The sequence below is a fragment of the Carcharodon carcharias genome, chromosome 31 (genome assembly GCF_017639515.1).
Source record: "Carcharodon carcharias isolate sCarCar2 chromosome 31, sCarCar2.pri, whole genome shotgun sequence".
Taxonomy (NCBI): Eukaryota; Metazoa; Chordata; class Chondrichthyes; order Lamniformes; family Lamnidae; genus Carcharodon; species Carcharodon carcharias.
Window position 1 is genome coordinate 9,548,626 of NC_054497.1, and position 144,179 is coordinate 9,692,804.

Sequence of the window (144,179 nt, forward strand, 5' to 3'; positions counted from 1 at the left end):
GGCAGCATTGGTCTATATGCTCACATTACAGAACCAGTGAGTAACCAATGGAAGCTATGTAATAGTAGAACAAGTAATATAAAAACGGAAAGCAAGAGCTTCTTTAAAAATATAAAAAGGAAGAGAGAGGCCAAAGTGAACATAGGCCCCTTAGAGAATGAGGCTGGGGAAATAATAATGGGGAACCAGGAAATGGCAGAGGAGTTGAATAAATACTTTGAATCAGTCTTCACGGTAGAAAATACTAACAGCATTCCAATAATACTAAATAGTCAAGGGGTGCAAGGGGCGGAGGAAATAAATACAGTAACTATCACTAGAAAAAAAGTATTAGAGAAACTAATGGGGCTAAAGGCCGATAAGTCCCCTGGACCTGATGGGTTGCATCCTAGGGCATTAAAGGAAGTAACTGCAGGGATAGTGGATTCACTGGTAGTAATCTTCCAAGAATCCTTAGATTCTGGAAAAGTCCCAGAAGATTGAAAAAGTGCCAATGTAATGCCCTTATTCAAAAAGGGAGAGAGACAAAAAACATGTAACCAAAGGCCAGTTAGCTTAACATCTGTCATTAGGAAAATGTTAGAGTCTGTTATAAAGGGTGTAAAAGCAGAACATTTAGAAATGCATAATATAATGAAGCAGAGTCAGCATGGCTTCATGAAGGGGAAATCATGCCTGACAAATTTATTAGAATTCTTTGAGGAGGTAACAAGCAGGATAGATAAAGGGGAACCAGTAGATGTAATATATTTGGGTTTCCAGAAGGCGTTCGATAAGATACAACATATAAGGCTACTTAATAAGATAAGAGCCCACGACGTTGGGGTAGTATATTAGCATGAATAGAGGTTTGGCTAACTAATAGAAGACAGAGAGTTGGGATAAGGGGGCATTTTCAGGATAGCAACCTGTAACTAGTGGAGTGCCACAGGGATCAGTGCTGGGGCCACAATTACTTACAATATATATTAATGACTTGGATGAAGGAAATGAATGTACTATTGCCAAGTTTGCAGATGACACAAAAATAGGTGGGAAGGCAAGTGGTGAGGATGATACAAATAGTCTACAAAGTGATATAGACAGGTTAAGTGAATGGGCAAAAACTTGGCAGATGGAATATAATGTGGGAAAATGTGAGGATATGCACTTTGGCTGGAAGAATAGAGGAGCTGAATATCACTTAAATGGAGAAAGACTGCAGAAAGCTGCAGCACAGAGGGATTTGGGGGTCCTCATGAATGAATCACAAAAAGCTAATATACAAGTTCAGCAGATAATAGGGAAGGCAAATAGAATGTTGGTCTATATTTAAAAGGGAGTGGAGTATAAAAAGAGGGAAGTCTTGCTAAAACTATACAAGGCACTAGTTAGACCACACCTAGAATACTGTGAACAGGTTTTGACCCCTTATCTAAGGAAAGATATACTAGCATTGGAGGCAGCTCAGAGAAGGTTCACTAGGCTGATCCCAGGTATAGAGGGATTTTCTTATGAGGAGAGGTTGAGTAGATTGGAGTTTAGAAGAATGAGAGGCGACTTTATTGAAACATATAAGATTCTTAGAGTGCTTGACAGGGTAGATGCTGAGAGGTTGTTTCCCCTTGTGGGGGAATCTAGGACCAGAGGGCATAATCTCAGAGTAAGGGGTCGCCCATTTAAAACAGAGATGAGGAGGAATTTAATCTCTCAGAGAGTGATAAATCTGTGGAATTCTTTACTGCGGAGGGCTGTAGAGGCTGGGTCATTAAGTATATTCAAGACTGGGATAGACAGATTTTTAATTGGTAAGGAAATCAAGGGTTATGGGAAAAGGCAGGAAAATGGAGTTGAGGATTATCATATCAGCCATGATCTCACTGAATGGTGGAGCTGACTTAATGGGCCGAATGGCCTACTTCTGCTCCTACATCTTATGGTCTTATGGACTATGGGAGAAGATTTTATTTATTCTTTCATGGGATGTGGGCATCACTGGCCAGGCCAGTATTTGTTGCCTGTCACTAATTGCCCTTGAGAAGGTGGTGGTGAGCTGTCTTCTTGAACCGCTGCAGTCCATGTGGTGTAGGTAGGAAGAAACGGTGATATATTTCCAAGATTGGCTAGCATTGTGAAGGTGACATTGCAGCAGGTGATGTCACATGACTTATGCAGAGTCAAGTAATACGGATAGAGTGCGGTGTTACTGCAAGAAAGACCTTGCATTTATGTAGCGCCATTCAGGACCTCAAACATCCCAGAGTGCCTCGCAACCAATAAAGGGCTTTTGAAGTGTAGCCGCTGTTGTAATGGAGGAAATGAAGCAGCCAATGTGCGCACAGCTAGCTCCTACAAATAATGTGATAATGGCCAGATCAGCTGTTTTTGTGATGCCAATTGTGGGATAAAATATTGGTCAGGATACCAGGGAGAACGCCTCTACTCTTAGTTAAAATAGTGCCCTGGGATCTTTTACCTGAGGGAGCAGAATGGCTTCAGTTTTAATGCCTCATCTGAAAGTTGGCACCTCCAACAGTGCAGCACTCCCTCAGTACTGCACAGGGAGTGTCAGCTTAGATCTTATGCTCTCGTCTCTGAAGTGTGACTTGAACACGTGACCCACTGACTTAGAAACAAGTGTGCTACCCACTAGTACATGTGAGGGATCAGTGATGATTACCACATGGATGTTATCTGGATAGATCTGGTTTCAGTTTGGCAGCTGAATGATTGACAAAGTGTCTTACATTGCCCTGGTTCCAGACAGAGCTCTCCCCTTACAGGGTTAAAGCTAACTAGTGCCACATCTTCTGGAGGAACTGGCTTTACCAGCTCGGCTGCCACTTTCCTGCTACTTGTCAGGGCCCATGACACCAGCACCTTCCCATCACCCATTCCTTTACAATGAAGCCATCGGTACAGAGATATGTAGGGTACACCCAGAAACCCAGGATCCTTGGGCTGTCCAGATGGAGGATAGGGTGTAAATATCAGAATCTGATTGGGGTAAAAAACGAGGAAAGGAACTTGGACGGTGGGCAGAGGGGATGGGGGAGGCAACAAGCCCCGAATCTTGAGGCTAGACCTTTGCCAATTAAGATGTAAATAAAGGACAACAGGGTCTGAAAAAAGACAGGAACACAAAAAAATGTGACCTTGGAATTAATTAAGAACTTGGCTGAAAGTCTTCTCTTTGCTATTTGCATGGAAACATTAATCCGTTGAATATTGACTGAGTTACTCGATCCCTTTGATTATACCCCTCACTCAACCCCACCATCCTCCAGGGCAGGACAGGGCAGAGGAAGCTGTAAGCTCCTTTGGGCTGACTGCGCTTATCTCTGGGTGTCCATTTCAACAGGATTCTAACATGAAAGGAGACTCCTCCTCTTTCATCATCCTTGATACCCATCAGCTTCGTGAGCTCGCTAAAGACATCTATATTTGTTGGCTGGAAGAGCTTCTTCTAAATTCGCAAGAAAGACTGATGTCTCACTTAGTTTCTTTTCCATATTCATTCATGGGGTGTGGGAGACCCTGGCGATCCCTAATTGCCCCTTGACAAGGTGGTGGTGAGCTGCCTTCTTGAACCGCTGCAGTCCATGTGGTGTTGGTGCACCCACAGTGCTATTAGGGAGGGAGTTCCAGGATTTTGACCCAGTGACAGTGAAGGAACGGCGATATATTTCCAAGTCAGGATGGTGATTGGCTTTGAGGGGAACTTCCAGGTGGTGGTGTTCTCACCTGTCTGCTGCCCTTGTCCTTCTAGATGGTAGCTGTCATTTGTTTGAAAGGTGCTGTCTAAGGAGACTTAATGAGTTCCTGCAGTGCATCTTGTGAATGGGACACACTGCTGCCACTGTGTGTCGATGGTGGAGGGAATGAATGTTTGTGGATGTGGTGCCAATCAAGTGGGCTGCTTTGTCCTGGATGGTGTTGAGCTTCTTGAGTGTTGTTGGAGCTGCACTCATCCAGGCATCACTCATCACACTCCTGACTTGTGCCTTGTTGATGGTGGACAGGCTTTGGGGAGTCAGGAGATGAGTTACTCATCACAGGATTCCTAGCCTCTGACCTGCCCTTGTAGGCAGAGTATCTGTATGCCTGGTCCAGTTCAGTTTCTGGTCAATGGAAACCCTCAGGAATGTTCATAGTACCAACATAAAGATTGAAACATTTATGTCAGGAAGATCCTTACCAGGGTCAGCAGTGCAAACAGATGCCTCACATTCTGACCCGCACACTCTTTAAATGTCTCTGAGGCACTCCAGCCCCAACCCCGTCCGCACCCTCAGCTTGACAACGCAAAAATATTAGCTCCCTGGGTCCACTTTCCCGACACCATTCAAACCCTTTTTTCTCCAGCTGACACTTGGCAAAAGGTGGTGACTTTCTCTCTGGTTTTGGCCCCAGTGTGAGGGTCTTTCGTATTGGAATCAGTCTTGCAATAGGGTGAGAATTTTATCTATGACCTTCTTAGGAACCAGTCTTAGCCAGATGGGACCATTTTAATTTGTAAAACAAGCGATATTGAATTAGCTTTATGATTTACTCTTCTATGTCCAATTTCCCTCTCCATTATTATCAGTAGGTAACACTCTCCGCACTGAGTCAGAATGTTGTGTCTTCAAATCACAGTTCAGAGATTAAAGCACATAATCTAAGCACATAATCCAGTGCAATGCTTAGGTAGTGCAACACTGCCAGAGATGCCTTCTTTCAGATGAGGCATTAAATGCAAGTCTGCCATGGCATTATTCAAAGATGAGCAGGGGAATTCTGTCCTGGGCCAATATTTATCCTTCAACTAATATTGTTAAAAATTGGGTTATCTTCAGATTATCGCATTGTGATTTGTGGGAGCTTGCTGTGCGGAAATTGGCTGCCACGTTTCTTACATTGCAACAGTGACTACATTTCTAAAATATTTCATTGGTTGTAAAGCCCTTTGGGACATCTTGAGGTTATATACATGCAAGATTTTCCTTTTGATGTTAACAAATTGGCGAAATCAGGAGACTTGTATGTGCTGAGTGAACAATTAGTTATTGTTTATTTTACTCTATTGTCAGGGTGGTTAAAATTGCTCCCAAAGAATCTTTGACTGGCTGACAAATCCCTGCAGCGTCTCATCAGGAATTGCTTGTAGTAATCACTCAGCGAGCGAACTGTCCAGAACTCCAGAAGTGGATCCCATCTCACAGGGAATTATAGTGATTGAAGGTGTCACTGATCAGTTTGTACAAATACTCCACTGCTGCTTTTACTAGAGGCTGATGATTAGCTGCCCCCGATGGTTGGAGATGGACGGGAATATTCGGTGTCGATAATTCAGTGGCAAACGCATTTGGAGGGATTTGAACACCGGGATGAGAATTTAAAATTGAGGCGTTGCCAGAACAGGAGCCAATGTAGTTCAGCGAGCACAGGGGTGATGAATGAATGGGACCTGGCACGAGTTAGGACACTACAGACAGCAGAGTTTTGGATGAGTTCAGTTTTATAGAGAGTGGAAGTTTGGAGACCAGCCAGGATATGCCTAACTCTCTTTATCTTTGTCCACCTCTTTTTAAACATAGAAGTTACAGCACAGAAATAGGCCATTCAGCCCAACTGCCCATGCTGGTGTTTACATTCTACACAAGCCTTATCCCTGTGCTTTCTTCCCTAACTGTATCAGTATATTCTTTTATTCCTTTCTCCTTTAATATGCTAATCAGGTTTCACATTCTTACCACTCTCCGAACAGAGAAATTGCTCCTTAATTCCTTACTTGATTTATTAGTAACTGTTGTATGTTTATGACCACGAGTTTTGGACTCCCCGGCAAGTGGAAACATCTTTTCTACATCTACCTTATCAAACTCCTTCATAATCTTCAAACATGGGTCACCCCTTGGTCTTCTCTCTTCCAGAGGAAAGAATCTCAGCTTTTTCAGTCTGTCTCTGTAGTTGTAATCTCTCAGTTCTGTAAATCATGTTAGTAAATTTTCCTCCCTCAGTCTCTCCTCCATCTGTTTCTCTCTATCTCCACCTTTCTCTCTGTATCTCAGACTGACTTATCCACCACTCTTGCATCTCTCTCTCTCTCTCATTAAGTGGCTTATTGTCAGTTTTTGCACATTTCCAAGTCTCACACCCTTCAGGTAAAGACAGCAACTCCTACTATCCACACTATCTCACACAGCAAGAATTTCAAATCCAGTTCTCTTACCCACACCCTTCCTAAACATGCACATACTCAAGTTTGACGTGTGGTATGTATCAATGTCAAATCCTTCCGCATTTGCAATTAATACTCAGGCACTTTGCTCCTTACTGTTGCCACCTTTTGCCCAGTCACTTTTTCCCTGGAGTGTTGAGTCATGCACTTCTGCCAGTCCAAGGGACCCAACAATCCCCTCTTGTACATTCTCCGTATGTGATTGTCTGTCTAGAAGACTTTTCTCCCATGGAAGACATCATCTGACCTCCCTTCTGTTGGATCCTTGGGCACTGGTTTAATTGAACTAATGGATCTGGGTTACACGCTCATTTCGGGATAACCGAGTTGGTACCATAGACAGAGCAGATCAATAGACATTTCTTATGTAGAACACATTCTATTTATTTACAAAGGAACTCAGCAGCTACACTTGTGTGCTCACAACTAAAACTCTGTCTCTACATTACAGACTCTTACTCCAAACCACTGACTACAAACTACTAAGGTAGCCCGCACTACTCTGTCATTAGATAATAAGATCGTGTGATCTTCTGCTAAAACATTCTTCTTAAAGGTATATTGCACATCAGATTACCACACCTTCCCTCCCACCTTTAAACTAGTCTTCTACTGAATGTGGAATCTCCACCAGGTTTCTTAAGTAATGCACAGGAGTGGGAACCCTGACTGATATCACCACCCCACCCCACCTCCCTCCTCTCACTGGCGTAGTTGTACTGTCACTGGACTAATAATCCAGAGATCCAGGGTAATGCTCTGGGGACCTGGCTTCGAATCCCACCACAGCCGATGGTAAAATTTGTATTCAATAAAAAAATCTACAATTAGGATTCTAGTGGTGACCATGAAGCTATTGCCAATTGTCGTAAAAACCCGTCTGGTTCACTAATGTCCTTTAGGGAAGGAAATCTGCCGACCTTACCTCGTCTGGCAAATGTGTGACTCCAGACCCACAGCAATGTGGTTGACTCTGAAACGGCCCAGCAAACTACTCAGTTCTCGTGGATGGGCAACAAATGCTGGCCTTCCCGGCCCATGAATGAATTTTTAAAAATTCTAATGGGTTTGGAGAAACAGACAAGATTTACCAGAATGGAACTAGGGATGAAGGATTTCAGTTACATGGGAAGACTGGACAAGTTGGGATTGTTCTCCTCTGAGCAGAGACACTTAAAGGGAAAGTGGGAGGAGGATGGGATTTAAGGGGGAGTTTGTAGAACAGCATCATCTGAATAATTCTCCTTTGCTTTGCCTGGTGGCGACCAGTGTTAAAGAAAAGAGAAACAAAAATGTAATGAGTGTTGGTGCCTGGTGATGAGTTGAAACTGTTTGAGGATGGTGGGAGGAAGAGTGAATGAAGTTGGAAAGAGAGAGGTGGGAGCATGTGAGGCTGTGTGTAAACCTTTGCCAAGGATTGCCGATACCAACTTTCAGGAATGTTCAAGAATCTGTGAAAAAGGTGAGGTTAAACTTCCCGTAATATGTGAGATTACCAGCATTTAGCTGAGCTCAACGGCTCATCCTCTTCTTGCGTATGTGTGTTTCCAGTCCAGGGTACATACCCACACTTACCCTGTACTCCTGGTTACTGTAAATACGCTGGATACATGTGCAGTGTTAAAGATAACTGAGGCCTTTAACCCTTCTGGTGCCAGGCTGGATCATCATCAAAACACTCAACTAAGTTGAAAGAACAGATCTTGGTGGTAGTGAGAAATATTCAGACGAGGGCTTTGAAGGCCGAAGTGGAGAAGGAGTCCATGTGAACACCAGCTGATCAGACGGTCCCAAGAGGCAGGCCAATGACTTTCAGCAGCACGTGTCTAGCACGCATGAATTAGGAGCAGGAGTTGGCCATTCAGCCCCTTGATTCTGCTCCACCAGTCAATGGCTGATCTGACTATGGCCTCAACTCCACTTTCCCACCTGCCACCCCCAGCATCCCACCCCCCACATCATAACCCTTGACTCCCTTGTCGATCAAAAACCTGTCTCACTCAGCCTTGAATATGTTCAATGACCCAGCCCAAAGGGGTGCCAGCTGATGTGGTGCAGAGCCATGGGCAGGGCAGGGCGGGGGCAGAAAGATCCCAATGATGCCAGTAGGCACTGGGAGACCTCTGAGCAGTCACTTGGGCAAAAGCTGTGGCCGTGGAACCAGCCACCAGCTTTAGTTGCTCGGTAAGAGGTCATGGGGGTTGGGGATGGGGTGCGCAGGGAGACAGGGAAAGGGAATTGAGAGAACTCGAAGCAAAGGGAGAAACAACAGAATTGACTGATTCCATCACTAAGGCCATGGCAGCTAAAGGAAAGCAAGAACTTGCATTTCTATAGCACCGTTCGTAACCACCGGATGTGTTTTAAAGTCAATGAAGTACTTTTGAAGCGTGAATCACTGTTGTAATGTAGGAAACGTGGCAGCTGATTTGCACACAACAAGATGCTAGAAGCAGCAAATGGCCAGGTCTTCTGTTTTGGTGTTAGTTGAGGGATAAATATCTGACAGGAGAGCCTCTTTGCTGATCTTGAAATAAGGCCATGGGATAATTTACATCCAGCCGAGAGGACAGACGGGGGCCTCAGTTTAATGTCTCACCGGAAAGACAGTCTCCCTGACAGTGTGGCACTCCCTCAGTATTGCACTGGAGCTCAGCCGCGGGGCTTTGACCACAATGTTCTGACCCACTGCCCCTATCACCCCTACATGAGCAGAAACTAAAATCAGAACAGACCTATATGCCTCAGTCCCAGGGTATATCTGGAGAGAGGGCATTTCCTCTGAATGAAGCCCCCAACCCCACCCCCAACACTTCCCTGTGCCAGCAGGCAACCAACCAGGATCATTGACTTTCCAAGGGTTCACCGGGGCTACTAGAGAGACAGAGAGAGGGACATAAACTTTCTAACGATGGGTACATGCAGGATATCAAGGGGTTGGAGGCCTTTTGGTCCATCATGTCCCTGCCAGCTCTCTGCAAGAGCAACTCAACCAGACCCATTCCAGATCCTTTTCCCTGTGGTCCTTCCCAACTGTCCCTCTTCAGAAAATCGTCCAATTCCCTCTCGAAAGCCACGAATGAATCTGGCGCCACCAGACTCTCGGGCAACGCATTTCAGATGCGACCACAAAGGAAGAGGAGAGGAAACACAGAACAAATATCTACGAGGTGGCACGAGATTCAAACTGGAATGTCCAGAGCGACTGCATTTTTCGCCCATGTGTCCAAACGCAGTGCTTATTCCCTCAGATGCTTTGAGTTCAGATTCTACTGCTGGGTGTGTGTGAGACGTGACAATTTCCTTCAGCAAAAGGTTAATATTTCACAGCCACAATAATAAAGTAGAATTAGCATCTTGGCAGAAAACTGAAACTGTCCAATCAAGTGTCTCATCACAAGGTCCTGTATGTTTTGGCTGCTCAGTAACAAAATTCTGCTTAGTAGTAAATTGGAAAAACCCTCAAAGGTAAAGCAGTCCTGAGGAGATTTGTTCCCGAGCCTGGAGGTTAATATTAAACCTGATGGCAAACTGGGCTGCATTTACAACTTGTCAAGCCTTTGATCCAGGAATCCAGTGGATTGACAGGTACAGAGCCCCTTTGTTCTGAAGAATTGCAGCATTGGAATGTGGTGCCGTTGGACATCTAAGGAGTGAGGGATGACAGGTGATATAGCAACATGAGATGGGGCGTGTATCTCTGGGTTGAGTCATGAGGTCAGTACTGGATCCACACCCTCCTACATGAACAAAAAAAAGCACATACACACCACACAGTCACACACACAGAAGAAAACAGTTCAGACCTGCGAGCGAAGCACCCGGGATCTTTCTTACTGCTGAAGTTGCTGTTAACGGCAGTGGCAGAAGGCTGGTGAATTCATTGTAAGTTTATATCTTAAGAAAAGCTTTCCACTCATGTTAACTCTCCAGTGTCTCGAATTTGTTTTTTTTAGCTAGCAGGAGAAACTGTCCTGCAAGCAAATACTTCCCCTCCCATGTGGAGGGTAGAGGATGGGGAGGGGTGGGGAGGTGTGATGGGAGGGGTGGGGGGAGAGGGGAACAGTTTTCCCCCCATATGGTGTGAGGGAAAACCATTCATTTTGAATCATAGAATGGTTGCAGCGCAGAAGGTGGCCATTCAGCCTGTCATGTCTGTGCTGACTCTCTAAGAGCAATTTGACTCGTAACACTTCCCAACCCTTTCCCTGTAGCCCTGCAATTTTTTTTTTCTCTCTTCCGATGCTCATCCAATCCCTCTCTGGCAGCTCTGATTGTATCTGCCTTCACTCACAGGCAGTGAGTCCCAGGTCCTAACCACTCACTGCGAAAAAACATTATTCCTCATGTCACCCTTACTCCCTTTCTTAAATTGGAATGTGCCCTCTGGTTCCGGACCCTTCTAGCGCGGGGAACAATTTCTCCCTACCTCCTCTGTCCAGGCCCCTCGTGCTTTTGAGCACCTCTATCAAAATTCTTTTTGACCTTCTCTAAGGAGAACAGGCCCAGCTCAGCCATTTAAGAGTCAATCACACTGCTGTGGGTCTGGGGTCACGTGTAGGTCAGACCAGCTAAGGATGGCAGATTTCCTTCCCTAAATGGCATTAGTGACCAAATGGTTTTACAATTGTTGATAGTTGTCATGGTCACTATTACTGAGACTAGCTTTATATTCCAGGTTTATTAATTGAATTTAAATTCCGCCAGCTGCTGTGGTGGGATTTGAACCCATGTCCCAAGAGGACCAGCCTGGACCTCAGGATTACTAGTCCAGTGACATTACCACCACTCTACCGTTTCCCCCTAAATTTACAGGGTTAGAGGCTAAAAACAGGATGTGGGACTAAAGACAAATGCCTATTCAAAGAACCAGCATGAGAATGATGGGCTGAATGGCATCCCCCTGCATTGTATATTTCTATGATTCTATCTCAGGCTTTGGTTTGGGTATTACAATTAGCATCAGCAGCTCTGGGTTAGGGGAGGGTGATCGTTAATTAATGATCTTTACAAATCACTGGTTAGACCCCAGTGCAGTACTGTGTTCAACTCTTAACACCGCATGTTAGGGAGGATGTCAAAGCCTTGGAGAGACTTCAAAGAAGATTTACTCGAATGTTATCAGGGATGAGTGACTTAAGTTACATGGAGAGACTGGTGAAGCTGAGATTGTCCTCTTTAAAGCAGAGAGGGTTAAGGGGAGATTTAATAGAAGTGTTCAAAATTATGAAGGGTTTTGATAAGAGTATATAAGGAGAAACAGTTTCCAATGGCAGGAGGGTGGTAACCAGAGGGCACAGGTTAAAGATAATCGGCAAAGAAACCAGTGGGAAGATGAGGAGGATAAGTTTTACACACCGAGTTGTTGTGATCTGGAAGGCGCTGCCTGAAAGGGCAGATTCAATAGGAACTTCCAAAAGGAAATTGGATAAATTCTTGACAAGGAAAACTTTGCAGGGGAATGGGGACAAGGGCAAGAGAATGGGATTAATTGGATTGCTCTTTCAAAGAGCCAGCACAGGCACAATGGGCCAAATGGCCTCCTCCTGTGCTATTTCATTCCATGATTTAAGCTGGAAAGTGTATATGTGGTCATCAGTTTAGGATTAGAGAAAGCTTTCAATTATATAATAACCACATCACATTCTCAGCATGTTCCAGCATCAGAGCCAATGACGTACATTGGAAATGCAGTCACTGCTATTGTTTAGACAACATAACAAGATCACACAGCCAGCAACAAGATACATGACAAGCTAATCTGATCCCTTTTCCCAGTGATATAGGTTTAGGAAGGATTACTCATTGGGAGACCCAAGAAACTAGGTGTTTTGCTCTTTAGTATTCTGGGATCTTACACCATTGGAGCAGGAAAATGAGGCTGAAGTTTAAGGATTTATTAGCGATGGCACCTCAGGCAGTGCAGCAGCCCTAGAGTCAGCCTAGCTTGCACGCTCAAGCCCCTGGACTGGGGCCTGTGTGAGTAATGTGTGTAAGTCAGCACGGACTGGTGCTGTCACTAGGAATGGCATTATGGTGGCTAGTGTGAGAATTGGGAAACTGTTACCTGGTCCCTGGGGAAGGGAAGGGAGGAGGTCGGGGGTGGAGGGGGGGGGTGGGGGGGTGGGGGGTGGGAATGGAAGAGGCTCCCCTGAGATTGGGGCTGCTTGCACATGGTTGGGGCAAAGCAGAGAGAGTGTTACTCTGCAGCTGGTTGTGCCGTACCTGAGCTGGGAATATGTGAGGAGTTGTCCTTTGATGAGAAGCTGTGTAAATTGGGCCTATGTTCTCTGGATTTTGGAGGAATGAGAGGTGATCTCATTGAAACATACAAGATTCTGAAGGGGCTTACCTCAGTTCTTACCCAAATCACTTTATCTCAAAAACAGATACAATCCCCCAGGAATTAATACAGTACACAAATATGGAATATACATGAGTGTTATTCATTGGCACACATGAATAACACTAATGTGCCAATGAATAACACCAATGAATAACACTCATTTTCAGTCATACTTCTGCCAAGGCTTAACCAGTGCACATTTGAACCTCTCCACACTGATAGCTTAATCTATTTAATTACCAGATCTATTAATTATTCTGACCAACTTTCCTATAAATAGCTCGAACCCTTCCTTCTAATCTCTCAATTCCCCATCGGCTGGGGTATCTAAAACACGGGGACACAGGCTCAGGATAAGAGGTCGGCCATTTAGGACTGAAATGAGGAGTAATCTCTTCACTTCAAGGGTTGTGAATCTTTGGAATTCCACCCCACCCCCCACACCCTGCGCCACCACACTGGGTTGTGGATACTATTACGGATAGGGGAGAGATGTGGTTTGCTTGTCCCTTTTTCCCACCTCTCGACTGACTGCAACAAGATGTAATTTTACCAATACATTAATGCTAAAAGGTTAGTTAAGGAAAAAGTGGATGAAGATGGAAACTTGTGTGTAGATGCAGAGGCTGTGGGAAGGGTTTTAAATGAATATTTTGTCTCCGTGTTTACAAAGGAAAGGGAGGATGTAGATATAGTAGTCCAGGAGGAACACTGCGAGATATTGGACAGGATAGTCATAAAGAGAGAGGAAGTACTCGAAGGGTTGAAATCCTTGAAAGTTGATAAGTCACCAGGGCCAGATGGATTGTTTCCGAGGCTGCTGAAGGAAGTCAGGGAGGAGACAGCAGATGCTCTGAGGATGATTTTCCAATCTTCACTAGATTCAGGGGAGGTACCAGAGGACTGGAGAAATGCAAACGTAGTTCCATTGTTTAAAAAGGGGTCAAAGGAAATGCTAAACAATTATAGGCCAGTTAGTCTTACATCGGTGATGAGCAAATTAGTAGAATCAATCCTGAGAGATAGGATTAACTCTCATGTGGAAAGGCATGGACTACTCAGGGATGGTCAGCATGGATTTGTTAAAGGGAGGTCTTTCCTTATAAATTTGATTGAATTCTTTGAGGAAGTGTCAAGAAGGGTTGATGAAGGTAGTGCAGTGGATGTTGTGTACATGGATTTTAGCAAGGCATTTGACAAGGTCCCACATGGCAGATTGGTCAGGAAAGTAAAAGCCCATGGGATTCAGGGTAATGTGGCAGACTGGATAAAAGGTTGGCTTTGTAACAGGAAACAAAGGGTAATGGTCGATGGATGCCCTTGCGAATGGAAAGTTGTCTCAAGTGGTGTTCCATAGGGCTCGGTGTTGGGACCCTTGCTGTTTATGTTATATATTAACGATTTGGATGTGAACATGTTGGAATTGTATAAAACACTGGTGAGGCCACAACTGGAGTATTGTGTGCAGTTCTGGTCACCATATTACAGGAAGGACGTAATAACTCTGGAGAGAGTGCAGAGGAGGTTTACAAGAATGTTGCCAGGGTTAGGAAAGTGTAGCTACGAGGAGAGATTGGATAGGTTGGGGTTATTTTCCTTAGAACAAAGAAAGCTGAGAGGTGACTTGATTGAGGTGTACAAAATTATGAGGGGAATAGATAGAGTGGACAGGATAAAATTGTTTCCCTTGGTGGAGAATTCTAGAACCGGGGACATAGATTCAAGATAAGTTGGCAGAAGGTGTAGGGGGGACATGAGGAAGAACTTTTTTACACAGAGGGTAGTGGGTATCTGGAATTCGCTGCCCAAGTTGGTGGTTGAGGTAGAAACTCTAAACCCTTTTAAAAAGTACCTGGATCTGCACCTAAAGTGCTGTAAGCTGCAGGGCTATGGGCCGGGTGCAGGAAGGTGGGATTAGAAAGGGCACCTGGGTGCCCTCGGGCTGGCATAGAGAAGATGGCATTCAGTGCTGTAACTTTTCAATGGTTCTATGGAGTGTTTTAACCCCTTGAGTGCTGTGACTTTAGAAAAAAGACACAAGACAGGCTTTCTTGTAAGTTTAAATCAAAAAGATAGAGAAATGTTTATTCATCACAACACCCGAAATGTAAATGGAACAACACACCCACTCCTTATCCACACAAAGTAAACACACACAAGCATACACACAAACAAGCAACATGCACACACATGCACAGTGCACACATACACACACACCTACAAGAAAAGATGTAAAATGCACTTAGAATAATTAAAGAGTCAAAAATGCCCCTTCTATAATCAGTCCCCAATTTGGTAACTGAAAGGTTGCAAGCCTGAAAGGTTTTATCCATGTTCACTGCAAAAAGGATGGAGGTCGGAGGTTTCTGACTTTCTAATCAATAGTTTCTAGGCAGATTTCTTCCTTTTGCTAGCCCGGCATCTCTCCCCTTGGGATCTTCTTTAACTGACTCCTGGCTGTTCAGAAAATGTCAGTTATAAAGTATTTTTTGTCATGTAACCATTGTCCACACAATGATTTGATGTCATAAACCATTGTCACACATCAACATTCCAGTTATGAATAACCATTGAATGTCTTTGTGTGTTTCCATCTTCTAATAAGCTTTATGGGCAGATGACTGTAACAATGCTCCATCGTTGAATGTATTTACCCTCTTGATTGGTGGACCATATAGTCTATTCCTGCTCCTATGAACATATGAATTAGAAGCAGGAGTAGGTCACTCAGCCCCTCATAAATGGTCTGCCATTCAATAAGCTCATGGCTGAACTGAATGTAATCTCAACCCCACATTCCTGCCTACCTTTCACCCCTTGTTAATCAAGAATCTATCTAGTTCTGCCTTAAAATATTCAAAGACTGTTACCACCACCTTTTGAGGATGAGAGTTCCAAAGATTCATGACCCTATGAGAGAAAAAATTTCTCCTCATCTCTGTCTTAAATGAGCGACCCCTTATTTTTATACAGTGACCCCCCCAGTTCTAGATTCTCCCACAAGAGGAAACATCCTCTCCACATCCACCCTGTCAAGACCCTGCAGGATCTTAAAGGTTTCAATTAAGTCGTCTCTTACTCTCCTAAATTCCAGTGGATACAAGCCTAACCTGTCCAGCCTTTCCTCAAAAGACAACCCACCCATTCCTGGTATTAGTCTAGTAAACCTTCTCTGAACTGCTTCTAACGCATTTACATCTTTCTTTAAATAAGGAGACCAGTACTGCACAATACTCCAGATGTGGTCTCACCAACGCCCTGTACGACTGAAGCAAAACCTCCCTACTTTTGTAATCGATTCTCCTCACAGTAAATAATAACATTCTATTAGCGTTCCTAATCACCTGCTGTACCTGCATACCAACCTGTTGTGATTCATGCACTGGGTCACCCAGATCCCTCTGCAGGTCAGAGCTCTGTAAATTCTCACCATTTAGATAATATGTTTCTTTTTTATTCTTCCTGCCAAAATGATCAATTTCATATTTGTCTACATAACGCTCCATTTGCCAGAATTTTGCCCACTCACTTAACCTATCTCTGTCACTTTGTGACCTCCTTATGTTCTCTTCACAATTTACTTTCCTACCTATCTTTGTGTCATCAGCAAATTTAGCCACCATTCCTTCTGCCCCATCATCCAAGTCATTTATATAAAGTGTAAAAAATTGAGACCCCCAGCACTGATCCCCGTCACACCACTTGTCACATCTTGCCAACCAGAAAAAGGCCCATTTATGCCAACTCTCTGCTTCCGGTTAGCCAGCCAATCTTCTATACATGCCAATATGTTACCCGCTACCTCCTATCACTTATGATCCTATGACGTTGAGACATACTGCATCCCCACAACTAATATCAAGTAGCTCAATGTACAAGCAATAACCTTTTCACTTTTTTTTAAAAAAATGGGTTTTAGTTTGCGTAGGCATTTCGGATGGATGAAGTTGCCAGGGGTTTCAATGGGGTTGCTAATTCTCTGACCTGGGAGTCTCGGTGCAAACTTCAAAAGTATTTCAATGTCTATAGAGAGCTTTGGAAAATCCCTGAGGTGGGGAAAGGCATCATTTAAGTACTAACAGGGCTCCATCAGGCTGTAATGTTAGACCTTATGCAGGAGAGTCAAGTGGTCGCCATGGATACGCGATGGGCATTCGGAAATGCAAAAGATAGGGGAATGACTCACTTCCAAACTTTTCGAGTATTATTATGTAAAACTGACCTTTGAACTATCCAACAATAGAGTCATTAGGGACAAACAAAATCACTGTTACTGTCACGTGGATAATGGACTTAAATAACATCAGCAGGAACTTTTCAAATATTAACTCTATTTGTGAAAGAGACTGATTCAAATTTCCTGTAACTCGATTGCAAAATGTTAGACTTTATAGATAAAATGAAACTGAAATATTTCATCTGATTTAAGGTTTCATACTGCACCTTCCATTTCATCACTCCCCTATCACCTGCTAGTCTGCATTGCCACGCCCTGTGACTTGCGTTGTTCGCTAGTCAAAAAAGACTGATATAGGGGAAACAATTCACTTGCAAATGGCTCAGTGTGTGTCTCAGTGTCAGCTCCTGTAAGTGTACAGTAAACACCAGATAAAACTCCCATCTGACACTGATTGTATTATGTGTGTCTCAGTGTCACTGCATGTCCATTAAACCAAAGAAGCTGATCATGGGGAGGGGGCAGGCTGTGTTGGTGATGAGGCTGTTAAGAATTTATATCACACACTGGTCCAGGTAATATTTCACCTCTTCTGTATAAATGAATCGCAGCTCCCATTTCATTCGAATCGGATTTGTGAACTTGATCTTCTTCATCATCTCCTTTCTAGTCTCTGTCACATGGCAACACCCACACACTATGCCATCTTCACACCATGCCACCCAAACACCATGCCACCCTCACACTATGCCACTGTCACACTGCCACTCTCACACTGCCACCCTCACACTGCCACCCTCACACTGCCACCCTCACACTGCCACCCTCACACTGCCACCCTCACACTGCCACCCTCACATTACATCACTGTCACACAGCAACATCATTAGATATTTATGACGAGCTCCATTACGATGCTGGTTGATAGAGAGACTTGTGTTCATAGTGCACCATGTAAATTTTCTCAATAATGCCTCAGGCATTGTCAAATGAGCAGAATTAATGCCCTTCCCCATGGCAGGTTTGGTGGCATTTAATTAGGCAGGAGTGTTGCAGATGGCAATGCCACTGCTTTGCCATCTCTACCCAGATTAAGCTTGTGGCAGGAAACCCCATAAACTACACCCCGCCCCTCAAGAACCTTAAGTGGAAAATTAATGCCCACCGAAGGGGTTCATCCTGCCACAGCTGGTGTTGGCCCAGCGATGGGCAGGTTTTCACCTTGCCAATTTCATTGTGAACCCTGAGTGGAGTTGCTTGCAGGCTCCCTGTTGTGTGTGTGGTGGTGGTGGGGCTGTCTCTCATACAAAGGCACTCAATGCCTGATCGAGCGATCCTTGTGGGATAGCCTAGGACCAGAGGGCATAATCTCAGAGTAAGCGGCCACCCATTTTAGACAGAGATGAGGAGGAATTTCTTCTCTCAGAGGCTAGTTAATCAGTGGAATTCTTTACGGCAGAGGGCTGTAGAGGTTGGGTCATTAAGTATATTCAGGGCTGAGATAGGCTGATTTTTAATCAGTAAGGGAATCAAGGGGTATGGGGAAAAGGCAGGAAATTGGAGTTGAGGATTATCAGATCAGCCATGATCTCATTGAATGGCGGAGCAGACCCGATGGGCCATTCAATAGAGTTGCCAGCCTTTGCTGGGTCAGCTGCTGTCAGTGGGTGGGACTCAATCCTGGGGAATGGACTGCAGCTGTCCAGTTAAGTCCCTGAGTGGCACTTAGTTCTGTCGACCTTCCTCAAAAGAGGCAATGGAGGGGTTTTCAGTGGCTTTCCAGCCAGCGAGCTAGATCCCCACCGCTTCCATTAAAAATAGCCCAATGAATCACTTTGAAAAGCAATAAAGCCAATTCATACACAGCTAGATAAGAAGGTGGTGAATTCAAGTCCCACTCCAGAGACTTGAGTGTGAAATCTCAGCTGGTATCCAGTAAATAGCCACTGTTAGTTCATTATATTCAGGCTAAAAACTGGTGGTCAGATCTATTTACAGATTGGAGAATTACACAGAAATAGAAAAGCATTAAAATATTAATACAGCAAATATTCATAAAATAATAAGGATCCAATCGAACTATAAGCCTTTGGAATATGTTTAAAACATAATTCTTAGCCTGTTTGATAATAATGAGTTACATCTGGGAGAAGTCATTGGGCTTTCTGACTTGATATCTATACATGGACAATGTTATATTCCCAGATCCAAATACAAATCAAGCTGGACTAAAGATAAATAATTCAATTCATACCCGATTTGCTCAATCTCAAAAACAGTTACAATCTCTCAGGAATAAAAATGTTATACAAATGATTTGCACAGCACACCAATGAATAAGTTAACACTCATTTTCAGAGTTATGTTTCTGCCAAGCCTTAGACAGAGCTGATTTGAACTTCTGCACACTGATAGCTTAATCTATTCAATTACCTGTTAATTAATTAATTAATCCAACCAATTTACCTATAAATAATTTGACTCCACTTTCCACTTTGGAGGTTACTTAAAACGCCCTTCTATCTTATCTCTAATGCCTTTACCCTGCACATCTAAAGTCACAAAATTTAAAATGTTTCTATTTTAATACAAAATAGAAGTTCTACTTTTGTCACGCTGGTTGTATATCTATGCCTTCCTGGCACTAATCTCTGCTACAAAACAAACGTTTAAACTCGATGACAGTTTAATCAGTCCATGCATCAAAATGAAGCTCAAATGCAGTTCTCAATAATGAAATGTGACTGCTTTTCTAGAATGTTCTGCTGTCTGCAGGAATGATACAACTCTGGGATTAGCTGTGCTCAGTACGGTGCACATCATATTATCCTGTATGAAAGTTAATGTAGTGGGAGCGGAAGTTTTATCTATTGGGATTTTCTACAATGAGAATTAATTATACTAAAAGGTGCATGTATATAGCACCTTTCATAACCTACAAATGTCCCAAACCGCTTATCAGCCAATCAAGTACTTTTGAATTGTAATCCTTGTTAAAATACGGGAAATACTGCAGCCAAATTGCACAAAGCAACCTCCCACAAATGCAATGTGATAATGATCAGATAATTTGGTTTAGTGATATTGGCTGAGGGATAAATATTGTCCCACGAATCTGCCCTTTTCTTCACCCTGAAACCTTTTATGTCTGCCTGAGAGGGAAGATGGGTCCTCGGTTTAACGTTGCATCCAAAAGGTGGCACCTCTGACTGTATGGCACTGGGAGTGTCAGCCGAGATTTTGACACAAGTCTCCAAAGTGAAACTTGTACCCTGACTCATAGTGTTACTCCTTTGCCTTGGCAATGTGACAGGAATTAGTCCATTGGAATTCTGTACAGTTGGAATGGACGAGAGAGAATTTGTTTGATCAGAAGACCATTCATTGGGAATGAGTGAATCTGTTAAGAATCTATAGGGTAGAATTGAATGGGTCTGTTGGGATTTTGATGGGAACCAATGGGAATGGTTTGAAAATCTGGGTGTTGACAGTACACAGCTCAAAAGTGAATGAGGAGCTCAACTTATTGTGATCCTGTACAATACAAAGGGGCAGGAAGAGATGCAGTTCATTGGCGTTCCAAACAGTGGGAGTGAATGGAAAGGGATTTGGTCCATTAGGATTCTGAAATCTGTGAATACATTAGATCGGTTTAAAACATTGAACACAAGGGTGTACAGAAATATGAAGATGGACTGCCACTCTGCAGCTGCAAGTGAATAGCAAGATGCTGGGATGTCTCGTACCAAACTAATGGGTTTAATTTTTATTTTGTTAAACTGTGAACTAGGGTTCTGTAAAAATGCAGTACATACATCACATCCCGAAATACAGCTTAGATCAATGGGGACAATGGATGCCTCGAGTTGGAGTTCTTAAAAAACGGAATCGAAGGCCAGGGTTTTCAAGCCCCATCATGGAAGTCCCCACCACCGGAGCTGTGGCAGCCCTGCCAAAAGGCTGGACAATCCTGACAGCAGGCAGGGCTGGAAAATCCCACTCACAGTTTCTCACATGCATCAGCTTCTACAGTCATCCCTGATAAATAAACTTTGGCCTTGTAGCAAAAATTGTGAAATTGTAAAAATTCTTTCATATGAATTAACATGAATTAAAGTGCGCTCTGACTGATACAAATTACCAAACTAAATATTGCTCAAACAATATAAAAGAGGAATTTATCGACTGATAAGCTGTGCTGAAATCATTGCCCTGCCTTCATTGTTCACTCCTTCTTTTCTACAACTTCCAAACTATCGGCCCCCGTGTATTTGTTCATCTTCCCTTCTCCCAACCCCTGTCTCAGCTCATCTGCTACTGAAATCCTTGTCCATACCTTTGTTACTTCCAGTCTTAACTATTCCCAAAGGCTGCACATTCTGTTCATCCATCATCCCAGTGTTCACTGACTGACTTTAGCTCCCATTTAAGCACCACCTCAATTTTAAAATTCTCGTCCTTGTTTTCAAAACCCTCCATGGCCTCACTGCTCCATCTCTCTGTAATCTCCAAGCCCCACAACCAGCTGAGATATCTGTGCTCATCTAATTCTGGCCTCTTGAACATCCCTGATTTTAACCAGTCCACCGTTGGTGGCCTTGCCATCAGTTGCCAAGGAACTATCGCTGGAATTCCTGGCCTAAACCGCTCCGCCTCTCTATCTCTATGTATCTCTGCCTTTAAGATGCACCTTAAAACCTACCTCATTGACCGAGCTTTTATTCACCTGCCCTAATATCTCCCTATGTGGCTCGAAGCCAAATTTTGCTCCTGTGAAGAGTATTGGTACATTTCATTCCGCTAAAGGCACTATAGATGGAGGGTCTGTGTTTGGTAGGTAGTGTCCCTGCCACTGAGAGAGAAGTTCTGGGTTTGGGTCCAACCCCAGAAGTTGATGGCCAAGGAAGGTGTGTTCATAATGCAGCCAAACAGGTTGAATGTCAATCTGTAAATCCTTCTAACACATGCCAATGGCAGGCAGTAATAGTGGGAGAGATCCCTGGTCAGCCATCTGATGGAAAGAATGTTGGAGCCTCAACCATCACTAACCATAGCTCCAGGCTACAACATGCATGGAAAAGAGACATGTACACACATTGTGCCATAATGCTACCAATGAATCCCATCAAACATTCCCAGGACAGGTACAGCACTGGATTAGATACAGAGTAAATCTCCCTCTACACTGTCCCAACAGGCATTCCCAGAGTAGGGAGAACAAGAGTTATATATAAAATTCTATGTTCTCTGGCCAATCATTGTGCCTTAACCTCAATCTGGAAAAAATCACCCCTCACTGTATCAGGGTGACATTGGTGTTTTCCCATCACTAATTTCTGAACCTGATCGTGATGGAATCACTTTAAGGTCAGGAGACTCCCTGGATAAACCAATGAACAGTGAGTTTGTCTGTGTGCATGGGAAGAAATGAAGGTTGTTAGAGGACTTTACATTCTTTTTTTTCCTCTTCAGAAATTTGCCAATCAACAGATCAGCGATGAGCTCCGAGTCCAAAGACCTAAAAGGAGTCCTCCAGTATGGGTAGGTGACTGGCTTTCTTACCCAGTGCTGCATCTGGTGTGTCATTTATTGAGTCTTCACAGAGGCGTGGAGATAGAATCAGTGACACAGTCTGGTTGAGCAAAAGTGTATCAGTGTGTGCACTCACCGAAGAGCCTCCTATATGTTGAAGTGAATGTGTTGATGTAGAATTAGACAGATTTTGATGGTGTGCACGCGTGTGTGTGTGTGTTTGCGTTTCTGTGGATGTGGGTGTGTGTGTGTGCGTGTATGTGTGCGGGTAGGTGGGTGGGTGGATGTGGGGATGTGTGTGTGTATTTGTGTGGGTTTGTGTGGGTGTGGTGGGTGGATGTGGGTGTGGGTGTGTATTTGTGTGCGTGTGGGTGGGTGTGGGTGTGTGTGTGTCTGTGGTGGGGGGTTTGTGTATGGGGTGGGTGTGTGTGTGGGTGGGTGCAGGCGTGTGTGGGTGAGTGGGTGAGAGGTGGATTGTGTGTGTATGGGCGTGTATGTATGTAGGGGTGCATGTGTGTATGTGTGTGGGTGGATGTGGGTGTGTGTGCATACGTGAATGTGTGGGTGAGTGGGTGGGTGTGGGATGGGGGTGTGTATATGCATGTGTGTCTCTGAAAATTGAAGGCAGTTAAATTGACATTCAATGAGAATTCCACAGCATTACTTAGATTATCAAACTGAGCAAAATTGGTTAAGAAATGTCTAATTCTGCCTCAGCTGAAAGTTACCTTTTTGGGATCTTTTCAAACTTTTTACTTTGGGACATTTCCTTCTGTCTGTGATTCAGGCTGCCCTCATAGCTAGGCCCCAGCTTTCACCAAGAATCTTACAGCACTGAAGGAGACCATTCGAGCTATTGTGTCTGTGCTGGCTCTTTGAAAGGGCTATTCAATTAGTCTCACTCCCTCTTTCTCTTTCCCCATAGTCTTGCAAACATTTTTCCTTTAAGTAAATATCCAAATTCCTTTTGAAAATTTTATTGAATCTGCTGACAGTGCATTCCCAATCACAACAACTTGCTGCGTAAACCAAAAATTCTCATCTCACCAGCCCTGCTACTGGCTCTTTTTCTAATTAGCTTAAATCCGTGTCCTCTGGTTAATGAGCTTCCCGCTAATGGAAATAGTTTCTTCTTATTTACTCTATCAAAACCCCTCATGATTTTGAACAGCTCTGCTAAATCTCCTCAAGGCCTTCTGTGTTCTAAGGGGAAAAATCTTAGCATCCCCAGCCTCTCCACACGCACACCACTGGGACCATTCTTTTCAGTGATTAAAGTCCCACTTCTTGTGCTGCCATTCACTTAATTGTTTGTGGGATCTTGCTATGCACAAAATGGCTGTCACATTCACAAGATGCATTGCAGAAACTTGTCAAGAACCCATCAAGAGCACCTTCCAAATCTGTGCGTGACCTCTACCACCTAGAAGGGCGAGGGCAACAGATGCATGGGAACCCCACCAACTTCAAGTTCCCCTCCAAGCCACTCACCATCCTGACTTGGAAATATATCAGCTGTTCCTTCACTGTTGCTGGGTCCAAATCCTGGAACTCCCTCCCTAACAGCACTGTGGGTGTACCTACACCACATGGACTGCAGCGGTTCAAGAAGGCAGCTCACCACCACCTTCTCAGAATGAACAATAAATGATGGCCTTGTGGAGTCCTTACCCTAACAATTAATTTTTAAAAAGGCACTGCACTTCAAAGTAGTTCGCAGAGAGTGAAGTCCTTCAAGATATTTCTGACAGACGTGATAAAGTGTCCAGCCTTTCTTTCGACTTAAACTGTTTTCAGTTTGTTTTGCACGGTTCTACAATGCTGCAAGCATTGTGTAAAAAGATCAAACTCAGGAACAAAACAATCGAGCATCATCTCGTCTGCTTATAATGCCTGGGAACTTGTCAATCCACCTAACCCGCCCTATACTTCCACTCCCTACCTTTGTTGAATCAAATACCTCAGCTGTGCAGTCAGCTCTGGTTGGCATGTGGCCTAGTTTCAAGGCTTGAGGCAACGTTCATATTGAAAGCTGTTTAGATCTTTTGACTCATTATAATGGTCCGAGCACAATTGTACAGATGTTTGTTGGGGTCTTGACATCCCGTGCAACGTAAAGCACTTTCTTTTAATGGAGATGGGGGTTCCTGACTTTCGTCAGGTCTAAAAGAGAGAACTGGGGTTGCCAACTCTTGTTGGGTGCACACCTGGAGGTTTCTAACCTCCCACCACTTTGCACCACCCAACCCCCTTCCCTAATCATCAGCCAACACATTCAGCCTTGCATCCCACACATTGAACTGGCACCCAGGAACTATTTCAGAGGGCAGTTAAGAGTCAATCACTTCACTGTGCATCTGGAGTCACATGTACACCAGACCAGGTTAGAATGGCAGATTTCCTCCCCTACAGGACAATAATGAATCCAACAAGTTGCCAAAGGTCACTGTTACTGGGATTAGCATTATATTCCATATTTTATTAGCTGAATTCCAACAGCTGCCACAGTGGGATTTGAACCTCCAGAGGAGTAGCCAGTTGGCTGGTTTGCTAGGCCAGTGACATTACTACTACACCATCTCCTCATCCCCTTCATTCTATGGGAACAGGTGTAGGCCATTCAGCCCCTAGGGTCTGCTTTCCTCTTCATTCAAAAGATCAGGCTGTTTGGCTGATCTCTGAATGTCAATCAAACCTCCGTTTTGCCCCTAGCTCCAGAATTTTTATGACTCTTCAAAACTTCGCAAATAATTTTTTTAAAAATAAACTATTTTTTTGAGAACTAAGATGTTTCTCCCCGCCCCGCACCACCCCCCCCCCCCCACCCCGCATGGGTTTCTCGTAGCAATGTCCAAGAGATTAATCATTTCTGGAACAATCCTGCAGGGTTGTTAATACGCAAACATCCCACTCGAAGTTACTGGTGATTGATTAGGAGCGGGTGCCATGAGCCCTTCCCCCACATCCCCACCTACGCCCCACTCCTCCCAGCTATTGTGAGTCCCTGAGTTAACAAATTTAGCAAAGGCCAGAGATCAAACCTAGGCCTTTCTTTGTCCATAAAGCCCCTACTACTGATTGATCAGCTCATCGAGCAATCCAAAGGGTCCATTCAGCATTCAGATATTTCTCCTTGATAAACTGTTGATGTGATCTTTTCACACACACACACAGACAAATGAAAAAAAGGATGACTTTATGCCATCAGGCCCAACAATTGTTGTTCTGGCTTTTGGATGAGATGTTAATCTGAGGCCTCGTCTGCCTGGATGGGTGGATGCCAAAGGTCCTGCATGACGCCATTTCAAAGAAGAGTAGGGGAGTTACCCCCATTGTCCTGGTCAATATTTACCCCTCAATCAACATCACCAAGAGCATATTTCCTAGTCATCCCATTGCTTTTTTTTTGTGGGATCTTGCTGAGTGCAAATTGGCTGCCCCATTTCCTACATCACAACAGTGGCTACACTTCAAAATAGAAGTATTTCATTGGCTGTAAAGCACTTCAGGATGAAAAGCACAGTATAAATGCAAGACTTGCTTTCTTCCCGCATTGGAGGGTGCCCTCTCCAACTTCCTATAATGCTAACTCTGGAAAGGGAGAGTGGAACATCCTAGCATAAGGAGTAGGAGCAGGAGTAGGACGTAAGGACCATTGAGCCTGCTCCACTATTTAATCAGATCGTCACTGAACTTTGACATCCACCATTAATCTCAGCCCAAAATATACTCAACAACTGAGCATCCACTAGCTCCATGGGGTAAAGAATTCCAAAGATTGACAATCCTCTAAGTGATGGTATTTTTCCTCATCTCAGTCCTAACTAGCCAAGTCCTTATGGTGAAAATATGACCCCTATAGTTCTGGACTCTCCAGCCAAAGGAAACAGCATTCAACCGATCGAGCGAAGTATAACACGTTTCCTTGCAATCACCTCTCATTCTTCTAAGCTCCAGAGTATTAGTCCCTACACAATCTCACCTGTTAACCCTTTATCTCAGGGAGCAACCTAGTGAACCTTTGTTGGAGCAAAGGCCAGTGTATCCTTTCTTATCGTACCCTTCCTTTGGTAAGGAGACCAAAACTGTACACCTTACCCCGGATGTAGCCTCGCCATGGCTATATATATTTGCAGCAAGGCTTCCTTCATCCTTTTCCACTTAAGGCTAACAGACCGTTTGCCTAAACAAAAACAGAATTACCTGGAAAAACTCAGCAGGTCTGGCAGCATCGGTGGAGAAGAAAAGAGTTGACGTTTCGAGTCCTCATGACCCTTCAATCATTTGCCTTCCTAACTGCTATCTGCAGCTTATTGCTATTGCTCAGTGATTTGCGTATAAAGAATTCCCATAAAAACATGAGGAGGGGGAATAAAATCCCAGGAAAAATGCTAGGAAATTCTTCTCCAGCTCCGAAACGCAATCAAGGAAACTACTGGTGAACTTACAATGGCGCTGTCCCCATTACACCTCAACACCCACCTTCCAAAGGATTAGCTCCTTACTATTGACTATAGCGCAGAATTAGAAGCACAAAACCAGAACTTCAAGATCATGCATACCAGGAAATACTGAAGAGGCTGAGTCTTTTCTCTCCTGAGAAGAGGAGGCTGAGGGTTGAACAAATAGACATGTTTAAAATGATTAAAAGTTGAGCTTGTTGGGCCTATACTCCTGCTACGGTGTATACTCCTGCTATACCCCTGTGCGGAATCAGCAGGAAGCATGGGGGTGATTAATTTGGCGTGAGGGCAAAAACCAGTTTCCCTACGGCGGGATGAACTGTCGGAATTCTGTTCTTGGGACTCTAGAGGTGGGTCGAGCTTCCCGATGAACAATGTCGGGAAGTCCTTTCACATGCATTAGCACGTCATGCACGCTCGCTAAAGGGCCACCTTGCCGGAAATAAGCTCCCCCTCCAAATTAAGCTCCCCACTAGCGAGAAATTAGAACTTTCACTTTTACGTGCACCTGACGAGCTTGACATCTTCCAGGATTAACGATGAGTTGACGCTGTATTGGGGAGCGTCTGTCAATGTCAGCCCATGCTTGAGACCAGGTGGGGGCCAGTGCAAGTTGTGTGGAGGGTGACTAAGGAAGGGTTAGCGGGGAAGGGAGACTGTCCAAATGCCCTTTTTAAGTATGGCGCCTGGATTTTCACCCCCATGAGGTAACGGCAGGGACAGCGACTTCCTGCCTGGTCCTGCCAGGACAATCCGTGAGTTCCTCACAGATGCATATTTAATGAGCCAAACAGCGCAAGATCGCCCACCAGTAGAAATCACTGCCACTTCCACACCCACCGCCAAACTTAGACTCCAGAACTGAAGATTCTAGTGGTGGAGTTTAGAAAAATGAGAGGTGACCTTATTGAAACATATAAGATTCTGAGGGGGCTTGACAGGGTAGACACTGGGAGGATGTTTCCCCTCATGGGGGAAGCTAGAACTAAGGGGCACAGTTTCAAAATAAAGGGTCTCCCATTTAAGATGGAGATGAGGAGGGATTTTTTTTCTCTCAGAGGGTTGTTAGTCTTTGGAATTCTCTTCCCCAGAGAGCAGTGGAGGCTGGCTCATTGAATATATTCAAGGCTGAGTTAAGATGGATTATTGATTGACAAGGGAGTCCAGAGCAACAGGCAGGAAAGTGGAATTGCGTCCACAATCGGATCAGCTATGATCTTACTGAATGGCGGAACAGGCTTGAGGGCCAAATAGCCTACTCCTGTTTCTTATGTTCCTATGTTTCAATGGAGTAAATGTCAAGAAGGAAGAGCAGAACAAGATGCCATCGATATGAGATAGTCACCAAGAAATCCAATTGGGAATTCAGAGGAAATTTCTTTGCCCCGAGAGTGGTGAGAATGTGGAACTTGCTACCGCAGGGAGTGGTTGAGGCGAATAGCGTAGATCCATTTAGGGGAAATCCTATAACAGTGTAGGGAGGAAAGTGAGATGAGGAAGAATGGTGGGGGAGCGGTGGTGCTTGAGTGGAGCATATTTACCAGTATGGACTGGTTGGGTCAAATGGATTGTTTCAGTGCTTTATATATACTTGGTAATTTTATAAATCAGTGGTAACCTGACAAAGAACAAAATGAAAATTGATGTAGTTCATGGAATCCAGCATTTATTTTTATCTACCTGATGATTTGGCATAACTGTTGATCTCACTATCACTATCCATTTTGAAGTTCTAATCTTGATCTGCTACATCCAAACCTTTTATATACTTCACTCGGGATTCCTTAGCATACACACTAATTGGCTCAGTCTACTCTTCATCCTTCTCTGCTCTGTGGGGGCATGAAGAAAACATATGGACAGAAGAAAGTGGTGTTCAGGGAAAGTCCTTGTGCTCCCTGCCAGGATGCCTTGTACACCATGATTGAGAAACTCCGCACCACCAGTGTTCCCTAGAAGTGACCAGTCCTCGAAAGTGTGGTCGGCAGACCCCATGGTGGTCCGCATGGGCCCTCCAGACTGTCGACAGTGCCAGTCCAAACAGCAAGTCATCGACGCGCAAAGCCGCAGCTCAGGCCAACATGAGAGAACGTTCCAGAGCCCTCGTACCAAGCACCCGGGGGGACGTCACACAACCAGACTGGCTCCCGTGTGTGAGCCATGAGTCATCCTAAGTGCAAGCAACAAAATAGTTTTGTAAACAAGCTTTATGTTGCTGCTGCTTTTGCTTGATTACTATAAGTGTAAGATTGGTTTCTTCAGAAGATTATTGGGATGATTTTGTTTGTTTTAAGGGAAGAAGATGGCATTAGCGGCAATGTCACTAGACCAGTAATCCAAAGGCCCAGGCTGATTCTCTGGGGACATGAGTTCATAGCTGGTAGAATTGAAATTCAATCAATAATCTGGAATTGAAAAGCTAGTCTCAGTAATGGTGACCATTAAACTATTGTCAATGCTTGTTAAAAAAAAACAATTTGGTTCACTAATGTCCTTTTGGGAGGGGAAATCTGCCATCCTTATCTGGTCTGGCCTATGTGTGACTCCAGATTCACAGCAATGTGGTTGACTCTTAACTGCCCTCTGAAATGCCCCAGCAAGCCAGTCAGTTCAAGGGCAATTAGGGATGGGCAACAAATACTGACCTTGCCAGTGACGCCCACAATCCCATGAACAAATAAATTTTTTAAAAATTATGACACATATTAGAATGCTTCAAATAAACATGTTATCCTGTGGTATTAATGTTTATAATATAAAAAAAATCTATACTTTTCTTTCAGACATGAATTAGTAACTCGCTTATGCTATTTAATGAAAAAAATGAATGCAAATAAAATTAGCACATAAAACAACAAAATAGTTTCCTTAAGTTCCCATTAATTCTGATCAGATTTCTCTGCGGTGGAAAGTGAAAGTGGGTGGGGTAGAAAGAGTCCGTGGGGTCTTTTGCCACGTCTAAGCAGTCCATGGACGAAAATGCTTGAGAACTACCGCTCAAGGTTGCGCTGCTGCACGGCCCGCGGCACTCCGGAACATTCTGCACTGTGCCCCAAATAGGTTGCACGCAACAAAGAGAAATGAAAGAGAACGTTGATTTACCCGGCCCATGCAATGGAAACTGAAAAATTCTCCTCCGACTCCCTTAAGCAATTAAAGCCAGTCAACGAGATCACATCAGCCCTGATTGACGTCACAAAATATTTAATTCTTGTACCAGCTGATCTTAACATTAGCTCAGAGGGCAAATGCAGGTGACCATAGAAAGAGCTATGTAATGAAAAGACGATGGGGGTGGGGGGGTGCGATAGGTAATGAAAGGGTTAAGGATTTCATCTTTCTTCTTATTGAGTTAATTAGCACCATATAGACGTAGTCATAATTGTTTGAGCAACCCACACACTTTGGCTGCTCCCCTCGGAGTACTTGATGTTCTGTTAACTGCTCTTGTTGATTTGATAATGGTCTTATTTTAGATTGATTCTTGACTGAATTATCAAACAGCAGGGAAAAAAAACACAATGAGGCTATGGTCAAATTTTTGAAAATTGACCCCAGGCCAGGGAGTGGAAGAAGCCCACTAGGCATGTGTGTGTGTCTTTACGCACACAGATCGGTATTTGTATACGTGCGCTAATGTGTGTGTTTGTGTGCGTGTAAGCACTGATGCATGCTCTTTGGTGCCCACATGACAGTTTTATGTGGGCATGGTCTGTATGCATTGGTGTGTGCATGTACACATTGGTGCATGTATTGTTGTGTGGAGGCCTGAATGTGTGCACATGTACATTGGTCCATGTCCACGCATGTCAGTGTGTGTGTGTGTGTGTGGGTGGCGGCATGCATTGGCGTGCATGTGCACGTTGTCGGTGTGTTTGTGCAAACACTGGTGTGTGCATGGGTGTCGGTGTGTGTTTGTGCACGCACATTGGGGTGTGTGTATGTTTTTTACATAGGTATGTGTGTGATGGTTGGTGCATGAATGTTAGCATGTAAGTACACTGGCGTGTGTGTGTGTGTACCTTGGGGTCTGTGTGTGTGTGTGCATGTATATACATTGGTATGTGTTTATTGAAGTGCGCGCACATTGATGCATATGAGTGTGCATTGGCATGTGTATTTGTTGGTGTATCCATGTGTAAAATAGCAGAGCCTAACATGTCCTGCTTATGCTCACCCATGAAGAATCAGTTCTTGATGTATCAGAAGGCTGCTCTGCTGTGGGATCATATCTCAGGGAGAGTCCCTGAAAATGAAACAAAAGTTGGGTAAAGTAATAAAAAACAAAAACAGAATTACCTGGAAAAACTCAGCAGGTCTGGCAGCATCGGCGGAGAAGAAAAGAGTTGACGTTTCGAGTCCTCATGACCCTTCCACAGACCTGCCTGTTCTGTCGAAGGGTCATGAGGACTCGAAACGTCAACTCTTTTCTTCTCCGCCGATGCTGCCAGACCTGCTGAGTTTTTCCAGGTAATTCTGTTTTTGTTTTGGATTTCCAGCATCCGCAGTTTTTTTGTTTTTATCTTTGGGTAAAGTAATTCTGGCTACACCCTGTGACATTACAAATAAAGTAATGGCTGGACATTGTTGCCATAATACATTTTTAAAAATTGACCTTAATGTAATTCATTGGATGTAGGCATCACTAGCAATGCCAGCAGTTGGTGCCCTTAGACTGAGTGGTTTGCTAGGCCATTTCAGAGGGCAGTTAAGAGTCAACCACATTGCTGTGTGTGGGCATGTTGGAGCATGTGCCTGGAGTCACATGTAGGCCAGACCAGGTAAGGATTTCCTTCCATAAAGGGCATTAGTGAACCAGGTGGTTTTTACAACAATCGGTGATAGTTGTCACAGTCACCATTACTGAGATTAGCTTTCAATTCCAGATTCGTCAACCGAATTCAAACTCAGCCAGTTGCCGTGGTGGAATTTGAACCTATGTCAACAGAGCATTAGACTGGGCGTCTGGGTTACTGATCCAGTGGCATTACCACCATGCCACCATCTCCCCTATTTAGGGTTTGAGATGAGGAGAGATCACTTCAAAGGGTTGTGAACCTTTGCAATTCTCTACCCCAGAGGGTTGTGGATGCTCCATCATCGAATATATTTGAGACTGGGATAGGCAGATTTTCTGTCTCTCAGGGAATCGAGGGAAATGGGGAGAGGCTGGGAAAGTGGATTTGAAGTCCAAGATCAGCCATGATCATATTGAATGGCGGAGCAGGCTCAGGGGGCCTTCTGGCCTATTCCTGTCCCTATTTCTTGTGTTGCTGTGACATTAGTTAGAGTCCTGTTGTAAACTCACCCTGTAAAAGGGAACCTCCAATTGCTTTGGGCAGGGAATGCCAGTTGGAGATACCTCTAGAAGGAAAAAGAACGTAAAATATGACAGAAAATTGGATTACCATTGACCAAAATCTTAAGTAACTTGTTTTTATTTATGTTTCATATTGCAGTGAGAAGCTATCTAAACCCAGTGGCAGATCCTTATATGGTAAGTTGCAACATAATCCTCCATCGTCAGGTTGCTAATGGAACTGTTTTAAGATGAGAAACTAAAGTGAGGGATTGGGGGGGTGGGGGCAGGTGGGGTTGAGGCCCATAATCCAAGGATCCAACGAGGCTGAGGAAGGAGACCAGGCAAACTCATGATGGTGATGGTCGAATGAGTTTGACGAGCCGTTAGGAAAGGAACACTGAGGGACGTCAGGAGTTTGGCACTTTAGAGGTTCAGTGAAAGAGAGTGAAAGGCCTTTAAGGATGACCCCTGACAGGTTGCCAGACATCGTTGGTCGACTGTGGAAGATTTTTACACAATCATTCAGTTGAAACCCCCCGACGCTTTTTTGAGCCAGTTTTTGCTGGCCGATGTGCTTTCATGCCGAAGTCAAGTTGTTGCTGGTTCAAGGACACCCACCCATGGCTCACGAAGCACCGAGGGGCTTGCCCTCATCTGCCCCCAAGGCTAAAGCCCCAGCTGCACGGTGATACGGAGCTGAGGCAAGGCTGGATAACGGGCCTACCGACATCACTGCCAGACCAGCAGGAGTTACCGGGAAGCCAAGGTGTAAGGTCAAGGTTCACAGTGCAGGGCAGCACCGAGGTTGAAAAGAGCTAATGTAAATTCAGAAATGACTAACTGGAATTACCCAGATGGCTGGGAATAATTCCAGGGCTGCAATGTCAGCCAGGCACCATCTGAATCAATTATGAAGGTGTTTTAGTGCATCTGTGAATTGCTAGACAATCTACTGGAAATACCTCAGGATTTTTATTAACTTTGAGATCAGCAAAGATATTGGTGAAATCCAATTGTTATAGGGCTGAGATCAATGCTGATAGGGGAGGAGGGAATGCAGAAGATGGTGAGGCCATTGCAGATCCTAACCATCCTGATAATATACACAGCAAAATGCTTCCTCGCGCCACACCCCCCACCCCCCAACTCCATGCCCCTTCTCTCAATTTTGTCCACTCCTCCCTCAATTATATTGACCCTTATTTACTCCCATGGTCCCCAGTCCTCCATTGTCCCACCTAAAGAGCATTCTTGGTGTGTGATCCTGGTCACCAATTCAATCTTGATGAACCATCTCAACAAAGTCCAATCCTGTCCCGAGCTTTCCCTTCCACAGCTGCCCACCTTCTTGGAGGTACCACTGGATATGCAGCGGAGAGTGTGGAGCCTTCCCTGTACTGTGTAGGATTTCAGAAGCTCATGGTCATGCTTGATTCAATCCGTTAATGCAGCAATGTCTGCCCCAAGAATTAAGAGCAGGAGAAGGCCATTCAGCACCTCATTCTGCTCCACCATACAATACAATCATGGCAGGTCCGATTGTGGCCTCAACTCCACTTTCCTGTCTCCCCCCCTTGAGCCCCTTGTCAATCAAAAATCTACCTTAGCCTTTACTATATTCAATGACCCAGCCTCCACTGCTCTCTGGGGAAGACAATTCCACAGATTAACGATCCTCTGAGAGAAAAAAATTCTCCTCTTCTCAGTCTAAAGTGGGAGACCCCTAATTTTTAAACTTTGCCCCCAGTTCTAGACTACCCCACAAGGCAAAACACAAGACTCCACCTTATCTATCTCAGCTGATCTGCTGCAGAAATCCTCATTCATGCCTTTGTTACTGCTAGAATTAGCTATTCCAATGTTTCCCTCCAACTTCAGACACTAAGCTCTGATGCCTCTATTCTAACCCACACGAAGATCTCATTCACTCATCATGCCACTTTGCTCGCTAACCGACTTTGGCTCCCAGTCTGGCAATGTCACAATCTAAAATTTTTTTTTACTAAACTTCTCCCTGGACTCAAAATCCTGCAGTGAAGTTATCTGAGCTGTTCAACATGGACTCTTTATCATCTCTTCCTAGCAGACTCCCTCTGCTGGTACAGATGTGTATGGTAGCCTTAAGTAGACAAAATGCACGATGCAATTTTCAATACACTACACCTTCCTATGTCTCTGCAACCTCCTCCAGCTCTTAAACCCATTCATCTGCCTTAGCTCCACGTCCTTTTCTACTGTGTGCTAGCAAAAATCGACCGATCTTAGATTCAGTACCTGAGCCAGTATCTACTGCTTTTGGTGGGAGAGAGCGTAACACTTCAAGCACCCTTTCCTAACTTCTCTCATGAATGACCTGGTTCTGATCTTACAGTTACGTCCCCTTGTCCAAGACCACCCCTCCCCCTCACAACCCCTGTCAACAGTGGTTTAGAACAAAGAGACAAGCCCTGAAAATCGGAGGCAGTCCTGACTGCGGATGTGGGGGGACATGGGGGTGAGGGGTGGGTCTGGATGGTTGTAGAACATGGCACTTGTTGCTACATTCCTGCAGCCCGTTATACACCAAGAGAACAATGCACCAAGCAAAGGGAACCAGACAAGGAAAGCACTCACGGGGTTAATTTCTGGCTCCGGCCATGCCCTTTTTAAAAAAAAAGACATGCATATAAAAAAAAGAGGTGATAAAATCGTTCACCTGTTACCTGCTGAGGAACCTCCTTCCAAAGGCAGTGCAAAACCTCCCTGTGAGAAGCCAGGTCTCAGCAGTTCCTCTAAAGTGATCTCAGACTCATTAGCAGCAAAGGAAAGAAGTTTTCGAGCAGGCTGACGAACTCTCTGGCCAGGAAGCCGGGTAGGGAATGGAACTCTGTCAGGATTTGGCTGTGCTCGGTGTTTAAGGGAGATTAAAGTTTCAGGAAATGTGAGAAAGCCGCACGCAGTCACACCTCCTGCATAATCCCTGGCGATGGTGTCGCTTTATTTCCCGTCCCAGAAGGCTTTCTTTTTTTGGGGTGGGGTGGAGGACAATTTAGTGCAATTGTTTTTGAGATTCAATTCTGTTTGCCTTTAGCTTTGAAACTTTGACCGTAGGCTTCTACCAGTGGGTGGGGGTGGGGTGCTCCAACCGCACTGCAGGTTGAGCAACAGGAGAGAGAGAGGGAGAGAGAGAGAATGAGAGAGAGAGAAAAGTTGCACTTATAGTCTTCAACCTTGTGGGCCATTAATAGTCACCCTTCATCTTTCTAATTAGCGTCAATGCGTTTTAGAGAAGGAAGGAGGAAGGTGTTGGGGGGGAGGGAAAGTCATCTACGCCCTGAATTTCCTAATTGGAAGGGATACATGCAGAGAGGGGGCAGGAATATGTTCAGTTGTGACACCCGCCCTTACCCCCCACTCAATGCCCAGATAGCCTCCACCCACTCCCCCATGCATGAAGAACGAAGTGAGGTTCCCAGGGGGTAGTTAGGCACTTATAAACCTGTACAAAAACAGAATTACCTGGAAAAACTCAGCAGGTCTGGCAGCATCGGCGGAGAAAAAAAGAGTTGACCTTTCGAGTCCTCGTGACCACTTATAAACCTGTCTCCAGTTTGGAGCGAATCAATGTTTTTAGAGACCAGGGGACAAAGTTCAGACAGAATAGGGCATCTTAAAAACAGAGCATCAACAGAACACTGATCAACGCCAAAGCGCAGAATAATATTGACATACGGGCACGTCTCTGTTGAAAACTATACGTTATATGTATTTAAAAATTAAGAGTCTCCCATTTGAGGCTGAGATTAGCAGGAATTTCTTCTCTTACAATGTTGTCAGTCTTTGGAATTCCCTTCCCCAGAGAGCAGTGGAGGCTGGGTCATTGAATATATCCAAGGTTGAGTTAGACAGACTTTTGATCTACAGGGAAGTCAAAGGTTACTGGGGACAGGCAGGCAAGTGGAGTTAAGGCCACAATCAGATCAGCCATGATCTAATTGAATGGTGATGCAGACTCGAGGGGCCGAATGGCCTACTCCTGCTCCTAATTCTTGTGTTCTGGTATGTTTGTGTCCCTAAATTATTCCATACTGTGCAGCTTTGTGCAAATGGTGCCAATCAACTGGTTGGTATAGATTTATATACAGAAAGAAAGACTTGCATTCATATAGCACCTTTTCACTATCTCAGGACAGCTCAGAGTCCCTATTAGCCAATGAAGTGCTTTTGAAGTATACTTGCTGCCATAATGTAGGAGCTGATTTGTGCACAGCAAGCTCCCACGAACAGCAATGTGTCAACAACCAGATAATCCAATTTTCTTTTGGTTGAAGAACAATGGGGGCCAGGACGCACGGGATGACTCCCCTGTTCTTCTGACAATAGAGACCTTTTCCATCCACCTGAGAGGGCAGATGGGGCCTTGGTTTGATGTCTCGCCTGAAAGAGAGCATTTGCGACAGTGCAGCACTCCCTCAGTACTGCACTGGAGTGTCAGCCTTGATTATGTGCTCATGCCTCTGGAGCAGGACTTGAACCCACACCCTTCTGACTTCGAGGAATCTATTGATATACACACAGAGCAACTGGCTGATCTCCCGTGGCATTGCTGAATTTGGAGTTTGGAGCCGGGATGTGATGGTCAGCTGCGAAAGTGGAATTGCGTTTAATCCAGCCTTTCCCGTTAAGGTCCTTGCTCAGGTATCCCTGCCAGGGAAGTGGTCTAAGTAAGGTCAGTTAGAGACTAACTGCTGCAAGAAGTTTTCATAGGTAGGCAGTTGCTGATAAATTCTCCAGCTTCAGCCCTTGGGTTACCTCAAGATGAACAAAAAAAAATGGTTCTCGTCATTGCTTAAAATTGGTTAAAGTTTGATGACTGAATGTTGTTCGGTCCAACACTTACATTTCTGTGCATGAGCGAGCGCTATGGATAGACTACATGCCCACTGGGAAGAAAGAATAAAACTTATTTATATTGAGTAGAAGGTGGTTTAGGATTTAATTTTCCCTTTGGGATGAGACCTTAAACTAAGGCCCCAACCGCCCTGTCAGGTGGATATAAAAGATCCCGTGGCCACTATTCCGAAGAGCAACTGGGAAATTCTCCCTGGCGTCTTGGCCAATACTTATTCCTCAACCAAGATGACGAGAAAGAGATGATCTGGTCACTATCACATTGGTATTTGTGTGAGCTTGCTGTGTGCAAGTTGACTGCCACATTGCTATACTATAATTGTGACTACACTTCAAAAGCACTTCACTCAATGTAGAGCACTTTGGGGTGTCTCCTGGTCACGTAAAGCGCTACATCAATGCAAGTCTTCCTTCTCCTTCCTCCCATCTTATCTCTGATGGGCCTCGCCAAAATTGAATACTGCTGCTTAAAGGTGTACCCCCCACCTCATGTAAAGACGTCAGGGGTATTTCTCTTCACTCTGGGGACGAGGAACAGAATTGTCAGCAGTGTTGCTTCCGTCAATGATGGCACCTCATGGCCTGGGTGCAACTCAACATCCCGCCCGACACATCAACAGAGGTTTGGCAAACACTCCGTCAGCGCCCCACCTATTCCCGCTCCCCACCAGTCATTTAAGGGACAGGAGCTGCTCCTTGAATATCAACTGCAATTATCCAATCATTCAACATTTGAGCTTTGAAAGCCCCATTCAGCAGAAAGGGAAGCAGTTTGAGATGTAACAGGTTTCAGGCACATTAGCAGAGAAAGGTGGGGGTGGGTGGAGTGGATGGGGGGAGTAGAGGAAAGAACAAAACGGAATGTCTGTGATAGGAGGGTGATGGGGTCTGGGGTGATGTGTTTAAGACTTGCATTTATTTGGCACCTTTCATGACCTTAGGATGTTCCAAAGTGCTGTGGTGTAGTCACTGTTATAATGTAGGAAATGCAGCAGCCAATTTACACACAGCAAACTCCAACAAGCAGCAATGCGATACTGACCAAATAAAGTGTTGTTAGGTATTGGTTGAGGGATAAATTCTGATCCAGGACACCAGGGAGAACTCGCCAGTCCTCTTCTTCTGAATAGTGTCAAGGGATCTTTCACATCCACCTGAGGGGGCAGATGGGGTATCCCGTTAAACATTCTATCTGAGAGACAGCACCTCTGACAGCGCAGCACTCCCTCAGTACTGGGGGCACCTGCCTGGATTATGTGTTCATGTATCTGGAGTGGTTGATTGTCAGGGAGAAGATCTATTCTCAGTCAGGCCTAGCTTTCTCCACAAACGTGAATTGTGACTAAACTGGACATACAGTGAGCTTTCCGGAAAGTTCCAAATTGTAAACTGGGTACCAGAAGTCTTGATTCCCACAACGTATCATTCATTGAGACTATTTATAATCTTGACAGCAGTCAAGCAAACCTCAGAATTTAAGGTTATATATTGTTCTTTTCTGTATGCAACGAACACACTGCCCAATTGTCCAGTTTTAGATATGCAAAATGTAACGGCCCTCGACTGAATAGTTTCAGTTCCTTCAGTCTGAGGGAGCTCTTGACGATTACTCTCTCAGGGAGAATTATCAAACGAGATGTAAACACGACAGAGCTGAGCAGCGTAAACAGCAGCTGCTGAGGGGCTCCCGTGAGATTGACTGTCTCTGCCAGATTGTCAATGCTTGAAGGGAAGAGGAGGGTGGGGGGGATGGGGGAAGAAACCCCGCCATTTACATAGCGCCTTTCATGGCCTTAGGACGGCAGAGTCGCTGTAAAAAAACATGGCAGCCAATTTGTGTACGGCGAGCTGCCACAAACAGCCGATCTATTTCCAGGGGGCGCAAGAGCCATCATTCGGAGAGGCTATGGGACAGTTGACTTGGGAAATGGAATAGTTTCCTAGTCTGGACAATTTTTGCACAGCGTTTCAAGTTTGGGATGTTAAACTCCTGATAGCCAGTCGGTGAAGTAGGACCTAGGCCAGATCCCTATTTATTCACAGAATGAAACATTACATGTGCAGAACTACTGACCCCAGTGTCAATAAAGTACCTCTTTATATGTGCTTAAGCAATCGCCCAATCCATGTCCTCCACCTGTAGATCCTTAACCTGAACTTATACAATTAACAGGGATGGTGGCAAATCTTTATCATTTTGAACTATCGAGACCTGGCAATATTCCCACCCCGGCCTTTGTTGGGGCAGAGTAGAAGGAGCTTTGGTCTTCATCGAACGCTCCTGTACTTGACCTGGGGGTCGGTCTGTTGATGCAAACACTGGGGATCAACCAGTCTTCACCTGAGCAAAATGCAACCAGGAGCAGATAGCAATGGTTGAGAGAAGATCACAGCATCAGCGCTTTACAAGAAACCCACTGGGTGACTGATGTGGTATAATGAATGGGGTGTTGAGTTACACCCACACAGCTGCTGATTGAAATCGATACATCTCCTCAACCAACGATAGACGGTGAAAGTGTTGGCAAATTGGTCCCTTTCATTTCACTGCAACTTAATCGGTGTCGGTTTCACAGATGAGCAACTGTTCCTGGAATGAAAGTGAACAAGTCGAAGTGATCCTTCAATTGGTCGGAGAAAGTACTGCCACGCAAACACTGGTTCTTTTGGATGCTTTTGTTTTCTACCGTCCTGCCTTCCTTCTCCTTATGGTGTTGGCTCCTTGGTGGGCTGTGGTCCTCTGGGCTCTCAACCACTTCTCAGTGGGTGCCCAATGGCCAGTGTGCCAACCTCAAGGGGCAGCACCAATGGGCAGCTTGATGATGGACATACGCACTCATGTACTCACCCAAACATTTTAGGTAGGACAGGGATCAGAATCACAGAACTGCTACTAGACTTTACCACTCGCTGTGGGAAAAAAGTCTTTTCTTGTATCAATTTTGCTTCTTTTGCCAATTACTTTTAATCTCTCCCCCATCGTTCTCAATCCTTTCACGAGTGGGAACAGTTTCTCACTATCTACTCTGTCCAGTATAATTTTGAATACCTCCATCAAATCTCCTCTCAGCCTTCTTTTCTCCAAGGAAAAGAGTCCTAACTTCTCCAATCTATCTTCATAACTGAAGTTCCTCATCCCTGGAGCCATTCTCGTAAGCTTCTTCTGCACTCTTTCCAATGCCTTTATTTTATATTGTCTCTCTGTGATCTTCCTACCATTTCTCCGCAATGAACTTCATCTGCCACCTATCTGCCCATTCTGCTAACTTGCCTATGTCCTTTTGAAGTTCTACACTGTCTTCCTCACAGTTTACAAAGCCTCCTAGTGTTTCAATGTCTGCAAATTTTGAAATTGTTCCCTGTACACCAAGTTCTAGGTCATCAATATATATCAAAAAAAGCAAAGGTCCCAATATCAATCTGTGGGAATTTTATTACAAACCTTCCTGCAGCCCGAAATACATACAATAACCATTACTCTCTGTACAAAAACAAAAATACCTGGAAAAACTCAGCAAACTCAAACACTACTCTCTGTACCCTGTCACTCAGCCAATTTTGTATCCATGTTGCTACTGTCCTTTTTACTCCATGAGCTGTAACTTTGCTCACAAGTCTGTTGTGTGGCACTGTATCAAATGCCTTTTGGAAGTCCATGTACACCACATTAACAGCATTACCCTCATCTACCCTCTCTGTTACCTCTTTGAAAAACTCCAGCAAGTTAGTTGAGCATGATTTTCCTTTAAGAACTCCATGCTGGCACTCCTTAATTACCCCACCTTTGTCCATGCAACTATTAATTCTGTCTTGAATTATAGTTTCTAGAAGTTTCCCCACCACCGAAGTTAAACTGACTGGTCTTACTTGCTGGGCTTATCTTTATACGCTTTTTTGAACAAGGGCACAATGTTCACAATTCTCCAGTCCTCTGCCACCACCCCTGAATCGAAGGAAGACTGGAAAATTATGCAGGTGCCTCTGCAATTCCCAATCTCACTTCCCTCAGCATCCTTGCCCATTCCCAGTGCCTTGCCCACTTTAAGTACAGACATCCTATCCAATACCCCTTCTTATCAATTTTAAACCCTTCTAGTGACAGAGTTTCCGTGTCTGTCACCATGGCCTGGGTAGCATCTTCTTCCTTGGTAAAGAGATGCAAAGTATTCATTTAATACCACAGCCATGCCCCCTGCCTCCATCTGTAAATCCCTTTTTTGTCCCTAATCAACTCCAATCCTCCTTTTACTACCCTTTTACTATTTACATGCCTATAGAAGATTTGGGGATTCCATTTTATGTTGGCTGCCAGTCTCTTTTCATACTCCCTCTTTGCTTCTCTTGTTTGCTTTTTCACCTCCCCCTAACTTCAGCCTGGTTCTCAATTGTATTTTCTACCTGATACCTGCTGTAAGCATACATTTTCTTCTTTATCTTAATTTCTACCTCCTTTGTCATCCAGGGAGCTCTGGATTTGTTTGCCACACCTTTCCCTTTTGAGGGAAAAAACCTTGACTGTGCCCGAACCATCTCTTCTTTGAAGGTAGCCCAGTGTTCAGATCCCATTTTTCCTGCCAACCTTTGACTCCAATTTATTCAGCCCAGATTGGTTCTTATCCCATTGAAGTTGATTTTCCCCAGTTAATTATTCTTACTCTGGATTGTTCTTTGTCCTTTTCTATAGTCATCCTAAACCTTATGATACAATGATCACTGTCCCCTAAATGTTCTCCCACTAACACTTTATCTCCTTGGCCCGCCTCATTCCCAAGAACCAGGACTAGCAGTGCCTCCTTTTCCATTGGACTGGACAAATTCTGCTGCAGAAAATTCTCCTGAACACACTCTAGGAACACTTGCCCTCTCTGCCCTTTACACTACCAATATCCCAGTCTATATTTGGATAGTTAAAGTTCCCCATTATAAATACTCTATAATTTTTGCATCGTTCTGTAATTTCCTTGCAGGTATGTTCCTCTACACCCTTTCCACTAGTTGGTGGCCTATAGACTACACCAAATAATGTAATTGTACCTTTTTGTTCCTTAGCTCTAGCCAAATAGATTCTGTCCTTGATCCCTCTGGGACATCCTCTTTCTCCAGCACTGCAATGCTCTCCTTAATCAATACCACCACCCCTGTCCCTTTTCTTCCTTTCCTATCTTTCCTGAACACCTTGTATCCAGGAATATTTAACATCCAGCCCTGCCCTTCCTTGAATCAGAATTCTGTTATAACCGCAACATCATAATTCCACATGGCAATCTGTACCTGTAACTCACCAATCCTATTTACCACACTCCGTGCATTCACATACATGCACTGTAACCCTGATTTAGACTCTATTACTTTACATACGAACATAAGCGTTAGGAGCAGGAGTAGGCCATTCGACCCCTCGAGTCTGCTCCGCCATTCAATAAGATCATGGCTAATCTGATTGTAGCTTCAACTTCATATTCTAGGCCTTATCGCTTGTGACTCCCTTGTTAGTCAAGAATCTACCTCTGCCTTAAAAATATTCATTGACCCTGCCTCCATCGTTCTCTGGAGAAGAGAGTTCCAAAGATTCATGACCCTCTGAGAGAAAAAAATTCCCCTAATCTCCATCTTAATTGGGAGGCCCCTTATTTTTAAACTGTGCCCCCTAGTTCTAGTTTCTCCCTTACTCTGACCCCACCTATTAACTTACTGTTCTCTATTCAAATGCTACCTATCTCTCCCAGTATTTTGTGCACCTTGGTATATTCCTCTCTGATATTATCTCCTGGTTTCCACATGCCTGCCAAGTTAGTTTAAACCCTCCCCAAAAGCACTGGCAGGGAACTCAGTCCCGGCTCTGTTCAGGTACAACACATCCAGCTTGTACAGGTCCATGTCCCACAGAGCCAGTCCTACTGGCCCAGGAGTCTAAAGCCCACCCTCCTGCACTATCTTTCCAGCCATGCATTCAACTGCCTTATCCTCCTATTTCTGTACTCTCTTGTGCATGGCACTGGGAGTAATTTGAAGATTAATACCTTTGAGCTCCTGCTTGCTAATTTTCTATCTAGCTTCCTAAATTCTGACTGCAGAACCATACGTCCCTTCCTACCTAAGTCGTTGGTAGTGATGTGGCCCACAATTGTTGGCTGTTCACCCTCCCCCCTCAAGGTGCTCTGCAGCCGCTCAGTGTAGTCTATAGGCCACCAACTAGTGGAAAGGGTGTGGAGGAACATATCTGCAAGGAAATTACAGAGTGCAAAAATGATAGAGTATTTATAATGGGGGACTTTAACTATCCAAATATGGACTGGGATATTGGTAGTGTAAAGGGCAGAGGGGGGCAAGAGTTCCTAGAGTGCGTTCCTTGACCCTGGCACTAGCGAGGCAAAGAACCATCCTGTACTCACACCTGCCGCTGCAGAAACACTTATCTGTTCCCCTAACTATCAAATCAACTATCACTATTACTCTTCTAAACTTCTGTGCACCCCCCTGTGCAGCTGAGCCACCCATGGTACCATGGACTTGGTGTTGGCTGCACTCCCCACATGAACCATCACTCTCATCAGTATCTAGAACTGGTTGGAGAGTGGGATGCACTTGGGAGACTCACGTACTACCCGCCTGTTCCTCTTTGACTGCCTGCTGGTCACCCATTCCCTCTTTCCCTGTATACTCTTAAGCTGTTGGGTGATCACACCTACAGACATGCTATCCGCACAGCCCGCAGCCTCACAGAGATGCATCGCAGTGACACCAGCTCAAGTTCCGTAACTCGGAGCTCAAAGCTGCTGCAACTGAAGATGCTTCCATGCACAAATGGTTGTGCAGGGCACAGGAAGCGTCCTAGAGTTCCCACATTGCACATGATATGCACTGGCGATGTTGGCGCAGCCCTGCCATTCCTTTATTTATTAGTTAACCTTGCTGCTGCTAAACATCCTTATCAATACTAATACGCCTTACTAGTACTTATAAATCCAACTAATACTTAGCACATTACTAGTTGTAATGAACCTTACTTAGAAATAAAAGATAAAAGATAATAGCCACCAGCTACTCACTTGTTTCTTACTATTAGTACTTAATATTTTTATCATTTCTAATCTTCCAGTTGTTGACTCAGTCTTTAAGCAGCAATACACACCAGCCAATCAAATTACAGGCCTGAATCTTCCGTCTGGTGTGTAAGAGTGAGCCCTGCACGCCGCTGCATAAATGATGTGTGGAGACATCGGGTATGCATTCCAACATCACCACGCGTCATTCTGATCTTCAGGTCAGCAGGTGGGCGCTGGAGTCAGCTGTGTGCCCGCCGACCTGTCAAAGGCCTGTTAAGGCCATTAATTACTTCATTAAAGTGATTGTCAGGGCTGCCCATCCAACCTTAAGGTTGGGGGGGGACAGGTGAAGAGCCCAGGCGGCCTTCACATTTTTCATGGAACCTCATCCACGGGCAGGATGAGGTTTCATGAATTATAAATTAAATAAAAGTTTTTATTAAAATACATAAACATGTCCCAGCTCATGTGACACTCTCACATGAGGGGACACCCCTGAGTAATTTTGTTTTCTTTTTGGCAATGTTTTATTATTAAATTAATCTCCCTGATGCATGGAGCTGCCTCAGGGAGATTTCTGCGCTCGTTCCTCCTCACCATGCCCGCACATGTAGGGCTGAGCACTTCTCCCCGTGAGTTTCCTGTGATGTCACACCTTGATTTCTATTTCCTAACTTGGCTCTGACTCGCCTCACTGGTGACAGATAGTCGCTCTGCTGCCAGAATTCTCACTGCTGGCCCTTCCACTCTCGGTACTCTGGCCACTGCCCCTCCGCTCTTGGAACTCTCTGCGCTGACCTCTCCGCTATCTTGCCACTGGCCCCTCTGCTCTTGGGACACTCTCCGCTGGGCCCTCCACTCTGGGGTCTCTCTCCAATGGTCCCTCCGCTCTCGGGACTCTCGCTGCTGTTTCTCTGGCCCCTCTGCTCTCAGAAATAGGGAACTGTTGCTGTCTTTTCCTTCCCCAAACCTGGTTTCATTCAGGCCAATTGTTCAGCCTCTCATCTCCCTGACTGACATCAGGAATCTCAGCAAACAAGAACTTGCATTTACATTTTTTTTTATTGATTCATGGGATGTGGATTTTGCTAGCTAGGCCAACATTTATTGCCCATCCCTAGTTGCCCTTGAGAAGGTGGTGGTGAGCTGCCTTCTTGAGCTGCTGCAGTCCATGTGGTGTAGGTACACCCACAGTGCAGTTAGGGAGGGAGTTCCAGGATTTTGACCCAGCCACAGTGAAGGAACGGAGATATATTTCCAAGTCAGGATGGTGAGCGGCTTGGAGGGGAACTTCCACAGTGGTGGTGTTCCCATCTATCTGCTGCCCTTGTCCTTCTAGATGGTGGTGGTCATGGGTTTGGAAGGTGCTGTCTAAGGAGCTTTGGCGAGTTGCTGCAGTGTATCTTGTAGATGGTACACACTGCTGCCACTGTGGGTCGGCGGTGGAGGGAGTGAATGTTTGTGGATGTGGTGCCAATCAAGTGAGTTGCTTTGTCCTGGACAGTGTCGAGTTGTTTGAGTATTGTGGGAGCTGCACTCGCCCAGGCAAGTGAAGAATGCATAGTACCTTTCACAACCTCAGAACCTTCCGAAGTGCTTTACAACCAAGGATGCTTTTGATATGTCGTCGCTGTTGTAAAGTCAGATACCGGACAGCCAATTTGAGCACAGGAGGCCACCACAAACGATGCTGTGATAATGGCCAGATAATCTGATTTACTGATTGAGGAATAAATATTTTCCAGGACACCAAAGAGGACTCTCCCCTTCCTCTCCCCCATATATCCACTATAAGTATGTGGCTATAGCTGTCAGGTTTCACTACAATATTCCATCTTGGTCCAATACCCTCAAGATGTGTGTGTTTGCACATGAAGAGTGGTCAGTTGGGTGTGGTAATGGTTGGCAGCCAGTGCCCATGAAGGTTTGCCCCCTGCCCAGCAAGATATAGAGAAAGGGAAGAGGAGAGAAAACGAACGATCTTCCAGAGAGGTCACACCCCTCTCCAGTTGGGAAACCATTACTTAGTAAATGAAATGTAAAGATTCCACCTAGAGATATCCCAGTATAACCATGAACCAGACAGTCTGGTTCAACAGGTAATGCAAAGCTGGCTCTGTAGGCTGAGATAGGAATCTGTGTGCGATTCCCTTTGAGATCTTGCAAAAGGTCACTTTATGTGAACAGCAATTTAACCCAATTTCCACTGAGAAGATGGTGAAGGCGATGCCTTTAACCAGTGAGGGAGGGAGAGAGCGAGAGAAGAGGGAGGAAGGCAGTGAAACAAATGGCAAAGAATGTATGCGGAGTTGAGCGTGTTTTCAAGAGAGTAGCTGTATAATGGGAGTTTCACATTCAATTTGCCACGCCTATACCTGCTGAATTTTATAACCACCACGTCGTCACTAAGACAGTCTGTTCCTGTTGCTCTCACCAGCCTGGACCTCAATATTCTCTTATTTTGCTTTGCAGAACAAAGAAAGAAATATTCAAATTCCAACTTTATAATGGAAGATCATTCTCAGTACTACGTGAATGTAAGTAATCTCACTCATCTGTACAAGATTTATTCGCATTGCTAACATTGAAAGCTCCATTTTTTTCATATGTAGAGATTCTTTTATTCAGCCCCTCCTCGAAGCCAGTTCTCTCCTGCCTTTTCTCTGGGCAACGGACATCATCCACCCTCCAGATTGCCAGACTACTAGTGGCACAAAATGGGCAAAGCTGCCTCCGATCTGTGCAGGAGTTCGCCCCATTGCTATAACGGCGGGAGAGAGATGTGCCAATACCAAGACTGTCTATCTCCACCTCCTTGTCAGACTTAGCCACTGTCTCAGGTTATCTGCTGCTGAAACCTTCATTCATGCCTCCAATACCTCTAGATTTGACGATTCCAAAGCTCTCCTCTTCCCTTTCTTGATATCTCCCACACTCTACCCTCCCTAAACTTGACATCATCCAAAGCTCTGCCACCTGTGTCATAAGTCAAACCAAGTCCCATTCCCCTATCACCCCTGTGCTCGCTAACCTACATTGGCTCCTGGTCAAGTAATGTCTTGATTTTTAAAATTCTCATCCTTGTTTTCAAATCCCTCCATGGCCCCACCCCTCCCTATCCCTGTAATCTCCTCCAGCCCCATAACCTCTAAGATATCTGTGCTCTTCTGTAATTCTGACTTCTTGAACATCCCCAATTTTAATCACTACTTTTGTTGGCCATGCCTTCGGTCGTCTAGACCCTCCAGTCTGGAATTCCCTCCCTATATCTGTCCACCTCTCTACCTCACTTTCCTTTTTCCTCCCTTAAGACACTCCTTAGAGCTGACCTCTTTGACCAAGTTTTTGATCATCTGACCCCAAATCTCCTTATGTGGCTTTTGTTTTATAATGCTTCTGTGAAGTGCCTTGGGATGTTTCATTACATTAAATGCGCTATATATATATATAAGTTGTTGTTGTTGACCGGCAGATAACAGCCAGGCATTTCTTTAAATATGTAAGCGGATAGGGCTTAACACTCAATGAAGGAGCTGTCTACAAAATCTGGAGCCATTGAGTGAGACAGCATCAAGCCTACGCCACTCAGGATTCTTCAGCAACCAATTGGAAGTATTAAAAGATTAATATTTCTTGAAATTTTCCTGTGGAGGGAGAAAAAGTAGGAGTGCTCCCTCGACCCCTGGTGCCCTCCAGCTGCCTGATCCAACTCCCTCACCCCCTGATCCCGCCATTATGATTTTTTTGTCATGAGGTGAACGCCAGTGGAAAATTGGCTGGTGCCATCAACTCAACCTGTGATGTAGGCCCCAGGACCAACTTCAGGACCGGTGCAGGCCTCTCTGTTCAGGTGCCTGTCTCTCCAAAGAGGCCCAGACTAATAGCTACCCCACAATTCATATCATCATCCACATCTCAATGACACTAAATGCTGGCATATTTATATCGATCCCAAGCCGGTTGGTGAAGTATGAAACTAGGCACCAATACTTTTCTTCACAATAGGTTTATTCACAGAATATAGCATTATAAATGTCTACTTCCTACCTACCAACCTAGTGTCTTGGCACACTCTCTTTATACTCTTTTGAGAGAACAATTAAACAAATGAGCAAGTTACCAATTAACAAGTTAAACTAAAGTGATAGCCCTTAAAGGGGCACTGTAACAAAAGATTTTTTTTAAAGGAGCCTCATTAAGTCAAACTAAAATTTTGTTTTGGGGCTGAGGAAGCAGCCTAGACCCCGAGGTGCCAATGGCCATGGAAGGCCTCAAGCAGACACCTCATGCTCCTTCTCCCAGGACACCCAACCCCGAACATAGCCACGGAAGAGACGCAGACAGTCGGGCCAGAAGAACATCTCTTTTTGTACTCTTTTGAGTAAAACGAATTTAACAAAGTGACATATTAACCAATTTTAAAAAAAACAATTAAACCAATTGATAGTCCCCCTAAGTTAAAATGTCATTTTGGGGGCTGAGGGAGCAACTCAATCCCCTGTGGTGCCCACCGACTGCAGAAAGCCTCAAGCTTGCCAGTGGACACCGCGTGCTTCCTCTCCAAGGTCAGCCGGCCATGAACATAGCCGCAGGAGAGGGGCAGACAGTCAGCCCAGATGAAGGTCTCTCTTTATAAGTGCTCCAGGTAGTTAATCAAACAATGCCCTTCACCTGTGTATCTTAATAATATACCATTCGCGGCACTGACCTTTCACTTTACATTCACAATATTGCGTTATTCCAAATTCTTCTCCCATTGCTCTTTCCTCTTCTATTCGAGTTTCCCCTTATTTCTTTTCGTTCTCTGCCTCTGGTCTCTGCAGCACCTGACCACCTTCCCGCTGGGTCCTGGGGAGGAGACGCAGACTGTCGAGGAATCCATTAAGAAGCTGAAGGCCATGGACAGCAAAGGAAGAATCTGGACCCAGGAAATGCTACTGCAAGTCAACAGCTCGGCCGTCAGCCTGGTGGATGTTGAATCCAAGGTACTTCACGGAGACCCGTGAGACAAGCTTATACATGGGATGCAGGTGTCGCTGGCAAGGCCAACATTCAATGGCCTTCCCTCTCATGCATTTGAGAAGGTGCTGGTGAGCGACTGATCCAAACACGACAGAGTGGCCATTTCAGCGCACCTTTGAAGTCTGGAGTTACGTGTAAATGAGGCCGGGGAAGGACAGCAGAGTTTCTTCTTCATCAGTGAACCAGAATGGCTTTTAAAACAATCAATGATGGTTGTCATGGTCACCAATACCAATACCAGCTTTTAGTTCCAGAGTCGATTTAACTAAAAACAAAAAAATGCTGGAAATACTCAGATGAAAGGTCACCTTGACCTGAAACATTAACTTTGTTTCTCTCCTCTGATCTGCTGAGTGTTTCCTGCAATTTTTGACTTGGTTTCAGCTTTCCAGAATCTGCAGTATTTTGCTGCTGATTTCATTCATCGAAGTTAAACTCCCAGGTTGCCGTGGTGAGATTTGAACCCATGGGCAGAATCTTCGGGTCCCCACGTCACCGCGCGTCTCTCAGGTTTTCAGTTCAGCGGAGTCGGCTGCGCGCCTGTCAAACTGTCAAAGGCCTGTTCAGACCATTTAAAAATGAATTAAAGTCATTAAATGAGCTGCCTGCCCAGCCTTAAGGTTGGTGAAGAGCCCAGGCGACCCTCGCATTTATCATCAAACCTCATCCACAGGTTTCATGAAGGTTTTTAAAGTGTAATAAAAATTTTTGATAAAATTCATTGACATGTCCCAGCTCATGTGACATTGGGAGGCATGTCTTAAAAATATCATTTTCTTCTTCATTAAAGTTTTCCAAAATCAAACTAATCTCCCTAAGGCAGCTGCGTGCCTCAGGGAGATTTCTGCGCTGTTTCGCGCGCAAGCGCAGACCCTGACTCAGCATACTCCCCCTCCCCCCCACCCCCACACCCCCCCCCCCCCCCTCCCCCCCCACCAGCACAGGGAGTGCACAGTGCTTCCAGGTGAGCATCACACTGGGCAGGCCCTAATTGGCCCGCCCACTTAAAATGGCGATCGTGGGTGGTGATTGGCTATGCACCCGCTCGCGCCTGCTTCTGTCCACTCCCCCAGACTGGGAGAAAATCCTCCCTCATTAGCCCAGGCCTCTGTATTACTAACTCATTAATATAACCACTACGCTACCATACATCCATTGGTGCTGCACACAGGTTGTCCAGGAGCTAGAGATGTTCATTCAGGTAAGGCTGGTAGCCTGAGTGGTTTGCCACAGAGAAGTGGTCAAAATGGGTTCATAGTTGCCTCAGAGGCTGGGGGGACCCATCACTTAACCTTCTTCTAATGGGATACTCTTCTCCATTCAGGACGAGCTAGAGACCTACCCGCTGACTGCAATCGAGCAGTGTGACTCGCTGCTGAATAACTGGAGGTTTAACTCGATCCTCATCCTCATCTGCAAGGAGGCTCACCAGACTAAGCCTGATATCCACTTCTTCCAGTGCTCCGAGGTTGGGGTGAGTGTCAGTGCCATGGCAAGGAAAATGGCAGCTTCATTTCTGTCTCACCCTCATGATTTTGAAGAGTGGGGTTGGTGCCGGGTGGAATTCTGTAATGTTGGCCTTTGGCTTGCCAGCCTGCTCTGCTACCCTGTCTGAGATTCACTCCCATTATCCTAGCCGTGGAAGGGGCAGTCATGATCGCTACTGTGGTGTTCAATTGTTCTAGGTTTGATTATGTGAACCTGGTGTCTGATCTATGCTCACTGTGCTCGATTGGTTAAGCCTGGGTGTGGACTTCGCAAAAAGTGAGCAAATGGCAGAAAGAGCTGGAAGCCAGAGCTGACCGATGCAGCAGACTTTTTAAAGCATTGTGAATAAAATCAGTTATATGCATAGAAACCAGTGTCATCTCTGCATTGCTCTGAGATGTAAAATATATAATAGTTACAGGCCATAGAAAGGGACACTGGATTAAGTGCCAACCTAGATACTGTTATCTACCTTCTGGGAGCAGTTATAAAGGCAGCATTGGCATAGGTTGACAGACCAAATGATGGGTGGTGTTGGTTTGGGATGAGCAGGAGTTGATGTTACCCACCAGGAATAGAGACATTCCTAAATGATAGATTTTCCAAGTGATTTTCCATGGTCCCACCATACATTTGATTATGAGTTGTCCTAAAAGGCCATTTTCCTGGTCTCTTATGATCTTCTGCCAAATCACAGCTGGAGCTCATAGAATGATGGAGCACAGGAGGACGTTCAGCCCATCATACCTCTGCTAGCTCTTTCAAAGAGCTAGCCTCACTTCCCCTTGCTCTTTCCCCATAGCCCTGCACATTTTTGTTTTCAAGTAGCTACCCAACTCCCTTTTGAAAGTTGGAACAGCTCCCACCGCCCTTTCAGGCTGTGCATTCCAGATCACGACTCGCTGATTAAAAAACATTTCTCATCTCCTCTTTGGTTCTTTTTCCAATTATCTTAAATCTGCGCCCACTGGTTAGCAACCCTACTGCCAGTGGAAACAGTTTCTCCTCATTAAAGCCCCCAGAACCACAATCCCAATGCATAATGTATATTTCAGCCAATAAATGAATGTACTAATGTTTCGACACAGGTCACAAAAAGACAGCATATATGGTTCTTTTGTGGGAGAGGGGCACATCCAAAGCATATGGCCCCAGACAGGAGGAATTGTTCCCCTGCGTACTGTATAGGTACCAGCTCCGATACTGAGGCCAACACCAGACCTACAGTACTGAAGAGCAAACAATTTATAATTGAGAACACAATCTGCATATTTGAAAACTGCCACACAAGCTGCACAGTACCAGAGGGGAACAAATTTTTCCCTTTTCCCTCATATAATATTGGAGCAGCAATTAGTGCAGAATTATGTCAGAGATTAAATTACTAATGTTTATGATTATTGAAAATACAAGTAAACCTGAGGCCCTGCAGTCGAGTTCCATGCCAGCTAAACATTGACTAGGCATTGCCTCGCTCTGTTCTATTTTTTGCAGGCTGACCTGATTAAGTCCGATATCAACAGCGCAATCACAGATCTGAAGAGTGGAGGAAGGATAGAGAGACCGAACGCTCTCCGGTGAGTTTCTACAAAGAGGGAATGGGTAAAAGAGTGAGGAAGTCAAATATAGATTTGGGCTTGTAGTCCCCAATGGCTCAGTGATTAAATGCACTGCCCAGTGTGGCGCTGATGACTATTCTAACGCTCTCTTGGTCAACTTCCCACTTACTGTAAACCCAAGCACATCCTAAACTCTGATGCCCTATTTCCTAACTTGCACCAAGTCCCATTCACCCATCACATTTTTTTTATTCATTCATGGGATGTGGGCATTTATTGCCCATCCCTAATTGCCCTTGTTAAGAGGGTATTTAAGAGTCAACCACATTGCTGTGGGTCTGGAGTCACATGTAGGTCAGACCAGGTAAGGAAGGCAGATTTCCTTCCCTAAAGGGCATGAGTGAGCCAGATGTGTTTTTGTGACAATCGACAATGGTTCTGAGGTCTTCATCAGTCTCTTAATTCCAGATTTTTATTGAATTCAAATTTCTCCATCTGCCGTAGTTGGATTCAAACCTGGGTCCCCAGAGCAGAAGTCTGGGTTACTAGTCCAGTGACAATACCACTGTGCCAACGCCTCCCCCATCGCTGATCTTCGCTGACTCCCAGTATTGCAGCACCTCGATTTTAAAATTCTCATCTTCTTTTCCAAATTTCTCCGTGGCTTTGCCCCTGTAGTGGAAGGGTCTGGTACATATAGGGTTAATGTGGGACTGAGTACAGTACCACCCCACACAGTGATGTAAGAAGGCACAAGACCGAAAGCTAAAGGCTGTGTGGTGTTGGACAGAGATATATAAAGACCTGGGATTGAGTCTGTTTCATACATCTACCCTTTACTGTTTATGTGTATTTAGTTATGAGTTGTTAATAAAGACTTGCTGTTAACAAATTAAAGAGTACAAGACTTCTTCAGCGCGCCCCCCCCCCCCCCTATCTCTGTAATCTCCTCCAGTCCTACTACCCTCCAAGATCTCTATGCTTCTCTGATTCTGGCCTCTTGCGCATCCTAACATTGATGGCCATGCCTTCAGCTTCTAGGACCCTAAGCTCCGGGATCCCGTCCATAAACCTCTCCGCCTCCCTCTCTCTCTCTCTCTTTCCTTCTTTATGATGCTCCTTAAAATCCATCTTTTTGACCAAGCTTTCGAGGCTTGTCCTAATCTCCCCCTGTGTGGCCTGGCATCAAACCTTTGTTGATAATGCTCCTGTGAAGCGCCTTGGGAACGCTTCATTACATTACAGGGTCTATGTAAATGCATGTTGTTGTTGTTCCTGAAAGACACATGTTCGATCAGTGACCCAGACCAAGTTCAGGGTGGCGTGGGATAGGGTGAAATGGGGGGGGTTGTGGGAGGTCGGGCGGGCGGTCTCAACAGAGGTAGGTGTGTTCCAAATGGTCTCAATTCCCTTGGTTGGAAGGGAAGATTATCAACAGTACTGATCATCACTACCGAGCCACCACTATTGGAATTATGCTTCAGTACTGATCATCCCTCCCAAGCCCACCGCTGGTTAACACTCTGCCAAAGGCTTGCATCCAATGTGCAATGTACTGGTGGGTTTTGAAGGCACTCACATCAAACCCCAGCGAGAGTCATTGCTTGAGGAAGACTCTCCTTGGAGCAGGGAAGGTTAAGGGGAAAGTTAACAGGAGTGTTCAAAATCATGAAGTATCTCGATAGAAGGAACTAATTCCACTGGCAGGATGGTCAGTAACCAGAAGACACAGATTTAAAGTAATTGACAAAAGAACCAGAGGTGAGATGAGAATTTTTTTTTAACACTGTGTGTTATGATAACCTGGAATGCACTGCCTGAAATGGCAGAGGAAGCAGGTTCAGTGGTGACTTTCAAAAGAAAATTGGATGAAGGGGTGAAAATTGCAAGAACATGGGGTAAAGGGTAGGAGATTGGGATTAATTCAATAGCTCTTTCAAAGAGCTGGCACAGGTATAGCAGGTCAAATCGCCTCCTTCCTTGCTGTATGATTCTGGTAATCCATTCATGTTATTCTTCTTTCCAGATTTAACCAGGAGAAAATGAATGAGCAAAGCAGCTCACCACCCTCCCCACCCCTAAAGATGGCTCCCAAAGCACCAGCAACATACAACAGCATGACCCAAGGAGCAACGCCATTACCACCATCATACTTAGCCGCACCTGTAGTGGGCATCCACGGTGAGGAACAAAATTCATAATCCTTTCCATTTATTCCAACATTGTCCTGGTCATCCTCCCATGTTCCATTCTCTAAAAACCTAAGTTTATTCAAAATTCTACTACCAAGATCCTAAATCGCACCAAGTCCCGTTCACCCATCACCCCTGTACTTGCTCTAGCAATGACTCAATTTTAAAATTCTCATCCCTGTTTTCAAATCCCCTCATGGCCTCACATCCCACCCTCCTCCATATCCCTGTGACCTCCTCCATCTCCCAACTCGCAATCGCTAGAACCCTCCGCAATCCCTGCATTACCCCAATTCTAGCCCTCTCTGTGTCTGCCTGATTTTAATCACTCCATCTTTGGCGGCTGTGCCTTCAGTTGGCCAGGTCCTAAGCATTGGAATTCCATCCTTAAACCTCTCTGCCACCCTCTCCTTTAAGCCGCTCCTTAAAGCCCACTTCTTTGACCAAGCTTTTGGTTAGCTGTTCTAGTATGGCTCCATGTTTTGTTTGATAATGCTCACATGAAGGGTCTTGGTGTTATACTGATCCCAAGCCAGTTGGTGAAGTATGAAACTAGACACTAATACTTTCCTTGATAATAGGTTTATTCACAGAATGCAGGGTTATATATGTGTGCTTCCTATGTTCCACACTCTCAGTGTCCCGACAATCTCTCTTTATAAGTGCTCTAAATACTTAATTAAACAATGCCCTTGATTTGTGTATCGTAACGATATGATTAACATATCATTAACACTTGGGACATGTAACTATCTTAAAGGCGCTATAAAAATGCAAATTGTTGGCTATCTAGTCTTCTTTTGCAACAGTCAGTCCAACAAAGAATTAAATTTCCCAGACAAGACTCACTGTTCCTAAAGACAAATTCCCTGAGCCAGATTTACCCTGAAAAACTTCCTTAACACCAGGCAAACGAATGATCCTCACTCAGATATAAAAACAAAAAAACTGCGGATGCTGGAAATCCAAAACAAAAACAGAATTAGCTGGAAAAACTCAGCAGGTCTGGCAGCGTCGGCGGAGAAGAAAAGAGTTGACGTTTCGAGTCCTCATGACAGAACTAGTTCTGTCGAAGGGTCATGAGGACTCGAAACGTCAACTCTTTTCTTCTCCGCCGACGCTGCCAGACCTGCTGAGTTTTTCCAGGTAATTCTGTTTTTGTTTTGATCCTCACTCAGCTTGTTCAGAGTATACATTCTTCACATCTGACCTTGACCCCCATGGAAACAATTGAGTGTGTGTGGTCAGAGTCTGCAAGTTTACTCACCTTCATATTTTCAAACTGTGAGGGTAATTTCTGATGTGGCCCATCTTATGAATGCGTGTAACACTGTCTCTGTGGGGAACTGGTTATGTATGTCACGGTCAAAAAATACACATAATGCCATATGCTTCACATGGGTTCCAATCTGTGTCACTCTTAACCTATCACTGTGAAGACTCACCAAATGTCAAAAGTTCTCAATGCAGTCAACTTAGGGAGCACAACGGGAAAGAGAGAAAGTGGATGAGCAAGTTGGAAAGGGACTAAGGAAACACAAGGGAGAGACAGAATGAAAGAACAAGCGAGAGGATGAGTGAAACAACTAGAGAGACAGAATGAGTGAGAGGAAGAGTCGAAGAATGAGAGGATTACAAACGTGCATGTGAGAGATAGAGAGAAGGAATGAGAGATTAAGAAGAAGGGGGTTTGTGAAAAAGAGTGTTCTTGACAAAATGATGAAAGGATTAATAATGAGTGAGTGAGTGAGCGAGTGAGAAAGGGAAGATGAGAGAGCAACAGAGAGCGATTGCAAGACAGAAAATAAGAGAAAGAGTGACAATGCCAATGGGTTAAATAAAAATTCTGCCTATCCCGTCGCAATCCTATCCTGACCCAAACCCACTCCAGTCCTGCTCCAGTCCAATCAAATCCCAATCCAATTCCCTCCCAGTGACATTCAGTGCTGCCTCCAGTCCCAAACCAATCTCACCCCTGTCCTAACTGCAATCCCAACTCTAGTCATGATTCGAACCCACTCCTAGCTATATGATTGGACATGATAGATAGTAACCCTGCCACCATCATGTGGCCAGACTTGGCAAGGAGGTAGTAGCATGCAGCCCTGGCTTAACCTCGGTGCTTGTTGCTACAAGGGGCATGGTTCTGATCGGATCCTTCCTTGACACTTCAACACTAAACCTGTCCCAGCTGAACTTACATATCTATGGCCCGTGTCCCCTTGAGAGCCTTAAGGTTGCTGTGATCAATACTGAACGGAGCTTATTTACTCTTATAAGGCCAGAATTTTACATTGATCAGGCGTCAAATTGCATTCGGGGGCTGATCGTGGGCGGAAGCTCATTTCACTGCCGCTTCTGGGCCCTCCAGCTTGGTACACGTGCCAAGTGTGAAACAGGCCCAAATATTGAGCTGCCAATTGTGCCCCAGTTTCAGTCAACCATTAATATTTGTTGTCAATATTTTATTCTCATTGTAGAACCCAATGAGACTAGTGGAGACATACAGGACACAGCCACACAGAGGGCAGCTCGTGAGGTGGTGAGTTATGCCTATGTTAACTCAGGAGCTGTTCGGCCAGTGGACCAGCATCTTTAACCAGACGCAAGTTCTCAATGAACAGTCTCAGTTGCGCAATTCTCATAGGAACAGGAGGAGGCCATTCAGCCCCTCAAGCCTGTTTTGCAGTTGAATGAGATCATGACTGATCTATATCTACTTGGTTCTATAACCCTTAACACCCTTACCAAACAATCTATCAGTCTCAGTTTTGGCATTTTCGATTATCCCTCGGCTTCTACATTTTGGGGAAAAAGAGTTTTAGATTTCCAATATCCTTTTTGTGAAAAAGTCCTTCCTGACATCACCCCTGAATGGCCTGCCTCGAATTTTAAAGTTATGCCCCTTTGTTCTGGGCTCCCTACAAAAGGAAATAGTTTTCCTCTATCTGTCCCCATCAAACCCTTCAATCGTTTTAAACACCTCAATAAGAGATGCCAAAAGTACTGCCTTTCAGTCTTTTTAAAATTTATTCATTCATGGGGTGTGGGCCTCACTGGCTGGGCCAGCATTTGTTGCCCATCCCTAATTGCCCTTGAGAAGGTGAGCTGCCTTCTTGAAGCTCTGCAGTCCATGTGGTGTAGGTACACCCACAGCGCTGTTAGGGAGGGAGTTCCAGGCACTTGACCCAGCGACAAGTCAGGATGGTGAGTGGCTTGGAGTGCAACTTGCAGGTGGTGGTGTTCCCATGTGTCTGCTTGCTGCCCTTGTCCTTCTAGGTGGTAGAAGTCACGGGTTTGGAAGGTGCTGTTGAAGTAGCCTTTGTCAGTTGCTGCAGTGCATTTTGTAGATGGTACACACTGCTGCCACTATGCGTCGGTGGTGGAGGCAGTGAATGTTGAAGGTGATGGGTGGGATGCCAATCAAGCGGGCTGCTTTGTACTGGATGGTCTTGAGCTTCTTGAGTTTTATTGGAGCTGCACTCATCCAGGCAAGGGGAGAGTATTCCATCACACTCCTGACTTGTGTTTTGTAGATGGTGGACAGGCTTTGGGTAGTCAGGAGGTGAGTTACTCACCACACAATTCCCAGCCTCTGACCTGATGAGGTATTAAATCCAGGCCCCTGTCTGCCTTCTCAGGTGGATGGAAAAAAATCTCATTGCACAATTTTAAAGAAGAGTTGGGGATTTCTCCCTGGTGTCCTGATCAATATTTACCCATAACAAACATCACAAAAATCATAGATTTTCTGGTCATCGTTGCATTGCTGTTTGTGGGATCTTGCTGTGCATAAATTGGCTGCCATCTTTCCTGCATTACAACAGTGACCGCACTTCAAATGCTGTAAAGCAATTTGGGATGCCCTAGGGATGTGAAAGACACAATATAAATGCAAGTGCTTTTTTTTTCCTCATGGAGGAGTGGGCATAAGGTGTGAAAATGGTGGGTACAGTTCTACAGGAAGAGACGTGTTTGGGGGTGAGGGAAAAGGGAAGCCCTGATTGGGCAGATGTATAAGGGGGGGTCGAGAGAGGAGAAAGGGACATTGACCTTCAAAGGCATGGAGGTGAAGGGCCTGGATAACAGATGGGATTGTCTATTGGGTGGGATCGAAAGTTGCCAGGAATTGCTATGCACTAAATTGTCTTTGTTGCTAGATGTTTACTGAGCCCCTTTCGTTTCACTTCCTCTTCCAGGCGATTCTCAATCACACTTTTGATGATATTGAGGCCTTCATGATAAGGCTTCAGAAATCAGCTGAAGCTTTCAAGATACTGGATCAAAGGAAGAAGAGCAGAATGGGGAAGAAGAGGAATACAAAAGACATTGGGGGTGTGTACAACAGAAGCAGGTTTTAGCTGGGCGCCTGAGGCTGGTGTCAGTGGTGAGGAGAAATCTCCTTTGCAGAATAGCAGCCAATTCCCAAGTCCAATTCATCGTTAGACCTCAACTAAGGTACCAATTGGTGGCTTCACAATTGGCCACCATTATCTGGGTTAGGTGGGGGGGTCTTTTGGCGCAGCAGGTAGAGTCCTTGTCTCTAAGCCAACAGCTCCAGGTTCAAATCCCACCCCAGAACTTGATGGCCAAGGAAGGGACATTCATAACCCATCAAACAGGGTTGAGTACCGGCCTGCAACTCCTTCCAACACATGCCAATGGCAGGTGGTAAATGCAGGAGACGTTCCTGGCCAGCCGTCTGATGGAAAGAACATTGAAGCCTCTACCATCACTAATCTTAGTTTGGGACTACAATATGTATGTAAAAATATACATGTTGCCACAGCAACTCAGGTTCCTTAGGGAGTGGAGGCTGGTTGACTCATTTAGCTGGGATGGTGTGTGTGGATCAGATTGTCACCAAGAACAGGGGGTTTGATTCCCCCTTTCAGGCTGGGGAGAATTCGGGACCTGCCTCCTTGTCCTACCTGAGTTGGAAGTCGTGGTGCTGGGAGTCAGACCTGCCTTCGGGGGCAGACAAAAAGATCTGGGTTAGAGAGATCAACCAGAGGTCTAGACACTCAGCTCTAGAGCCCCCTCCCTAAACCCCTCCACCTCTCTCTCCTCCTTTAATATGCTCCTTAAAACCTACCTCTTTAACCAAGCTTTGGGGCACCTGTCTTAAAATCTGTTCATGTGGATCGGTGCAAAATCTTTAGTCTGATAATGCCTCTATGAAGACCCTTGAGATATTTTACTATGTTAAAGGTGCTGTATAAATGCAGGTTGTTGTTGATTGTTAGCCAGAGACTGATCGGGGCCCTGTGTATAAAGGTAATGTCAGAGGGCAGGACTTGTAGACCTTGATGGGGAAATGTGCAGAGGCCACGAAAATTCTCACTACCTGCCAGTGTGCCATTTTCCTGGAGGCTGGATTGAGACAGCAGGGCTGCTGTGTGTGTGTATATTTATATATATATATTGCTGAAAAAAGAGACATGCTGTTGAAGCTTTTATAGCTAGAATCTACACATATTCATACGCAGGGATCTGTTCTCTGCAGGCAAAGGGGATGTCCAGGCACTACGCCTTTTTATAAAATTAAACAAAAGTGTGGGGGACAATGGTTCCCTGGTGCATTCTCCATGGCAAAGCCTCAACTAATCAAAGTTGACTTGCCAGCCAATCAACATCCTTTTCTCATGTGGTATAAATTGTTGCTCCCTTTGAAACTTGGTATTCTTTCATCTGTCCTGATGAGTGCAAGATGAAAAGCTTCGACAGCATGTCTCTTTTTTCAGCAATACTCGAGTACTGTACTACCAAGCGACTAATATATATATAACAGATATATGCGTCTGTATATAAGGTCTATTGTTGTAGGCTGACAGGAATTTTCCAGTTGGCCTCGAGGTTGTCCATAGTGTCTGGAACAGCCCTGTTGCTTGGAAGCGCCTCCTGTTAGCAGACAATGGACCAGTGCTCCAGGCAGTCTCTGAGGACTTCCTGGTCTGCCTGATTTCAGCTGCAGAGGCAGACTTCCTTGTGGAGGGCCTCCCCCGACTGCTGAAGGTATTTTTAATTTTAGAAGATTAAAAAGTCGGGAGAGGGCGCCTGAAGATGAAGGCCACTCCCGCGGCCACCCTCTTACATATCTGAAGTGGAAGGCCTTCTATTTCCTTGAAGGCCCTCCCACCATCCCTAATAGGACACCGAGCCTGTTGTCCTGCCATTAATTGGCCAATTTGGTGGGGTGGGGAAACACTGCCTCGGTTGTGACCCCATTTGACCTCAAGGTCAGGATCTCACCCAAAGGACAAAATCCTGCCCAGGATCCCTCCATGATGCCCCACCCCCAACCTCCCAACACCCGTTGTCATAGCACACAACAATAACTTGCATTAATATATAGCAGGTAAGGTAATAAAACATCCCATGGCACTTCACAGGAGCGAGTATCAGACAAACATATGACACTGAGTCACATAGGGAGATATTAGGCCAGGTGGCCGAAAGCTTGGTCAAAGAGAGAGGTTTTTAAGGAGTGTCTTAAAGAGAAGGGAGAGGTGGAGAGGTTTAGGGAGGAGTTTTCAGGGTTTAGGATCCCATACACAGAGAAGGAGCTCTCGATTGAGCTGTTGGAGGCCACCATGTAGGACTGAACCCTCCAGGAAAGACAAGGGGCAAAGTGGCAAGAACTCCTCTAAAAACAGCAAGAGGGAAGAGGGATAAATGATACACCACTTTATCAAATATTAGATGGAACAGCTGAATAACGTGTTAAAATAACAATGCTGGATAACACGGGTACCTGTCTCGGAACAGTACTTAAAGACTATGATCTGCCAAACCAGGCTTATGCTGCCATTTGCATCATGCACTCTTTCCATCGACTAAACATGTTGGCTCTGACCCCCTAGCCAGTCAGGAGGCAGCTTCACAGGGGCATCATTGGCAAGGCCAGCATCTGTTGCCCATCCTTAATTGCCCTTGAACTGAGCGGCTTCCAAGACCATTTCAGAGGGCAGTTAAGAGTCAACCACATAGCTGTGGTCTGGAGTCACATGTAGGCCAGACTGGGTAAGGATGACAGATTTCCTTCCCTAATGGGACATCAGTGAACCAGATGGGTTTTTACAACAATTGATGATAGTTTCATGGCCACCATTAACTGAGTCCAGCTTTATATTCCAGACTTACTAATTGAATTTAAATTCTACCAGCTGCTGTAGTGGGATTTGAACCCGCATCCCCAAAGTATTAGCCTGGGTCATTGGATTACGAGTTCAGTGACTTTACCAGTACACCATCATCTCCCCACTCTGTCCCCTCAATCTCTAAAAGTAAGAGTGGATGAAACTTCTTAACTTGACCACACATCAGACTAGACCATTACTGAACTCACTGCAGAATCCCAAATAGCTTGAGAGGCCACAGAAGTGATGTCACCTGAGCTACTCTTCAATTTGCATCAGAAGACACTTTACTTTGATGCAGGGGCATTGTATAATGTCAATGCCAAGTAGTTTAGCATTCTTTGCGCCAACCTTGTTTCTTTATATTCATTTGTGGGATATGGGCATCGCTGGCTAGGCCAGCATTTATTGCCCATCCCTAATTGCCCTTGAGAAGGTGGTGGTGAGCTGCCTCCTTGAACAGCTGCTGTCCATGTGGTGTGGGTACACCCACAGTGCAGTTAGGGAGGGAGTTCCAGGATTTTGACTCAGCGACAGTGAAGGAACAGCGATATATTTCCAAGTCAGGATGGTGAGAGGCTTGGAGGGGAACTTCCAGGTGATGGTGTTCCCATGTGTCTGCTGCCCTTGTCCTTCTAAATGGTAGTGGTTGTGGGTTTGGAAGGTGCTGTCGAAGGAGCCTTGATGAGTTCCTGCAGTGCATCTTGTAGATGGTACACACACTGCTGCTACTGTGCATCAGTGGTGGAGGGAGTGAAAGTTTGTTGATGGCATCAAGCTTCTTGAATGTTCTTGGAGCTACACCCATCCAGGCAAGTGGAGTATTCCATTACACTCCTGACTTGTGCCTTGTAGATAGTTTACAGACTTTGGGGAGTCAGGAGGTGAATTATTCACCACAGGATTCCCAGCGTCTGACCTGCTCTTGTAGCCATGGTATTTTTATGGCTAGCCCAGTTCAGTTTCTGGCCAATAGTAACTCCCAGGATGTTGATAATGGGGGATTCAGTGATGGTAATGCCATTGAATATCAAGGGCTGATGTTTAGATTCTCTCCTGTTGATGATGGTCATTGCCTGGCACTTGTGTGGCGTGAATATTACTTGGCACTTGTCAGCCCAAGCCTGGATATTGTCCAGGTCTTGCTGCATTTGGACATGGACTGTTTCAGTATCTGAGGAGTCGCGAATGGTGTTGAACATTGTGCAATTATCACCGAACATCCCCACATCTGACCTTATTTTGGAAGGAAGGTCTTTGATGAAGCAGCTGAAGATGACCAGGTCTAGGACACTACTCTGAGGAACTCCTGCAGTGATGTCCTGGAGCTGAGATGATTGGCCTCCAACAACCACAACCATCTTCCTTTGCGCTAGGTATGACTCCAACCAGTGGAGAGTTTTCCCCCTGATTCCCATTGGTTCCAGTTTTGCTAGGGCTCCTTGATGCCACATTTCAGTCAAATGCAGCCTTGATGTCAAGGGCAGTCACTCTCACCTCACCTCTGAAGTTCAGCTCTTTTGTCCATGTTTGAACCAAGGCTGTAATGAGGTCAGCCTTGAAACATTGGTAATAGCTTTGTCTCAGTGGCAATAAGATCACCTCTCACCCATGGCCTTCTGGGGTCAAGGTCCCATGCCAGGACTTGCGGTCGCAGTCAAGGCTGACCCTCAACGCAGTATTGAAGGAGTGCTGCCTCATATTTTAGATGAGGCGTTAAGTGTCTGCTTATTCAGGTGGACCTAAAAATCCCATGACGCTATTTCAATGAGAAGCAGGGGGTTCTCTCCAGTGTGCTGGGCCAATGTTTCTCCTTCAATCAAACACCACAGACACACTAGTCATTTATCTCAGTTGCTGGTTGTGGGAGCTTACTGTGCTCAAACTGATTGTCACGTTTCCCTACATTACAATAGCGACAGTGCTTAAAAATATCTCATTGGCTGTGAAGCATGTTGGCACAGCCAGGGAGGTGCAACTTAAAATGCAATACCTTTCCATGGGAAACTTGGACAGCCTGGCACAGCGCCCCACCGCCTTCTCAAGGGCATTTAGAGATGGGCAATAAATGTTGGCCTTGCCGGTGACGCCCCGTCCTGTGAAAGAATTTTAAAAAGCCCATCTCGCGGGCTGCCTTCTGATGGGCTAGGGATCAGAGCCAGCCCATTCAGTCAGTGCAGACAGTGCGAGATAAGTAAATAAAGAAATTCCGATGGGAGGTCAGACTTGTCGTCTACACTGCCTTTTCCGTGTGTGTTTGCAGCTTTACCTGTTTTCTTTATATCCATGATATCCAGCCTCCACAATTTTTTCTATTTGCACCTTGAATCAATGTTTTCTCTTCATTTCAGAGGGTCTCCTGACAGTGAGAGCTCGGCCCCCGACCCAGGAGGCGTTTGTCGATGTTTTTCAGAAGTACAAATACTCCTTCAGTCTGCTGGTAAGCGATGCATCAAGCAGAGAGGCTCAAACCCTTTCGAAAGGATTTGGCCATATCAACTGTCAGTGTTCATGGCCTTGGCGCTGTTTGTCTCTGCAAACAGGCCCAGACAAAGGTGCCTAGTTGATCGCTAAAGTTCAGGACTGAATGCCTAACTCGGGTGTTGTCTGTCACCTTGGCTTTGATCTCTTATAACTGTTAGCAACCCAGCTTCCCAGTATCATTGTAAATGCTTGGAGACTGCAGAGGCTTTGAGTTAATGAACTGTGCACGTGATGTGAAACAGTTGTGGTTAATGGGATAACCTTGAAACTCAGCTGTAGTGCTATCTGTGGAACTCAGATACAAGTAGTGATTACAGCAGTGATCCTGCCTCAAGCCTTACTCTGCTGAATCTACAGTAACTCTGCAGTTATGCAGGGAGGAACCCTTACCGTCCTGAATAAACAGTGACCCGATAGAGTTACACAGTGTGTGTTCCTTACACTGCAGAATAAACAGTGACCCAACTGAATTACACAGTATGTGATCCTTACCCTACAGAATAAACAGTAACTCTACACAATTACGCAGTGTGTGATTCACAACCTTCTGAATAAACAGTAACTCTGCAGTTACACAGTACATGATCATTACCCTGTGGAATAAACAGTTACACAGTGTATGATCCTGCTGAATAAACAGTGACTCTGTAGAGATACACAGTGTGCGATCCACACCCTCCTGAATAAATAGTGACTCTGTACAGTTACACAGTGTGTGACCCTGCTAAATACACAGTGCCCGGACAGAGTTACACATTGTGTGATCCACACCCTGCTGAATCTAGGAACAGTTCTGATGAAGGAGTCATTTGGACTCGAAACGTTAACTGTATTCCTCTCCGCAGATGCTGTCAGACCTGCTGAGTCTTTCCAGATATATTTGTTTTTGTTTTGAATCTAGGAACCATGTTGATTTGCAAACCAAATTTTGATTCCTATGGCTCCTATTTGTAGCACACCGTGGCCAGTTAATGTTTTTTTAATTCATTCACAGGACGTGGGCTTCGCTGGCTAGGCCAGCATTTATTGCCCATCCCTAATTGCCCTTGAGAAGGTGGTGTTGAGCTGCCTTCATGAACCGCGGCAGTCTATGCGGTGTAGGTAAACCCACAGTGCTGTTAGGAAGGGAGTACTAGGATTTTGATCCAGCCACAGTAAAGGCACAGCAATATATTACCAAGTCAGGATGGTGAGTGACTTGGAGGGGAATTTCCAGGTGGTGGTGTTCCCATCTATCTGCTGCCCTTGGCCTTCTAGATGGTAGTGGTCATGGGTTTGGAATGTGCTGTCGAAGGAGCCTTGATGAGCTCCTGCAGTGCATCTTGTAGATGGTACACACTGCTGCTACAGTGCATTGGTGGTGGAGGGAGTGAATGTTTGTAGATGGGGTTTATCAAGCGGGCTGCTTTGTCCTGGACGGTGTCAAGCTTCTTGGAGCTGCACTTATCCAGGCATGTGGGGAGTATTCCATCACACTCCTGACTTATGCCTTGTGGATGGTGGACAGGCTTTGGGGAGTCAGGAGGTGAGTTACTCATCGCACGGTTACCAGCCTCTGACCTGCTCTTGTAGCCATAGTATTTATATGGCTGGTCTAGTCCAGTTTCTGGTCAAGGGCAACCCCAGGATGTTGATAGTGGGGGATTCAGGGATGGTAAAGCCATTGAACATCAAGGGGTGATGGTTAGACTCTCTCTTGTTGGAGATGGTCATTGCCTGACACTTGTGTGGCGCAAATGTTACTTGGCACTTGTCAGCCCAAGCCTGGATATTGTCCAGGTCTTGCTACATTTGGACATGGACTGCTTCAGTATCTGAGGAGTCGCGAATGGTGCTGAACATTGTGCAATCATCACCGAACATCCCCACTTCTGACCTTATGACGGAAGGAAGGTCATTGATGAAGCAGCTGAAGATGGTTGGGCTGAGGACACTAAAAAGTGACTGATAATTCAGTCAAACCAGATATCAGGGATTGGATAATGTTATGGGTTAAACATTATTTTTCCTGTATGACACCATCCTAGACCAAGAGATGGGAGTTTCCCCTCACCACCGCCAACCACCCCCCACTGTCAACCACGCCCCACCACCACCAACCACCCCCCACTGTCAACTACCCCCCACCACGTCTCTTTTTTTCTCTCAGATTAACAGGCTGATGTGAAATATTGTTAAGGGAGCCCACTTGTCTCAGTAAAATCTCTCTAGGCCAAAACTGTCCATAATTCACTGCAGATTGGATTCAATTGTCTTTCTTACTCAGAGATGGTGTAATGATGATTCAGGTAAGTAACGGAAATGTCCCCCAGGTGCCAATGCAAAGACCTCTGACGTTGTGCTTACGTTACATAGCTGTAGGTGAATAAAGCTTATCTTTACATTAACCAGTGCTGTACCTGTTCTGGGAGTGTTTGATGGGGACAGGGTAGAGGGAGCTTTACTCTATATCTAACCCCGTGCTGTACCTGCCCTGGGAGTGTTTGATGGGGACAGTGTAGAGGGAACTTTACTCTGTATCTAACCCCATGCTGTACCTGCCCTGGGAGTGTTTGATGGGGACAGTGTAGAGGGAACTTTACTCTGTATCTAACCCCGTGCTGTACCTGTCCTGGGAATGTTTGATGGGGACAGTGTAGACGGAGCTTTACTCTGCATCTAACCCTGTGCTGTACCTGCCCTGGGAGTGTTTGATGGGGACAGTATAGAGGGAGCTTTACCCTGCTTCTAACCCTGTGCTGTACCTGTCCTGGGAGTGTTTGATGGGGACAGTGTGGAGGGAGCTTTACTCTGTATCTAAGCCCGTGCTGCACCTGTCCTTGGAGTGTTTGATGGGGACAGTATAGAAGAGCTTTACTCTGTATCTAACCCCGTGCTGTTCCTGTCCTTGGAGTGTTTGATGGGGACAGTGTAGAGGGAGCTTTACTCTGTATCTAACCCCGTGCTGTATCTCTCCAGCATTAACTCCAGGACACTTTAAGTACAGTGTAAGAAAGCAAAGACATTAAAAACCTAAAGAGAATCCACTGAGTGATTTTGAAGATGTGTTGAATTTGTAAGTGAATGGATCGGACCTTGTCACTGGATTGAGGGAGTGGTCATGGCCCTAGTCGACCCAGGAGGTATAATCTAACGGAAGAACTTTGTTCTTACTTTCAGGCACGTCTGAAGAATCACATCGTAAACCCCAGCGCAACTGAACTAATCCACTTCCTATTCGGACCCCTCAACACGGTGAGCAGATTGCTTTCGACAGCTATCATATCATGATGGGTGGCTCCTTTCTCTAGTGAGCCCATGGGCACAGCCTCCATTTTGTACTTAGCCGAGAAGGTTTTGTGAACTTTTTCCATAACGATAGCTCCACAGAGTTCGACATCTACTGCCTCAGCAATGACCTGGGAGGTGATGGTGTAGGGGTAACGTGGCTGGATTAGCAACCCAGAGGAAAACAAAAATACCTGGAAAAACTCAGCAGGTCCAACAGCATCTGCGGAGAGGAACACAGTTAACGTTTCGAGCGCGTATGACTCTTCAACAGAACTGAGGAAAAATAGAAAAGAGATAAAATATAATCTGGTTTAAGGGGGTGTGAGACAGGTAGAGCTGGATAGAGGGCCAGTGATAGGTGGAGATAGCCAAAAGATGTCACAGACAAAAGGACAAAGAGGTGTTGACGGTGGTGATATTATCTAAGGAATGTGCTAATAGGTGACATTAACATTGCAGCATTAACACTCCACCCTGCTCTCTTGCCCTCATGTCCGTCCTTGGCTTGCTGCATTGTTCCAGTGAAGCTCAATGCAAACTAGAGGAACAGCACCTCATCTTCCGACTAGGCACTTTACAGCCTTCCGGACTGAATATTGAATTCAACAACTTCAGTTCACGAACTCTCTCCTCCAACCCCACCCCCTTTCCGATACCGCACCCCCCCCCCCTCCTTTTTCCAATAATTTATATATATTTTTCTTTTCCCACCTATTTCCATTATTATTTTTAAATGTATTTCCATCCATTGTTTTATCTTTATCTTTTAGCCTATTTCGAACCCTTCCCCCCACCCCACCCCAACGAGGGCTATCTGTAACTTGCTCGTCCTGCTTTCTACCCTTAATGTCACCTTTAGCACATTCCGTCGATAATATCACCACCGTCAGCACCTCTTTGTCCTTTTGTCTACGACATCTTTTGGTTATCTCCACCTATCACCGGCCCTCTATCCAGCTTTACCTGTCTCACCCCCCCTTAAACCAGATTATATTTCACCTCTTTTCTATTTTTCCTTAGTTCTGTTGAAGGGTCACTCGGATTCGAAATGTTAACTGTGTTCCTCTCCGCAGATGCTGTCGGACCTGCTGAGATTTTCCAGGTATTTTTGTTTTTGTTTTGGATTTCCAGCAGTTTTTTGCTTTTATCTTAGTAACCCAGAACCCAGGCTAATGCAGCTGGTAGAACATAAATCCAATTCATAAAATATGGAATTGAATGCAAGTCTCAGGACTAACAAAACTATCATTGATTGTCATAAAAACCCATCATCTGGTTCACTAATGCCCTTTAGGGAAGGAAATCTGCTGTCCTTACCCGGTCTGGCCTACATGTGACTCCAGACCCACAGCAATGTGGTTGACTCTTAACTGCCCCCCGAAATGGCCTAGCAAGCCACTCAGTTCAAGGGCAATTAGGAATGGGCAACCAATGCTGGCCTTGCCAGCGACACCCACATCCCATGAAAGAATAAAGAAAAGAAATGTGAAGGCCCTGGATGGGCACAAAGCCAAGATTCGGGTTGTAGTTCAAGCCTCGGAGATGCAATTCACCAGCGTCACTCCTTGAACACCTTGGCAGTAACTGCATTAACAAAAAGAACAAAGAACAAAGAAAAGTACAGCCCTTCGGCCCTCCAAGCCTGCGCCGATCATATTGCCGGTCAACTAAAACATTTTGCACTTCCGGGGTCCATATCCCTCTATTCCCATCTTATTCATGTATTTGTCAAGCTGCCTCTTAAACACCACTATCGTACCTGCTTCCACCACCTCCTCTGGCAGCGAATTCCAGACACTCACTACCCTCTGCGTAAAAAACTTGCCCTGCCCATCCCCTCTAAAGTTTTCTCCTCTCACCTTAAATCTATGTCCCCTAGTAATTGACTCTTCCACTCTGGGAAAAAGCTTCTATCTACTCTGTCCATGCCACTCATAATTTTGTGAACTTCTATCAAGTCGTCCCTCAATCTCCGTCGCTCTAGTGAGAACAATCCGAGTTTCTCCAACCTCTCCTCATAGCTAATAACCTCCAGACCAGGCAGCATCCTGGTAAACCTCCTCTGTACCCTCTCCAATGCCTCCTCAGGATTTCCGCAGCATAACATCATCCCTGGGCCCAACACGTCTACCCCCACCCTTACCCACTTCGCCCTCCTGAGATGCAGGGACTGTAACCAGGAGGGATGTGCAGAAACTTGGATATGTCGGGGCCTGGACAGAAGTAATCTGGCTATTCGACTATGACATGCATCAAAGGCAAACCCTGTCCTGCCCTCATCTCTTGATGTCCAAATGCATACACTTTCCAGCAGAGCTTTTCTTTCTAATTACTGCCTCTGAGCTGGGAGCTACACAGTGCTGAGGCAGATATTTATTGCCCATCCCTACTTGTTCTGAGGGGACTAAGGCTGCGTAGTGTGGGACTGCAATCACATGTAGGCCGGACTGGCTAAGAGCTGCAGGCTCCCTTCCCTGAAGGACATTAATGAACCGATTTGCTTTTCATGATAATCCGTCATATTTCAAGTTTATTTCCTTCTTATTTTTGATGCCATGTCGTAAGTAGCCAGATCTTGTGAACTTATCAGAGTGAGCTTAGAACTCTGGTTGCAGTCCACTACCATAACCATGAGATTCCCATTCCCAGAGCAGATCACCAGATAATGGCTGGGGGAAATTTCTGACTGATTCCCACTGTTCCCCCTCACCCATGGCATCTGAAGTCAATTGGAATATTCCAACTGCTGCCCTCACTGGGACCAGTCAACTGAAGCCAGGACTCCAACCTCGGGGCTTCCTAGGGTTTGCATAGCACAAGAGAATCACAGCTCATGGAGCTACCAATCAAGCCTTTTTAAAAAATGTATTCTTGTGAATGTGTGCATCACTGGCTAGGCCAGCATTTATTGCCCTTCCCTAGTTGCCCTTGAGAAGGTGCTGGTGAACTGTCTTCTTGAACCGCTGCAGTCCATGTGGCGTAGGTACACCCACTGTGCTGTTAGGAAGGGTTCCAGGATTTTGAAGGAACAGCCGATATATTTCCAAGCCAGGGTGACGTGTGGCTTGGAGGGGAACTGGCAGGAGGTGGTGTTCCCATCTATCTGCTGCCCTTGTCCTTCTTGGTGGTAGTGGTCATGGATTTGGAAGGTGTTGTCCAAGAAGACTTGACGATATGCTACAGTAGATCTTGTAGATGGTACAAACTGCTGCAACTGTGCGTCGGTGGTGGAGGGAGTGAATGTTTAATGTTGCAGTAGAGATCGCAAGTTTAAAAGGTGCTGGCAGAGCCTTGGTGTATCTTGAGGATGGTATAGGAAGGTATCCTGACCCCTTCCCCCTTTCACATATCTGTCCAGGCAGATCATTGGTAGAATGGAGCCAAGGTTTTTGACAGTGTTGTTGTTATCCCTTTGCTCTGCATAGATGGTGCAGTCAGCAGGTTTAGATGTGGCCAGCTCAGTTGCCACCCCGTTCTTGACCAACGATGCAGTCCACTTTTTGACCAACACCCTCGATGAGAAGGAGATGAAACTGTGGCAGTCACTGGGAGACTCCTGGACCAAACCCAGGTAGGAAACACCCATCAGTTACCCTGTGCACTGGAGCAAAGCTCTGGTCTGCATATTACAAGTAAGGTATAGAGAAACTGGAGAAGGTACAAAACAGATTTACAAGAATCACACCAGAACTAAGAGGTTGTAACTATCAGGAAGGACTTTACAATCTGGGACTGTCTTCCCAAGAATTAGGAAGGTTAAGGGGTGACCTAATAGAGGCCTTTAGAATTTGCATCTATACACGAAATGGTTTGATAGTGTAGATAGAGAAGAAATGGTTCCACTCATGACGGAGTCAAAAGTCATACTTCATTCATAAAATTTGTAAAAGTACATTGCATAATAGTTTAAATTTGACATTACATAAAGCACAATGTAGTCCAATTTCTTTTTCTGCAGTACATGGTACTCTGCCATGCCTCATCACACTTGTGATTACAGGTTATATTTACAATATACATTCTCTGGTAGACACAGCCCAAGGGGTTGTCATGCAGTTTCCAGCCCCTCAGTATACTATGGTTGAGAGGCCTTAGATTGTGACCTTTCCCCATTGAGCCTCTGCTTTAGTGCGTCCCTTAGCACATAGCCTGGACCTTGGGTTGTGTCAGTCTGCAACACTTGGTCATCGATAGCTCTTTGCACAAGAAGGCCAGCAAGTTTCAGGCAGACCGAGTTGATGGTTCTCCTGTGGCCATTGATGTTTATCTCAGCGTGCGTCCCTGGGAACAGCCTGTGGAGCACAGAGTCCTGCGTCGTGGAGCTGCTCGGATGAAACTCAACCGAGACCACTGCATCTCTGTCCAGACCTTCTTTGCAAAGGGGCCTTGTGAAAGGAGCTGGGTGATGGCCTCTCACCCAGCGTAGCCACCTCGAAGGCAATGTGCTGTGGGGGTTAGCCCCTAGGCCTGACAGTGAAGGCCCTCCTCACCACTAGCCAAGCTAGGTCATTCCCAAATGAAGTCTTGGTTGGAGTGAGCTATTGAGTGGAGAATGCATAGGGTTGGCAAACATTCCTGATCCGTTTGATAACTGGATCCCAAGCCAGATGGTGAATTATGAAGCTAGATGCAAAATCCTTTTCCCGATCGTTGGTTTATTTTACAGAATGCAGCATTATATATCTTTAGCTCCTACTTACTAACCCAGTGCCCCAGCAGTTCAACTTTATACTCTTTTGAATATCAATTAAAACAAACGATCAGCCCCTTAAAGGGGCAATGTCATGAAAACACAACTTGAAAGGAAACTTATCAAAATTAAACTAAAATGATGTTGTTGGGTCTATTGACACAATCCAGACCCCGCGGTGCCCACCGGTTGCAGAAGGCCTCAAGTGTGCCGATGGACGCCTCATTATCCCTCTCCAGGGACACCCAGGTGCGCACGTAGCCGCAGAAGAGGAGCAGACAGTGGGGCCCGACGACCCCCCCACCCAACCGCCCACTGCCTGGACCTGTCAATAGCTACCTTGGCCAGGCCCGGGAGCAGGCTTACGAGGAGGACCCCCTCCTCCTCCTCCCTCGGCCCCCTCCACACCGAGCGGCCAAAGGCCAGCAACGTAGGGCTGAAGTGCAGCCAAAACCTGAGGAGCAGCCCCTCAAAAGGTGGAGCAGGGGCTGCAACCCCACATATGCCATGTAGATCTGGAACATGGATTCCACAAGGCCGCAGAAAATACAGGCAGCCTGGGAATCGGTAAAGCATCTTAATCTTTTGTTGCACGGATCTGCTGCATGCACCACTCTCCGCACCAGTCCCTCTTTATATTTTCTTTTAAGTAAAACCGATGATCAAAAATAAACGAACGAGAGGGGATGACAGCCCCTTGTGGGGCACCAAAATATAAAATCCAAAATTTCGTAAGGAAACTTCCAAAACCAAACCAAAATGTCAACTCTGGGGGTGATGATGCACCCTGGCAGTCCCTCTTTATATGTGCTCAAGATGCTTAATCAATCAAAGATACTTAATAAATCAATACCTTCCACCTGTTTATCCTTAACCTCAACAATTCACTTAACATAGCATTAACACTGCGAGTCGCCCAGTACCACATCTTACCCACTGCACTATTGGCGTAATTGCACTCCATTCCTGACGCATGGTCACTGCAAACTGATTGGACCTTCTTCTTCCCCTGTACAGGTTGGAATGGCCTGCGGAGTACTGGGGGGCTCCATGTAATATCCAGTTCCAGTCTGGGTGGCAGCCAGAACACCTCGATCCCAACGGCATCCCATGGGAGGATCCTGTGGAGCTGCAGCACAAACACGAGTTACTACGGATGCAGGTACAGGAGGGGTCAGCGGGACGCATTCAATCATCCGATATCCATGTGGTTTCAGGATACGGGTCTCCTGGTCTTTGGTTGCCCAGTGTGACGGACGACCGGGTTGCAGGTGTTTGGGGGGGAAAGGGGAGGGGCGGCTAGTCAGAGGGTCTCCTGGTGGGCCTGCTCTTGGGCCCGATTGAGGCTCCCATCTGCAATTCCAGTTTAGATCTAGAAGGCAAGATTGTTCTGCCCGCCTCTCCTCCTGGCCACACCTGGATGAGCACCACTGTAATGTGTAGTAGTCCAAATATTATCTTTGAGTTTATTAAAATTATCTCTTTTTGTTTAAAAGGAGACAGACACTTTTGTTTAAAAGGAGACAGACACCTTTGTTAAATTATCTTTGATTTGGTTGATTACTCTGGGTTGACACAGTGTCATCCTGATTGGCCATTTATGAAGAGTAGAATCCATGTCGTCCATGGCAACTGCAGCCCGGTGAAGGCTTTCATTGCCCCACTATTGACAGCCGTGCCTTCAGTTACCATGGGCCTAAAGCACTGGAATTCCCTCCTTAAAGCTCTCCAGCTCTCCCTCCTCCTTTAAGATGCTTCTTAAAACCGAACTCGTTGATCAGATTCTTGGTCATCTTTCCGAATAGCATCTCATGTTAATCCATGCCCATTTCTGATGTTGTTCCCGCAAAGCACCATGGGACATTTGACTATGTTAAATGTGCTATACAAATGCAAGTTGTTGGTGTGCATTATTAGTACCTACAGATACCACCTGTACCCTAACAGCACTGTGGGTGCTCCCAGGACACACGGACTGCAGCGGTTCAAGAAGGCAGCTCACCACCACCACCTTCTCAAGGGCAATTAGGGATGGGCAATAAATGCTGGCCTAGTCAGCGATGACCACCACATCCCGTGAATGAATTAAAAAAAGATACACAGAATGGGCAGCTGTGTGTCAGGTTGGCTCGATTTGGCCAGCTTCACATTGGAAAGTTCTGGGTTTATACCCTGGCCCTAAGGCTTGGGCCTGGGAATAATGAGGGAGGTGTGTTATTCGAGGCGCCGCGTTATGCTTAGAGAGAGACTTGTCCTCCTCCTTTAGGATGCCCCTTAAGACTTTGACCAAACCTTTTGCCAGCCCTCCTACCATCTCCTTGGGCTTGTATTGTTTGGTGATGCCTCTGTGAAGGGCTTGTGGGACGTATTTCGACACAAAAGGCATGGTATAAATGGAAGCTGTTGTTGATGCCCATTCAGGCGCACGTTAATGATCTCATGGAAGAGTTTGAAGAAGAGTCCAGAATTCTCCCTGCATCTAGGCCAACTTTCCTCCCTCAAATAGCACTCTCAAAAAATGTGATCGAATGGGCGTTCACCTCACTGCGATTTGTGGGCCCCTGCTGTCCACAAAATGGTTTCCACATTGGCGCTTGCAGTTTCTAATAGCAACCAGCCTGTAATAAATTAAATCATTCAGATCTAAAGAAATGTACTGGCTCTTTGCAGCCATCTTGAACCCACATTGCAGCTATCTCTCTTAGAAGCTTCACACCCAAGTAACTTCTTTTACGCTTCTGTTTTAAAACAGCCTTAGTTCTGAACTAGAAGGTCATGAGTTCAAGTCCCGCTCCAGAGTACATAATATAAACTGAGGACTCAGTACCGAGGGAGTGCTGCGCTGTCAGAGGCGCAGTCTTTCAGAGGAAACATTAAAGTCAGACCTCACATTCCCTCTGAGGTGGCTGTAAACAATTGCACAGCACTATTAGAAGAAATGCAGGAAGTCCGTCCCTTAAAAAGTGCATCATCTATTTCATTACTGCATGCAAATTGGCAGCCACGATTTCTCCACAATGACTATCCTTCAAGTTACTTTGGGGTGTCCTCAGGACATGATAGGTGCAGTATAAATGCAAATCCTTTTTCAAAGACTGAAATGCATACAGAAATGTATAACAGCTTTACAGAGTAATCTATTGTGCATGTCTGAAGGACATGATAAGGCCTGGTATAAGTACAAGTCTTTTCTTTTCAAACTGGATACACATTGCTTTGCAACGATAGCTACAGTTCTTGTGGTCCCCTACAGGCGGCGATACTGAGAAACCTGTGGTTCTTCCCTAAGCTCAGCACTGCCACCAGCTGGTGTTTAGTGATAGTGTAGCTTAAACGGCTAAACATCAAACTTAGTAAATTACGGGCAAAAAAGTGGCATTTTCCCTGCCCCTATAACTAATAGAAACCTTATTGTATTTTTAAGAACTCCTCCTAAAAATGATTTAAAAGCACAGATTAGCATGGTACAGAAACAAAAACAGAAAATGCTGGAAAAACTCAGCAGATCTAGCAGCATCTGTGGAGAGAGAAACAGAGTTAATGCTTCGAGCAAAAACAAAAATACCTGGAAAAACTCAGCAGGTCTGAAAGCATCTGCGGAGAGGAACACAGTTAACGTTTCGAGTCTATACTACCCTTCATTAGAACTAAGGAAATAGAGAAGTGAGGTGAAATATAAGCTGGTAGAGGGGGGTGGGGCAGGTAGAGCTGGATAGGGGGGCAGTGATAGGTGGAGGCAAAGAAGAGATTGCCAAAGATGTCATAGACAAAAGGACAAAGGGGTGTTGACGGTGGTGATATTATCTAAGGAATGTGCTAATGGGGATATTAAGGGTAGCAAGCATGACAAGCTACTGGCAGATGACCCTAGTGGGGGTGGGGTGGGGGGAAGGGATTGAAATGGGCTAAAAGGTGGAGATAAAACAATAGATCGAAATAAATTTAAAAATAGGTGGGAAAAGAAAAATATATTTGTAAAAATTTTAAATTATTGGAAAAAGAGGGATCGGAAAGAGATGGAGGAGAGAGTTCATGATCTGAAATTGTTGAACTCAATATTAAGTCCAGAAGGCTGTAAAGTGCCTAGTCGGAAGATGAGGTACTGTTCCTCTTGTTTGCGGTGAACTTCGCTGGAACATTGCAATAGGCCAAGGACTGACTTGTGGGCATGAGAGCAGGGTGGTGTGTCGAAATGGCAAGCGACAGGGAGGTTTGGGTCATGCTTGCGGACAGACTGAAGGTGTTCTGCAAAGCAGTCATCCAGTCTGCGTTTGGTCTCTCCAATGTAGAGCAGACCGCATTGGGAGCAGCAAATGCAGTAGACTAAATTGAGGGAAGTGCTAGTGAAGCATTGCTTCACTTGAAAGGAGTTAATGTTTCAAGTCTGTATGACCCTTCATCAGAGCTCTGAACATTTCGAGTCCATATGACCCTTTGTTTCTCTTTCCACAGGTGGTGTTAGACCTGCTGAGTTTTTCCAACATCTTCTGGTTTTTGTTTCCACTTTTATTTTAGCATGGTACAGACTTCAGCTGCAGGGATGGATCATTTAGGCACTGTCCTGTCAAATTAACTGAGATTTCAGGATTCTGAACATTTTTGGAGTGGTAATACCCAAGTGGCATTGTAGTCCCCTCATGTAGCGTACATTCAATCTTCAGTAAGCTAATACACAGAAATCCAAAGTTGGTGGTGGGTTCCAGTTCACTCAGGGAGTCTGACTGTGTTGTTACATGCATGTTGTAATCTGGAGTTATGGATAGTGATGGTGGAGGCTCCAACATCCTTTTCATCACATGGTTGACCAGGAATCTCTCCCACTGTTACCACCTGCCAGTGGCACATGTGGGAATCAACCTGTTTGGCCACATTGTGAACACACATATCCTTGGATCATCAAATCCTGGGGTGGGATTTGAACCTGGAACTTCCAGCTCAAAGGCTGGGACACTACCCGCCTCACCACAGGACCTCCTTGGATCCCAAGCTAGGGGACCCTAAGTATGTGATAGTTACCAATATATCTAATAAGGAATTCATAAGAAACTTCTTCACCTAGAGAGCAGGTAGTGTTGGACTCTAGGCATGGGACTTGGTTCTTAGACAGACTGCAGATGTACTTTGGAATCTGCTTAACACTTGTTTATTAGTACTATATCTAAACAAGTTACAGAGTAGGCATGCAGCTCCTAGGCATGATTCCAACCTCTCTCTCAAGAACCTAGCACATGACTGACTAGTGTCGTAGTGGTATATCATCGTCCCCGTCATACATTAGCATATCCCATCTGTTATACTACTATTAGAATGTGGAACTCGCTACTACAGGGAGTGATTGAGGCAAATGTTGTTGCAATTAAGGGGAAGCGAAATAAACACAAGGGAGAAAGGGATGAAAGGTTATGCTGGTATGAGGAGGCTTGTGTGAAGCATAAACACTGGAGTGGAACTGTTTCCTTGTTTCTATGCTTTTAATTCAAAGTACCCACCTTTGATATCCTTTCTCAAATATTGAAATGTATACAGGAATGTATAACAGCTTTACAGAGTAATCTAATGTGCATAAAACCCTTTTACTGAGGTGATTGTAAGAGCCATTTAAGACTCTCTCCTTCTCCCACCTGCCTGTTTCACTCTTACTACCTTCAGACTATCAAAGCTGAATTTTGGCATCATCTGTGCCCTGATTTACCTCCTATTTTTTTTTTGTGTGTGTGTGTGTTCACGCATTTTGAACGTGCTGACGAGCTGCTGCGATTAGCTTTGGGCTTTCACTTTGGTTTCTCCATTACAAAACATGAAAATTAAGTGTAATAAAAGGCAGAAAATACTGGAAATACTCAGCAGCCTCTGTGGAGAGAAAAACTGAGTTAATGGCCGGAATTTCCCAGCCCCCCCAACCCCACCCCACCTCCGCCCACCCCACCCCGAACCTCACCCCACCCCCGCCCCGTCCTCCGTGATAGGTTCTCCTGTGATGGGGCCACTGAGTCATTAAAATCTCCGTTCGCACGTGAGGGGCTGGAACATTCCGGCCAACGTTTGGAAACATTAGCTGTTTCTCTCTCCACAGATGCCCTCTGACCTGCCTACAGTATTTCCGGCATTTTCTGCTTCTAGTTCAGATTTTCAGCGCCCACAGTATTTTGCAAAGTTAAGTGCAATTTGAATATCAGGACGAAACAGTCCGAGGGTTAGGTGCATAACTTTGAACAAAGTGCCCTGTCAACTGTTATTTATCCAGTTACCTCACAGCATCCAGCTGTGCCCAATCCTGATGTTTTTAACGGCCTTGTCTCCTTGGTTTCAGCAATCAGGCCCACAGACTGTCCCAGTTAAACAAATCAACGGGTAAGTGCCATTTTTTTTTTTAACATTCATTCATGGGACGGGGGCCCTAATTGATCTTGAGAACCGACTGGTTTGCTAGGGCCATTTCAGAGGGCAGTTAAGAGTCAACCACATCGCTGTGGGTCTGGAGCCCACATGTAGGCCAGACCAGACATTAGTGACCCAGATGGGTTTTTAACGACAATGGCTTCATGAACTCTTTTTTTTTGGTATGTGGCTTTTTTTATTGAATTCCAATTTCACCATCTGCTGTGGTTGGATTCAAACGCAGGTCTGCAGACCATTACTTGGGTCTCCTGCGATAATACCACTACGCCCCCCGCTTCCCCCTTATCTTAATACATTAGCTAGAAACAGCTGAGGGACTCAGCTCAAAATTATTTGGGTGCACACTCTCGACTCACTAAAAGAGGACTGAGGGGCTCCTGTCTCTCAGTATATGCTAATAATAAGAATGCCGTTTATAAAGGGGCATTCAGTTGCCACAAGTTTCCAAAGGTTGCACACCAACATGCAAAGTCAATAATTAAAAGTTAAAGTGGCACAGTACACAGTGGAGCCAACAGCCCTCCCACTCATGAATCGAGCCACCCAAGTGATCCCTTCTTTTCTTGTGCAGTCATTCAACATCCCTGTGAGTAAATGGGTCAATCTTCTTCCTTCAGGAATCACGAGGTGGGGGCCAAACACATGAAATGCAGCCACGACTTTACGGCCAGGAACAGCAGCGAGCTGTCCGTCTTGTCTGGCGATGTGATGGAGGTGAGTTCACCGATTTGAGCCCCTTCAGTTGAAGGGATTCCCAGCCTATTCAGCCCCTCAGGTCAGCTCTGCCACTCATGGCTGGTCAGCATCTCCACTCCACTTTCCTGCCTTTGCTGCACATCTCTCTATAACTAACAAATATCTACTGATCTCAATCTTGAAAGCTTATTTGGAGGGTGGGGGAGAGTTCTCTAGATTTCCAGTAGCCTTTTGCTGTAAAGTACTTGGGACAGAAACAGTTATATGTTCAGCCAGAGACATTTAGAATTAGAACTGTACGCGCTGTTAAACATGGATTCTTTATTATTTATTGTTCTCTTCCTAGCAGACTCCTTCTGCTGGTAAAAGTGTATATGTTATCTCAAGTGGAAAATGCACAATGCAATTTTCAATACATGAGATTTGTGTGAAGATTCCTGATTTCACTCCTAAATGGCCTACTTCTAATGTAAAACAAAAACAGAATTACCTGGAAAAACTCAGCAGGTCTGGCAGCATCGGCAGAGAAGAAAAGAGTTGACGTTTCGAGTCCTCATGACCCTTCGACAGAACTTGAGTTCGAGTCCAAGAAAGAGTTGAAATATAAGCTGGTTTAAGGTGTGTGTGTGGGGGGCGGAGAGATAGAGAGACAGAGAGGTGGAGGGGGTTGGTGTGGTTGTAGGGACAAACAAGCAGTGATAGAAGCAGATCATCAAAAGATGTCAACAACAATAGTACAAAAGGACACATAGGTGTTAAAGTTAAAGTTGGTGATATTATCTAAACAAATGTGCTAATTAAGAATGGATGGTAGGGCACTCAAGGTATAGCTCTAGTGGGGGTGGGGAGAGCATAAAAGATTTTAAAATATTTAAAAATAATGGAAATAGGTGGGAAAAGAAAAATCTATATAATTTATTGGAAAAAAACAAAAGGAAGGGGGAAGCAGAAAGGGTGTGGGGATGGGGGAGGGAGCTCAAGACCTAAAGTTGTTGAATTCAATATTCAGTCCGGAAGGCTGTAAAGTGCCTAGTCGGAAGATGAGGTGTTGTTCCTCCAGTTTGCGTTGGGCTTCACTGGAACAATGCAGCAAGCCAAGGACAGACATGTGGGCAAGAGAGCAGGGTGGAGTGTTAAAATGGCAAGCGACAGGGAGGTTTGGGTCATTCTTGCGGACAGACCGCAGGTGTTCTGCAAAGCGGTCGCCCAGTTTATGTTTCGTCTCTCCAATGTAGAGGAGACCACATTGGGAGCAATGACTGCAGTAGACTAAGTTGGGGGAAATGCAAGTGAAATGCTGCTTCACTTGAAAGGGGTGTTTGGGCCCTTGGACGGTGAGGAGAGAGGAAGTGAAGGGGCAGGTGTTGCATCTTTTGCGTGGGCATGGGGTAGTGCCATAGGAGGGGGTTGAGGAGTAGGGGGTGATGGAGGAGTGGACCAGGGTGTCCCGGAGGGAGCGATCCCTACGGAATGCCAATAGGGGGGGTGAAGGGAAGATGTGTTTGGTGGTGGCATCATGCTGGGGTTGGCAGAAATGGCGGAGGATGATCCTTTGAATACGGAGGCTGGTGGGGTGATAAGTGAGGACAAGGGGGACCCTATCATGTTTCTGGGAGGGAGGAGAAGGCGTGAGGGCGGATGCACGGGAGATGGGCTGGACACGGTTGAGGGCCCTGTCAACGACCGTGGGTGGAAAACCTCGGTTAAGGAAGAAGGAGGACATGTCAGAGGAACTGTTTTTGAAGGTAGCATCATCGGAACAGATGCGACGGAGGCGAAGGAACTGAGAGAATGGGATGGAGTCCTTACAGGAAGTGGGGTGTGAGGAGCTGTAGTCGAGGTAGCTGTGGGAGTCGGTGGGTTTGTAATGGATATTGGTGGACAGTCTATCACCAGAGATTGAGACAGAGAGGTCAAGGAAGGGAAGTGAAGTGTCAGAGATGGACCATGTGAAAATGATGGAGGGGTGGAGATTGGAAGCAAAATTAATAAATTTTTCCAAGTCTTGATGAGAGCATGAAGCAGCACCGAAGTAATCATCGATGTACCGGAGAAAGAGTTGTGGAAGGGGGCCAGAGTAGGACTGGAACAAGGAATGTTCCACATACCCCATAAAGAGACAGGCATAGCTGGGGCCCATGCGGGTACCCATAGCCACACCTTTTATTTGGAGGAAGTGAGAGGAGTTGATGGAGAAATTGTTCAGCGTGAGAACATGTTCAGCCAGACGGAGGAGAGTAGTGGTGGACGGGGATTGTTCGGGCCTCTGTTCGAGGAAGAAGCTAAGGGCCCTCAGACCATCCTGGTGGGGGATGGAGGTGTAGAGGGATTGGACGTCCATGGTGAAGAGGAAGCGGTTGGGGCCAGGGAACTGGAAATTATTGATGTGCGTAAGGTGTCAGAGGAATCACGGATGTAGTTGGGAAGGGACTGGACAAGGGGAGAGAGAAGGGAGTCAAGATAACGAGAAATGAGTTCTGTGGGGCAGGAGCAAGCTGAGATGATCGGTCTACCGGGGTAGTTCTGTTTGTGGATTTTGGGTAGGAGATAAAAGCGGGCCGTCCGAGGTTGGGCGACTATCAGGTTGGAATCTGTGGGAGGAAGATCCCCAGAGGAGATGAGGTCAGTGACAGTCCTGGAAACAATGGCTTGATGTTCAGTGGTGGGGTCATGGTCCAGGGAGATGTAGGAGGAAGTGTCTGCGAGTTGACGCTCAGCCTCCGCGAGGTAAAGTCAGTGCGCCAGACAACAACAGCACCACCCTTGTCATTGGGTTTGATGACAATGTCAGGGTTGGACCTGAGAGAATGGAGTGCAGTAAGTTCAGAGAGCGAGAGATTAGAATGGGTGAGAGGAGCAGAGAAATTGAGACGACTGATGTCGCGCCGACAGTTCTCAATGAAAAGATCAAGAGAAGGTAAGAATCCAGAGGGAGGGGTCCAGGTGGAGGGAAAATATTGGAGGTGGGTGAAAGGATCCATTGAATGAGGAGAGGACTCCTGGCCAAAGAAGTGAGCCCGGAGACGAAGACGGCGGAAGAAGAGTTCAGCATCATGCCGAGCCCGAAATTCATTGAGGTGAGGGCATAAGGGTATGAAACTAAGTCCTTTGCTGAGCACTGAACGTTCAGCATCGGAGAGGGGAAGGTCAGGGGGTATAGTGAATACACGGCTGGGGTTGGGATTGGAAGATGGGGTGGGGACGGAGGGACAGGCCGGGGTGGAGGGTCCTAGATGGCTGTTGGTGTCGATGAGTTGCTGGAGCTTGCGTTCCTTAGCACTTGAGAGAAAGAGAAAAAGTTTCTTGTTGAGGCGTCGGATGAGCCGAAGGATAAAATGAAACTGGGGGCACGCGCAGCTTTGAAAAAGGGTACGGCGGTGCTGCTGGAGGGAGAGGTCGAGTGTGTTCATATGGCGGCGCATGGCACTGAGTGTGGATTTCAGAATGTGACGGGAACAGCAGTCCGAGAAACGTTTTATGTCCCGGAGATACCTGTAATCCTGGGTGGGTTCGAAACATGAGGGGTGGAATTTCAGTTGAAATCCACGTGGGGTAAGTCGGAGACGGAGACAGTCACGAGAAAGGAGATATGGCTGTGAAAGTAGGTTTTAGTAAACATCTTGTCAAACACCAGGAGGGAAATGGAATGCAATGAAGGTGAGCAAGGCAAAAGAGAGGTATGGAAATCTTGTCGCAGAGACGAACAGAACTTCACGGATACTTCTAATGTTATAGCTATGCACCCTTGGTTCTGATTCTGTGCACCAGGAAAGTAGTTTCTTCATATCTATCCCATTGAATCTTTTTATCATTTTCAACACGTCGATTAGATCACTCCTCAACCTCTATACTTGAGGGAATACAAACCAAGTTTATGTAACCCATCCTCATAAATAATATTGTCTAATTGCTTTGGAATAAATCAGTCAGATGGTAACTTGGCCTTTGAGATGCAGCAAAACCCAAAACAAATGTCTATGGCCAGATGTGATTCCATGATTGGAAAGCACTTGCAGAACAACCCTGAATGTGCTAATAGCTAGACTAACAACCAATTTAAGATAATCAGTAACTTGGCTCATTTACGCTTGCTAAAAGTGACATACATTCATACACAGGGACCCATACTCTACAAACAAAAGCAATATTCGGGCTGGCAATTCTCCGGGTCCTGATAGACTACATCCTAGGGTCTTAAAAGAGGTGGCTAATGAGGTAGTAGATGCGCTGGTGTTAATTTTCCAAAATTTGCTAGACTCTGGAAAGGTTCCATCAGACTGGAAGGTAGCAAATATTCAAGAAGGGAGGGAGGCAGAAAACTGGAAACTATAGGCCAGTTAGCTTATCGTCTGTCATGGGAAAGTTGTTAGAATCAATCATTAAGGAGGCTATAGCTGGGCACTTAGAAAAACTCAAGGTAATCGGAAAGAGTCAGCATGGTTTTGTGAAAGGAAAATCATGTTTAACCAATTTATTGGAGTTCTTTGAAGGAGTAACATGTGCAGTGGATAAAGGGGAGCCTGTAGATGTACTGTACTTGGATTTCCAGAAGGCATTTGATAAGGTGCCACATCAAAGGTTATTACAGAAAATAAAAGTCATGGTGTAGGGAGATTGAAGATTTGGCTGACAGAAAACAGAGAGTAGGCATAAATTATTCTCTTTCGGATTGGCAGTATGTGACGAGTGAAGTCCCAGAGGGGTCCGTGCTTGGGGCCTCAACTTTTTATAATTTACATCAATGACTTAGATGAGGGGAGCAATGGCATGGTAGCTAAATTTGCAGATGACACCAAGATAGGTAGGAGCGTATGTTGTGAAGAGGACACGGATATAGAAAGGTTGAGTGAGTAGGCAAAGAGCTGGCAAATGGAGTTTAATGTGGGAAAATGTGAAATTGTTCACTTTGGCAGGAAGAATAAAAAAGCAGAGTATTACTTAAATGGAGAACGGCTACATAATTCTGAGGTGCAGAGGGATCTAGGCATTCTTGTACATAAGACACAAAAAGTTAGTATGCAGGTACAGCAAGTAATTAAGAAGGCTAATGATATGCTATCCTTTATTATGAGAGGAATTGAACATAAAAGTTAAGGATGGAATGCTTCAGTTATACAGGGCATTGGTGAGTCTGCATCTCGAATACCATGTGCAGTTTTGGTCCTTCTATTTAAGGAAGGATGTAAATGTGTTGGAAGCAGTTCAGAGGTTTACTAGGTTGATAACCTGGAACGAGTGGGTTGTCTTACAAGGAAAGGTTGGACAGACTGGGCTTGTTTCCACTGGAGTTTAGAAGAGTGAGGGGTGATTTGGTTGAAGTATACAAGATCCTGAACGGCCTTGACAAGGTGAACATGGAAAGAATGTTTCTTCTTGTGGGTGAGTCCAGAACTAGGAGGCACTGTTTTAAAATTAGGGGTTGCCCTTTTAGAACAGAGATAAGGAGAATTTTTTTCTCTCAGAGGGTTGTGCGACTTTGGAACTCTCTGCCTCAGAATGTGGTGGAGGTGGGGTCATTGAATATTTCTAAGGCAGAGGTAGATAGATTCTTGTTAGACAAGGGGATCCAAGGTTATTGGGGATAAATGGGAATGTGGAAATCGAAACACACTCAGATCAACCGTGATCTTATTGAATGACGGAGTAGGCTTGAGGGGCCGAATAGTCTACTCCTGTTCCTATTTCTTATATTTCTTTTGTTCAAGCCTTGCATCTTTTTTGAATTACTCAGGAGCTTGGAGAGCCTATAGCTCCCCATTGCTTTCTCCGTGGCAACGCCTCAGCCAATCAGAGTCAGCTTGCCAGCCAATCAGAGTCGACTTGCCAACCAGTTAGCATCCTTTTCTCCTATAGTATAAATTGTTGTGATTGTTTGAAATTTGGCATTCTTGCATTTGTCCTGATGAGTGCAAAACAAAAAACATCAGCAACGTGTCTCCTTTTACAGTGATATGGAACAATGGTCCCTCAGGTTGGACAGTTTCCAGCATCAATGGAACTATAACCAACAAAGAGGCAGGACATTCAGTCGAGGAAGAAGAAAGCTAACAAAGGAATAGTAAATACAGATAATGAAGAATAAGCAGGGGCAACATCGGAAGAGGCTCTGAGGAAAAACCTTGGTCAGATTTTGGGATGACCCCCTGGGTAATGGAGCTTGATGTTCCATGAAGGGAGGGCCTCCATTGAGTGCACCGTTGAAGGAATAATGCCATGATGCCTTAATATAGCACTAGGGAGCAGAGGAATCTGTTGAAGCGCAGGTCAGCCATGATCACGTTGCATAGCCAAGTGGGTTTGAGGGCTGAATGTCCTCCTCCTGTTACCTATGGTCATTGGAATTGATTTTAATCACCTGTCCAGCAGTGGTGTTCAATTCACAAAGCCGTTTGCTAAGTCTTCCCTCTCGCCATTGACTGGGCTGATGGATTTCGATACTTTCCCACCGTGCTTAACATACATTTTCTCTCTCTAGGTGCTCAATGATTCCAAACGCTGGTGGAAGGTGAAAAATCAGAGTGGACAGATTGGTTATGTTCCCTTCAACATCCTGGAACCCATTCCTGCACAGGATGTAACCAATGGCTCATCGCTGTATGCACACGTGATTTCCAAGGTAACCCACACTGCATTCAGCAATAACACCCTGCGACTGATCAGAAAATTAATTCAATTAAAAATCGTTCTTTGTCTCCTGCCAGATTTGCTCTTTGTTCTCAAATTTTCCCTCTTTGCTGCTACCTTTTCCCCCACATCTGTCCCTGTGAAGTTCTTGTTTCAAAAGTTATCTATTCAGCCAGAGATATTTAGAATTACACAAGCCGTTAAGCATGAATCCTTGTTTATTAACCCTTCCTAGCAGACTCCCTCTGCTGGTACAAATGTGCATGGTAGCTCTCAAGTGGACAAAACACACAACACAATTTTCAATTTAATTCAATTCCCCTAATTGACACACTTTTGTTGCCATTGGCTGCGGCTTCAGTGGGCAGCACTTTGTCTCTGAGTTCAAAGGTTGTGGGTCCAAGGATTTGAGCACCAAAATCTAGGCTGAGGGAGTGCTGCACTGAAGGTGCTGTTCTCGGAAAGGACGTTAAACAGAGACCCAGTCTGGGATGGAAGTCAAAGATTCCATGGCGCTGGGTCAAAATCCTGGAACTCCCTCCCTAACAGCACTGTGGGTGTACCTACACCACATGGACTGCAGCGGTTCAAGAAGGAAACTCACCACTACCTTCTCAAGGGCAATTAGGGATGGGCAATAAATGCTGGCCCAGCCAGCAACGCTCATATTCCATGAACGAATAAAAAAAACTATTTGAAGAACAAGGGTTGCCATGGGGGGTTCGGGGGGAGGGTGGTGTCGTTCTCTCCAGTGTCGTGGACAATATTTAGCCCTCAACCAACATCATTAAAACAGATGATCTGGTCATTCACACCTTGCTGTTCATGGGATCTTGCTGTGCACAGTTAGCGCATTTCCTACATTACAACAGTGACTATACTTCAAAAGAGGCTTCATTGGCTGTAAAGCACATTGGAAAGTCCTGAAAGCGTGAAAGGTGCCATTCAGGTGCCATTCCTTACTTTCTATCCTAACCCCATAGAATTTTAGCTTTAATTTTCCAATGTTTCAGCATAACAAGACTGGAAAATTCAGCATTCCTTCTTTTTTTTTCACAGGAAAATCGACAAGCTCCGAAGAGCAACCCTCCCCCAACCCTCCCAAAAACAGTGACCCCACCCAACAGTGTGCAACAGACCTGGGACACAAACACCGAGAATCTCAACGTGACTCAAAAAGACAGGGGTAAGTAATATAACACCCCTAGGTGAACACACTGTTATCCCTGTTTCTATGTTGCTGGACATAACACTTCTATCTATATTATATAATAACGCACTATGTGTTCCCAGATATAAGAGTGTATACACTATAAAATAACACACCATGTGTTACCGTGGGTTTTTTTTTTAAATTCTTTCACAGGATGTGGGCTTCGCTGGCTAGGCCAGCATTTATTGCCCGTCCCTAGTTGCCCTTGAGAAGGTGGTGGTGAGCTGCCTTCTTAAACTGCTGCAGTCCAAGTGGTGTAGGTAAAACCCACAGTGCTGTTGGGGAGGGAGCTCAAGGACTTTGACCCAGCGACAGTGAAGGAACAGTGATATATTTTCAAGTCAGGATGGTGAGTGGCTTGGAGGGGAACTTCCAAATGGTGGTGTCTATCTGCTGCCCTTGTCCTCAGTGGTAGAGGCCATGGGTTCGGAAGGTGCTGTCAAAGGAGCCTTGACGAGTTGCTGCAGTGCATCTTGTAGATGGTACACACAGTGCTGCCACTGTGCATTGGCAGTGGGAGTAAATTTTGAAGGTAGCAAATGGGGTGCCAATTAATCGGGCTGCTTTGCCCTCTTCTGCTGCCCCAGTTCAGCTCAGTGAACAGTCCATGAGTCTGGTCCTGGCTAGTAGAAAAAGTCAGTACCCGCGGCGAGCAGTGCACCCAGCTACCAGGCCAGCACAGTCAATGCTTTCCAATGTTGTTGTCCATCAAGTCTAGCCTGACAGTAATCTACATCGTATGTTCCTTCCTCAGATCGTAATGCCCAGATTTTTATAATGAATGAAGAGCTGTTGCTAAGGATAGCCAATGGGAGGACCACACAGCATAAGACCTTCCAGGTCCAGAAGACCCTCGATACCTCAGTCCCTCTGAACTATGATTCCTCTCCGAGTGAGGTCAAGACTTGGCTGGAGGCCAAAGGCTTTTCTCAGCTGTAAGTTGGGTCATTGTCCAGATAGACAGATAGGGCCCACCAGCCCTACTCGATAGGAGTTAAAGGTTAATCTCCGGACACCGATGTGAGCAGCATCCAGATTCAAAATTCATAACTGCATTATGAGAAATGCTAGTGAGGAAATGGGGAACACAACTGGGGGAAAGGGTGTTGACTCAAAAGTCAAGGATCATCAGATTGGGTAATGAGGAGTCAGCTCATTTGGTGTGGGAAGGTGGGTCATGGTGAGGTTAGGCATGCGAGGCAGTTAATACCGTGAGCGTAGGGACGAGGAGAAACTAAGAATTAGGAACAGGATTCAGCCCTTTGAGCCTGTTCCACCATTCAGTAAGATCACGGCTGATCTGAATGTGGCCTTAACTCCATTTTCCTGCCTGTCCTCCATAACCCTAGACTCCTTGTCGATTAAAAATCTGTCTAACTTGAACATATTCAAATAGCTCTCAAATGGAGAGAGATGCCCATTGGTCCTTTGGGATTGTGGCTGGATACATATAGCATTTATAGTACTGAAACAGGCCATTCGGTCCAACTGCGCCATGCTGGTGTTCATGCTTCATACAAGCCTCCTCCCATCGTTATTTCATCTGGTCCTATCATCATATCCTTCCTTTCTCCCTCATGGACCGAATTTTGCCCTTGGTGGGCATGCAGGCCCCACCTGCTCGGTGGCAGGTGGATAGCGGACCCCCCACCACCGAAACAGGGCCCGCCACCATTTTGAGTGGGTGGGCCAATTAAGGCCTGCCCAGCGGCATCCCCGACAGGAAGCGCTTCCTGTTGGGGGGTGGGGGGGGGGTTAAAGTGCGCTCTTTCGCGCTTGACAATGTCACACAAGATGGGACATGTTAATGAATATCACATTACATTTATTAGAGTTTTTAAAAAAGAACATGAAATCTCATCCCGCCAATGGATGAGGTTTCATGTATTATCAGAAGCCCGCTGGGGTTCCTGGCCTGCCCGCCACCCTTAAGGTTGGACGAGCAGGTCTTTAATTACTTTAATTACCCTGTTAATGGCCTCAATTGGCCATTGACAGGTCGGCGGGCAGACAGCTGATTTCGCTGTCCACCCGCCTTCCTGAAAATTTAAAGGGACCGGGTTGACGTTGGGCGTTCCTCCCAACGTCATCCCGCGTCATTTTCCCATCGGCGAGCGGGCCCCGCCCCCAAATCGCCGACGGGAAAATCCTGGCCCATGTGTATGTTGAGTTTCCCTTTAAATGCACCCAGCCTCCACTGGTCCCTGGGAAAGAAAATTCCAAACACGAATGACCCGATGAGGGAAGAGGTTCCTCCTCACCTCCGTCTTAAATGGGAGACCCTTTATTCTGAAACTGTACCCCCTAGTTCTAGATTTTTCGATATTCCAGCATGCCAGAGCCGGAACATTCCACATTCCTTCATGTTTGTAAGAGAATCGACAAACCCCAAACCCCTCCCCCCTCTCCCCCACCTAGGGAAACATCCTCCCAGCATCTCCCCTGTCAACCCTCCTCAGCATCTTGTACATTTCAGTAAGATCACCTCTTATTCCTGCAAACTCCAATGGGTACCGCACAACAGACTTGTCAGCAAAGTTGTAGCGCATGGAATAAAAGGGACAGTAGCAACAGGGTTATGGAATTGGCTGAGTGACAGGAAACAGGGAGTAGTGGGCGGGATTTTACAGCACCGTCGTGGTGGTGAGGGGGCCGGGGCTATAAAGCGTAGCAAGCCATTCAAAAGTCCATTGGCTTTGGCGGGAACATGAAATCCCGCCAGCATAAAATTCCGCCCGTGGTAATGGACGTTTTTTTTCACACTGGAGGAAAGTTTGTATTGGAGTTCCCCGGGGTGGGAGGCCAATGTTGCAACCCTTGCTTTTCTCGATATATATATTAATGAGCGAGCTCTTGGCGTACAGGGCACAAATTTCAAAGTTTGTGGATGATACAAAACTTGGAAACGTTGTGAACTGTGAGGAGGAGAGTGTAGACCTTCAAAGGGACATGGACAAGGTGGTAGAGTGGGAAGATAGGTGGCAGATGACGTTCAACGCCGAGAATGTGAAGTGATTCATCTTGCCAGGAAGACAATGGACAGACCATTTAAAATAGAGGGCACCACACTAAAGGGGGATGCAGGAACCGAGGGATCTGGGTGTACATGTGCATAAACCATAGAAGATGACAGGACAGGTTGATGGAGCATACAGTATCCTGGGCTTTATTAATACGGTACAAAAACAAAGAGGTTATGTTTAATTTGTATAAGACGCTAACTAGTTCGATATCAGCTAAAGTATTGCATCCCGTTCTGTGTGTCACACTTTAGGAAGGATGTGAAGGAGTTAGAGAGGGTTCAGCAAAGAGTCACACGAATGGTTCCAGGGATGAGAAACTTCAGTTATGAAGATAGATTGGAGAAGTAGGGACTGTTTTCCTTAGAGAAAAGAAGGTTGAGAGGAGATTTAATAGAGGTATTCAAAATCATGAAGGATCTGGACAGAGTAGATAGGGAGAAACTGTTCCCACTCGGGAAAGGATCGAGAACGAAAGGGCACTGATTTTAAGTAACTAGTAAAAGGAGCAAAAGTGATATGAGGAGAGAGTGTTTCACGCAGGGCGTGGTTAGGGTTTGGTATGCACTGCCTGACAGTGTGGTGGAGGCAGGTTCACTTGAAGCATTCAAGAGGGAATTAGATAGTTATCTGAAAAGGAAGAATGTGCAGGGTTACAGGGGGAATGGCACTAAGGGAATTGCTCATTCGGAGAGCCGGTGTAGATATGATGGGCTAAATGGCCTCCTTCTGTGCTGTAGCAGTTCTGTGAGTATGGGCCCAGCCTTTCCTCATAAGATAAGGACTGGTTGGAAGCAGGAGGCCACAGGCTGATCCCATGCTGATGGATATAAGCCTCCTCTGTAAAAACCTCTCAGGACATTTTTCTTTATTCTTTCATGGGATGTAGGTGTCGCTGGCAAGGCCACCATTTGTTGCCCATCCCTAATTGCCCTTGAACTGAGTGAGTTGCTAGGCCATTTCAGAGGGCAGCTAAGAGCCAACCACATTGCTGTGGGTTTGGAGTCACATGTAGGCCAGACCAGGTAAGGATGGCAGATTTCCTTCCCTAAAGGACATTAGTGAACCATATGGGTTTTTAAAACAATAATTGATGATAGTTTCATGGGTCACCACTACTGAGACTAACTTTCAATTCGAGATTTAAGAATAATATTTATTAGCTGAATTTAAATTCCACCAGCTGCTCTGCTGGGATTTGAACCCATGCCCTTCGAGCATTAGCCTCAGCCTTAGGATTACAAGGCCAGTAACATTAGCACTCCACCATCATTTCCCCCTGTTGCAGTCCCCATTCCTCATGGGCTACAGTTATTTTTATCACATGGTTCTGAGTATGTGGGGTTTTATTATGTTATACAACATTTAAAGGGGGCCGGTTAGCTCAGTTGGCTGGATGGTTAGAGTGTGATGCAGAATGACACCAACAGCAAGGGTTTAATCCCCATGTCGGCTATGGTAATTCATGGAAGCCCTACCTCACCTTCCGCCTTGCTTGTGGAGTGGTGCCTCTCAAGCTAGGAGCAGCCAGTTTTCTCTAATGGAGAGAGATGCCTATAGTCCTTTGGGACTATGACTAGGTATTTATAGCACAGAAACAGGCCATTTGGCCCAACTGCTTCATGCTTGGATTCATGCTTCAGACAAGCCTCCTCCCATTGCTACTTCATCTTGCCCTATCTTCATATCCTTCCTTTCTCCCTCCCTTAAATACATCAGTGCCACTCACACCAACCACTAGTGAGTTCCACATTCTCACCACTCTCTGGGAAAGGATGTTTCTCCTGAATCCTTACTGGAACATATCTTATATGGATTGCATCTAGTTCTAATCTCCCAGCACATGGAAACATTTTCCCTTTGTCTACCCTATCAAACACTTTCATAATCTAAAAGACTCTATAAGTCCAAACCCCTCTTCTCTCTTTGAGGAAAAAGAGACACAGCCTGTTCAACCTTTCCTGGTAGGTATAACCTCTCAGTTCTGGTATCATCCCAGTAAATCTTTTTTTTTGGCACCTTCTCTAGTGCCTCTATAATCCCTTTTTGGCAACTATCTTAATGCTTGCTCCTTCCTCTCTTTATCCCTCTTCCCATTCTGTAGTCTCCTTACATCACACACAGTTCTTGGCCTAGTAGTCAGGCTTAGAGGCCAATTCTTAGCCCTCAGCCAATGTCTTTCTACAGGTGGCCTGTGTTTCATGGCTTCCTATGGGACAGAGCTCAGGATTATCATCATCGCATCTCAGTCCTATCCTACAATTCAGCCAGGTTGAAAATATTTGGCAGCTGGGAGGTGGAGAAATAGGAACTGTCTGATTGCACCCCCTTTACTCTCACCAGGACCTAAACGCACCATAATCACTGTAATCACTTCTGTGTTTGATTTTGTCAGACTGTTTACAATTGATACTCACTATACTTGATTGTTTGAACCTGGGTGTGGACTCAGAGAAAAGTAAACAAAGCTGTAGGAAGAGCTGGAAGCATGAGCTAAAACATGGAGTAGACATCTTAAAGCACTGTGACTAAAACCTGTTACACACATAGAAACTAGTGTCATCTCTGCATAGATCTGGATACAAAATATACAACATGGTGGTGACGAGGATACATTTCCTTTTCTAATGAGGAACTTTGATGTTAATCATTTGCCTCATTGAGTTGATCACAGAACCACAACCTCAGATTCATAAATCTCAATGTAGTATTCGGAGACCTTCATATCTCAAAGACTATTTCTATGTACATATGCTTGTTGTTTAGGGTGGTTTAATTTAAAATAAGGTCCTTAGTTTTACAATGGGGGAAAAGATGTAATGTTCAATTGCTCTATGTTTGATTATGTGAGTCTGTTTACAATTGATGCTCACTGCGCTTGATTGGTTAAGCCTGTTGAAAATGTAAATAAAACTGGAGAAAGAGCTGGAAGCCAGAGCTAGAAGCATGGAGCAGACATTTTAAAGCAGTGTGAATAAAACCTGTTACATACATAGAAGCTAATGTCATTTCTTTATAGCTCTGAAATATATCTCTCTCTCTGTCTCTCCCAGGACGGTGAATTCTCTTGGGATCCTGACAGGTGCTCAGCTCTTCTCTCTGCAGAAAGATGAATTGAGGTCAGTGAGTCCAGAGGAGGGGACCCGTGTCTACAGCCAGATAATGGTTCAGAAATCATTGCTTGAGGTAAAAGGATACTTCTGTTGCTTTAAACATTGGGGAAAGCCCATTGTCTAAAATGGAACATTCTAGGGAGACAGAATCAAAGAATTTGCATTAACCCAGTGTCTGTACGGATAAATTTTCCAATGATGGGGATGGGGGTTCATTGGATAGAAATAGGGAGCATGATCCCTGACTAAACATTCCCTCAATCCTCCCACCCTCACTACAGTGACCTAAGTTGATGGGGTTGGTGGTAAGAAGTAAATGTGGGTGGCTGTGGAGGGAATGGTGATATGGTGACAAATTGGCCCCAGGCAAACAACCTACCCCTCACCTTCCCCGCTGCCTGTAAAATTGTGGTGGGGTAAGGGCAGGTGGACTGGCTGTGGACATGCCGCCAATGGCACAGTGTCCTAATTTAGGTGTCCACACACATGATTTCCCAGTCATAGGTGGCCTGTGAAATTCAGCCCTATGTCTGGGTCTGTTGTAAACTCATTGACGGAGATTGATCACTGTGATTACTCAATAACTCCATTAACATTGTATGATGACTGGGATAGTAGAAGGTGGACTGGATGGAGGTGTGTCTCTTTTCATAGAGTAATTCCTGTCTTGTTATCTGCCTATGAGGGCTAGGTTTGTGGGAAATCCTGTTGGGAGTCCCTGCCCCGCAATTCCACTCCTTCCCCTGTGTCAATGGCCTTGTTTGGGGGAGACAGGCGGACTTCCACCCCTCAGACGGCATCCAAAAGTGGTAGTGCAATGCCAGGAACCTACCTGTCCAGGTACAGGCCTTGTTCCCGGCTGGTCCACAGACTCAGGATAAAGTTATGGTGGAGATCTGCAAGAAAAAGCACTGATTTTCAGTCCCCATAAACTTTAAGCAACACGAGTACGGACATGACTCCTTTTCCCATCCCCTCAAACTCCACCCCTCAGCTCATTAATAGGCTGGAAAGGCCACATTCGTTGTCCATGTCTGATTACTCAGAAGATGTGGTGGTGGGCCTTCCACTTGAACCCATTGAGCTGCTTGTTCCCAACGTGCTAACGTGATTGTTGTCAGTAAGGGATTCCACAATATGGGCCTAGCAATGATGGAGAGACAACAATATTTGTCCAAGTCAGGCCATTGGTTTCCTTGAGCGAATCTGAGTGAATTGCTCATTGTGGTGAAGGATTCAATTACCAACAGGCACAAGTCAGGTCAAACATTTTGACTAAAGGAGAGAAGTTACTTGGGAAACAAGCTGTCTATGTGGATTCAAGAGATAATTCAATGGATTTTTGAAAGGATTGAGGAATATAATGAGAAAATGGGCCAATCTTCAGAACATAAGACATAGGATCAGAAGTAGGCCATTTGGCCCTTTGAGCCTGCTCAGCCATTCAACAAAACCATGAATGATCTTCTACCTTAACTCCATCTCCTGCACTTTTCCCACACTCAGATAGCCATTTGGTAGTACAGAACTTGAATATTGCTGAGAAAAGAGACACGGCGAAGCTTTTCATTTTGCACTCAAGGACACTTCACAAGAATACCAATATAAGGGGAAGCAACAATTTATACTGTGTGAGAAGAGAGCACTGATTGGATGGCAAATGGACTGTGATTGGTAGAGGAGTTGCAATGGAAAATGCACCAGTGATGAAAAGCTTCAATATGTCTCGTTTTAGAGCAATACTGAAATTCCCATATTCCTTAATTCCCTTAGGACCCAAAATTCATCGATCGCTTGAATGTGCTCAACCGTTGAGAGTGCACAGACCTCTGGGAGTAGGAAATTCCACAGATTCCCAACCCTCTAAGTGAAGAAATTTCTCCTCCTCTCAATCCTAAATGGCCAATTGTTAATTCTGAGACTGGGTACCCTAGTTCTGGGTTCCCCGGCGTGGGGAAACATCCTCTCAACATCTGGCCTGTCAAACCCCTAAAGAATGTTGCAAGTTAGATGACTTCTCATTCTCCCAAACTCAAGCAAGTATAGGCTTAAGTTTGCTCAATCTTTCAGTTATATGGGACTATCAAGAATAGAAGGCCCAGTTGAGTCTAACAGGCCTTTTCCAATTCCTAAACGTGTTCTTGTTAACGAATTTCCTACAGGATCAAAGGACTGTGACCGAATTGGAAGCCATAATGGAAAAGCAGAAGAAAAAGGTGGATTCTGAATTGAAGATGTCAACCTTGTGAGGACTTGAGAAAATGCACTTATTCCAAATGCATAGACATTATTTCTGTTTTCAGGCAAGTCCTTGGACACCTCAGCTGCCATGATTAGACGTGCGACATTAGTATTGTAAGCTTCACAACACCAAAAGTGACCAAAAAAAAAATGTACATAGAATGTAGATTGTCTCTCACTTCACGTATATTGCTCTTTGATAAGAATCAGCCATTTTAGAGGATGAAGTTGTACTGATCTGAAATTGGTGTCATTGTACACACTGATTGGAAAATGGCCACCTCTCTATTACAATAGAGCGGTCTAAGATTTGGTCATTGTGGAGCTGCCACCAGTGAGTAGTTTTGAACAAAGGAAGCAATTTTTTTTCACAAACCTCCCTTCATCAACATGACTCATTGTTACAGAGAGACAGCATCCTCTACAATACTCTCCAAGAGCCAGCAGAGCCCAAACTAGAGACCTTGGTTCTGTAGAGGGAGGGGCTGCATCCTATCTCTGTGCCTGACGAGGGGGAAGGTAAGAGGTTCTGAGGAATAAATCTGCTGCCAGGTGGCTTTTCAAAGGTGGAGAGGGCAAACTCAGAATTCTTTTAAAAATCTGAATTAATGGACCATTATAAAAGCTTTTGATAAAATTTTGATATCATATTCAGGAATGCATTTTTATGAAAGTATGCATGGTTGTCACATATGTTATTATTCAGTTATAAATATATCATGAATTTTGATACCACTGCACTGTGGGGTTGATGAAGATTTCTGAAGGTGGCTTTGAGTGTTTATAACAGCGAGCTTTTTTGTGCAAAGGAAATGCTCCCACTTTTGTTGGTTGGAGATGTTGTTGAAGGGAACTGAGTCCAGCCTTCCTATAAATGTAGCCTTCCAATTGACAAGGAATCCCATCACCTCCCTAAGGACACCAACATGATGCCCCCGCCACTTTTACCATCTGCTCTCAGGGTGTGGAAAGACCACATTCATTGCCCTGAAAGGGTAGGGGTGATGTGGTCTTCCTCTTTGAACCCTTGCGATCTGTGTGGTGAAGATACTCCCACATTTAGGTAGGAAATTCTAAGCTATTCACCCAGTGACAATGGCGGAATGGGCATGTGCATCCAAAATCTCTTGTAACTTGATGCCATTCAGATTGGCATCTGAAACCACCAATGCCAATCAATGCCATGATCTTGCACCAATACCAAGCTTAAGACCCACCTAAGCTTGCTTAGTCATTTAGTCATATGCAGGAACCTGTTCTCTGTAGGCAAAAGGAACATGTCCAGGCATTGTGCCTTTTTTGAATTAAAACAATAGTTTCCGGTTGCATTCTCCAAGGCAATATCTCGACCAGCCAGAGTCAACTTGCCAACCAATCAGCACCCTTTTTCTCATGAAGTATAAATTGTTGCTCCCTTCTGAAATTTGGCATTCTTGCATCTGTCCTGATGAGTGCAAAACAAAAATCTTCGACAGCAAGTCTCTTTTTCCAGCAATACTCGAGCTTAAGCTGTTGGAAACTAAGACTCGTTTCAGCAAAAATACATTTAAAGGGAGGTTTCCATGGCAGATACTGCTCTGTGGATATAAGAAAAAGGAATCCAGGGCTGCAAGATTACCCTTCAATTAATCTCCCTACCCCATGCAAATTGACTGCTCCTAGAAGCCACTGGCAAAGGTTTGCTATGCCAAGACTACCAACCTGCCCTGTTGATTGAGGAGGGGGGCGGAGGGGGTGGAAATGGGGGGAAATGAGTCACAAGTTGGCAGGAGCAGAACGTTTTAGCATACATACCAGACCGCTCACATCACTAGAGAAGGTGAGGATTCAGTTAGGTGGAGTTAGAAGGCAATAGTGGGAGATTGACATTCAGGTAGAGGATCAGTCATGACATTATTGAATCACGGAGCAGTCTCAAGGGGTCTTATGACCGACACTTGTCTCAATTATGTAGCCAAGATTACTTCTGTGTATTTATTATATAACAATGACTCTTAATCAGGCATAAGAATCAATAGCCAGAATGCAGGATTGTGCCGAGAAGTTCTGCAGTGGAATTCAGCGGTGATGGTTATTTAACATTGAAAAATGAGCTCCCCTCTCTTGGCGCTGTAGTTGCTATTCATGCAGTTGGTGATTTGTTACAGATTTTACCTTCTACATAGAAGCCTGAGTTCACCCTGAATGATGATAAACGGATTATGGCCATTGAACTCGAATGCTGCTATTTATTTTTCAGTTTGGAACCAGGAAAGGTTGTGTTGGTGTCTGCTTCCTTCTGTATAAAGTCAATAAAATGTACAGAGACAGACAATGAAAATGTGCTGTGCTTGGTTTAGTGTTACTGCAATCGGTGCTGTACATTCCAAATGTCTTCATTTGTGGAAATGTATTTATTTATCTTCCTCTTCTCTCTGCCTGCTGATGAAAGAGCATTATTGGGATGAGAATATTCCATCCAAACATCCAGCCCGTCCCTCATGCCCCACAAGTGCCAGGCAATGATCATCTCCAACAAAAGAGAATCTAACCATTGCCCCTTGACATTCAATGGCATTGTGCCACTGTTGAATCCCCTATCATCAACATCCTAGGGGTAAACATTTACCAGATTCTTAACTGCACTAATTCACAAGACAAAGGTAGTGTTAATGGTAGTGGTGAAGACTAAAGAAGATACAAATAGTGGCATAAAGGTAAGAAAGCAGAATGTGTAAATATCCCCTTTTTCTATCCTTTTCCTCAACCACCACACCCTCCCCCTACCCTCTGCAAGAGGACCACCTGGCACTTGTTCCATGTTGTTCTTTCACAGTGCGCTGACCCTTGTTCTGCTATCCAGACATTCTGCTTTCTTACCTTTGTGCCACTATCAGCACTTTCTTTAGTCTTCATCACTACCATTAACACTCCCTTTGTCTTCTGCCCACGACATCTTTGTCAATCTCTCCTAAGTGCCCACCTATTGCTGACCATCTATCCAGATTTACCTGCTCCACCCCCGTTAAACAGTCTAAATTCCATCACATTTCCACTTCTCTTTAGCTCTGAAGAGGAGTCATACGGACTCGAAACATTAGCTCTGTTTCTCTCTCCACGGATGCTGTCAGGCCTGCTGAGGTTTTCCATCATTTCCTGCTTTTATTGCAGATCTCCTGCATCTGCGGTATCTTGCTTTTATTCCTTACTCTTCTACTCCGTGTGCACCCAATTTGAACGAGCATAAAGCTACGCACGATGACATCGGGCGAGTGTCGCAATGTCAGTTCGGGCAATATTTCGGTCGGCGGGCACGCGCGTGGGAGTCGGCATCGCGCCCGCCGACAATTAAGTGGCCTTTTAAGGTCTTTAAGGAACTAAATGACTTGAATTTTTATGCTGCCAACCTCTCGTTCGATGGACAAGCGAGAAGGCCAAGCGGCCTTTGCATTTTTGGTGAAACCTCATCCACAAGCGGGATGAGGTTTCATCCAGTGATCAAATATGCATTCTTATTTTACATGACAGAGTCACATGAGGGGGCATGTCTTCACTATTTTCAATTTCTTTATTTATATGAATAAAAAGCTTCAGCTCCCTTAGGCAGATCTGTGCCTCAGGGAGCTTTTACTGCACGCGCCCACAGGCATGTGCAAACTTCAGCGCTCGCGCTCCTGCCTCCTCCCCCACCCTAGGTGGCGCAGAGAGCGCGTTTCACATTGGCCGGCCGTTAATTGGCCGGCCAGCCAGCGTGAAATCCATGACGGGGCCCAATCGCGAGCAGTATGACCGCTCTCAGGCCCGCCCCAACGAGGGCAAAATTCTGCCCATAAGTACATGCGCTCACTTGCAAATAGTTATGCAAATAATTGTTCGGATGTAATACAACAAAATGGAATGGAAGAAGTGTTCTGTGATGGAACAGCACCCAAATGTTTATTAAAAGAACAAGATAACAGTTACTTCAGGAACACCAAGAGAGCAGTGAATACAGTACATGGCACATGAAGAACAGAACTGAATGACCGATACCAGCTACAGAACTGCGACTATAGGGCAATATTATAAAGAGACACGCACACACACACACACACACACACACACACACTGGTTGATGAGAACCAGCTCCCTTCAGTAGGCCCGGTCAGCCCAGTGAGAGAGTTGTAGCCCCCACTAGACTGGCAGGCATGCCACCTGTCTGGTGTTGCATGGAGAGCTCGCTTTTGCTGCGTTGTCTGAAATGTTCCCCAAAGGAAACAGAATCCAAAACTAAGGTTTTCCTTTTAAAATCCTTTTCCCGTTTTGTCCTACCTCGCGTGACATGGAGACCTTAATTTTTGAGGTTTTTGGTGACTTATTACCCTGCCATCCTTCTGTCTTTCACCCGCTGTGAGCCAGGTCCCAGCGTGTCTGTAAGCAAAAACTGGTTTCAAACTGGATTTGGTGATTTGGGAAAATCATCAGCTATCTTTCCTGGACCTGCGGAAGTGAATGTTAATTGTATAATAATTAAGTTTTTAAGTATTTTCAGTTACCTGGGGATTCACTTGTTCTCCCAGATATAAGAGCAGACTGAAACTGTGGTGCTTGAGTTTGGAGGCGCATGCTTGTAATATGCATCTCTGTAAATAAAAAGTAATGAAGTGCGGGAAGATTTAGGTTCAGGTCGAATCCTTCACCATCTAGCTTTCTGGAGTAGAACAGTGAGTGAGGGCGGTGGCTTGAAGAATTCACGTTGTGGAAGCCTAGAACAAACTCAACAGACCAGCTACCCCTTTGGCATCCTTCACTTTCATGTGTTTGCATGTCTCTGTGAGATTCCGTTGCCTCCAGGTAAGAAACCTGGAGTTAAAAATGTTCTCTGTGTCAAGACTCGATAACCAGATATCCAATTTAAACAGGTTCACAGCACAAGCCACTCTTTGTGATGGTTGATGAGATGTGGAGGGTAGATCGACCAGGTAGCCCTGAGAGACTTTGCCACTTCCCTCCCTCTTATCATACTAAACAATGGCCCAGCAGATAGGACTGTTGTGATTAGGTGAGCAGTTGATGGCTTACCAATGATCTGTGCCATTTTAACTAGTTAAACTCCAACTGATTCCCTAAACACATTTGGCAACCCTAAGTTCTCAGCTCCTGCCTGAAGTTTTACTTTAGGGGTATTACTTAGAATTTACAGCACAGAAACAGGTCATTGGATCCAACCATTCAATAGCAGCATTTTATGTTTCACATGAACTTCCTCCACCTTGTTTCCTTTCACCTTACCAAAATATCCTTTTATTCCTTACTCCCCCACCCCCCACCAATATTTATCTAGTTTATCTTTAAATTCTTCCAAACTATTCATCTCAACCACCCCCTGCGGTAGCGAGTTCCACATTCTCACCACTTTCTGGGTAAAGGAGGTTCTCCCGAATTCCCGATTGGATTTATTAGTGGCTATCTCATATTTATGGACCCTAGTTTTGGTCTTTCCTACAAATACGGTTCCTCCAATCAAAACCTGTCGTAACCTTAAAGGCCTCAGTCACATCAACCCACAGTTTTCAATTTTCCAGAGAAAACAAAGCTCCAGTTTGTCCAGCAATTCCTGATGGCTTCAGCTTATGGTAAATCGTTCCTGCACCTTCGCCAGTGACCGTATGTGCTTTTTTTGTAACTCGGAGAGCAGAACTGTGCATCAAATGGGTTCAGCCAAGGTTTTGTGGAAGTTTAGCACAAATTTCTTTGCTTTTCATTTCTATCCCTCTATAAAGGAAAACTCCAGCATTTTGTTTGCAGTTTTTGATGGTGTTTCCCCTGAAGAGAGTGCTCACATCACACTAGGCAGACAGATTTAGAAGAGTGAGGGGTGACTTGATTGAAGTGTACAAGATCCTGAACGGCCTTGACAAGGTGGATGTCGAAAGGATGTTTCCTCCTGTGGGTGAGTCTAGAACTAGGGGGCACTGTTTTAAAATTAGCGGTTGCCCTTTTAGGACAGAGATGAGGAGAAATTTTTTTCTCTGAGGGTTGTGCGACTTTGGAACTCTGTCTCAGGAGGCGTTGGAGGTGGGATCACTGAATATTTTTAAGGCGGAGGGAGGTAGATTCTTGTTGGGCAAGGGATTCAAAGGTGATCGGGGGCCCAATGGGAATGTGGAATTCGAAACACAAACAGATCAGCCATGATCGTATTGAATGGCGGGGCAGGGTCAAGGGGCTGAATGGCCTACTTCTGCTCTTATTTCATATGTTCGCATGTTCGTAAAGTCCATCTGGATGGGTTTCTCACTAGTTTGGTTTGAAGACACTTTGCTGTAGGGCAGTTATGGAGTGGCATGAGAGTAACACCAATGGAGCCATGGCTGACACTTAAGTGAGTTGGAATGGCACCAAAGTCCAGTATCTTCACCCGTGCCCAACGTGGGTTTTCAGGGGTTATTTAAAATTATGAAGGGCTTTGATCGAGTGAGTAGGGACAGGCTATTTGCTCTGTCAAGTGGGTCAGTGGCTATAGGTCATTGCTTCAAAATAATTGACAACAGGACCAGTGGGGAAAATGAGAAGAAATTTCTTCACACACAGGCTACTATGACCTGGAATATACTGGCTAAAAAGGCAAGGCAAGCAGGTCTCATAGGAGCTTTCAGAGGCAATTACACTTGAAAAGGACTAATTTTCAGGTTTTTGGGGGAATAAACTGTTGAATGGTACTAATTGGACAACTCGTTCACAGGCACGATGAGCAGAATGGATGCTTTCTTTTCTGTAGGATCCTGTGACACTCCAAGATTTATACAGATGAGGGAGGCGAGCCCTCTTGTCACCTCCTTTTAGAACGAGTCTCATTACAGTACCCCGATTGTGTCTTAAATGGTTCCAGGGTTCAGTATTTGAGAATCAGTTCCAGTGTGTTGATTGCTCTCCCTATGCATTTTTTCTAGGTCAACTCGTGCCCTTTACTGTCACAGTTCAGTTTGATGTAATGCCCGCTCTTTCTGCACTCTCTTAGATTCTAAAAGATTACCTTTCCACTTCCACTGGCCGAGACCAAAAGCCCTATGTGGCAAATCTTCCCTCAGACATGGGCCTTTCATTGACATTTTGTTTAAGCTGATGGCTATAGCAAGTAAGGATTATCCTACAACATGCTTCAAAACCCAGAGTTTCGAGGCCAACTCTGGTGGCCCGTTGCAAAGCCGACCCACAAATAAAGGCGTAATTTGACTTAATGAGATAAGGAAATCTATTGGCTGCTGAACCGAGGTGCCAAGACTACAATGAGGTCATCCTTCCCATAATGCACTGCATGGTAAAGAAGCAATGGTGTCGCCCTGCTAGTGAAGGAACATTCATCATTCTCCTTGACCCAATGCCATAGGATTCATCGGATCGATTCTGACTGAGCAACTCAAAATTTACAGCAGATTTGGAAAAAAAAGAAACCTTATTGTAAACTGTAAATTATGTCTAAACAATATTGTTGGAATTATGTACATACACATTATCAGCTCACATCAATTAAATACAAGTGACACATTTAGCAACACACACACACACACAAATATATACACACAGTTTCACTATTGCCTCCTTTCTCTCACACCATCTTCTTTCTTTCTGACTTTTCTTGGCTCAGCTGATCATCTCACACGATCTCACATCCCCCTGACCCCTCTCTCCCATCACGATGTCAGTCTTTCCCACAAGATTTAAGCAACTGCACACTAGGGCCACCAACTCTACTTGGACACATTCCTGGAGGTGAGATTGCATTACTTCCATCTGCCCCCAGTCCCTGCCATTGGTTGCCCAAGATACCCATTCTTGTGGCACCCCACCCACCCCTGTCCAATTGGAAAGCAAATAGACTCTTCATTGCCTGATTGGATGATCCCTGACTGCGAGCGACCAGCTTTTCTTCCCCCTGCGCCCCCCCCCATGCCCATTATTTTGATAACCTGCAAACAAAAGACACCATTTGTAAGTCCCTTTGATTTTTCTCCTGGGTTACTCAGAGTAGGGTCCAGGGGGTTCATCTTTAAGTCCTGGAGACTCAAGGGTAATCCTGGAGAGTTGGCAGCCCTAAGCTGTACTGTAATTCTTTATTTATTAAAACTTAACATGGGAACCCATCTGACAAACCTTACCAGCAATAAAAGTTAGCTGTCTAACACAGGGTTGGTTACAAAGTGTGCATCTATTTAAAACTACATTTTCTCTTGGTCTCTAAGAAGGGAAAAGACTTCTTAAAAAATTCACAGAACCAGATTATTCCTCTTCTGCATTTTCATCCCTCTTTACATATCCTTTTTCCTTATCACAATTGGGCATTTTTTTTGTTTCTTCATTACTCATTTCTTCTGGCTCCTTCAGTTCTCCTGGATCATTGTCATCTTGCTCAGTGCCATCATTCTTGATATCTGTGGTCTGTGATGAGATATTACCATAAGCAGTGGTTAGTAACATTCGTGCCACACAAATGCCAGGCAATGACCATCTCCAACAAGACAGAATCTAACCATCTCCCCTTGACATTCAATGGCATTAACATCACTGAATCCCTTACTATCAACATCCTGGGGTTTACCATTGACTAGAAATTGAACTGGACCAGCCACATAAACAATGTGACTACAAGAAGCTTTTTCCCAGGGTGGAAGAGTCAATTACTAGGTGATTTAAGGTGAAAGGAGAAAACTTTAGAGGAGATGTGCGGGTCAAGTTTTTTACGCAGAGGGTAGTGAGTGTCTGGAATTCGCTGCCACAGGAGGTGGTGGAAGCAGGTACGATAGTGGTGTTTAAGAGGCAGCTTGACAAATACATGAATAGGATGGGCATAGAGGGATATGGACCCCAGAAGTGCAAAATGTTTTAGTTTGACAGGCAAAATGATTGGCGCAGGCTTGGAGGGCCGAAGGGCCTGTTTTTGTGCTGTACTTTTCTTTGTTCTTTGTTCTAAGAACAGGTCAGAGGCTGGGACTTGTGCGGTGAGGAACTCACATCCTGACTCCCCAAAGCCTGTCCACCATCTACAAGGCACAAATCAGGAGAGTGATGGAATACTGCTGTCTTGCTCCAACAAAACTCAAGAAGCTTGACACCATCAAGGACAAAGCAGTCCACTTGACTGGCAACATAACAGCCAACTTAAACATTCAGTCCCCCTCCACCACTGGTCACAGTAGCAGCAATGTGTACCACCTACAAGGTGCACTGCAGCAGCTCATCAAGGCTCCTTCAACAGCACCTTCCAAACTCACGACCTCTACCACCTACAAGAACGAGGGCATCAAATGCATGGAAACACCGCAACCTGCAAGTTCTCCTCCAAGTCACACACCATCCTAGCTTGGAACTATATTATTGTTCCTTCACTGTCACTGGGTCAAAATCCTGGAACTCCCTCCCTAACATCGCTTTGGGTGTACCTACACCAGATGGACTGCAGCGGTTCAAGAAGACGGCTCATCACCACCTTCTCAAGAGGCAGTTAGGAATAGGCAATAAATTCTGGCCTTACCAGCAACACCAACATCCAATGGAAGAAGGAAACAAACTACTGAAGGGGTAACCCTGGTCTCCAATACTAGTTAGACGACACCTTGAGCACCACATAGAATTCTGGTCGCCGCATTACAGGAAAGATGTGATCATACTGAAGACAGTGCAGAGGAGATTTACCAGGATGTTGCCAGAATTGGAAAATTTTAGGTATTAGGAAAGATTGAATACGCTGGGGTGTTTTCTTTGGAACAGAGGAGGCCAGTGGGAGATTTACCTGAGCTGCATAAAATTATGAGGGGCCTACATAGACTAAATAGGAATTAACTTTTTCCCTTAGCAGAGAGGTCAATAGCCAGGAAGCATAGATTTAAAGTGCTTGACAGAAAGATTAAAGGGGAGTCGAGGAAATTTCTTTTTAGCCAGAGGATGTTTGGGATCTGAAACACACAACCTGAAAGGATTGTGGAGACAGAAACACTCATCATATTTAAAAAGTACTTGGATGCCTACTTGAGGAGACATGATCTTCAAAACTACAGACCAAGTACAGGAAAGTATGGGTAGGTTGGATCACTCTTCGCCAACCAGCATAGACACGATGGGCCAAATGGTCTCCTTCTGTGTTGTAAATTTTCTATGATTTCTAAGCCAAAATTCGCTTAGTTTTCCAAGACCTTAATATGTCTGTCTGGAGAAACCCAAGTGAATAGAATATCCTACAAGGGTTGCAAAGAATGGCTGACACTCCAGAGCAGTACTGAAGGAGTGCAGCACTGCCAGAGGACACCCATCTGCCCTCTCAGGTGGACAGAAAGGATCCATTTGGACAAGAACAGGGGAGTTCTGCCTGGTGTCCTAGTCAATATTTATCCCTCAGTCAACATCACTACAAATATTAGCTGGTCATTAGCACATTGCTGTTTATTAGACCTTGAGGTTTCCTGTATCAAACAGTGAGCACACTGCAAGAATACGCCATTGGCTGTAAAGCACTTCGGGAAGTAATAAGGTGCTACATAAAGACAGGTTCTTTCTCCAACAGGTACATCAAACCCTTGAATGTCTGATAGAAAATGAAACAAAAGGAAACTTTACTTCATAATCGTCAGTTGGTATTGAATTATATCCCGCATATGGAAGCAGGGTTGTGATCTCCATCTTGTACATCTTCTCATCATCGAGCGATGGCCGGAGCTTAATCATTTCCAAGTCATTTTGATCGGAATGCTGGGCATCGATGGCCGCCAGCTCTAATTCGGAGAGATGATGCACTATCCCAGCCCCGAACGAGTCGCCAACCACATTCACCGATGTTCTCATACGATCGCTGTAAGTACAAAGACCCGGCGTTGAAATGAGTAAAAGGCAAAGAGCCTGAAAACAAGACCATCATTAATTAAATTGACACTAGAACTGAGAGATTATACCAATCAGAAAAGATTGAACAGACTGGGCCTCGTTTCTCTAAGAAAGAGAATATTGAGGGTGATAGAGGACTTAGATAGAGGTGTTCAGACCCATGAGGGAGCCATATGGTGTGTTCAGAAAAAAAAACCATTCCCAATGAAGGAAGGGTCAAGAATAAGAGGACACTGATTTAATGTAAATGGCAAAAGAATTAAAGATGACATGAGAGGAAACATGTACCTGGAGGAGATAGTGGTTTAGTGGCAGCATCACTGTCCTAAGCACAAAGAGGCCCAGCCTATTGGGAGCCTGGTAGAAATTAAATTCACTTAAAGGATTCTTCTTGTGGGAAAATCTAGAACTGGAGGTCACTGTTTAAAAATAAGGGTCGTTCATTTAACACAGAGGTGAGGAGAAATTTTTTTCTTTCAGAGAATCGTGAGTCTTTGAGCTCTCTTCCTCAAAAGGCAGTGGAAGCAGAGTATTTGAATATTTTTAAGACAGAGCTGGATAGATTCGGTAAGGACGGGGGTGAAAGGTTATCGGGGTAGGAGGGGATGTGGAGTTGAGGTTACAATCAGATCAGCCATGATTTTATTGAATGGCAGAACAGGCTCGAGGGGCTGAGTGGCCTACTCCTGCCCCTAATTCGTATGCTTTCCAATGAATTGTTACGATGTGGAATGCAGTGCCCAAGGGTGCGGTGGAGACAGATTCAATTGACTTTCAAAGGGAATTGGACAAATGTCTGAAAAAATAAAAGAATTGGGGAAAGAGCAAGGGAGTGGGACTGGCTGAGAACTAGCACGGACACAATAGGCAGAATAGCCTCCTTTTGTTATGTAACCCTTCTGTGATTCTATTATGAAAGGATTTGATAGGGTTGGTGGACAGAAGATGTTTCCACTTGCAGGTGAGACAACAACAAGGGGTCATAAATATAAGACAGTCACTAATAAATTTTAAGAGACAGCCAGAAATGAGTTTCACCCGCAGGTTTGTGTAAAAGGAGCAATTCCTCTTCCAATTTATTCAAACTCAGTTCTTCACACACAATCAACTCATTCTTTCTTTTTTGAGCCAACCCCTGCTTTCCCACCTTGTAGAGGGAGATGGTGTAAGAATGGTAACGTCATTGACCTACCTAAAAGCCCAGGTTAATTTTCTGGGCTTTTCATGGGTTCAAATCCCACCACTGCAGCTGGTGGAATTTAAATTCAATTAATAAACCTGGGATAAGGTGTATAAAATTATGAGAGGCATAGATAGGGTAGACAGGAAGGAACTTTCCCCCTTGGTGGAGGGATCAATAACCAGGGGGCATAGATTTAAGGTAAAGGGCAGGAGGTTTAGAGGGGATGTGAGGAAGAATCTTTTCACCCAGAGGGTGGTGGAAATCTGGAACTCACTGCCTGAAAGGGTGGTAGAGGCAGATACCCTCATAACATTTAAGAAGTATTTGAATGTGCAATTGCGATGCCATGGTATACAAGGCTATGGGCCTAGTGCTGGAAAATGGGATTAGAATAGTTAGGTACTTGTTTAACCGGTGCAGACTCAATGGGCCGAGGGGTCTTTTTCTGTGTTGTAGACCTCTATGACAATGACTCTAATTATAAAGCTAGTCTTAGCAATGGTGACCATGGCAATCATAGACTGTTGTTAAAAACCCATCTGGAAATCTGCTGTCTTTCCCTGCCTAGTTGTGACTCCAGACCCAAGGCAATATGGGTGGTTGACACTTAATTGCCTGTTGAAATTGCAACCAGTCAGTTCAAAGACCATTAGGGATGGGCAACAAATGCTGTTCTTTCCAGTGACACCCACATCTCTTGAAACAATAAAAGAAATCTTCATTTTCCTGCTCCAGAATTGTAGGGGACATGGAGTTGCATCCTAGGATACTAAAGGAAGTAGCTACATAGATAGTGGATGCACTGGTAGTAGTCTTCCAAGAATCCTTAGATTCTGGAAAAGTCCCAGAGGTCAGAAAACTGCCAGTGTAACACCCTTATTCAAAAAAGGGAGGGAGACAAAAAACAGGTAACTTTAGGCCAGTTAGCTTAACGTCTATCATTAGGAAAAAGTTAGAGTCTATCATAAAGGATGTAATAGCAGAGCATTTAGAAACACATAATGTAACCAAGCAGAGTTAGCATGACTTCATGAAGGGGAAATCATGCCTGACAAATTTATTAGAATTCTTTGAGGCAGTAACAAGCAGGATAGATAAAGGGGAACCAGTAGATGTAATACATTTGTATTTCCAAAAGGCATTCAATAAGGTACCGCACGTAAGGCTACTTATTAAGATAAGAGCCCATGGTGTTGCGGGTAATATATTAGCATGGATAGAGGATTAGCTAACTAATGGAAGCCAAAGGGTTGGGATAAGGAAGACATTTTCAGGATGGCAACCTGTAACTAGTGGAGTGCCACAGGGATCAGTGCTGGGGCCACTATTATTTACAATATATATTAATGACTTGGATGAGGGAAGTGAATGTACTATTGCCAAGTTTGCGGATGACACAGAAATAGGTGGGAAGGCAAGTGCTGAGAATGACAAAGAGTCTACAGAGGGATATAGACAGGTTAAGTGAGTGGGCAAAAACTTGGCAGATGGAATATAATGTGGGAAAATGTGAGGTTATTCACTTTGGCAAGAAGAAGTGAAAAGCTGAATATTATTTAAATAGAGAAAGACTGCAGAAAGCTGCAGTACAGAGGGATTTGGGGGTCCTCATGCATGAATCACAAAAAGCAAGCATACAAGTTCAGCAGGTAATAGGGAAGGCAAATGGAATGTTGGCCTTTATTTCAAAGGGAATGAAGTATAAAATTAGGGAAGTCTTGCTAAAACAATACAAGGCACTAGTTAGACCACACGGAGAATACTGTGAACAGTTTTCATCCCCTTATCTAAGGAAAGATATATTAGCATTGGAGGCAGCTCAGAGAAGGTTCACTAGGTTGATCCTGGGTATGGAGGGATTTTCTTATGAGGACAAGTTGAGTAGGTTGGGCCTGTACTCATTGGAGTTTAGATGAATGAGAGGCAACCTTGTTGAAACATATAAGAATCTGAGAGGGGCTTGACAGGGTAGATACTGAGAAGTTGTTCCCCCTTGTGGGAGAGTCTAGGACCAGAGGGCATAATCTCAGAGTAAGGGGTCACCTAACTAAGGCAAAGATGAGGAGGAATTTTTTCTCTCAGAGGGTAATAATCTGTGGAATTCTTTACTGCAGAGGGCTGTAGATGTTGGGTCGTTACATGTATTCAAGGCTGTGTTAGGCAGATTTTTAATCAGTAAGGGAATCAAGGGTTATGTGGAAAAGGCAGGAAAGTGGAGTTGAGGATTATCAGATCGGCCATGATCTCATTGAATGACAGAGCAGACTCAATGGGCCAAATGGCCTACTTCTGCTCCTATGTCTTATGGCCTTATGGTATGAATGGCTTGTTCCTGTCCCTTTGCTCCCATGTTCCTTCCTACATCCCCATTCTCATTCTCCAGGTCTGCATTTCACTTTTAGCTTGATCTTCAGAATCACCGTGCTTGGATCTGTTGTGATATAGCTTTAAGAGAGAATATGCTAATGAGTAAGCAGCCAGGATGTAAACCATGTGACCAGCAGACATTGTTCAGAGCAGCTTCCAATTTAGTTAGCAGCATGTGGTGTTAAGGAATTGCAGCTGTACTTTCCTGTTAACAATAGCTGTTGAAGCTTTATACTAAATCTGTCTGCTGAGCAATCCTGTACTACATCTTCAAATAAACTGAACTTACTTTTAGTTTGCCAGTTCTGTGAGAGATTGGTAAGTTTGTATTAGGCAAACATATAAATACAACAGGGTCTACTCACAGTAGCCAGTCAACTGCGATGAGAAGGCTGACGTCCTGGGTCGGAAGCCCCACTGCTGTCAAAATCAGGAGCATTGTCACAAGGCCAGCACTAGGAATGCTGGCAGCTCCGACACTTGCCAAGGTAGCAGTCAGGCTAGCAAGGGGGAAAAAAGGAACAAGCAATAAAAGTAGAAAACATATGCAAAAGATTAGTTACCCATTCATTCCCCATCTCCATAGACTATGCCCAATGAACCTGAGGCAGGACTCCACAGGATACCCAGTCACCTCCAGCTTCTTAGCTGAATGAGCATTGGCAGTATATTCCTCTGTGGGGGCATCTCAACCAGTGTCACAAGCTGACTTGCTCATTCCTGATTAGGAGAACAGAGATTCATATGATGGGACAGTAGTCCAGTGGTGATGTTACTGATACAGCAAATTCGTTGAGGGAAACAACAACAATTTATATTTTTATAGCTCCTTTAACTTTGTTATTGAGTCTGTGGTTTGAAAGCTTGTATTTTGTTTTGAAACAAACCCTAATTGAAAGGGGAAACTGAGAAAGGAAACTGACTTGTCCAGTTTCTAAGGAAAGTAAGACTGAAACTGAGATTGGAAACCAGAACTTCTGGAGAGACTGTTATTGGTGATTCCAGTGGTGCAGTACAGGCAGGCTGAAGATGAAGGATCAATCCAAAAGCTGAGACTAGGCAAATATACAGTTGTTGCAGCTGTTTCTGTTACTTGGGGATAACATCGGTGGATCTACGCCATCCAGACCATCATAAGCAGAGTTGAGGAAGTTCTGCAGTCGTGTGCCATTTTTTATGAAGTCTGTGCTGATGGAATTTGGGTTGGTTGTGTTCTGCTGTTGGCTGCGGATCAGGTTAAATCCTAGAAGAAGAGGAGCTGAAATTCTTTGTGAAGAAGTTTTGAAGGACTTTGTGACAGATTGATGACGTATATGCTGAGTGGACGGCTGAACCAATTCATAAGATCTGTCTTAGTTGTATCTTCCATTTAATGTGTAACTTACAGTTTATAATCGACTGCAATTTTCCTGTTAATTCATGTTCAACTTACATTGATTCTGAGTTTTAGAATATAGGTGGTTACCTAAGATAGCATTCAGTGTTTGCTTTGATTGACTCTTGTATAGTGATTTTTTGTTGTTGTAAAGCAAGGAATCTTATGGTTTCATTCTTTCAGTAAATAACTGGAATTTTGGATTTTTTTTTCTTAAAAAAGTGTTACTGTTCTTGACCAACACCGTAACAATGTAATGAAATATCCCAAGGTGCTTCCCAGGAACATTATTACATAAAACATTACACTGAGTTGCGTAAGGAGATACTAGTCAGATGACCAATGGAGTGTCTTACACAAAAAAAGCAGGATAGTGAGACAGAGAGGTTTAGGAAGGAAATTCCAGAGCTTAGGACCTTGGCAACTGAAAGTGCAGCCACCAATGGTGGAGCGATTGAATGAGGGATGCACAAGAGACCAGAATTAAAGAGGAGCGCAGATATCTGGGAGGTTGTGGGGCTGGAGGAGATTACAGAGAAAGGCAGGGCGGAATTTCCTGCCTTACTAATTATGCATTCCCGGGAAACACGCCATATCACTGGCAGGGTGGTCTCTGATTCACCCGCCCCACCGTCAGGCCTTGAGAAATACCGGCGCCATATTTAAAGGGTGCTCCTGCACAATGCTAGCTCTCTCTAAGGGATCGGACATTATTGGAAAGTCATGGCTGCCAAAGGGAGGAAACATGCTGCCCCCAAATTTAGCGACGCCGCCTTCGGGCGCCTACTGGATGCAGTGGAGGCCCACCACGATCTCCTCTAACCTGCTCCGGGTGAAGACCAGCAAGCAAAGTCACCAATCCAGCATGGGAGGTGGTGGCAACAGTGGTCAGGGCCACTGGCCTGCAAAAGAGGACAGCCATCCAGTGCTGAAAGAGGATGAATAATCTCCGTTCTGCCAGGGTAAGTCACTCCTCATCACTCTCAACTCACACACTCACAAACCCATCACACATCCACAGGGCCCTCACTCACTGCCAGTTCGAAGGACATCACCATTCATTCTCTCACACACGCCTTCATCTGCCCTGTCCTCATCCTGTCCATGGCACCACTCACTACCCACACATGCCAAGCACCCTTCTCATCTGGCCTGGCAGACATCCTGTTTACACTCCCTCCATCTGTAATCATGCAGGACAAGCTGGCACACAACAAGAGGGAGAGGTCGCAGACTGGTAGAGGAATGCCCGACATCAAGGCCCTCACAGTCTTTAAAAATAGAGCTATCCAGCTGGCTGCCGACAACCTGGACAGTTCCTGTGCTGACAGTGAGGTCAGTGGTGCTCAACCAAGTGAGGATCCAACAGTGCAACATACATTGGATAACCATGCTGGGTGTCAGTTCCCCTGTTCCGCAGTCCCCTGCCATGCACTAATTACCCCTCCTTGCTTTGGCAGGTGCATCTGGGAAGCAGCTGAGGGGGGGGGTCCATAAAACCATGTCCTCAACTCAAGCCCCAAAGACACCTCAGAAGAAGAAATTGATGACACCTTAATTGAAAACCCGTCACAGCGCTCACCCACACCCTCCACCAGCGCAGAGACACACACCCTAGTGAGACCTAGTTCTGGACTAGCCTCGGGGGTCACAGTCTGGTGAGCATATCGCGTTGTCTGATCTACAGCAGTTGGAGGTAGGGACTTCCCAGGTTTACGGCACTCGGAGGACTGCTGGAGACCAGAAATCTGCTGAGTCTGAGTCAGATGACGAGCCTCTGGACTCGGTCATGTCACAGTTGCTGAAGCGGCAAAGGCAAGTTCAGGAACATCAGGAAGGGATGTCCGCTGTACTCCTCAGATTGCAAGGCACGATGGAGGAGTCCATCCACCTTCAGGCTGAGGTGATAGCACTGGCATGCCAAAGCACCGAGATCAACACTGGTAGGATGGCGACCACCAAGGAGACCTTGGTCCAGGATGTCGCTCCTATACTGCTGTGCGGACTGAACTCCATCTCTAGCCAGAGCTGGCCTCCACCAGTGTTTACACAAGAGGGGTGCTGGGCAGCTCGATCTCACTCCAGCTTCCCTTCTCCTCATGGAGTCAGCCAGGGACCCTCGGGCACTGATAGGGAGGAGGATCAGCAGGTGCAGAACCTGGGGCCAACCACCAAGGTGACTCTGGGAGTGTCCGGCCCTCTGCCTGTGACCTCAGCACCTCCAGCTCCACAGGCTGAGGAGGGGGCCACTGCCACACAGCAGGAACCCGAAAGCAGGCCAGGGCCCTACAGGTCTCGGCCCTCCAGAGGATGCCCACCAAGGTCATCACAGACAGGCCATAGCTATCATCAGGCTGCCTCCAGCTCCGCTGTGGGTGTCCAGGGAGCACCAAGACACGGCAACAGGGTTAGGAAGGTTAAGAAGATGTAATTGCACATCCTGGCCATGGGTGTTCATCACTTGTACATAATGTTCACTATTGTATATAAACTCCCAAAATGTCTCCCTGCCTATGGCTCCTTGTTGTGATAAGCAGTTTTCATGTCACTCAGATGTGAAGCCTTGGTTCCTGCATAGGATTAGGGTAGGTGAATCAGTCCAGGGCCTCTTCCCTGTGTGATCTTCAGCCAAAAGTGATGGTCCAGCTTCACGCTCACTGGACACATCAGCGATGTCTGCACCTCGATGGTGCTTGTCATTGCTGTCAGAATGTCGTGGGCAGGCATCACTGAGTTCCGTCATTCTCTCTGTGTGGCTCTCAGCACCCTTGAGATGGGGCTGGCCCCCATCTTGTCAGACTCTGTGACCAGCGACGCTGTGCTCCTGAAGGGGTCAGGTGCTGAAGGCAGACAAAGGGCCAGGTGCATTTAAAGTTTCACGGCTGTGTCTGCATGATGTGACCCTGAACTCAGCCAGACAGGGGTCAGACATTCACAAAGACTATGTGAAAATCTATGGGGTGTCCTCATTACATGTCGTCATCATCTTCCTGGAATCTAGTGACTACTAGGGCCTCTTCTGCATGCCCATGACAGTAGCCTGAGGACTGAGAGTTTGTGCACTACCATCAGCCACACAGGAATCAAATTGTCACAGATACAAGGTGAGGATGTCAGCACTGTCCTCACTGCATCTCATCATCATCCGCCACAAACCTTGCAGCTATGAGGGCCTCCTGAGCGCGCCTGCCTCGTCCGGCCAGTGCATTGGCCTTATCGCCAGCAGCCTCACCTTCGAGGACCTCATCACCATCATTCCCTTCGACGTCCTCCTCATTGGAGGAGACATGCAGCTCCTCCATCTCCTCCTGAACCAGGTCCTCCCCCGTTGCAGCACTAGGCTGTGGAGCGCACACCATCAACAATGATGAGCGACACCCTCTGGGGACTGTATTTCAGTGCACCACCGGACCTGTCGAGGCCCCAGAACCTCATTTTCAAAATGCCTTTCATTTGCTCCACCAGAGTCTGGGTCGCAGCACGAGCTTCGTTGTACCGTCTCTCTGCTACAGTCTGAGGCCGCCGCACAGGCATCATCAACCACGTTCTCAGTGGGTAGCCCTTGTCCCCGAGGAGCCAACCCTGCATCCTCTCTGGAGCCTGGAAGGTGTCGGGGATCTGAGACCTGTTAAGGATGTGGGAGTTATGGACATTCCCTGGGAACAGTGCACAGTCGTGTAGGATGGATTTGTGGTGGTCACACACCAGTTGAACATTCAGTGGGGGGAGCCCTTGCGGTTGACGTAGTTGACTGCCTGTTGCCATGGAGATCTGAGGACCACGTGAGTACAGGCGATGGCACCCTGCACCTGTGGGAAACCAGAGCCACAAATCCCGGCGCTCTCTTCTCCTCGCTTTCCTGATCCCGGCTGAAATGCATTAAGTTCGGTGCCTTCACAAAGATGCCATCCATGACCTCCTGGATACACTTGTGCACGGAGGCTTGCGAGATCCTGCACAGGTCACCTGTGGAGCCCTGGAATGAGCCACAGGCATAAAAATTGAGCGCTGTGATCTCTTTCACAGCCACTGGCAGTGGATGCCCTCCATGTCCCTGTGGTGCCAAATCCTGCAGCAGGCGACATATGTGACCAACCAGTTCCCTAGACATGTGCAGCCTTTGGCGACACTAGTTCTCAGTCATCTGCAGGAATGACAGATGCTGTCTATAGACCCTGAGTCTAGCGCGGTGCCTACGAGCGACGGCTCTCTGTGGATCTTCAGCTGCGTGTGCAGCAGGCCCTGTCGCCTCTTTATCTTGAGGTAACTGTTCCTCCCTTTGCTGAGCCAGGTGCATCTGCCGCTCTCTTCTCTTTTTTCTCTGGTCTCTGTAAGCCATGAGGCATACTGCCAAATCACCAGGCCCCATGGTCCTGCAGGATCAAACAGAGAGACGCGTGGGTTAGCATGGGTGTACTTAGAACCTCCCCTGGTTAAGTTTCAAGGCCCTTCATGCATGCAGGGGAGTGCTGGTCATCACTTGGATAGCCAATGTGCCGGGTGCTTCATGGCTGCCTGAACTAGACTGCAGGCTGTGCTCTCAGCTCAGGCACAGGCATTCTCCTAACCCGCACTGAGAGGCTGCACTGTTAGCTTGAACCATGGGGGAGACCGGTCCAAACCTGAATAAGGACATTGCAAGGAGCTGTGAGCACCTCCAGCAGTGACTCATGGCCGCCTGTCGCAAGGGGGTTGTACAACCTGCCCTGTCGGCCAATCGCTCTGCTGCCCCCTAAAACACACATTAATTTGCGGTCTGCGCCCGAGGGGTGAAATGTTCTGGAGCACTTGGTGCCTCTTTCATGTTTTTGCGTTGCTTGAGTGGACAGAAAAGCTTCAGAGTCCCGGCTCCAAGCGCCTCAATGGAGCTGTTGCTGAACGGTCTCAGCTGTGGACGAATGCTGACTTTTGACAAGTTTTTCCAAGTGCGTGGCCATTTGCCTCACTCCCCCTCCCCTCTCGCCATCACCCCACTTCCCACTTCCCCGCCCACCATCACCCCACCACCGCCACCCCCCCATCCACCCTGTGTCTCCCCGCAGCATGTGCTTGAGTAATTCCATCAGTCTGAGTGTGTTTCCTTGTCCTGCACCACCCCCTTCTACCCCGCCCCCCCGGCCCAAGCCGCACTGCCCCCCGCCCCCCCCCGAGAATGTGCAGCATCTCCTCCTTGATGTCCTACGGGCAACTCTCGTGAGAGCTGCAGGGCTTATAATGAGATGCTAATGTATTGAAATTAGGCTTCTGACATGCGGTAGCTGGAGACGCAGCCCGCCATTGACAGGTGGAGTGGGCAATAGCAAACTAGTTTCACCGAGGCGTAGGACCGATTTTCGGCCTTCTCGCCATATTGTTCCCCCCACCAGCCCCACAGCCCACCATGACTCCTGACGCCAACGGGGCCGGAATTTGCCTCGTGGTGGGTGATGATGGACAGCAGGGTGAAACGCGCCTCCGTAAAGGTACATGTACCTCGCCACATCCTCACTTTTTCTAATTAAGAGTTTTATCCTTAAAGAATATAAAACTATTTACATAACGTTAAAAGGAAATTACATTGTGTTTGAATATATTATTACACAAAGCAATGAATTTATAGGTGTCTGAAGCATACTGGCACTTTACTTACAAATCCATACTTGGGTAACGTGAACTTACTTTAAGATTGCCATATATCTTCAGGATGCCGGTTGTTGGCAGGGGTGCCGTATTTTTACTGTGTCTGAGACCATGTTCTACTAGTCGAGGTCAAGATGATTCTGCTTGTGGTATTGGTCTGATTTGGCTACTTTTGTGGGGAGGTGGTAGCGGAGTGGTATTACCACTGGACTGGTAACCCAGAGACCCAAGGGGCTTGAATCCCACCACAGCACATAGTAGAATTTGAATTCAATTAAAAGTCTAATGATGGCCATAAAAACAATGTCAGTTGCTGTAAAAACCCATCTGGTTCACTACTGACCTTTAGCAGGCTGTATGGGGAGGGAGATAGTAGTAATATCACTAGACTAGGCCTCCAGAGGCCCAGTTTAATGCTCTGGGGACATGGGCTCAAATCCCACCACAGCATCTGGTGTAATTTAAGTTCAATTAATAAATCTGGAATTGAAAGACAGTTTTGTAATGGTGACCAATGAAAGTATCATTGATTGTTGTAAAAACCCATCTGGTTCATTAATGTCCTTTAGCGAAGGAAATCTGCTGTCCTTACCTGGTCTGGTCTGGTCTACATGGGACTCCAGACCCACAGCAGTGTGGTTGACTCTGAAACAGCCCAGCAACCCACTCAGTTCAAGGGGCAATTAGGAATGGGCAACAAATGCTGGCATTGCCAGCAACACCCATACCCCATGAGGAAGGAATAAGATCGTTGGGAAGTGGAGTTGTCATCATCACTTACCTCACGGTTATTATCTGCCCAGGGTCCAGTATAACCCCGTTCATTTGAGCGATAAAGATGGCCGCCACTGCCTCGTATAACGCTGTCCCATCCATGTTTATTGTGGCCCCAATCGGAAGCACGAATCTGGTCACCCGTTTGTCAATGTGCAGGTTTTCTTCGAGGCATCGAAATGTCACAGGTAAAGTACCTGCACTGTATGAAAGAGACGGAATGAGAAACACAGTAACAGGTACAGAGTATTGTGTTTTCTATACTGTTCCTATCAAACACTGTCAGGGCAGGTGCAGCACAGAGTTAGATAAGTAAAACTCCTTCTACACTGTCCCCATCAAATATTCCCCAGGCAGATACAGCACGGGGTTAGATACAGAGTAAAGCTCCCTCTACACTGTCCCCATCAAACACTCCCAGGACAGGTACAGCACAGGGTTAGATACAAGGGAAAGCTCCTTCTACCCTGTCCCCATCAAACATTCCCAGGACACGTACGCAAGGTGTTAGATATTGAGTGAAGCTCCCTCTACACTGTCCCCATCAAACACTCCCAGGACAGGTACAGCACGGGGTTAGATACAGAGTAAATCTCCCTCTACACTGTCCCCATCAAACACTCCCAGGACAGGTACAGCACAGGGTTAGATACAGAGTAAAGCTCCCTCTACACTGTGCTTATCAAACCCTCCCAGGACAGGTACAGCACAGGGTTAGATACAGAGTAAAGTTCCCTCTACACTGTCCCCATCAAACACTCCCAGGACAGGTACAGCACGGGGTTAGATACAGAGTAAAGCTCCCTCTACACTGTCCCCATCAAACGCTCCCAGGACAGGTACAGCACAGGGTTAGATACAGAGTAAAGCTCCCTCTACACTGTCCCCATCAAACACTCCCAGGACAGGTACAGCACGGGGTTAGATACAGAGTAAAATTCCCTCTACACTGTCCCCATCAAACACTCCCAGGACAGGTACAGCACGGGGTTAGATACAGAGTAAAATTCCCTCTACACTGTCCCCATCAAACACTCCCAGGACAGGTACAGCACGGGGTTAGATACAGAGTAAAATTCCCTCTACACTGTCCCCATCAAACACTCCCAGGACAGGTACAGCACGGGGTTAGATACAGAGTAAAGCTCCTTCTACACTGTCCCCATCAAACACTCCCAGGGCAGGTACAGCACAGGGTTAGATACAGAGTAAAGTTCCCTCTACACTGTCCCCATCAAACGCTCCCAGGACAGGTACAGCACAGGGTTAGATACAGAGTAAAGCTCCCTCTACACTGTGCTTATCAAACCCTCCCAGGACAGGTACAGCACGGGGTTAGATACAGAGTAAAGCTCCCTCTACACTGTCCCCATCAAACACTCCCAGGACAGGTACATTATGGTTATCATTTGGAATCGATGTTAGCAGCTGCTTCCCCCCTTGAATGATACCACAGACAGAAGAATCAGTCCGTACCTAGATGCTGTTCCGAGGGCCGTGATCCATGCTTGAAATATTCCACCGCAGAATGAGAGCGGGTTCTTCCTCGTGATAATGAAATAAATGGAAGGGAGAATGAGCGCACCATGAATGATAAGCCCGACCATTACAGTCACCATGTACATTCCCAGCTGCCGAGCAACAACCTCCAGGTCCTTGATTTCTGCAATCTTCCCACAGATCAGGGAGGCAATTCCCAGAGGAGAATACCTGGCAATAGAACACATTCGCTTATCACCCTGGTCACCCAACTCATCGCTGCCCGTCGGCAGGGCTAGAAACAAGATGGGCAAGGATAGTTAGTGCAGAGGCATGAGGGCACAGCAAGATTCCTGATGTTTCCTTTGCTCAATGGAGAGATTCATCATAGACCAAATAGCGAATGTCACACGAGGCCCACCATCACCTTCTGAGGGGAAACTCAGGTGTTGGCTCAGTGGGTAGCACTCTTACCTCTGAGGCAGAAGGTTGTGGGTTCATGCCCCACCCCAAGAGATTTGAGTACTTCATCTAGGTTGATGTTCCCAGTGCAGTACTGAGGGAGTGCTGTACTGTCAGAGGTGCCATCATTTGGGTGAGATGTTAAATTAAGGTCCCCTCTGACCTCTCAGGTGGACTTCAATGATCCCATATTTCAAAGAAGAACAGGAAGTGTTTCCCTTGGTGCCCTGGACAATATTTATCCTTTTACCAACGTCATTAAAGACAGATAAGGGAGTTATTGCTGGGTTTGGGAGCTTGCTGTGCCCCAATTGGCTGCTGTGTTTCCTACATTACAACAGTGACTACACTTCAAAAGTATTGTATTGGCTGTAAAGTGCTTCAGGATGTCCTGAGATTGTGAAAGGCACTATTGAGGTTATAGAATCGAAGAACCGGTCTGGCACAGAGGATTTGTCCATTGTGTTCATGGTTGTTTTTTTTTTATTCGTTCATGGGATGTGGACTTCGCTGGCTGGGCCAGTATTTATTGCCCATCCCTAATCACCCTTGAGAAGGTGGTGGGGAGCTGCCTTCTTGAACCGTTGCACTCCATGTGGTGTAGGTACACCCACAGTGCTGTTAGGGAGGGAGTTCCAGGATTTTGACCCAGTGACAGTGAAGGAACAGTGATATATTTCCAAGTCAGGATGGTGAGTGGCTTGGAGGGGAACTTCCAGGTGGTGGTGTTCCCATGTGTCTGCTGAACATTGTCCTTCTAGATGGTAGTGGTCGTGGGTTTAGAAGGTGCTGTCTAAGGAGCCTTGGTGAATTTCTGCAGTGCATCTTGTAGATGGTACACTTTGCTGCTACTGTGCATTGGTGGTGGAGGGAGTGAATGTTTTTGGATGGGGTGCCAATCAAACAGGCCATCTACAACTCTACAACTCTGCTGATCCCACTTCTCTGCCTTTTCCCTGTAAAGCTGCAAATCCTTTCACTTCAGATAATTACCCAAGCCCCCTTTTGAAACCTACCTCCACCACACTCTCAGGCAGTGCATTCCAGATCTTAACTATGTGTAAAAAAAATAGATTTTCCTCATGTCGCTGCTTCTTCTTTTGCCAATCACCTTAAATCGGTGCCCTGGTTCTTGAACCTTCCGCCAATGGGAACAGTTTCCCCCTATCGACTCTGTCCAGACCTTCATGAATTTGAACACCTCTATCAAACCTCCTCTTAACATTTTCTCGAAGGAGAACAGCCCCAGGTGCACCAATCTATCAATATAACTCAAGTTCCTCATCCCTGGAGCCAATGGCGTGAACCTTTTCCTGCCCCCTCTCTAATGCTTTCACCTCCTTCCTAAAGTGCGGTGCCCAGAACTGGACACAGTACTCCTGTTGAGGCTGAACCAGTGTTTCATAAAGTTTCGCCATAACGTCTTTGCTTTTGTACTCTGTACCTCTATTTATCAAGCCCTGGATCCCATCTGTCTTATTAACCACTTTCCTGCCTGCCCTGTCACATTTAGTGATTTATACACATATACCCCCAGGTCCCTCTGCTCCTGATTCGGTGCCTCCACCTTTGCTTGTCATGCTGGCATCCCGTGTGGTGTGAATCATCCTTACCACATGATCATTAAAACCAGCTTCATAATGATCTCATTGAGAACATTGAAGAATTCGGCCATGATTTGTGCCCTTTCTCCCATCTTCCCCATGGAAATGCCAAACGCAATGAAGAATCCAATCAGACCTAGGCGGCAAATGACAATAAAAGAAAGTCAAGTAATTGTAAGTAGAAGTGCAAACAGGTGGTCATACAGGTTAGAAATCCAGAAGGCATCCAGGCCAGAAAGGTCTGAAATCAATCCCACTCTGTGCTGTGTTGACTAATCACAACAGCAGCAACGACTGTAGAATGGTTATAATTGACACCGGCAAAACCGGGGTGAGATTCCCCAAACATAATTGATTGACTGCTCTTTATTTGAATTAGAATATGTGGTTTTCTCAATCTCTTCAGCTCAGTTAATACAGCAGTCCGTGCACTGAAGATTCTAGAAGAACAGATGTGCCACCCTGTTCAGGCCTCATATTTATTTTCAGGCCTGTAATCAAACGTAGCTTGATTAGGTGCTTGGACAAAGCTTCTGAATCCTGGTGCATCTACAGATCAAAGATGACCTTCACCACTAGCACCTCACGGCAGCAGTGCGTACCATCTACAAGAGGCCACACAGCAAGTCACCAAGCCTTCTTCAACCAAGCCCATTGCTTCTATCGCCCAGAAGAGTAACAGCCAAAGGTACGTGGGAGCATCGCAACCTCCAAGTTCCCCTCAGAGTCAAACCTACCATCCTGACTTAGACGGATATTGGCCTTTCCTTCATTGTTACTGAATGAAAATCCTGAAACTCACCCCCCCACCCCCCTCCCCCCAACAACTCTGTGGGTGAACTTCTACTTCAAGAAAAAGACTTGGATGCTGCTTCTGGTGATCCCAGATCGCTACACCTACTGCAAAAAAAATTGAGACCACATCCGAGTCAGTCATGAGATAATGGGGGAGCAGACTCGAAAGGCTGAATGGCCTACTCCTGCTCCTAAGTCCTATGTTCCTATCTTCACCAAATAGAATATTGCAGTTCAAGAAGCAGCTGCCAACCAAATTCTCAAGGGGCAATTAGAGATGGGCAATGCCCACATCTCAATGTTTGATAAGAAAGGTCATCTTTCATCTGTAGATGCACCAGGATTCAGAAGCTTTGTCCAAGCACCTAATCAAGCCATGTTTGATCATAGACCTGAAAATAAATATGAGGCCTGAACAGGGTGATACATCTGCCCTTCTAGAATCTTCAATGCATAGACTGCTTTATTAACCGAGCTGAACTGTAGAGATTGAGAAACCACATATTCTAATTAAAATAAAGAGCTGTCAATCAATTACATTTGATGAAGTTCACCCCTGTTTTATCGGTGTCAGTTATAATCACTCTACAGTCATTGTCACTGTTGTGATTAGTTAACTCAGCACAGGTTGAGATTGACTTCAGACCTTTCTGGTGGACCATACCACTGAGCACCTTTCACCTATTAGACATTAAAGAAAGATAGTCAATTCCAGATATAGATGAGCAGTGAAGAGTCATAGAGTAATTATGGCACAGAGGAAGGCCATTCAGTCCATTGAGCGCATGCAGGCTCTCAGCAGAGCAATCCAGTTAGTTCCATTCCTTTGCTCTATTCCCATAGCCCTGCAAGTTTATTTTCCTCAAGTGTCCATCCAATTTCCTTTTGAAATCATTGACCATCCCTGCTTCCACCATCCTTGTAGGCAGCGAGTTCCAGGTCATTACTATTCTCTGCCTAAAAATGTTCCTTCTTACATCGCTCCCTGTATCTCTTGCCCAAAATTTTTAAATCTGTGTCCCCCTGGTCCTTGTACCATCAGCTAATCGGAACAGATTTTCTTTGTCTCACCTTTTCCAAGCCTGTCATCAGCTTGTGCACCTCTATCAAATCTCCCCTCAGTCTCCTTCGCTCCAAGGAGAACAACCACAGTTTCTCCAACCTAACCTGGTAGCTGAAATCCCTCTTCCCTGGGACCATTATGATAAATCTCTGCACACTCTCAAGGACCCCTCACATTAAGAACATAAGAAATAGGAACAGGAGGAGACCATTCGGCCCCTCAAGCCTGCTCCACCATTCAATAAGATCATGACTGATCTTTTGTTTCGATTTCCACATTCCCATCTAACCCTGATAACCTTGGATTCCCTTGCCTAACAAGAATCTATCTACCTCTGCCTTAAAAATATTCAATGACCCCGCCTCCACCACCTGCTGAGGCAGAGTTCCAAAGTCGCACAACCCTCTGAGAGAAAAAATTTCTCCTCATCTCTGTCCTAAAAGGGCGACCCCTAATTTTAAAACAGTGCCCCCTAGTTCTGGACTCACCCACGAGAGGAAACATCCTTTTTGACGCCTACTTTGTCAAGGCAGTTCACCTCAATCTTCTTAACTCCAGTGGAAACAAGCCCAGTCTGTCCGACCTTTCCTCATAAGACAACCCACTCATTCCAGGTATCAATCTAGTAAACCTCCTCTGAACCACCTCCAATGCACTTACATCCTTCCTTAAATAAGGAGACCAAAACTACACACAGTATTCGAGGTGAGGTTTCACCAATGCCCTGTATAAATGAAGCATAACATCCTTTTATGTTCAATCCCTCTCGTAATAAAGGATAGCATTCCATTAGCCTTAATTATTTGCTGTACCTGCATACTAACTTTTTGTGACTCATTCACTAGAACACCTAGATCCCTCTGCACCTCAGAATTATGCAGCCATTCTCCATTTAAGTAATACTCTGCTTTTTTGCTCTTCCTGCCAAAGTGAACAAATTCACATTTTCCCACATTAAACTCCATTTGCCAGATCTTTGCCTGCTCACTCAACCTGTCCATATCCATCTACAACCTCCTCATGTCCTCTTCACAACATACTTTCCTACTTAAAGCGTGGTGATCAGTGGTACAGGAACCTTTAGCCTGAATCCAGCTGCCTGTATTCATGTTGCTTTTCAATTGGCAACGTGTCCTAAGAATTGCATTGTAGTACAAACACCATATATTAAAATATCTTGTGGTAGTGAATCTAGTGTAACTTACTTTTGGAGTGTGAATTAAATTTTATTGTAAAGAATTTTATTGCAGTGGTGTCACTGTGAGCAGGCACTGCATGCTTTACAATCTATACGTTCTCAATAATTAAACATTACATTTTGCGATTTCTTCAGAAAGGGAACATTAGCATTATTCTCTATACTTGCACACCAATAGCAAACTTGAAGCACTCTCCCATACTAAAGACATTTATTAAAGTTGTGGCCCCCATTTATGGACTCCATTAAGCCACTTAATAATAAGAAAACACAAGGTAGAGCGTTGAGTTAATTCAGAAGCCCTCTCTGTGCAAATGTTGGTCACATTCTTCTATCTGGTGGTGTTTATCTTCATCAACGGTGAAGAATCTCCCATCTGGAGGTCTTTCAATATGGCGTCATTGTTTCCCAGAATCCTTCTGTGAAATTAATTGAGTTAGTGAGCTAGAGAACCAAAGTCCTACCTAGGACATTCATGCCCCATTTGAGTTCCAGTTGTTTTTTGGTTATGAAGATCTGTCGGGAATTGATGGCGGGAAATGTTGCATTCGGGAAGGAAGCATTCGCCACAAGGGCATGAGTTGCGTTGTCAGATTTGGTGTCCTCATGGATGGAGACCGGAACCTTCTTTGATACAGTTTGAACCTAATTGATGGGCCCAAATCAATGCGGTTAGCAAAATAAATGCATTGCTGAAACTTTTTTCCAATAATAGCACTTCTTCTTATTCCATTCAAAATATGATGCCACGCCAGATGCATGCTGGGATTGTGTAATCCATTTAGAGGCCAGATTTTAAAACGGTAACCCTGGCAACAATAGAGCAAAAGTAGGCCAATCCAATTGATTTTGTTTTGAAGAAATTCTGTACATGGAAATAACAACACAGAGCAATGTTTAGCCATCAAGCAACCCTTTACAAGGATTCATAGGGCTCCTGCTGGATGTGCTTTTGGCAGAACTGGGGGTGGGAGTGCGGCAGTGTGGTTGGGTCGCGTGAAATATGTCAGGTGGCTAGCCCATCACTTTCCCATCTACCCCTGACCCAGTCCCCATAATTGGGAGGGAGGATGTGGGAGTGGGAGTGGGGTGGGTAAGCCCACCTGCCCTTATGCCTGTTGAGGGCCTTAAGTGGCCAATTATTGCCCCCTTAAGGCCCTAAATCCACCTCCACCACCATAATACAGTGGCAGGCAGGAAGGAGCAGGAAGGCCGTTTTTTAATAACTTTGTTGAAAAGGTGGGGAGGGAGTGGGGGAGGTACAAAGGGGAGGGGTCACATCTTGATGGGGTTGCCCCCAATGCACACAGGACACCACCCCCCCACCCCATCCCCATGAATGATGTGCCTCCCCACCAGGCCTCCAAAATTACCCCCTTAATCCCCCTCCCACCCCCCCACCCCACCCCCCAAAACAGGGTGCCTGATCTCTCCCCGCCCTAAAAGCCTGGGATTTACATGGGTGCAATGCCCATTCTTGATCTTCGTGGTCCTGTCTGCAGTCCCAGCAGTGCCCACTGCTGAGTTCAGTTCAAGTTAGCCAGCAGCTCTAAGGGGCGGGACTTCCTCCCACTGACCCAATCGGCTCAACCCTCAGGAGTGTGCTCTCGCTCCAGGCAGCTTTCTTTAAAATTGGCCCGTTTGGAACTGACTTTTCGTCCAACCCCCTGCATAAAATTCAGCCCATGGAGACACTTTCAACAGTCACACTTAAAGTCAACATCACAACCAATGATATTGCCCATCCATCCAATACTTGCCTGGATATCCAATGTACATCTATCTTGATGTCTCTTTTTATAACAAAAATTTGCATTTATATTGCGCCTTTAGTGGAATAAAATGTCTCACAGTAGCCTTACCTGACAAAATTTGACAATTAAACCACATGAGGAGATTATCAGGGCAAGCTTGCTTAAATATGTAGGTTTTACAGACAGACTTAAAGGAGGAGAGAGTTGGAGAGGCAGAGAGGGTTAGGGAGGGAATTCCAGAGCTCAGGACCCAGACAGCTGAAGGCTCCTAAAGGTGGAGAGAGAGAGAGGTGGGGAGGATTAGGCAGGATGTTCCAGAGAATAGAACTAATGTAGCTAAAGTCTGCCTATAATGGAGGCATGGGGAGGGATGAAGTGGAGGAGGATTAACAGATTTTTGCTAGAAAAAGAGACATGTCAAAGCTTTTCGTCTTGCACTCATCAGGACACTTTGCAAGAATACCAATAAACAACAACAATTTATGCTGCCTGAGCAATGTGATATATGAATTTCAGCACCAGTGTGATGCTAGATATGCCCCAAAGACTGGCAGATATAATCAAACAGAATGTCCCAGCTGCTGTTCACAACCCGCAAGGCTCAGACTGTACCCAACCCAGCCCGAGCTTGCAAAACTCAAAACAGTGTCCAACATTAGATGCGATTCCGTGATTGGACAACATTTGCAAAATAATCCTCAAGAATTATGCTGACAACCAGTTTAAGATTGCCAGTTGGGCTCAAAGTGTGGTGCATTTGTGTGTACTGAAAGCTACATATATTAATACACAGGGCACTATTCTTTGCAGACAGAAAGAACATGTACACACAGTGCACCTGTTTCAGCTAAACAAAATAAGTGACAGCCATTCGCTGACTCATTTGTCAGGGCAATGCCTTGACCAAGCAGGTCAAGCTGCCTGGTTTACATTTCAAACAATGCTTCGCAGTTAACTGTCAGTCACCATCAATTGGTGCACTCTCCATGGCAATGCCTCTAACAATCAGAGTCCACCTGCCAACCAATCAGCCCTCTCTTTTCATACAGTATAAATTGTTGTTTTCCCCTTATATTGGTATTCTTGCGAAATGTCCTGATGAGTGAAAGACAAAAAGCTTTGACATGTCTCTTTTTCCAGCAATACTCAAGGTCTGAACTACCAAATGACGGTTATCAGGTTATTGGAGGAACCTACATGGACAGGATAGGTGAGACCATGGAGGAATTTATATGACTTGGGTGAGGCCGGAGGTGAAACTATCAGTTTCCAATGATTCGGAGGGGTGCCTCTGATTCTTGCCCAGCCCAGCAAAATCTACTTTGTGCCGGGAGTAAATAAAATGATCCTGCAGAGGCTCTCTCTGCAAGCTATGGTTCCTAGGCATAAAACTGCTTACAATATAAACTTGGCAAACTTTCTCCATGAGGCCACAAGACATTAAGCATGAAGGGGCAATTGTTACACTGATAAAGTAGGAATAAATAGTAACCTGAATTTAAGGTTAAGGTGCTTTGTTCAGACAATAATGTAAGAGTAATGTTATCCTGCAGCTAACCTATGTTGTAATGTCCTAATGCAACAGCAAATAGTGAGATTACTTCTGCATCAATATTGTACTGTACAATATTTGGGAACAGTGCTTACTCTAGCCCATACTATACTTTGCCTGGTACATCATAAAGGTGAATTTATATCTATCCTGCGTTCTAGCTGGACTGAGAGTGAGTAAGAGGAAAGACCAATGGAAGTTTTCTAAAACCTGACTGGTGGGTATTTAACAGGGGCAGCTGTGGCATGGTGAGTAACACATGTGTCTTTGACCCTAGAGGTTATGGGTTCAAGTCCTGCTCCAGAGAACTGAGCACAAGTTCTAAGCTAATGCTGCCTGCGCAATGGTAGTTGATATGTTAGACTAAGGCCCTCTCTGCTCTGTCAGATGCATGTAAAAGCTTCCATGGCATTACTTGAAGAAGTGCAGAGGGATTCTCCCCAGTGTCCTGGCAAATATCACTAATGAATAAATAATCTGGTCATTATCACATTGTTGCTCATGGGAGCTTGCTGTGCATAATTTGGCTGTCAGGTTTCCTAGCTGACAATAGTGACTTGACTTAAAAAAGTACTTCAGTGGCTGACAAAGTACTTTGAGGCATCCAATGGTCATGAAAAGCACCATATAAATGCAAGTCTTTCTGCATTATGGGACTGTGAACCTAATGTGGGAGCTGCACAATCCTGCTATTGGCAAAATAAGCGTCCAATTAATTTGAAGAGAGGTCACCTGTTGGAAACACGCTTGCACGAGGTTTTCTGGGAATAGATTCCGGATGAGATCCAGGAAGGCGTCCAAACTCGACACTTCCGGATTCCTAGACGACAGAGTCACCTGCTTCTTGAGCTTCTGGTTGCCAGGGTGGATGGCGATCACCAGAATCACGCCAAGGGCAGCGGCAATGATCGTCGTGGACATGTAATAAACCAAGGCCCGGGACCCCATCCGGCCGCTCGATTTGGCATCAAGGCTGGAAAGACCTGGAGGCAGAAGTAAGCAATGGTCAGGGTCACACAGGCTTGTGAGAGATTTGTAAGTCCTGATGAAGTCGTTTCACCCACACCAACTTGTCTTGCCCCTTTCCAACACTGACTGATTTGCCATATACTTCCTACCTTTTCCTGTTGCAGCCGTTATTTGTGGGTTGACCTTTTAGGAGGGCAACTATTTTGCTTGGATATCATTGAAGCTGCGAGGCTTCAACCTTCGTTGTGTTATTTGTACCATCACACCTACACCATCCTGGTTTCAACCTTCAGTCAAAATCCTACCCCGGGGAATTTCCTCGGAATAGGAGTTGGGGGGGGGGGGGGGTGACCTTTGAGCCTGCTCTGCCATTCAATATAATCATGGCTGATCCTCTATCAACACCATATACCCCCTCTCTCCCCATACCCTTTGACACCTTTAGGGTCCAATCTATGTATTTCCTTCTTAAATATATTCAGTGACTTGACCTCCACAGCCTTTTGTGGTAGAGAATTCCATAAGTTCACCAACCTCTGAGTGAAGAAGTTTCTCCTCATCTCAGTCCTAAATGGCCTACCCCGCATCCTGAGCTTGTGACCCCTTGTTCTAGACCCCACCCCCAGACAGAGGAAACATCATCCATGCATCCAGTCTGTACATCCCTTTCAGAATTTTATACGTTTCAATGAGATTCGTTCTCATTCTACTAAAGTCCTGTGAATACAGGCCTCATTGGCCCAACCTCTCCTCATATGACAATCCTGCTATTCCAGGAATCAATCTGGTGAACCTTCGCTGTACTCCCTCTATGACAAGTATATCCTTTCTTAAGTAAGGAGACCAAAACTGCACACAGTACTCCAGATGTGTTCTCACCAAGTCCCTGACAGTTGCAGTAAGACATCCTTACTCCTGTACTCAAGTCCTTTCGCAATGAAGGCTAATGTACTATTTGCCTTCTTAACTGTTTGCTGCACCTGGCTGCTTGCTTTCAGCGATTGGTGTACAAGGGCACCCAGGTCCCTTTCTACTTCAACATTTCCCAATCTATCACCATTTAAGTAATACTCTGCATTCTGTTCTTCCTACCGAAGTGGATAACTTCACACTTATCCACATTATACTGCATCTGCCCTTTTCCTACTCACTCAACCTGTTTAAATCACCTTAAAGCCTCTTAACACCCTCCACACCGCTCATATTTCCACCAAGTTTCGTGTCATCAACAAACTTGGAAATATTACATTTGGTTCCTTCATCCAAATCGTTGATATATATTGTGAATAGCTAGGGCCCAAGCCCTGATCCCTGCTACCCCACTAGTCACCACCTGCTGCACCAAAAAAGACCCATTTATTCCTATTCTCTACTTCCTGTCGCTAACCAATTCTCAATCCATGCCAATATATTACCCCCAATCCCATGTGCTTTAATTTTACACACTAACCTGATATGTGAGACTTCATCAAATGCTTTCAGAAAATCCAAATACACCACATCTACTGGTTCTCCCTTATCTATCCTGCTACTTACGTCTTCAAAAAACTCCAGTAGGTTTGTCAAACATGATTTCCTTTTCATAACTCTGTGTTGACTTTGCCTAATCCCTTTGATATTTTCTAAGTGTCCTGTTATCACATCCTTTATAATAGACTCTAGCATTTTCCATACTACTGAGATTAGGCTAAGCGGTCTGTAATTCACTGTTATCTCCCTCCCTCCTTTTTTAAATAGTGGGGTTACATTTGCCACCCTCCAATCTGCCAGGACTGTTCCAGAATCTACAGGATTTTGGAAAATGACAACCAACACATCCACTATTTCCATGGCCACCTCCTTTAGTACCCTGGGATGTAGATTATCAGGTCCTGGGGATTTATCATCTTTCAGTCCCATTAACTTCTCCTGCACTATTTTTTTAGTAATACTAATTTCCTTCAAATCCTCCTTCTCACTAGACCCTTGGTCCCCGAGTATTTCTGGGAAGTTCTTTGTGTCTTCCTTTGTGAAGACAGAACTAAAGTAGTTGTTTAATTGCTCTGACACTTGGCCTCCACAGCCTTCTGTGGTAGAGAATTCCACAGATTCACCAACCTCTGACTGAAGAAATTTCTCTTCATCTCAGTCCTAAATGGCCCACCCCTTTTGTCAGATTGTGACCCCTTGTTCTAGACATGCCAGGCAGAGGAAACATCATCCCTGCGTCCAGTCTGTCCATCTCTGTCAGAATTTTATACGTTTCAATGAGATCACCTCTCATTCTTCTAAAGTACATTGAATACAGGCCTGGTCGGCCCAATCTCTCCTCATACGACAATCCTGCCATTCCAGGAATTAGTCTGGTGAACAGTCAGGTAATGCATTCCATAGCTGAATAGCCCGCATGTTCGCAGCTGAAGAGTGAGTAAGGTACAGGGTGGGGCATGGGTAGCATCTGCTGCATTTCCAGAGCTATTACTCTGTGAATCAGCAACTACAGGAGCAAGAAAACGATGCAAGCTGACAATATTGGTGGGATCGATGCTAGTGTTTTCTCACCTGAGATTAGACTGGAGATGATAAGCGGGAGAATCAGCATCTTCAACATCCGCATAAGGATATCACCAGGGAAGGACACGAGGAGGAGAAAGTTGGGGCCTAGATCAGGCACCATGCGCAGGAGACTCCCAAACACTGCACCTAGGATCACACCTGAAGCACAACAGATTAAAACTAGGATCAGTTCTCAAGTACTAAACACAGACACACACACACACATACACACAGACTAGAGAAAGACTTGCATTTATGTAGTGCCTTTCACAAGCTCAGACCATTCCAAAGTGCCAGAAAAGTATTTTTTGAAGCGTAGTCGCTGCTATAATATAGAAAACACGCTAACCAACTTGCGCACAGCCAGCACCCACAAACAGTAATGTCATAATGACCAGAATAATCTTTTTAGTGATGTTGGTTGAGGGATATATTTTGACCAAGACACTAGGGAGAACTCCCCTGCTCTTCTTAGAGATGTTGTCCTAGCATCTTTTAGAGCAGAATGGGTGTCGGTTTTAATGCCTCATCTGAAAAGCAGTGCCTCTGACAGTGCAGCACCCCCTCCTTATTGCAGGGGTAGTGCAAGCCTCGAGGGTGGGGCTTGAACACACGGGCCTGAATTTATAGCTCGGTGGGCGGGTGCAATTGGCAGGGCCCGGGATCAGGCGGGGAATGGACTGCCGACCGTGGTTTCACTCTGGCCAGTTAACGGCCAGCCAGAGTGAAGCGTGCGCTGCCGGGGTGGAGTGGGGGGGAGGTGGGAGGAGGGCGGGCGATGATGTCAATGCAGGCATGAGCGAGCGCTGGCAGAAAGCTCCCTAAGGGCTGGAAAGCAGCCTCAGGGAGCGGAAGGCCCGAAACCCAGGAAATAAAGTTTTTAAAATCGGGAGAAAAAATGTCCAAGCATCACAGTCAGGGACCTGAACATGTGGGTTATAAAAGCGCGGTCCACAGATTTCCATTTTTACTTTATTTAATAACGGAAACCTCAGCCCGCCCTTGGATGAGGTTTGCTGAGAAATGCAAAGGCCACCTGACCGATTCACCCGTCCGCCAACAGACAATTGCGCTGTTAGTGGGATTAATTGCCCTCTTAACAGTTGGCGGGCTTGCTTCCGGCTTTTGCGCGAGCGTGGGAAGATGTCGGGACGCTCGCTCGCCCGACGTCATCTAGCGCGGTTTCACGCCCATTCAGATCAGGCCCCTTCCAGCCCGAATCAGTGTAAAAATTCTGCCCGTGATCTTCTGACTCAGATGTGGCGGTGCTGATACCATCCACCTTATAACAAAAAGTGCCCTGACATTTGCCTCAGCTTAGAGTAGATCCTTCGGAGATCCAATCTGATTCTTAAACCTGCTTAATGAATAGCAAAGAGATTCACCCTTCAACGATTTAAGTTTGCTGGAGTTGGTAGATTTGTGACACTCAATGGCTTTGAGTCGACCATCTTTTCTTCTCTTCAAATGCCGAGCAGAGGTTGATTAAAAGAAAAGCCAACAACAGCCGTCCGAGGGATTTGCTCCCACTTTAATTTCTTATTTACCTCGGATTTACGCAGGAACATTGCAGTCCTAATGAAATTCCAATCCCTTCTGATCAAGAAGCAATTATGAGATCATCAAAGAGGTCAAAGGAAGCATGAATTAATGGAGTGCTCTCTGTTTCAAGAGGAAACATGTGATGCTGCCTTGGGTTCAATTCCATCTGTAATCTTCTTTTAAAGAGCAGCTCTACTCTTGAAAATTGCAACCTAATCTTCAACATTAAAAAGGGAGATGTCTGTACAATGGCTGGCAACTCTCAGCCCATATTTCACTGTGGTATCTTTACACTGACTGATGTCTCTCAGTCCCTCTCTCTCTCAGTGAGATATCTGTACACTGACTGCTGTCGCTCAGTCCCTCTCTCTCTGAGAGATATCTGTACACTGATTGCTGTCGCTCAGTCCCTCTCTCAGGGAGATATCTGTACACTGACTGGTGTCTCTCAGTCCCTCTCTCTCTCAGGGAGATATCTGTACACTGACTGGTGTCTCTCAGTCCCTCTCTCTCAGGGAGATATCTGTACACTGACTGGTGTCTCTCAGTCCCTCTCTCTCTCAGAGAGATATCTGCACACTGACGTGTTGCTCAGTCCCTCTCTCAGGGAGATATCTGCACACTGACTGGTGTCTCTCAGTCCCTCTCTCTCTCAAGGAGATGTCTGTACACTGACTGGTGTCGCTCAGTCCCTCTCTCTCTCAGGGAGACATCTGTACACTGACTGGTGTCTCTCAGTCCCTCTCTCTCTCAGGGAGATATCTGTAGACTGACTGGTGTCTCTCAGTCCCTCTCTCTCTCAGGGAGATATCTGTACACTGACTGATGTCTCTCAGTCCCCTCTCTCTCTCAGGGAGATATCTGCGCACTGACTGGTGTCTCTAATCCCTCTCTCTCAGGGAGATATCTGTACATTGCCTGGTGTCTCTCAGTCCCTCTTTCTAAGGAATATATCTGTATACTGACTGGTGTCTCTCAGTCACTCTCTCTCAGGGAGATATCTGTACACTGACTGGTGTCTCTCAGTCCCTCTGTCTCTCAGGGAGATATCTGTACACTGACTGGTGTCGCTCAGTTCCTCTGTTTCTCAGGGAGATATCTATACACTGACGTGTTGCTCAGTCCCCTCTCGCTCAGGGAGGTATCTGCACACTGACTGGTGTCTCTCAGTCCCCTCTCGCTCAGGGAGATATCTGCACACTGACTGGTGTCTCTAATCCCTCTCTCTCAGGGAGATATCTGTACACTGACTGGTGTCTCTCAGTCCCCTCTCGCTCAGGGAGATATCTGCACACTGACTGGTGTCTCAGTCCCTCTTTCTAAGGGATATATCTGCATAATGACTCTCAGTTAACCCCTCATTGAGATCTCTATAAAATGACTGACGTTCCCTGCATCCTCCTTTTGACTTAACCCAGCAAATAGGCCGGGAGACCGGGTTAGGTCTCCACTGCTGCATTCTGGGAAAGGCCCAGTGTCCTCCTGAACACGGGAGAAAAGTTGAGTGTTGGACAACGTTGGAGAAGGAAGCCTTCCACTTTACCTTGTAATAACTGCACCTATTAACCTGCAAATGTGAGGAGCTCCTCTCATCACCACCCGCCCCCCCACCGCTTTGAGATGTCAGGTGTGGCCCCGCGGGTAGCAACCCTGAAGCTTGTAGGTTCAAGTCCCACCCCAGAGATTCAGGCACAGAATCCAGTCAGACTCAGCCTGTGCGGCACTGAGTGTTGGAGGTGTCACCTTTCAGTTCAGACATTAAGCTAAGGCCCTGTCTCCCCATCAAGTAAAACGTGGCACTACTTTGAAGAAGAGCAGGCAAGTATTCTGATGTCCCAGTCAATATATTGTCGTTGATTCGCAGATAACATTTATTCAGGGTGGCAAGTTTACGTCATTGGGTCTTCATGTGAGTGAACAGGACGATTTTCCAGCCGAATATGGGGCAGAGCGTCCCACAAGGGATTTGCTTCCCTTTCCTTTCCTGCTGCTGCTCTGCCTCATCATTAAGATGCTTGACTCAGAGCGTGATGCAGCTTAAAGGATAAGTTGTCGCCATTCTGAACGATTGGTAGCGAGCTCCTGCTGCTCATTAATGTCAATGCTGCCGTACTTCAAGGAGAACTTCAGAGTGTCTTTGGAGTGTTTTCTCTCTCTCCCCTGGAACACCGGCCATTTGAGACTTGGGAAAACGGGACCTGGTGGGAGAAGTGGTTTTCGGCCATCCGGTCAGTGTCCAGTCCATCATAGTTGATTTTGTAAGAGTTTTGCTTCAAGAAGGACGCTAGCGTTTGTCCGATGGTCCTCCCATTGAATCTGGAGGATGCGGCAGAGCCCCGGTCAATATATATCCCTCAGCAAACATCAGTAAAACAGATTATCTGGTCATATTACACATTTGTGGAGCATAAACTGGCTACCATGCTTTTACATTACGACAGTAATTACACTTCAGAAATACTTCATTGGCTATGAAACGCTTTGGAACATCCTGAGGTTGGGAAAGGTGCTATATAAATGCAAGTTCTTTCCCATTTTCCCCCTAGAACCATTCAAATTACTGCATTTTCCCCCTCTACCCCCAACAAAGGGAAAAACCAGTGAGAAATAAGGACTGACAGTCCACAGTATGTCATAATCCACGCTCCATACATTCACAGCCGCAACAATAAAACCAAACCGTTCCAGGAATTTCAACCGGATTAAGAAATCAAACATACCCTTGTTATATTTATCTCGCAGTTTCATTGCAAACTGCCCTACATTTGAGGAAACCACAAGCTTAATTCTACAACAGAAGTGTTTAACTGTGTGATGCAAACATAATAGAAACACAATAATATGCAGACACAGTGTTAGTCAAACAGAACAATGAGCCACTACCATCTTTTAAAGAAAACTGCAGAAGCCATGTGCCGCACACACATGTATGCACACACACATACACGTATGCGCAAGCGCGCGCACACACACACACACACACACACACGTGAGTTCCAGACTGGAATAGATACAGAAAATATTCAGCCAGTCTGGCAGCATCTGTGGAGAGTGAAAGAGAGTTTAAAGTTCTGAGTCCGACATGACTCTTCCTTTTCTTCGGATTCTGAAGAAGAGTCATATGAGACGTGAAATGTTAACTCTGTTTCTCTCTCCACAGATGCTGGCAGACCGGTTGAGTTTTTCCAGCACTTTCTCTTTTTAAATCAGATTTCCAGCATCCGCAGTGTTTTGCTTTAGTTTTAGTGTTTCAGACTGGAATCTATTCAAGGGATTTGGATGGTTTATATATAGAAGAACAGATTACCAGGAGTGAATTCCAGTTTGGTCGAGGGATTTGGATGGTTTATATATATTCGCAACCAGATAGTCATAAATCATGTCAAATCCACACTAAACCAAACCTTCAAAACATTACACGAAATGTCAACCAGTTAACTGAAGACATATTTTTCTCCAACGTTTTTGAAACAGAGAGAAGGAACCGTGTGGACAGAAGACTTGTTCTTAGGAGGGTGGTACAATCTCTTGCCCACTAAGGTGTCCATATGCCCAGCAGCACAAGGGGCGAAGACGTATCTCATTGTATCACACACTCCGCTATAACCCAGTTTGAAGAAAAAGCGTAATCTATTTAATTAGCAATAATTAAGGGCTGTAATTTTCACAGGATTTTGGAGGGAAATATGGCCTAACTGTGATGTCGCCTGTTTAGGGGACCAGGTGTTAGGGGTTAAATGAATCCCAGCCAGATAGTGAAGTATGAAACTGGACACACATTTTTTTCTTGATAGTAGATTAATTCAAAGAATGCAGCATTAGATATCTCTGCCTCTTGCCAGCACCCCAGTGTCCCAGCAGTCCATTTTTTATACTTGCTCAAGATACTTAATCAATACCCTCTACCTGTATATCCTTAACCTTAGCAATGCAATAACATTAACATTAGAGCCCTTATTTGCATATGCAAAGAGACTTAGTGCCTGATTCAGATGTGGGTCCTGGATGCCTCACTTTATGCCCATGTCGATTTGGCAGATGGCGCACTTACCCAGCTCAGAATGCGGTGAAATGTTCCGTCCGCCACACTGGATGCTTTAGTGCCTATTTTTAGCCTGTAACATGGACACAGTGTCCAGGCTAACCACAAGCAGGATCTCTGAGGTCTCCAGATGTAACATTATTCCACTTCCCTACCAATCATTTGAACCTTACCATGATATAATCACTGGAGGCATCTGGAAACAGGCAGAAGTCAATCTTTCTACATGATATGCAGAATAAGGCACTCTGGAGCATCTAACAAGGTGCAAGCACATCTCAGGGATCTCTTGTTCTCAGTGAAAAACACTCCTGCTTCACACTTGTGGTTTGCGAGGTATCACTGCTTCTCAACAAGGTTGAAATGATGTGTTATTACAGATCTATTTGAGCCATCTGAACAAACCCAGGGAGTTCTCCTTTTGCCTGTGACCACCCCCACCCTCACCCACCAGCTCCCTCCCTACCCAGCACCAACATCACCCTCCCCACCCACTGCTGACCTCAACCTCGCCTCTGTCACCGCAGAGGGAGCAGCTGCCCACAGGAGGACAGCCAAAGCAAGCCAGGGCCCTCCAGGCCTCAGCTCCCCAGAGGACCCACACCAAAGCCATCAGAGACAACAGAGCCAACCATTGCGCAGGCTGTCTCCACCCCTGCTGCGGATGTCAGGGCAGCGCCTAGAAGAGGTTCTAGGCCTAGAAAAGTTAAGAAATTCTGATCACAAGTGGTTGCATGGGTGAACACATTTTGTCACTTAATAATCCAAAACTATATTCACTTTCACCGGATGATGTGCAATGTTGTCCTTCAGCTTCATTGACAGGTTTCGTGAGTCCTCCTCCTGCATCCCCCCCTCCCCCGTGAGCAGTTCAACTACATGCAACCAGAGACCATGAGTGATTCTTGGGGGAGAAAAGCTTATGTAGCGGGGTCTTTCGGAGCCTTGTGCAAGCGCTCTCCCACACACGCGGAGCCTTCATCCATCACACTCATCTCTCTGTCCCGAGAATCTTCAATGCTGCCTGCTGGCGTTCTCTTTCAGTTGTGCCTCGGAGCTGACCTGCATCTCCGCCTGCCCAATGACTGCGCTCCCATGCAGCACCTCTGCCCGTCTGACATGAGGCTCTGCTCACTTTCGATTTGAGAAACATGGTAACTGTCAAGTCTCTCTCTGATCAGCTCCCGCACCCTTTCCCCTCCCCTGGTCACCCATGTCCTTTCCCCTGTCACGTCCACCCGCCTGGCAACACCTTCCACCTTCCTAACGTTACCCTATAGCCCAAACCCTTGTAATTCCAGGAAGTCCAGGTTAACGTTCATGTTCCCTACCTTCCTGAAAATCCCACCCCCCATCCACATTGACCACCCTGACCTCCTCCTTCCCACCCCCAGAGTCTGTGTTTGCCTCCGTGTCCCCAACAATCACTTTCGCTGTCCCTTCTACTGGTATGGATACACCCTCACCCTCCCACCCTACTGGCTCCCTCTGCCCCCTCTCACACTCACCATTCCCTCCTACCACACCCACCCTGAGTTCACTCCCCAGGAGGCAGTCATTGACTCCACAAACCCCTCCCTTGCATGTTCACCTGGACATTCCACCACCCCCACCCCCAACGCCTTCCCCCACCCGGCCACCTTTACCCCTCTGAACTCTCTCCTCCCCATAGAGACCTTCCTCCTCCTCCCAGGCATGTTCCCCCCTCCGATCCCCTTCCCTTACACCTTCCTCTCCCCTTACACCTACCTCCCCACTTGCAGCACTCTCCCCATCACACCCTCCTCCCCCCCACCCCCGCCAACCTCTCGTACTCCCTCCTCCTCTCTCCTACTGGGCACCCTCCTTCCCCCTCCCAACATCTCCGCCCCACCCCCCCCTCCCCCCACAACACCTTACTCCCTCTCCTCCCAGCCTCCCAACCTCACTCTCCTCCCGGTACACATTCCGCTCCCACTCACACATAGGCCTTCCTCTCTCCCTGCCCCGTTCGCCAATCCTCTGCACCAGCCCATGGCCTAGACCGTGAAGTTCTGAAGCATGAGACCATGAAAGGTGGTGCGAGCCCAACGTGAGGCCCGAAGCCTCAGCGAGGTCAAAGCTGCTGCGCGGAGGCTTCCCACCTCCCACGGGCCTCTTCGGGGAGGAGCCATGTGCGCGAGGATCCACCCAGCGTGCGATGCACGTGTTCCTCCAGGGTCCGGTAGCTGTGGAGCCCCGGCACCTTCTTCCTCAGGGATATCCACGACCTGAGCAAGGCCCTAACGGTGAGACCCGGCCTCTGCACGTCACTCTTGTCCAGACGCGTTCCGGGCTGGCGTCTTTTCCCGCCGGCATAACGGTAAATTGGGAGTGGTGGGTGGGGGTGGGGGGTTGGGGGGGGGTGGGTGTGGGGGGGGGGTGCGGGGACACACAATTCCAGTCAGGCCTCACTTTGCATCCGATTAGCAGGATGTAAATCGGGTTCACACCGGCCTCCAGCGGGATTCGCGTTCCGCCATGTTGGGCACCACCGGATGATCCCGCTGTGATTTCACTCCGGTGCGAAACTGATTTCTGCCCCGCACGCCAAATTGTCCCACCCACTCCGGCCACCATGACCCCCGCCACCAACAGGAGTGGACGATTCTGGCCAGAGGCTTTGCGACATGCTTTAAGTGCCCTGAAATCTGTTCTATAGATACATGTTCTTTCATTCTATAGCTTCTGTGGTACATTTTAGCACCTCGGTGTCACTTATGGCTCGGTGGGTAACACATACTTGAACCCACAACCTTCTCATGTAGGAACAAGTCCTACTGCAGAGACAGGAACCCACGATCCTGGCTGATCCACCCCAACGCAGTACTGAGGGAGTGCTGCACTGTTCACAGTGCTGTCTTTCCAATGAGAGGGCTTGTCTGCCCTCTCAGGTGTTAAGGACCCTGTGGTGCTATTTTGAGTAGGAGCAGGGGAGTTCTCCCCAGTCCCCTGGCCAATACTCATCCCTCAATCAACATCACTAAACTAAATTATCTGGTCGTTATCACATTGTTGTTTGTGGGAGCTTGCTGTGCACGTTTCTTACGTCACAACAGTGACTAAACTTCAAAAAAAGAGTACTTCGTTTGCTGTGAAGTGCTTTGAGGCATCCTGCAGCCATGAATGGTGCTTCATAAATGTAGGTCTTTGTAGTGTGTCACATCCCAGCTCTTGTATTATCTACTTTGAGAACAAGGGGGTCCTGTGCATATTCCCTCCCCTCACCTGTATCAGGGGTTCGGAGCTGAATCATAAAAATAGATTTAGTGGCGATGCAGTCTTACCAAGAACGGTCAACAGGAGCAGGAGATTTCTTTCCAGCCAAGTGCAGTGCTTCGAGAAAGGAGGTTTGGGCAATTCATCCAGGCTTGGGTGACGGTCTGGGATATGAATGTCTGATTGGTTCGTCATCTCTGTAAATGCGCTGAAAACTGGTCAAAAAAAGAAACATAGCATTGTAGTAACTTACTGACCCACATCCTCACTGCACAAACACAGCCCACTTCCCTCAGTGTAACATTGAGTAACTTTCCCCACACCCCTCAGGGTGAAAGAAGGGAGGGAGAAAACAGCAAATTACAGACCGGTTAAACTAACGTCAGTAGTAGGGAAAATGCTAGAGTCTATTATAATGGCTGTGATAACAGGACACTTAGAAAATATCTACGAGATTAAAAAATGTCAACATGGATTTATGAAAGGGAAATCGTGTTTGACAAACCTACTGGAGTTTTTTGAGGATGTAACTAGCAGAATAGATAAGGGAGAACCAGTGGATGTGGTGTATTTAGATTTTCAGAAAGCATTTAATGAAGAGGTTAGCATGTAAAATTAAAGCACATGGGATTGGGGGTAATATATTGGCATGGATTAAGAATTGGTTAGCAGACAGGAAACAGAGAGTTGGAATAAATGGGTCTTTTTTGGAATAGCAGGTGGTGATTGGTGGGGTACTGCAAGGGTCAGTGCTTGGGCCCCAGCTATTCACAATATATATATCAATTATTTAGATGAGGGAACCAAATGTAATATTTCCAAGTTTGCTGACGGCACAAAACTTGGTGGGAATATGAGCGGTGAGGGGATGTTAAGAGGCTTCAAGGCTTTCTAGACATGTTGAGTGAGTGGACGAATGATGCAGTATCAGGTGGGTAAGTGTGAAGTTATCCTTGTACACCAACCACTGAAAGCAAGCATGCAGGTGCAGCAAGCAGTTATGAAGGAAGATAGTACGTTAGCCTTCATTGCGAAAGGACTTGAGTACAGGAGCAAGGATGTATTACTGCAGCTGTACAGGGTCTTGGTGAGAACACACCCGGAGTATTGCGTGTAGTCTTGGTCTCCTTACCTAAGAAAGGATATACTTGCCACAGAAGGAGAGCAGTGAAGGTTCACCAGACTGATTCCTGGGATGGCAGGATTCTCGTAAGAGGAGAGATTGGGCCGACTAGGCCTGTATTCACTGGAGTTTAGAAGAATGAGAGGAGATCTCATTGAAACGTATAAAATTCTGACAGGGATGAACAAACTAGATGCAGGGATGATGTTTCCTTTGGCTGGGGGGTCTAGAACAAGTGGTCACAGTCTCAAGATACTGGTAGACCATTTAGGACTGAGATCAGGAGAGACATCTTCACCCAGAGGCCGGTGACCCTGTGGAATTCTCTACCACAGAGGGCTGTGGAGGACAAGTCACTGAATATATTTAAGAAGGAAATAGATTGATTGGACCCTAAAGGCGTCGAAAGTTATGGGGAGGGAGAGGGAGTATGTTGTTGATAGAGGATCAGCCATTATCATATTGAATGGTGGAGCAGGTTCAAAGGGCCGAATGACCTACTCCTGCTCCTATTTACTATGTTTCTCTGTAACTTTCCCCATTCCCACAGTGTGACATGTAGTAACATTCCCCACACCCTCATTGTAAAATTCAGTGACTTTCACAGCACAGTATAATACTCAGTAACATGTATCACTCATTGACATTTCCCAAACCCTCATTATCACACTCAGTAACATTTCCCAAGTGAACACTCAGTAGTTTCCCCACACCCCTCAGTGTAGAACTCAGTAACATTCCTCATACCCCTCAGATTAACACTCAGTAACATTCCCTACATTCTCAGTGTAACACTCAGTAATATTCTCCACACTCTCAGTTTAACACAATAACTTTCCCCACACCCTCAGTGTAACACTCAGTAATATTCTCCACACTCTCAGTGTAACACAGTAACTTTCCCCACACCCTCAGTGTAACACTCAGTAATATTCTCCACATTCCTCACTGTAACACTGAGTAACATTCCCATAACCTCAGTAACATTCCCCACATTCAATAACACTCTCCACACCCTCAGTGTGACAGTCAGTAACATTCCCCACATCCTCTGTGTAACACTCAGTAATATTCCCCCACCCTCAGTGTAACAGTCAGTAACATTCCTCACACCCTCATTGTAACACTCAGTAATATTCTCCACACCCTCAGTGTAACAGCCAGTAACTTTCCTCACACCCTCAGTGTAACACTCAACATTCCCTACACCAAGAGTGTAACACTCAGTAATATTCTCCACACTCCTCAGTGTAACACTCAGTAATATTCTCCACATTCCTCACTGTAACACTGAGTAACATTCCCCATAACCTCAGTAACATTCCCCACATTCAATAACACTCTCCACACCCTCAGTATAACAGTCAGTAACATTCCCCACATCCTCTGTATAACACCCAGTAGTATTCCCCACCCTCATTGTAACACTCAGTAATATTCTCCACACCCTCAGTGTAACAGTCAGTAACATTCCTCACACCCTCAGTGTAACACGTAGTAATATTCTCCACACCCTCAGTGTAACAGCCAGTAACTTTCCTCACACCCTCAGTGTAACACTCAACATTCCCTACACCCAGAGTGTAACACTCAGTAATATTCTCCACACTCCTCAGTGCAACACTCAGTAATATTCCCCACACCCTCAGCGCAACACTCAGTAATATTCCCCACACCCTCAGCACAACACTCAGTAATATTCCCCACACCCTCAGCACAACACTCAGTAATATTCCCACCCCCTCAGCACAACACTCAGTAGTATTCCCCACACCCTCAGCACAACACTCAGTAATATTCCCCACACCTCAGCACAACACTCAGTAATATTCCCCACACCCTCAGCGCAACACTCAGTAATAGTCCCCACACCCTCAGCGCAACACTCAATAATAGTCCCCACACCCTCAGCACAACACTCAGTAATAGTCCCCACACCCTTAGCGCAACACTCAATAATAGTCCCCACACCTTCAGCGCAACACTCAGTAATATCACCCACACTCTTAAGGTGCCCAGACAGGAAGAATGAAAACTATGATCTGGAATCACTCTACTCAAAATATATACCATCTTCAAATGCCCATTGTGGAAATAGGCAATGCCACACTGACCATTTTGCATCCTGAAATCATCCATTATTTTGATTATCTCTATTTTGTCTGATATGCATCACTATATTGGTTTGTTTTTCAAAGTCACAGTAGATAAGTGATTATGAAATCATGGACTATTTATAAACATAGGACCTAATTATTGAGGTGCCCAAGTGAAGAGCCAAACTATTCAATTTAACTACAAAAGTGCTTTGAGATTGGGACAATGATGGGGTTTTTTTGGCCATGAGTTTTTTAGTTCAACAGGAATTCCTTAGATTTCATTGGAATTGAAGAGTTCAAGCAAAATTTTCAGAGTAATGTCAGGAGAGAGCAAGTTGTAAAACTAAACAGCAAAATGTAAATGATGTAGGTTATAAAAGCCTAGACTTTGTCTATGTTTATCCCTCAACGAACATCATTAAAACAGATTACCTGGTCATTAACACGTTGCTGTATGTTGGTGCTTGAAATGGTCAAACTTTGTGCTGCGCTTCCTATATTTCAACAGTGACAACACTTCAAAAGGGCATCATTGGCTAAACAGCAGGTTGGGATGCTCCAATGTTGTGAAAAGTGCTATATAAATGCAATTGTTTTCTTTCATTAACCTTAACATGAGCAGGAGTGCTCCCCCCGCCCATGAGTCCATGGGAGTCACGATCAGGCCCTCTCCACACACGCACTCACTATTCCACCTCCTCTTCAAAAAGCCCTCTCGAACACCCCCTCCCCCGCCCATCCCGGAACTTGTCTGAGGGCTGCTGCCATTGAGGCAGAAGCCCTGAAATTAGATTTTCTGCGTCAGCTGTGGAGTCAGAACGTTGTAGGTTCTAGTCCTACTCCAGAGGTCTACCAGCATCACCATGACAGATTAGCTGGTCATTTCTCTATGGCGTCTGTTCACTGGTTGGTTCCCTAATCCTGTTTGGTTGCAATCTGCTCCTGATTTACAGTTGCAATCTTTGAACCAATTGGATGTACTGAGTGTGGGAGACAAGTTGGATGGGATCTTCCATGTGGGGTTGGGGATATGGCAGGAACGTAATCCGCTGCCTTACCCCATGTTTTTCCATTCGAGATTGCTGAGATGGCGGCGAAGGTTTAAATTTTAAGAACAGGTAGTTGGTGCCTCATATCAAAAAACTAGAAGCAAAAGACATTGGCCGGAATCTTCCACCCCTGTTGGCGTCGAGCGTCATGGTGGGTGTGAGTGGGCAATATGGTGAGAAGGCCAAAAATCAGTTTACGCCATTGTGAAACCAGTTTACAACCATCCACTCTGCCCATCATTGGCGAGCCGTGTTTAAATATGGCACTGCCAGATGTCGGGAATGTCATTTTAGTACATTTGCATCTAATTATAAGCCCTGCTCAATGGAGTCATCCCCTCACACTGGATTATTTGGGCACTTCAACGTGTTTCACAACTGTGCATAAGCGACGTGCACTTGGTGAGCTGCACTTCC

At 45.6% G+C, this 144,179-nt stretch overlaps 2 protein-coding genes and 1 long non-coding RNA gene across 7 annotated transcripts; 1 reads left to right on the forward strand and 2 right to left on the reverse strand.

The window, feature by feature from the left end:
• The first annotated feature begins 9,970 nt into the window (after window positions 1–9,970).
• On the forward strand, window positions 9,971–97,422 carry LOC121271787 (epidermal growth factor receptor kinase substrate 8-like protein 1). Of its 4 annotated transcripts, XM_041178060.1 has the most exons (21): window positions 9,971–10,087; window positions 22,198–22,266; window positions 32,180–32,217; window positions 46,431–46,495; window positions 48,782–48,943; window positions 50,305–50,454; window positions 51,963–52,045; window positions 54,054–54,208; window positions 56,700–56,761; window positions 58,419–58,554; window positions 63,710–63,798; window positions 67,002–67,076; window positions 70,538–70,683; window positions 72,820–72,964; window positions 78,113–78,153; window positions 78,819–78,915; window positions 85,373–85,513; window positions 86,581–86,707; window positions 87,489–87,669; window positions 92,808–92,940; window positions 95,030–97,422. In XM_041178060.1, exons 2-21 carry the CDS (start codon window positions 22,223–22,225, stop codon window positions 95,114–95,116), a joined length of 2,157 nt encoding a protein of 718 aa, XP_041033994.1. In that variant the 5' UTR covers window positions 9,971–10,087; window positions 22,198–22,222; the 3' UTR covers window positions 95,117–97,422. The 4 variants fall into 4 exon arrangements, with proteins under 4 accessions (XP_041033994.1, XP_041033995.1, XP_041033997.1 ...); XM_041178061.1 differs by lacking the exons at window positions 9,971–10,087; window positions 22,198–22,266; window positions 32,180–32,217 and adding an exon at window positions 34,776–34,873; XM_041178063.1 differs by lacking the exons at window positions 9,971–10,087; window positions 22,198–22,266; window positions 32,180–32,217 and adding an exon at window positions 46,050–46,057.
• On the reverse strand, window positions 28,403–34,860 carry LOC121271788. 2 transcript variants are annotated; one of them, XR_005941758.1, is made up of 4 exons: window positions 34,725–34,860; window positions 32,029–32,084; window positions 30,898–30,966; window positions 28,403–28,890 (listed from the first exon to the last, which is right to left on the reverse strand). It is a non-coding gene; the product is annotated as an uncharacterized LOC121271788 (long non-coding RNA). The 2 variants fall into 2 exon arrangements; XR_005941757.1 differs by having other exon boundaries at window positions 34,718–34,855.
• A 5,924-nt stretch (window positions 97,423–103,346) lies between the features above and the next one.
• On the reverse strand, window positions 103,347–139,686 carry LOC121271498 (excitatory amino acid transporter 2-like). The gene is made up of 10 exons (XM_041177481.1): window positions 139,560–139,686; window positions 130,677–130,829; window positions 127,899–128,149; window positions 124,325–124,505; window positions 120,814–120,940; window positions 118,736–118,969; window positions 117,267–117,461; window positions 109,857–109,991; window positions 105,678–105,909; window positions 103,347–103,505 (listed from the first exon to the last, which is right to left on the reverse strand). Exons 1-10 carry the CDS (start codon window positions 139,684–139,686, stop codon window positions 103,347–103,349), a joined length of 1,794 nt encoding a protein of 597 aa, XP_041033415.1.
• Window positions 139,687–144,179: the final 4,493 nt, after the last annotated feature.

Excerpts from the sequence above, each read along its gene's own strand:
- LOC121271787 (XM_041178060.1), top strand. The coding sequence starts at position 22,223 with ATGAGCTCCGAGTCCAAAGACCTAAAAGGAGTCCTCCAGTATGG. Across the intron at positions 22,267-32,179 it reads AAAGGAGTCCTCCAGTATGG|TGAGAAGCTATCTAAACCCA; the intron begins GTAGGTGACTGG and ends TTCATATTGCAG. Across the intron at positions 50,455-51,962 it reads TCCAGTGCTCCGAGGTTGGG|GCTGACCTGATTAAGTCCGA; the intron begins GTGAGTGTCAGT and ends TATTTTTTGCAG.
- LOC121271498 (XM_041177481.1), bottom strand. The coding sequence starts at position 139,686 with ATGACGAACCAATCAGACATTCATATCCCAGACCGTCACCCAAGCCTG. Across the intron at positions 124,506-127,898 it reads TGCAAGCGTGTTTCCAACAG|GTTCAAACTGTATCAAAGAA; the intron begins GTGACCTCTCTT and ends CCCATCAATTAG. Across the intron at positions 120,941-124,324 it reads ATGGGGCATGAATGTCCTAG|GTCTGATTGGATTCTTCATT; the intron begins GTAGGACTTTGG and ends TTTGCCGCCTAG.